The following is a 144,179-nucleotide window of genomic DNA, read 5'->3' on the forward strand; positions in this document are numbered from 1 at the left end:
AAAGGATACCCACCCCAGTACTGGTTATATTTAGGTTGGTACCGTTGGATACAGTTCTCATCAACTAGGGACCCACAAAGCTCACAAATACAGGAATCTTCAGACGATGAACCTCCACACCGTCCCCGAGTATCCGGAATGACAGCTCTCTTAACAATAACAGTACTAAGATTGGTCAGACACTCCCCTGATTGGCATTGCACTCATCCTGACTCCACTCCATCAGCACTGCCATCAGCTCCCATTTCCTCAATCGGTCTCCCATCACAGAAACTAGATATTCCTGAACCGACCAGGATGGTGAACACTCTAAAAGAGAATATGAAAATGAACACAGCAGGTCCGTCCATTGTCACAACAAGACTCTTAGTTCAGGTATCTCACTACAACCTTTTCAATCCTCCCGGAACAAGCTCGCGAGTGACTGGTCCACGCTATCAGCCTTGTCTCCGACTTGTTTCTCCACCGGTTGATTGACCTTTTTGCAGTTAGTGGAATGGACCCAGGTATCTCTCTCAGCCACCTTCAAAGATGTAGTACTTGTCAGCAGCACCTGGTACGGACCTTCCCACCGATCAGTCAAACAACCTGAACGCAAGAAATTTCTGATCATAACATATTCTCCTGGTTCAACATCATGACAGTTTCAGGCATATCATGGGACAACAATTTTAGTTTCTGCTGCTGTTGCTTTAACTGCTTACTCATTGATATAAGATACTTTACAGTTGCCTCGTTGTTACCCTTCAAGTCTTCCTGTGGACTTATAATCAAATGAGGTTGTCTACCGAACAGTATTTCAAATGGGGACAGATTTAGAGGGGGGTCTAGGAGCGGTCCTTATGCTATGTAGGACCAAAGGTAACGCTTCTAGCCATCCTAGTCCAGTCTCTGCCATGATTTTACTTAACTTATTTTTAATAGTCCCGTTCATCCTCTCTACCTTGGCACTGGCTTGCGGTCGGTAGCGAGTGTGAAGTCGGCTATTAATACCCATCAGCTTACACATATTTTGAAAAACATCACCTGTGAAATGAGTACCCCTGTCACTCTCAATGATTTTAGGGATACCGTACCTGCATACAAATTACTGAACTATTTTCTTGGCAGTAAACGCAGCAGTATTAGTGGCCGCTGGGTAGGCCTCAACCCAATTAGAAAATACATCAGTGCACACTAATACATACTTAAGATTCCTGCAGGGTGGTAATTGGATGAAATCAATTTGTATCACCTGGAAAGGTCCATCAGTCGGTGGAATGTGGGATGGTTCATTAGGGATCGCGTTCCCTATGTTCTTCCTCAAGCAGGTCAGAGAGGACATTGCTATCTCTTCTGCTTGTGAAGAAAAACCTGGTGTGCACCATTATGCTCTCACCAACTTGCACATACCTTGTTTTCCCAGAAGAGTCAGACCGTGTGCTGCCTCAGCCAGGCTGGGGTAATATGCCTTGGGGGCTACTGGTTTACCATGTCCGTCCCTCCAGAGCCTGGAGGACTCTTGCCCACATCCCTTGGACTTCCAAATGGTCTTTTCCTGAATTGAACACAAATTTTGCATCTCAATTAATTTCAGCATATCAATTGTTTGGAAAGACATAATTTTTTCAGTGGGAGAAAACATTTTTAACCCTGCTGCCCATTTTGCAGCTTCATCGGCTCTGTTGTTGCCCAGTGACACTGGGTCATCCTCACATGTATGGGCTTTACACTTGATTACTGCCACCGCTTTGGGCAGTTGGATAGCTTCTAAAAGATGTTTTATGTGTCGGGAATGTGCAACTGGTGTGCCTGCTGCTGTCATAAAATTTATCAGATGCCATAGAGCCCCAAAATCGTGCACCACCCCGAACGCGTACCTCGAGTCAGTGTAAATATTAGCAGATTTGCCTGCTGCCAGTTCACATGCTCTAGTTAGTGCTACTAACTCTGCCACCTGGGCTGAGGACCAAGAGGTTTAGCTTCTATGATGTCTGTGTCATTTACAACAGCATAACCTGTACATAATTCACCTGTGTCTGTTTGTCTATGACATCTCCCATCGGTATAAAAAGTCACATCCACATTCTCTAAAGGTGTGTCGTGTATGTCAGGTCTAGCAGTAAAGGTCTGATTCAGATATTCCATACAATCGTACATATCATTATATCCACTGAACTCACCTCCCGCCAGCAACTCGCCTCCTTCCACCCTTTGTACATCATGTTGTACATATGGTAAATACATTGCTGGATTCAGCGTGCTGCAACATTTAACAGTGAGGTTTGCCTATAACCCCTCCCACCACTCTTCTTCACCAGGAAGATGGGACTGTTGGCTACACTAGCTGTACAAACTAAAATTCCCTGTTGCAATAATCACTCAGTTATTGGAAAAACCCCTAATTCTACCTCCTGTTTTAGTGGGTACTGGGGAATTTTTGGAGCTTGCCTACCGCTTTTTAAATTTACCATTACAGGGCTTACATTTGCCATTACTCCAGTGTCCTGTCCATCCTTAGTCCAAAGGGAATCTGGAATTTGGGACAACATTTCATCTACCTGAGATGGATTTTCATTTAAACTTGTAGAGTGATACATTATCCTTTGGGGAGTGTCTAACATATCCCGCACCTCGTGTGCAACTCTCTCTGGGATATCTAAAAATACACCACCAGGGGTGCAATATATAACACATCCCATCTTACATAACAAGTCTCTACCCAGCAGGTTAGTAGGAGTCGCAGCAGCCAGAAGGAAAGAATGCCTGGTATGCAACTGTCACAATCCTGGCTAGTTTTTACCTTTTATGACTAACCTCTGCCAGCTGCTCCATGGATCTGTATTTGTAATTCTCCTGGGACATCTGCTCTGGCTGAATCATGCTGGCTGTAACATCTCTGTGTGTGCAGACTGCTCTCCCCCCACACTGATTAAACACCTGGACCCTGCTCTGTCTGTGAGCATTGCTAGTCTTAACTGGAATCACAGGTGTGGTCCTGATTCTCAAGGGCTGCAGAGATGATTACTCCCTCTGCATGTTGTACCTTGCCCCACTCAGAATGCCACTGCCAGACCACCTGCCTGTATCCACCAATCGCTGCCAGACTCTAGGTATATAGATCCTCCTCTAATTGCTCTCAGGGCTTGAACATCTTGTTACATTCCGTGGTGTTCAACTTATGCTATAGCTGTACCTCTGAGTACCAGTATGTCCCAGGCTCCTGCTGGTTCCTAGACCAGTGCTATGCGTAAGCCTGCTGCATTCAGCTATCCACGCTACCAGCCTCTCACCTACGGCTCCCAGGCCACTCCAAGTAGCTTCCACACTACCAGCTTCTCCACACGGCTCCCAGGCTGCACCAAGTAGCTTCCACATTACCATCTCTCACCCACGGCTCCCAGGTCACACCAAATAGCTTCCATGCTACCATCTCTCACCTACGGCTCCCAGGCCACTCCAAGTAGCTTCCATGCTACCAGCTTCTCCACACGGCTCCCAGGCCGCACCAAGTAGCTTCCACGCTACCAGCGTCTACCCACAGCTATCCGGACGCTCCACGTAGCCACCCAGCTACCAGCATCTACCCACGGCTATCCAGCTGCTCCACGTAGCCACCCAGCTACCAGCGTCTACCCACAGCTATCCGGTTGCTCCACGTAGCCACTCAGCTACCAGCATCTACCCACGGCTATCCAGCCGCTGCACGTAGCCACCCAGCTACCAGCATCTACCCACGGCTATCCAGATGCTCTACGTAGCTACCCAGCTACCAGCATCTACCCACGGCTATCCGGCCGCTCCATGTAGCCACCCAGCTACCAGCGCCTACCCACGGCTATCCGGCCACTCTACGTAGCCACCCAGCTACCCGAGTATACCCACGGCTATCCAGCTGCTCCACGCAGCTACCCAGCTACCAGCATCTACCCACGGCTATCCAGCTGCTCCACGTAGCCAACCAGCTACCAGCGTCTACCCACGGCTATCCAGCCGCTCCACGTAGCTACCCAGCTACCAGCGTCTACCCACGGCTATCCAGCCACTCCACGTAGCCACCCAGCTACCAACGTCTACCCACGGCTTCCCAAGCCACAACAAGTAGCTTCCACGCTACCATACATCTGCAAGCCCATCTACTAGTAACCCGACCAGCTCAGTCAGCCTTCCTGCTGGTCCCAGTCTGGTTCCTCCAAGTCCACTCACCTCACGGCTCATTAGCTGCACCAAGTAGCTTCCGTGCTACCATCCACCTGCAAGCTCATCTACTGGTACCCCGACTAGCTCAGTCAGCCTACCTGCCGGTCCCAGTCCAGTCCCTACAAGTTCTTTCTGGTCTCATTCCAACGTCTCAAGTTTCCAGTTCCAGTCACTCATCACCAAAGGCAGTTCTCACTGCTACCCACTTCTTATATTAAAAGAGCTATTCATGTTACCCATGGTTCCAGTCCAGCCGGCCTCCAGTGATTCCAGTTCATCACCTGTTACAGGTAACTGACTAGCACCAACTGTGACAGCAACGGCCCAATAGTAACCTCTGTGGACTTTGTTAAAGGATAATGTTCCACTTTACCTTTTACACCCATTGTTGGTACTGTCTCATTGGTCACCTGTAAATTAACGGGAGATTTTATTACTGACCTGGTCACCCCTGTGTCTACAAGACAAGGATATTCAGTACTAGCTACATCAACCATCATGACCGGTTCTTCCCTAGTACTTCCCGTTAACCTGACTATCTGTAGACTACAGGTATGACCTGACCCCTAGCGTTGGCTACCATTCTCCAATAAAGCATTTACGGCCACAATTGGAGCTGGTGCCTGCTGGACATTTGCTGGTCTCTGTACATATCCCTTATGGGGATGTCCAGGTCTTCCCTGATTTGGGGTTCTTACTCTTTTTACTGTACAGTTTCTACTTAAGTGTCCTGTTTGTTTACAATTAAAACATGTCCGTGGGTCGGGTGAAGACACGTGTTGTTGTGAGGTTTGAGCAGAGGGTAAAGGTGGTGGATATGGGTAAGGATAGGGAGGGTAAGGGTATTGTGGGGGATATGAGGTTTGTGAGTAGTATGGGACCTGTGGTTGTATAGGGTTTGTGGAATAGAGCTGTGTTTGTTGTTGCATGGGGTTAGTGAGGGCATGTAACTGTTCAGGTGTAAATGTGTGTGCAGATGCGAGTGTGTCTGTTGGCTGTGATGTTACCGTCATTCCCTCCAGAGCTTGTATACTGACAGCCATTAGTTTTTTGCTCTGGGTCTCTCACTTCTTTGAGATGTTTTTATCATGTTCTATAGCAGATTCAATGAGGGTATCTATTGTGAGTCCCCTCCAGCCAGGTTGTGAGGTCTGAACCTGAGTCTTTAAATTCTCTTTCAGACCATCCATGAGCACCGTGACTATCATTCCCCTGTGGTGAGTGCTATCTTTAATATCTTCTAGTGTACTGGGTGATAGCCTGCAGAGCCCGGTCGCAATACTCTTCTGCAGATTCACTCTCCTTTTGCTTAATGGTGAAAATTTTGTTCCAGTTAACTACTACCGGAAAATATATACCCAATTGAGTTACAATGCGGGAGATGTTACCGTGGTTTACTTGGTCTGTTAAGGGAACGTCACCATCCAATACACAATCCGTGATAAATTTTGTCACGTCGGTATTGCGTGGTAGACAAGCCCTTAACACCACACGCCAATCTTTATTAGTTGGCTCATGAGAACTACCCAAACTTCTCAAAAATCTTTGACATTTGGCTAGGTCCTTTTTGGGATCAGGGAAATCATTTATGATGGAATTTAGTTCTGCACTTGTCCAGGGACAATGCATTACTACTTCCCTCGTTGGCACTACACCATTCGCATCTGCATTTCCATTCGGAACGGTTATTGTCCGAATGGGATGCAGACTGGCAGCGCTGCTACCTTTGACCTTGTTACCTGGCTGAGGGTTTAATCTGTTGCTGCTACGTATGGTATTAATAACTTCCTCTACGGGTGCAGAGGGTGTTAGCACTTCCCTTACTGTTACTGATGGAGATGACGGCACCACTCGTGATTGTTGTGATGCAGCATCTATCATCTGTACAGCATGGGAAATGGCAGACATTACAATAGGCTCATCATCCACATCATGAACATTTTCTTTATAGTTGCTTAAGAGAGGGTACAAATTGCTTGTTACATTTTTATGGGTATTTTTGGTAACTTTACTTGCACCTCCATCCACATAAGGTGGGGGTGGTGAGCGTGAACTGCTGGCAATACTCTCCACAATGCTACCTTGCTGCATGTGCGCGCCATTTTGCGGCTCGCCCGTATTGCAATTCAGCGTCGCGGATGTATACTCTGGCAATGCGCTCGCAATGCTAGTTTGCGTTGCTTGCGCATTTTTAAGCCACGCATCCCCTTCATGCTGCCACAACTTTAAACATTCATAATATTTGACCTTTTTCTCTCGGGAGCGCATCAGACTGATGTGATCCCGGACATTATCTAGTACATTTTTATCAAAACTACCAATTCTGGGAAACGGTCTAACACTCTTCATCGTCATTTTAAACCATACATCACAATACCTTATCGCATAAGTACTGTACTTATGCATAATACGACGGGCCGATCCAAATGGCGCTTCCATTAACAGCACATCATTGTCTAACATCTCTATTGTTTGCGTGGCTCCCATTCTGAGACAAATCCTACACTTTTCAATAAAGATTTAAATTGGTGAAAGACAATCAAGATACTTTCACTTACCTGTGGATGATTTAAATGGCAGCGCCCACACACCTGGATAAGATTTGAAAAAGGCAACTTCCACACCCGGATAAGATATAGTAAGGCAACTTCCACACCTACGGAAGTTTAAGTCGGCTACTTCCACGCTCCACTCTACAACAAAGACAACATGTACACCTGCTACTGTGGATAGAACGGTAAGCTGCTTACCGAGCGACTAGCACTTAGCCCTTAAATGTCATACGGTACCTCTAACTGTAGGGAACAAGTTACCCCTACCAACAAATACTCACTGTTACACACTTTTTCCTGCGCAGAAAAATACATGTTAACCAAGATATTGATAACAATTGAAAAATGTAAACCTCAACGGCTTTATTTAAACACGTGGCAGCACAACCGGAAGTACGTATACGCTATTGTGCGACCAGTCACATACACAATAATGCGACTACCACACAACCGTATGACAACTTTTTAGCTGCATACGCAAAAGTGCTTCCTTACTGTGCGCAAAACTGTGACTCAGCCGCGTGTTCAATACTGCAGCACCCCTTTAAATGTTAGGTTCTATCAACAAAAGAAAACAAACGTTTTCCTCTCTTGTCCCTGGATTCTTGTCAGCTTCCTTGGCTCATACAAAAATGGATACCGATCTTTCAGCACAAAGCGGTTGCAGGTAAACCCTGCATGTGGCCACTCCACCCTTTGCTGAGATATCGATAAGCATATGTGCCGTGTGAGTAGGTAAGTGACTTCACGTGGAGCCCCCAACTAAGGATACTGCCTTTGAACCTCATTTGTGCATGAACTTATATCCTTTATATATATATATATATATATATATATAAAATTTATTGATTTCATACATTTTGCATACTTTTCATATACAGTATATTGGCATCTTATTTTTTACATTATATTATTTTCAGTTTTTGCTTATATCTTAATGTAATGTGTTTGAGATGCCATGGGACTTGACATCAATCACCAAAAGGCGTGATTAAATGGACTAATAGAATATTTTAAAAATTAGTGTTTTAATTGTATAAATACAGTAAGGATACTGCCTTTGAACCTCTATATACCCCTGCCTATACCTTCTAATATCCTTCCTATAAACCTCTAAGGATGACGCTAATTTGCGTACGCAGTCATACAGTAAAGAAGACTCCAGACCTAGAAACTGTGGTTCCAAAGCACAAACTATTATTCAAGTAAAAGTACAGCAGTTACACACTATGATCCTCATATAATCCTAGCGCACAGAGATTATACAGACCCAAGTACAATTATACATACGCAGCGCTCTCTGTTCCAGATGTTAGGCATCAGCAAGAAACCCCTCGTCAATCAGCACTCTGATTGGCTCTCTGAGGCAATGAGAGACAATCAGAGATAGCAATGTGATCTGTTGCTTAGCAGCCTAGAGAGGAGAGAGAGTCAGGGACTGAGCAAGGTCATGTCTGAGGCAAACAGAGAGTGAGAGACAGCAGCCTCCAACAAACCCATGAAGATACCCTGATGCAGACACAGTAGCCAGGAAGGAACCAGAGGAAGCATAGCTATCAAGAATTACAAAAAAAAATAAAATAAACAAAATAAACAGACCACCACCAAATGGTAAAAAATGGACTCCGGCCACCATCCCTCCACCACAAAGTGCTCCCACTCCAGCGTGATGTTCCCACTCAGTCTTCGGTGAACAGGATCCACCTCCCATGGAAGTCAGCACTGTTCTCGGACAGGGGTAGCACGGCGAGAAAGCTCAAAAGGAAATTCAGGAAATAAAGGGTACATTGTGCAAAGAGGAGATTGCTCAACCCCAGACGACATTGTGCAACCCTCCCCAGCTGCCGGACATGGCGTCCCGCAGCCGGGGAGGGTAGCGCATGGAGGCTGTGGAAATATACACAGGTGTCTCAGCCCTGGGGACATGCTGCTGATAATGCTTACGGTAGCTGCAATATAAATCTCTCATCCATGATCCTCCTGCCCTTTCCAGCATATCCCAGTGGCCGAGTCCCAGCCAGCTGCAGGGCAGCAGCAGGTGGTAAAATTGGGGAGATGCAGGGGACAGGTGTGAGAAGCAGGGGGTTGTGGTGAGATGCAGAGGCCTGCGGTGAGATGCAAGGGGCTGTGATAAGAAGCAGGAGTGAGAAGCAGGGGCCTGCGGTGAGATGCAAGGGGCTGTGGTGAATATAGGATGCTGTGGTGAAATGCAGGGGCCAGGAGTGAGAAGCAGGGGACTGTGGTGAGATGCAGGGGACTGTGGTGACATGGCGTAGGTTGTTATTACATGGAGGGGGCTGTGGCAAGATGAAATGGCTCCTGTGCAAGGCCAGGGTGGGTGGCTAATATATTTATACTGTATAGATTTTTTTTTTATTTTAAAGAAAATACTCTCCTTTAACTATGGAAAAATATCCTACTTATAATACACTTTATTTGGTTTGGATATGAAATATAAAATCAGTAACAATAATCAATAACAACAAAGTTGATATTTTATTGGCAGCACTCTCAGATTGAGCAATCTGACAAAGTAAAAGGTTCATCGCACACATACATTTTATCAAACTTAGAAATAAGTCAAGTGAACTAAGCTTTGCAGGTTTGTAAGGGCACATCTTCATTAAAAATAAAAAAGCAAATCACTTTGCAAAACCATATTGCCTTGCAGGTGGGACAGATGTAAAATGTGCAGAGATAGATATGAGAGAGAGGGGTGAGTCTAAACACAAATCTACTGCAGTGTAACAATAAGGCTTTGTGGGCTACATGCCAAAGCAGCCAGTATTTACCCTACATGCAAATATAATAAAGGTATTCACACGGGTACACCCCTTGTATTGCATCATGGTTTACCCAATTTCAGAGTTACTTGATCTTCTTGCTTTGCTCCCAACTCAGAATGAGCCCAACAGAGACAGTCAGTTTGTATACCAATATACAGCATACATTAGGATAAAGGAACACAAATGACTTTATGAAAACTTTTCACTTGTAAATGAAAAATGGAGGTATTGCATATTGCAACCAGCCAGATTCCATAATTTTTCTCATTACATCAAGAAACTGGACGTAAACTTGTGATTGGTCGTAATAGGGTCAATTTGATTTGACCAAGAAATAACCTTATAACCTGGACTGTAACGGCAGAGTTTGGGAACCTCTGCCATAGACCATGCCACCTTTTAAAAAATACTTGTTAAAGAGTTTTCATAAATCTTCCTTACCGTGCCTCATGCTCAATGATATTAGTAGTGTTTGAATTTATAGGCCACACTCATTAACAAGTAGCATGCCGTGGATGCCTGCAGTGGCTACTACAAACTAATCTTCCAGCAGCTCTCAAGCTCAGCCAACCCTGCCAGCCCTTCGGTTGCCACAGCAACCTCCCCCCGGGGGCTGGGGTACAGAATAGCATACCTCCCAACTGTCCCGCTTCCAGCGGGACAGTCCCGTTTTTCTGGGACTGTCCCGCCCGCGGGCCGCAGTGTCCCGCGGTTGGGGGGAAGTTGGGGAGAGTTGCGGTGTGCAGAAGGTGAACAGATGCCATGCGCATCGCACGGCATCTGTTCACTAGCGTAGGGAGAGCCTGGGGGGCTTCCCAGCATCTCTGAGTGTGCTGGGCATGCCCCCTATAGTGACAGTTGGCTCCGCCCCTTCTTGGAACCCACGCCCCTTTTTCCTTCCCATTGTGAAAAGTTGGGAGGTATGGAATAGTGATTCAATCTGTATCACCAACCCACGGCTGCAGGTGGACTGTCTTCCTGCAGCCCGAGCTTAGGGGAATCAGGGAAGCTGCAACTGCCCTTCTTTTCCTCAGGGACAGGCACTGGCAGAGGGTGGCTGCAAGAGGCAGTTCTAATAGGATCGCCCACCAGCCTGGGCTGTCTGCACTACATCAGCCCCACCTCCCCCTGCTCTCTTCCCATGGGCAACCCTTAGAATCGCCCCCTACTGCAGGCTGCTCTTCTTGCAGGACTGTGTAAAACTATTATTTTCAAAAATGTCCCCAAAAAAAAAAAAGTTTTATTTGTTGTAAAAACACATTGCTCTCCCTAACAAAAATATTTAAAAGAAAAACATAGGAGAAAAATACCCAAGAAACAATTTAACCCATTGAGTGACAGGATTTCCAATAGCTTGTGACACTGAGATACTCTAATGTTGCCCAAAGAAAAGTAAAAAAGGCTTCTTATTGCAATGACATTACATTAAAGATATATCTCCAAGCACTGGTAACCATGTAAATAAACACCTAGAAGAAGATTAGTTTTAAATTTTCCATGCCCATAAATGTATACTGTAAGGCAAACCTAGGTGACTGCCTAGGGTGCCAATGGTTAGGAAGTGACACCCATCCAGTGTTTTTAATGCCCCAGCAGAACCTCATACTAGAGAACTGGCCAATGACATGAAGCAGCGACCATCATCTCACATGTGAAGCCGCTGGCTGTTTCTCCTACATGTCAGTGTGGTGCTTGGCTCTGGTGCCACAACTAAGTGCCACATTTATGCTGGGTACACAGACGATGTGTGTACCCAGCGATGGCAGAAGCGATGGCACGATATATCGGGTGGTCCGTACACATAGCACGATCTGGTGTACGACCGCCCGATAAATCATCCCCCGCCGCATTCCAGAACCATGGTGATGGTTGCCGGTACTTCAGATTTACCTGCAATGTGTTGAATGGCGCGCAATAGTGCGTACACACTGGACAATTTGTTGTTATGATTGGCCTGAAAACGAAAAATCATCTAATATACCATCTAGTGTGTAGCCAGCTATACAGTCTCAGTAGGAGAGGATGCTGCCTTCAATTTTGAAGCCTAGGGAACTGATATAGAGCTGGGTGTAAGCCCATTCACGCCCAGTAAAAATTTGACTTACAGTTTGTGCCAGTTTTGAGTAGATTGTATCTTATATATGTGCTTGGAGAGACAATAGGTGTTCATGTGTAAGTTCAGTAAAGTTACTAACTTACTATACATATGGAAACATTAGTAGTTGCTATATTTGTGGCTCTGATGATTTATCAGCTACCCTACATAAAAGAACAAAGTTTATTAATTTTTACAGTCAATTGTCAACATATTAATTACACTCACTTCTCACAGACTGGTATCAAGCCAGTTTAGGTAATTGTCAATTATACGTTGTGCTACAGATAAATCAAATGGCCAAGTGTTTAGTAAAAGAACACCATGGAAAGTATTATCATAGTGTGCATGAAATACATGTACCCCAGCTTTTCTGAGTCTTGATACGTACATAAAGCCGTCATCTCTTAAGACGTCATACATGCATGTAATTATATAAGTCAGCGGCAGGCCTTTCAACTTTTCATCTTCTAAAAGCAAAGGAGATGCCCTTGTATCCAAAAGTCCAGGGTATTTTTTAACAAGAATGGAATTTTGGCTTTCAGGCATATGGTAAACATGATTCTTTTTCAGATCTTCAGGCAATAATGAACTCCAGTTTACAAACTTTAGAAACTGAGCTTCTTGGGATGATAGGTGTCTGTTAGACAACATGGCTTCAAATAATGTCTGATCTGTGGTGAAATATCCACTCCAAAAACGCACCATCAGTGTCCTGGAGAGAAGAGGCATGTCGCCATTTGCTCGGTAAGACGGAGTGTTTAGATCAAGGCTCTGTAGAACTGGGTAGATTAACGCTTGAATCTTAAGTTTCACTTTGACTTCTGGGTCATGCAGCAGCTGCAAAAATAAAACCTGTGTTTTAATAAACAATTGAAATCAGTGTCTGCGTACCAGCCAGCAACTATTCCATTACACGTAGACAGAAGATGTTTATTTTTGTAGAGGACTTGATGATACTTCTGAGAGCTTTGTATTTTATTGGAATGTTTCAAAAGCTATTTTTGTAACTAGGGAAAATAATCATGCAATGGATTTGTTGCTTGTGGCACCCATACCATGCTCAGAAAACAGCCCCATGACATTCATATATACATATATTTTAGACAAACACAGTCATTTAAAGGGAATTTCTATATATATTTTTTTCAATGGATAATAATTTTTTTTCCATTTAGTTATTTTAGGTATTCTTCTTTGTCTTTGGCAGTACAGGTTGAGTCTCCCATATCCAAATATTCCGAAATACGAAATATTCCAAAATACGTAATTTTTTTGGCTTGACTGAGAAAATGAAACCTTTGCTTTCTGATGGTTCAAAGGCCCTCATTCAGAGCCGTACGCGCTGAGCAGTGATGTCAGTGGGCTGGCTTCAGAAGAGAGGCGTTCCCGTGGGAACGCCCCCGTCAGTGAGGCACGCCCCTGGCACGCCTACCAAAGGGGGCGTGCTGTCAATCAACATCGACAGCACGCCCCCTTTGATCAGACACAACGAGCGAAGGACTTTCCTTCGCTCGTCGCGTCTGGCGCATGCGCACGACGGAGCACCCTCCGTCGTGCGCATGCTCAGTCCAGAACATCGACCCACTTGCGAGCGGACAGCCGCTCGCGAGTGGGTCTGAATCAGGCCCAAAGTACACAAACTTTGTTTAAGGCACAAATTATTAAAAATATTGTATAAAATTACCTTCAGGCTCTGTGTGTAAGGTGTAAATTAACCATAAATGAATTTCATGTATGTACACAAACTTTGAGCCACAAAATTATTGAAAATATTGTATAAAATTACCTGCAGGCTGTGTGTATAAGGTGTATATAACACATAAATGCATTCTGTGTGTATATTTGGGTCCCATTCCCAAGATATTTCATTATGATATGCAAATATTCCAAATTACGGAATATTCCGTTATCCAAAATACCCATGGTCCCAAGCATTTTGGATATCGGAGACTCAACCTGTAGTAGTAATGTTCAGCAGCTTTTCAGATACTTTCTTCAGGGCACCCTCAGCCATGCAGTACTGTGTATGGTACCAAAACTCAGGCTGTATCTAGACTGGGGCAGTGCCCCAGGACCCACAGCCAAAAGCACCCCCTGATAGACAGCACATTAAAATCCTTGAACATTTTATATCCAAGTAGGTGAAAATGGATTGCATGCATTATCCATATTTAAATCGGATTTTGCTAATTTGTAAGAATTTAGCAACTGCTACCATTTCCTCGGTTTGGATAACTACTGGTTTCATGGGTTTGGAGACTCTTGCACAGTGGGTGTGGATACTACCCACTAAATTACTGTTGTGCTTATATTTTAAAATAATTCAGTTATCATCGCTATGCTGTCATGTCAATACACTAACATTCTAAAAACCTATCCCACCTTTCCCATTGTTGATATCTATTAAGTAATGTGCTAAAAATTGTGATTGTCAGATAGTGATAATACTCATACAGTTTATTCACAACATATCTAATGTAGTATAGTAGTTGCAGCACAGACTAATAGCACATGAATCAGTTAAATTATTTACATTTATATTTATTGTATTTTTAAAGAAAACAAAATTGCACCTGCACAAACCATGCTGCAATGCAAATCGGGCAAATGTATTTAATTGCTCTGCATGCAGGGAAAATACTGGCCGCTTTTACACATACAGTATACTGTATACTGTACTGTGTTTTGTATAGGTTTAGCATGCCATGCCATACTTATGCTCAAAAAAGTGTGTGTCTGTAATGTGGTATCTTGTGGGTTTTTTTTCCATACATTTTTTTTATTATTTTTGTCCTTTTCTTACCTAATAAAAACTGATTGCATACACAATGCAAATACAGCTTTTTTACCCTATAAACAAATGCTCCCCAGCAAAAATCTAGGTACGCTTGTGCAAATTAAGGCATAGTGCACCTATATCAGTTTTTGCATTGTTGAGTGCATCGCATAGAGCGAATACTATGAATGCCAAGTCAATACGGTGATGTTACCACAATTAGGTCTTATCCAAATTTTAAATCAGATTTGGTCACCCCGGGCCCCCCTCTCTCAGGGCCTCCCCCCCGGCCATTGATTACAGCTGCAGTCAGTGCATCAGGACTGCACTTTGAGCTATAGGAGGCTGGATGGGAGGTGGAATCGGGGCAGGGAGTGGGGCTACACTGCACTCAGTCAGTACCTGGCAGCAGAATGGAAGAGAGAGGAGGCAATGAAGGCGCTACTTTGCTACAGAGTACAGACAGTGAGAGAATAACTGTACCCTGTAAGGTGATAGAGAGGAAAGGGGGGTCTGTGACTGTATGTATGTATGAATGTATGTGTGTATGTATGCATACCTCCCAACTTTGTGAATGACAAGATCAGGACCCCCGCGCACTGAAGACATGGCCTTGCTGTTAAGAAGGCATGGTCTCACGGCACCTGCCCCTTTTCATCACTCTGGGGGCGGTGCCCAGCATCCCCAAGGATACTGAGCTGCCCCAGGCTCTCCCCGCATGGTGAAGAGATGACATCATTTATTTACCCACTGAAGCGGTGACATTGTATGTATGTATGTATGTGTGTCTGTTACTATATTTATGTATGTGGATGCATATGTGTGTGACTGTTTATGTGTGTGTAACTGTGTATGTGTGTATGTATAAGTGTGTCTATGTATGTGTGTGTATAAGTGTGTGACTCTGTGACTGTATATATGTATATATGTATGTATGTATTTGTGTCTGTATGTAAGTACAGTATGTGTGTGTCTGTATGTGTGACCGTGCGTACGTGTGTGTGATTGTATTTATATAAGTGTGTATAAGTCTGTGCATTAGTGTGTGACTGTGTATATAAGTGTGTTTATTAACATGTGATTGTATGTGTGTATTAGCATGTGTCTGTATGTATGTGTGTGTATAAGTGTGTGACAGTATGTGTGTGTATTAATGTGTGATTGTACATATGTATTAGTGTGTGAGATTGTATGTGTTCGTATTAGTGTGTGACTGTATGTATGTGTGTGTATTAGTGTGTGACTGTGTGAATAAGTGTGTGTATAAGTATGTGACAGTATGTGTGTGTATTAATGTGTGATTGTATGTGTGTATTAGTGTGTGACTGTATGTATGTGTGTATTAGTGTGTGACTGTATGTATGTGTGTATTAGTGTGTGACTGCATGTATGTGTGTGTATTAGTGTGCGACTGTATGCATGTGTGAATTAGTGTGTGACTATATCTATGTGTGTGTACTAGTGTGTGACTGTGTGAATAAGTGTGGGACAATATGTGTGTGTGTATTAATGTGTGATTGTATGTATGTATTAGCGTGTGACTGTATGTAGAGTATGTGTGTATTAGTGTGTGACTGTATGTATGTGTGTGTATTAGTGCGTGACTGTGTGTATAAGTGCGTGACAGTATGTGTGTGTGTATTAATGTGATTTTATGTGTGTATTAGCGTGTGACTGTACATATGTATGTGTGTGTATTAGTGTGTGACTGACTGTATGTATGTGTGTGTGTATTAATGTGTGCTAGAGAGAGCATTGGCACCCCCCCTCCCATTATTTAAATAGGGACATAAGATAGTGCACCTGAAAAAGGGCCATGGCCTCATGGGGAAGGGCCAGAGAAGAGGTAGGAGAGGCCAGAAGATGCTGGGGATAAAAAAAGAGGAAGCTACAAGTGAGAATGATAATAAACAGGAAAATTGACAGGCCCTGCGGTGCCCTGTGCCATGGCACAGGTCGCACTACCCTAGTTACGGCCCTGGTGTGACTGTGTTTATGTGTGTGTATAAGTGTGTGACAGTATGTGTGTGTGTATTAATGTGTGATTGTATGTGTGTATTAGCGTGTGACTGTATGTATGTGTGTGTGTGTGTGACTGTTAGAGATGAGCAGTTCAGATTCTGTGTAATCCGAACCGCTCAGAACAGTGGGGATCCGGGTCCACCCGAGCCGAGGCTCAGGTGTTCCCACCGACTCGGATCCCCACTGCGAGCCTGACGTCAGCGTCCGGACGTCGGATCTCTCGAGAGTGGTGAACTCTCGCGAGAGGCGTGAGTTCGCCTCTACATAAGATGCAGAGTCCCGCGACTCAGCCCCATTTGTCCTGCATGCTCCGGACTGCGCGCTACTCTGCAACTGGGCGGGCGGGCTGGCTGAGAGGGGGCACGCTGATCACTGGCTACCTGAGTGGCTGTATAGGGGGATACACTGCATGCTGATGCTGCACTATACTCTGCTAAGTGACTGCGCTGGCAAAAGTGACTGTGTAAGGGGGCACACTGCATGCTGATGTATGCTGCGTTATACTCTGCTGATTAAGTGCTGTGTCCAGAGACTCACAAGTAGCAGTGACTGTGTAAGGGGGCACACTGACTGCAAGAAGTGGCTGTGTGTACAAAAAAAAAAAAAATTAAGAAAATAAAAAAAATAAAAAACGTATTTTTTGGTGCTGTACCCCACTGTGCAAGTGTGTATACAAGCACCATGACTCTGTGGGCCTTAGCCCTCTGTGTATACAAGCACTGTGACTCCGTGGGCCTTAGCCCTCTGTGTATTCAAGCACCGTGACTCCATGGGCCTTAGCTCTCTGTGTATACAAGCACTGTGACTCCGTGGGCCTTAGCCCTCTGTGTATACAAGCACCGTGACTCCGTGGGCCTTAGCCCTCTGTGTATACAAGCACCGTGACTCCATGGGCCTTAGCTCTCTGTGTATACAAGCACTGCGACTCTGTGGTGTCTCTGCCGCTGCTCTGTCGCTTAGTAACCAGCCAGCTCACTGCAACCTTTGGCCAATAATGGTGAAAACAATATTATAAGCTGTGAGGTGGTCTAAATTGACTGGAAATGACTGGAAATGAATGTTATTGAGGTTAATAATACTCTAGGAAGAAAAAAAAAGCCCAATTTATTTTTTTGTCAATTTTTGTAAAAAATCCAAGTCCAAAGCCAGTCACTGCAGTTTGGCAAATCCAAATCCAAAGCCGGACGACGAATTAGAACCAAATCCAAATCCGGCAAAAATGGTCCGGGGCACATCCCTTGTGACTGTGTGTGAATAAGTGTGCCTGTATGTATGCATGTAACTGTATACATGTGATTGTATGTGTGTGACTGTATATACTGTATGTGTGCATGTGTGTAACTATGTATTTGCATATACGTGTGACTATGTACTGTATATTTGTGTACATGTATGTGACTATGTGCAGGATGTACTAATGGCAAAATGTGGTAAAAACTCTGAAAGCTGCTGTTTCTAGATGTTTGACCACATTGCCCATATGTATCAAGCTATGGAAAGCAAAACTTTCCGGAGCTTGTACGCCTTCTATAAAAGCCTATAACAACCAAAAAGGATCCAATAGGATCCCTCCCAGTGTCCCCCGTGGCCGCCTATTTGCAGTCAGACTCCCAGGTCATGATCCTCACATCACAAAGGACAGCTTTTATCGGAATAGCTGTCCTTTGTGTAAATAATCGCAAATCTTTTTGCATATGGTGTTAATAAATTCCACTGCATATGGAAAATGTCAGGATGTATCACATTCAAAATGTGGTGCTTGATACATCCAGCCCTATGTATGTATGCATACCCCCTCAACCACCCCAATTATGGTGGGACTATCCTGCATTTTGGGGGGAAAGGTAGGGCAGGACGCTCTCACCTGCTCTGCGAGGCTCAGGAAGTGATTTACATACCTCTAGTGTGACATGAAATGGGAGCAGTGATATGTGGCCATGCCCCCGGCTTGCGCACAAGAACATGATCCCAGTGTCCCAAATAAAGCTCTTTAGGGCCCCCAGTCCTTGTGCATCCCACCCACTTCATAGTTAAGCCGGCTGTATGGGAAGAAAAATGGCAGTAATAGCGGTCCTTGGAGAAGGGCCTATATGACACAATTCTATGATACTTGCGTAATTTCAGTCCCACCCCTTCTTCTCAGATAAACAAGTCATGGCATTCAAGGCCTAATAACGTGACTAGTCTGGCCCTGCCCCCAACCACTGCCTCCTGAATCTCATTATAAAAGTAGGTAAGTATGATGTTAGGAGTTATGCAAGAAACTTTCCAGGCGCTGCCTAGGGTGTTTTTCTAAAAGCAGCTGTATAAAAATGGAGTAAGTCACTCTCCGAGATAGTTAAACAAAATTGGCACAAAATGTACTGACAGCGCTAGATGACATATAAATCAATATTAATTAAACATAATTATTATAAAATATAGATTTTAATCTCATAAAATAGACAGATATTAACATATCAAACAGTGATAAAAAATTTATATGAAATGACACACCAAAAATTCCTTGAACATGTATGTGGGTAATTGTTCAGTGGACCAAACAACATAGGTATTAAAATATACTGTTGTCCTACCTAGGCAGGGCAAATCTAATAAAAATGGTGACTTTCCCACGCTTACTTTATCTATTTCAGTCCTTGCCATTCCTACTTACGTATAAAGACACTTTAAAAATTAACGCTTTATTTAGGAAATTCCTTTGGAAGGGAAACGTCCTAGAATAGCCATCTTAAAACTACAACAGGCAGGGAACAATGGAGGAATTAATTTAACCTATTGCGCTACCTGCAGGACTGGCTACACAATACCAATATATATATACAGATCCAATTATTGATAAACAGTTTTTGCTTAACGGAAATTTAATTAGCTTCTTACACCTGCATGATGCAGAAGTTAGTCAGAATGTGCGAGAAAACCCCCTACTGTGGTCCATGAAAAGATTGTGGCATATATTACGCTACCAACACAATCTCAATGTACACAAATCCTTGTTTTTGCTTTTTCTGCCCAATCCTGACTTCCAAGATGGACTAGCGTCCTTTGCTTTCACTTTTTGGTTGAGAGAGGGAGTGAAAGATGTACGTAATATCGTAGATGTCCCTAATAAATGTCTAATAAACTTTGATCAGGATAGAGAAAAATACCCGATACTCCAGCGATTCTGTTTAGCATTATTTGAAGCCCAACACTATGCGAGTACTTTTAAACAGGGATTTTCTGATTTGGATTGGCGGAATGCCATTTACGATATTTTGCGGTCTCCTCCACCCACTAGGAAGGCTATATCATTGCATTACACTATTTTGAGAAAACAGATGGATCACGAGCAGGTTAGTTAAGGGGTCAGTCAATGACTACATCCCCTCACTAACATGTGATGCCTTATTTGACAACTTGCGTAGCTCATGTAAACTACTACCCGCAGCGCAGTATCAAGACATTTTTTGAAACATCTTTGATAGAACTTGGGGGGGTATCCAAGCGATTGTACGATAATGACGTCGTTATCATGCAATCGTTTGCAAATCGTGCATGCATCGTGCATGTTTTGGTCAGAAGCGACCAGCAATGCGTGCGCCCGCTGGTCACTTCAGACAACGCCCGTACATGCTGGTCAACCTGACGATCTCGTGGGTGATCTCGTGGGATCTCGACTGAACGAGTGAACGTTCAGTCGAGGCACATCACTAGATATACAAACTAGAGCACGATTGCAATGTCGTAATCGTGCTCTCATTTGTATATCTATAAGCAGTGGCGGGCTGGGCTGGGGGGCCGCTGGCACATCCAGCCGCCGGTCACTGACTGAATGGCTGGAAGGCAGGCTGACGATTCTCATGCAGGGAGAATCATCAGCCTGCCTCCCAGCAATCCAGTCAGCGGCCGGCGGCAGCTCCTGGGACTGATCCCCTCCGCAGCAGCAAAGCGTGCGGCCTGGATCCAATTTTGGGGACTCAGTAAGTAATACTCTGTCTCCGTCCCATTATTGCCGGCCACCGGGCCGGGGACATACTACATCCAGGCAGTGCGGGCGTTAGGTGCTGACGTCATGACACTGCCGTCGCGGTCTGACTGGGAACTCTGCAGTGGGCTGTAGCTGGAGGAGCGGCAGCAGCACAGATTAGCTCCGAGCACAAAATAGCAGGGAAAGACAGGTAACTTTAATGGCATGAGACAATGCAAGGCAGAGCTGAGGGGACAATGCAAGACTGGGGACAAAGAGGAGAGGACAATGCAAAACAGAGGGCATGTAGGAGGGGACAATGCAAGACAGAGAGGAGAGGACAATGATTATGCAAGACAGGGAGGAGGTTATAATACAAAATATAGAAGGCAGGGGGTGTAGTGTTGCCACATATCCCGTATTCATAGGCTTGCCATAATATCCCTTTAGTCTGGGACTCATGTGACTAATTAATACCAGATGAAATCCAGGCTGGAATTAAGCCAGCCACAGAACCTGCGTAGTTCATACTGTATGTGTCTCAGATTAAAGGGATATTATGGCAAGCCTATGCACACTGCTGTGTGCAGCATCACCATGATCAAGAAAATCACGCTGCATGGCCACACAACCGGAAAGGTATATTTCCCCTTTTTTTTGTACCTGGAAGTGACGTGCTGTCAGGGCAGAATGGCAGTTCCCTGCCCATACAGTCAACCACAAAAAGAAAGTTGTCCACTCACAGGCTCGCTTTGCTCATCACCCTCCCCCTCTATATCCACTTGGATAGTAGGCTGATATTGAACAGTAGTTGATGTCGGCGGTACAAAAACTGAAGGGGATATATCCACTTTCCACAACACAGCAGCAGTGTGCAGACAATGGCTGAGGACTGAGCGCCTAAGCAACAGCAGCACAGTATTTCCCTACCCACATGGGATGGATCCTTGGCTGCCATAAAGATGCAATTTGGAGGCTGGAGTGACAGGGGTCAGAAGGCAGTGGAGAGACACAGAAGACAGGTAGCTGGAGAGACACAGAGAACAGGAGGCTGTAGAGACGCAGGTGACATGAGGCTGGAGAGATGCAGGGATATTAGGATGTAGAGACACGGGAGACAGGAGGCTGCAGAGACAAGGGGCAGGAGGCATGAGAGACAAGTGGCAGGAGGCTGGAGATATACAGGGTGCAGAAGGCTGGAAAGAGAGGGCTGGAGACTGGAAAGACAAAGAAGGCTGGAGAGACACAAGGCTGGAGAGACATAGGGGGCAGGAAGCTGAAGTGATGAGCAAGAGGCTGAAAAGACGGGGCAGGAGGCTGGAGAGACAGGGGGCTAGAGGCTGTAGAATCATAGGGTGCAGGAGGCTGAAGGGGACACGGCATGAGACTGGTTGAACCTCTGACATATGACAATGACATTGGAGCATGTGATCTCCTACATGAATATTGAATACCAACTGAAGACAGACAATACAATGCAGGACATACATATGGGGTCACAGATAGCACAATGTTGGACATACAGGTTTTTTGTCATACTAGGGTCACGTCAACAAGGACTGCTTCCCTTTGTTTAATGATATATTCTGACATTCAACTGTTGATATAGGTGCTAGTCATGCTCTTCACAGTGCTTTCCGCTCACCACACTCCTTGTACAGACCACACTTCCATAGCACTGGTCATGCCCTCATATCACCCTCCCCCTCTCACCCTCACAGTGACACACAAAATAGGCCTTTTATAAATTTCATCTCCAGGCCCTTGTGAACCTTAATCTGGTACTTGGTCTCATTCCTTACCCGCCAGGACTCAGGAGAAGCGGCTGCAAGGGGAGGTAGTGGCCTTCGACTACAAGAGCAAGATGCTGGCGCTCAGTAACATTTACCATGAGAGTGGCTTGGGGTTAGGGGAACACTAGCCAGCAAGATGCTGCCAGCGTGCAACCAGCAGGTGGAGGGAGGCTGGGGCACCGAGGTGAGTCTTCCATTCATTCTGCTTGCGTTGTGCGGCTACTTACACTTGTAATGGGTGCTGGGAGAGTGGGGCGGAGACCCTGGCTGCTGGCAGAGCTGCAAATAGTATTGGGACCACAGGCTGACCATGTGAGGGGAGAAGGGGTGTCTGTGGCCATTGCCATGGGCACTTTTTTTTACGGAGTTTGGGAATTATCTGGCTTTGTTATATTGGTTATCTGATGCTTTGCATTTTGGAGCTTGGTATTTGCAGGTAGCCCCCGAAAAGGATATCCTGCAAATATTTTTTGATACATATGTGCCATAATGTGGAGGTTTAAACAGGGGCTTTCAGAATCTTTTATGGGGACACTCTAAATTCCCAATCCTTTCCTGTGTATATTGATCACTGGAATGGTGTCTATATTTTATTTGGATGTTTTCGATGCTCGCTGTGCTTTATATATTAGTAACTAGAATCCTTTCTGCATTGTATACAGTTCAAGGAACCCTCTGTTTTTAGTAGTGGTCACTACAATAATCTCTGCTTTGAATTGTAGGTATTATATTTGTTTATAGCTTTTGACAGAATATGTCATTGCCTATTTAAGCCACACCCACACTAGATAAACCACACCTACTAGGTTATTGTCACACCCATTTTTTGAATTGCAATGCGCCAGGGCCACTTGCTCTTGTTTGCCCCCCAGACTGAAAGTTGCCAGCCAGCCCCTGTCTATAAGTGGATAAACGCCTTTACTTTACACCCCATAGGCAATACTTAGCAGGAATGATTTCTTCACACAACTGTTTACATTGTCAAACTCCTCAGGTGGATTTCCTTCATTGTTTCTGGTCTTACCCATTACTACACCAATTTTGGCTGGCGGTTAGAAGTTCTCCTTTGACAAATTAGTAAACTATGGGCCTGATTCAGAGCCGGACGCTATTTGCGGACGGTCGTTCCAAAAAAGGGGTCGGCTATTTAAATTGAGCGCTCGCTCTTTGCGGTTTGTTGACGCCTCTATGTCTGTGCGAGCGAACGAAAAATGCGCTTGCTATTTTGAAAAGACGCCCCTTTGCCGTTCGCATCACACGTCATCTCCGGTATTTATTAGATTAATTGGGTACATCAAAAGGCATCTGAACTACTCGCAGTGCTTGTGGTAGGTTTTTCTTACCGCTATCACTGCGAGCAGTTCAGGCTAAAAGACAACCAAGTGATGTGGTCAATGACGCTCCTTTACTAATTATGCACTCCCATTAAACGCCCTTTTGATCGTTAGGCACGCCTGCTTACGGATCTCCACTCCCCCGTTTTCAAGCACCTTCCCCTGTTACCACCCACAAACGGTACATTCTGTCAATCAAATTAGCAGCCCCTCGCTGTTTTGCGAGCGCACGATTTCCGACCACAATGACTGGTTTGCGCATGCGCATTACGCCCCATACGCATACGCAGTTGTGCGAACATCGCTCAGAGCGAACAAGCGGACACTTGCGAGCAGCTCTGAATCAGGCCCTATATCCCTTTCACAGCAGAAAGGGCTATATTTGGGAAGGTACCCACCACACAAAGAACTGCAAGGGGATTTATAAAGCTGCTCTTAGCGCTGCTGCTAGAAAAGTTATTTTACTAAATTGGATATCGGCCTCTCCTCCTTCATTGCGGATGTTTCAAAATAAATGATTTCATATTGTTAATATGGATTGGATAGAGACCTCATTGAATAAGGATCTCTTGACGTCACGATTTTTCGACACGTGGGAGGGTTACATCTCCACTTTGCCTCGGGAACTTCAACACAGAATCGAAGATGCTTTAAAAAATACTATGTGGTATGAGCAACGGCGACTTTTGGGAGATTTTCCCTTTAGTACGTAGTGATTATAGCAACTTTTAAGGTGACTCCTGGAAGTTGGGTCTTGTTGTCCCACGCAGCTCCCCCACCCTACCTTGTCTTTTCCTTCACATTGTCTTATTCTATCTAATGTTTCTCTATGCTAATTTACTGTATTAGTTCACTATTTACGGTGATTTGTATTCTATTTGTTATGGCTATTGATAGGTAATCACTTCTGTTCCTAAATACGTAAGCTTTGCCATTTTTGATACTTTATACAATAAAATAGATTTGAAAAAAAATATATACTGTTCAATTTAGGATAGTCATATAGGTTATATAGGCAGCTGCCACAATTATTAGAGCACCCAACATTTCAGCACAGTCTAGCAGCTTCTATTTCTGCTGTATTACACACAGAGCTTCTCTCTACATTTGCATTAAAACAATATAGTAAAGCAGATCTATGGGATGTTCAAGGAGAACAAAAATAAACTGCCCTATCCAGGTGAAATAAAGTTTCCTGAATGGCACAAAAGGAAGAAGGAAAGCTACATACATTTTAAAAATCACAGTAGGGAATGTAAAATAGAACATGTTAATGTGGAGAACCTTTTTAAATTAATTACTTTCTGAAACTTATACCTTTTGTGATACGGCAGCAGCTAAGTTTCCACCAGCGCTGTCTCCAGATACAGCTATTCGGTTTTCATCCACTGAATATTTTTCAAGAATGTTTTCTTGCATAAAATATTTAACTACAGTGTATACATCATCAAACTGGGTTGGAAAGTGGAACTTAGGAGCTAAACGGTAACTGGGAACAAACGAAAAACACTTGTATTACGTACACTCATTGAAAAATGCATTTGTGAAGCTTTTTTAAAAAATTTAAATTTTCAAATTAATTTAGAAAACAGACCACAGTTTCTACTGTGGCTTATACAGCATCAGCTGCTATTAGGGCCAATAAAATAGGAACTGGTTAACTAGTTAACCCTATCATGTCTATATGTAATTTTAACCTGACAGGTACAATTTACATATGAATTCTATGTGCAATGAACACCAATGTTATGGAAAATAATACAGTAAAAGAACATATACTGAAATGCATGCATATGAATATAGAGTGATTATACCAGTATATAAGGAGCACATTAAATCAGTCTAAGGGGTATATTTACTAAAATGAGAGTTTTTAGAAGTGGACATGTTGCCCATAGCAACAATCAGATTCTACTTATCATTTAACTAGCACCTTCTTGGAGATACATAATAGCTAGAATATGATTGGTTGCTATGGGCAACATCTCCACTTTTAAAAACTCTCACTTTAGTAAATTTACCCCTAAGTGTTTACTTGTGCTTTTGGACTGATTAAGTTTTTTTTTTTACTTTATTTAGTGTATTGCGTAGCTTCAGTATGAAGTTTGACCTACTAAACTATGCTGTACATCAATTTGTAGCTGCAAAGTCCTCTCTCCTTTCTTACTGATGTAAGTTAGCATTCATTAGTAATTCGGTCTTTTCAATGTTGCATAATAAATACAGAGGGCCTGATTCAGAGGTGGATGCGCTGACGATGTTTGTGCAGTTGATTGATTATTTGCTACTGCGCATGTGTATAAAGTCCTGAAAAGCTCATGTGTTTTACTGAGTGTACAGAGGGTCTGATGCAGAGATGGGCACTAATGAGATCACAGCTGCGATTTCGCACGGAACGCGGCTGCAAAACTATGCAATAACTCCAAAGCTCACCCATGCATAAAGACGCCCACTGCTGCCTTCTCATATGACTACAACGTTGCTTACTTGCGAAAATATGGGTAACATCGACGCACATCGAGCGGCCTTCTACCCTTGTGGAAGTCATGGGAGGTGTTCTGAAATGAACGCAATTAAAGGCCGTCTATTATGGTAGTGTCACAGACATGCCTGTGAGGCGGCTGTTTTCCCAAATGCAGAGCCGCAGCCACAGAGAACATGTTCAGAGCAATTTCAGAAGCAGACATTGTGCCAGCCGGGATGTAGTTAATATCTCAGTGGTCGGGATGTCGTGCTTATAATACCAGCGCTGGCATCCTGACGGTAAGTATTAGGGTTAGGGAGAGGGTTTGGTTTAGGGTTAGGGGATAGGGATAGGCACCAGGGGGAGGTTTAGAGTTAGGCTGTGGGGGGGGGGGGGGGTGAGGGTTAGGATGCAGGAGGGGGGTTAGGCTGCGGGGGGGAGTTAGGGATAGGCTGCAGGAAAGGTATATTAGGGCAAGGGGGAGGGTCAGGGGTTAGGGTAATGGGATTCTGACTGTCGGGATGCCGCTGTCGGTATTCTGACCACCGAAATCCCGATCGTCGGGATCCTGCACTCAACCCATGCCAGCCATAGGCTGGTGAAAGTGTCAATGATGAACGTGCTGGTGCGCCGATGCTTGCACTGTCTGGCGCATACAAGGTGAAACCTGAAACTAGCATTTGCATATACTACCGCTGCTAATCCACAATAATTTGCGACTGCACGTGCATTATCGTGCACCTCTGAATCAGGCCCAGCGTGGGGAATTTGTCAACTGATACAATTCAGACACATTGGGATATGTTTCTAAAAATGTTCTTTGTTTAAAAAAAAAAAAATATATATATAATATATATATATATATATACACACACACATACATACATATTACACACACACAATATATTGTGTCAAAGTGAGACATATTAAACAGAAAGTCACAAGACAAGTGTTAAATTGTAAGTCACTGTAGAATATTCTAGCACTATAAAAAGTAAAGGTAAACACTAAAGCAATACAGATGTGTCCTTACTCATCTAGCCTCAGTATGCCATTCAGCGCAATATGCCTGGCGTGAGTGAGCCGCCAGGTCTTGTGCTACTCTGCTCGATCATCTTTTTTTGTTTGGTGCGTCTGGTCATGGAACCAGGTGCACCAAGAGGGGCTGTTTGACACGACTGCAGCAAAGACGAGTGCGGACACATCTGTATATCAGACGCAGTAGCACAAAAATATGATATAATCTGTCATCTTGGGCTGCAGTTACCTTCAGGGACCTGGAAACTAGCAACCTGTCACTGCCATGACCAGTAGAAATTTTTTTGGAATAATCAATGGATCGTAGGGTCAACCTATTAGGTGCAAGTTGGCTTGTGGAAGCTGTTTTCAGGGCAAACTCGCACTGTGAATTACATTCGCAACCCAATTCCAAACTCACATATTTTGTGCACAACTCCTTGAGGGTGTGAGTGCATAACCCCTTAGACAGCCTCCCTAATGACTAATTAGGCATTTAGAATTTGTCAATTAGCTTTATTGGCCCAATAATTACACATTCATTTTTGAGAGTTAAAAAAATTAATGACCTCAAATAATTTTTTTTCGTTAGTGTAGGCACCCCAAATTTAATTACAGTGTTGTTTGAATGAAAAAATAATTGCTTTTTTAAAAAAAAACAAAAAAACAGTGGCCTTAACTAATTTTTGATTAATTCGTTTGAGAGTAAACAAAAAAAGCTTGCTTTTTATAATTTTTTTTAATTAAAAAAAATGCACAAATTAGCCATTTGACACCAATTAAAAACCTCTAGTTCTTTCTTTATGCCCACTAACAGCCTTCTATACGATCCTGCTAATGAAATGATCAGTTGTGGGGTCCAGGATGGTCTCCCTACTTTTTCATGTACTATCCCAAGTTGCATGCTATAGGGACTTTGCACACCCTCACTGTGAGTAGTGCGAGTTGGCATTTCTAATTGGATTGCGTAATTCTCAGGAGTGAGCATTCTTGTGAAGTGTGTGAGTTTTACGAAACCAACTCACATTTGCAAACTCGCTCCTAATTGGATTGACCCCTTTGTGTAAATATCCATGTTCATCCATAAATAGGACCAAAAAGGCCCGTATTCAATTTGAGGCGAAAAGTCCAGACTTTTCGCCTCTTTGCCTGTTTACTTGGTTATTTTTCCCAGAAAAATAACCTATGGCCATCAAATTTGTCGTACATGAAAATAGGTGCAAGCATACTTTCAAGTCCCTTAAATGACTTTTAAAATTTCTTCAAAAATGCACCTGCCGCTACTCCCCGCAATGAAGAAAACACCTGCCGCATACTTACGAACCCCTCTGGAATCTATTTGGGTACTTTAGGATGTGTTCCCATTTTTTATTTTTTTTACCCCAAAATTTAAGAAATATTTTTTGGGGTGTCCCAATTTTTTTTTAAACTTTTTTTCACTCAGAACATTTTTAGGGACCATTCCCAGGGGTGCAGACTATTTTTTTTAAGCTTGCACCCCTAAACTCCAATTCTGCACCTTTCTTCGCCTGCTAAGGCAAGCAAAAAATTATCCTCATTTTTTTACATTGACTTTTCGCACCGGCGAAAAGTCAATGTAATTGCATACGGGGAAAAAGAGAATAGGCGAAAATTACATCATCGGCGATAATTCTTCGCCGATAACGGCTTTTTGCCTCCTCAAACTGATTATGGCCCAAAGTCACAAATTGGCATTAGCAATACAGTTATACATGTCTCCTGTAGTGTTATTATTGTTATTATTATCATTATTATATTTTATTTATAAGGCATCACAAGAATTATGTAGTGCTGTACAAGGGGAAAATACTGACAGGAAACACAAGAACGGACTAATACAGACGGTATCCGGATGGAAGATCTACAGTGTCTAGATAGACAGTCAATAGATCGGCACCAGATGGTCGACAGGGTCAAAAGGTCAACATAGTCAAATGGTCGACATTTTTTAAGGTTAAGGTTAGGATGAGGGTTAGGTTTAGGCACTTGGCGGAGGATTAGGGTTAGTCTGCAGAAGCAGATAGTGTTAAGCTCTAGGGGAAGGGTTAGGGGTAGGCACTCAAGGGAAGATTAGGGTGAGGATTAAGGTAAAATAATAAAAAAAAAAAGTTTAAACCTTTTTCTGTGTCGACACTCTGACCCTGTCGACCAAAGTTCATGTCGACTTTTTAACTATCGACCTTTTGACCCTGTCGACCATCTGGTGTTGACCTATTGGTGGTCTATCTAATTCTAGACACTGTCGATATTTTATACCACACCCATTACAGTCAGCATATAAAATTACCTAAGTACATGATTAAAGTGTGCAGTTAGTATATTTGTGTAGAGAAGATAAAGGGGAGAGGACCCTTGTCACATAAAATTACAATCTGTGGAGTTTATGGCTGGACACTATGGAGAGAAGGAGACATATGCTGCAGAGTTAGGAGGAGGGGTGGTAATCAAGAATGATACATTTTGTTTTCAGGGACATGCCTGAAGGCTGATAGGCTGGATGAAAGTCTGGTGGAGCAAAGGAGGGTATTTTAGAGTTTAGGAGCAGCCCTGGATAAATCCTGAATGCAAGAGTGGGAGGAGGGAAGGTGGCACTCATTAGCAGAGCATAGAGGGATAAAGTGGAAAGAGATAAAGTACCAACCAACTACAGATGTGTCCTGATACATCTAGCCTCAATACACCATGCAGCGCAACTTGCCTGGTGTGAGTGAGCCGCCAAGTCCCATACTATTCTGCTAGCGTCAGACATCTAAGCCACAATGCGATGCGTCTCGGACATAACAGCAGACTGTGCTGATTAATTTGATAAGTGAAACTTATATATCTGTGTGCACCTGAGTCTGTATATGACCACGTATCGTGGAATGGAAAAACGGTTCCATCCAAATAGAGACAGTTGGGAATAATGGAATGGACTTGTGGATGTTATGTGATTTGTTTATAGGTTCCTGATTTGTCCATTCGTACAGCACTGATTCACTCTGTGAATACAGTATGTCATATTGCAATCCATTATCTTTAAAGCTGCATATTGGAAAAAAAAATTTCCTCTAGCTGTAGTCTATATGGAGCCTTTTCCTCAAGGCATGGAGCAGCCCTTTGAGCTCCATGTAGGAGGAGGAGTCATTTTTGGAATATAATCTAGGTAATTATGTAGCTTTAATGCTAGTACATATTTTAATTAAAATGACTGTTGAGCAGATTTTATTGTTGGAGACAAGGACAGAACTATATCTGTGAAACAACGGCAGTTTAGGCACTAAGGGGGAAGGGTTAGGATGTGGGAGGTTAGGTTTAAGCACTGTGGGGGGAGGTCAGGATCAGCCACCAGGGAGGGAGGGTTAGAGTGGGGAGAGGGGGAGGGTTAGTTAGGGTAGGGAGAGGGGGATTGTTAGTATATTGACCAACACATGTCGGTATTCTAACCTTGTTGGGATGCCGGCGTCGGGATTCTGACCTTCGGGATCCCGAGCGTCGGCATCCCCTACCATATCGGGGGAGGGGGGGGGGGGGGCTGGGGTAATGTTTCTTCCTACATTACACTGGACCCACTTTTCTCTTTTACTGGCAGCCCAGCAGATGGAACCTTCACTGATAATTGCAATACAGCAATGGCCTGTATATGTCCCTTTACAATGCATTTGGATTTGTCGCACCATTGGACATTGCATTAGCTCTATGGATGCGCAGAATGTATGTCTGAAAACTCACTGCAATTACCTCTCTCAGCGTCCAAATTCGTTCTGCCGGCGGTATTCACCTGGACCCATGCGCAGTGTGACTTGGATGCATGAGCAGAGTGAAAATATTGGCTGCTTGCGTGTGGCATTGAATAAGGCCCATCGTTTGAAAATGTGCATCTTATTATGCAGGCTTTAGCATGGTTTGAAAACTGCACAAAAAGGCGCATTTCAAATTGTGTTTTTTTGTCCAAGCATGTGCCCCGATTTTTGTCCGTACAGAGTCGCAGAACACATTTAGATGCACAGTAGCAGAAATGTAAGGGGCGTTCCTGGACGCTGACTGGGAAGTAACAGGGGGTGAGTAAAAAACAACACAGAGATGTTGCGTCTTATGGGAGTGTCTCAAGCATGTCGCTTAATGTGGTTGTGTACAGAGACGCTGAATGGCACACATAGGAGGCCATACGAGTATTCTGCCCCTGCCATAGAGCTGGTGAAAACTTAGATGGATGGTGCACTAATGGTGCATCTACAGCTGGGGGGCTGCTTATTGCCCACCCCTAATCTAAAGGCACACCACACGGATATGCAGCATCTATAGACGCTGGAAGTGGACACCTCAATCCTTGCACATTCGGACATGGATGTACATCAGGCTTTGTAGCGGCATTAGCATAAAGTCGTAGACGCGACTGACTCAGAATCAGGCCCAATAAGTGATTATAATAAAAAAAGAGTTAGGAACAGCAGAGTACCTACTTCACTGACACAAGTACCGCACTCAGCTCATGCGCAGTCTGTTTTGATAGCAGATCATATGGCTTCATGGCTGTAAAAGATTCAGGCATTGATTGTGTATGAGATTGTCACTTGAAACTTAGAAGTAGACACTGCAGAAATCCAATATTTAGTATATGACACGGGAACATTTAGAAACATTAGTTCTCATGGTTTTTTACATCACTAGGAGGCCTACTGACATCATTTAACTAACTTCATCTTAAGATGTATTAGCCACTATAGCCTATAGCAGTGGTTCTTAAACTCGGTCCTCATCCCCACACAGGTCACATTTTCCAGGTCACCCAGCAGATGCACAGGTGTACTCATTACTAACTGACACATTTTAAAAGATACACAGGTGAAGCTAATTATTTCACTTGTTATTGTGAGGAGACCTGGAAAACATGCACTGTGTGTGGTCCTTAGGACTGAGGGCCTGATTCAGACCCGCTCGCGAGCGCTATGCGCTCACAAGCGGGTCGATGGTGGCACAATGCGCATGCGCACGACGGAGCAGGCTCCATCGTGCGCATGCGCAAGACCCGGATAGCGTCGGGCAAACCATTGCTCCGGGTCTCGTACCAAAGGGGGCGTGCTGTCGATGTTGAGTGACAGCACGCCCCCTTTGGTGGGCGTGGCTGCCCAGACGGAGGCGTTCCCATGGGAACGCCTACCGTCTGGGGCCGGCCCCACTGACATCACAAGTGATGTCAGTGGGAGTGCTTTCAGCTCTGTTAGAGCCGAAAGCACTCTTGGGCTTGCGGCAACGAGACCCTACCACAAGGGTCTCGTCGCAAGCCCGATGGTCACGATGGTCTTGACCATCGCGACCATCTTCCTGGCCGCTCGCTATAGCTGTGGGTGGTCACCCACAGCTATGCGAGCGGCCAGGAGGCCGCTCTAAAAAAACAGAAGGCCGGCCCCGATTCAGACCGAGCGCTCTGTCAGAGCGTCCGGCTCTGAATCAGGCCCGGAGTTTGAGAAAACTTATGGCCTATAGTATATTTTTTCAGGTTTAGTTTAACTGGATACAGATCTGAGGATCCAGCCCTGGCAGTCTAAACTTGCACATGTGTGGCCCGATAGAAGCTGATTGGTTGCTATGGGCAACTTGATACATCTCCCCAGCACCAACAGATTCTACCAATCTTCCCCTATTTGTAGCTGTTTATAAATGTTACATTAGGCTTTATTGAGTTTTCTTGTGACTATATTTATATAGCAGTACTGGTTAATTACCAAGTCTATTACTGAGTCTATGACCATCGCGACCATCACCGGAGCGGTCGTTAGAGCTGTGGGTGTTAACCCACAGCCTAACGACCGCAACAGAGGCAGGCGGTCAGGATGCAAGCGGCCGCCCAGTTTCTGAGCGACCGCTTGCATCCTCCGACCACCTCTGAATGAGGCCCATAATCTTCATTCTAGCACCCTGGACCTGTCACAACCAATGAAGTTCCTGTCTCTCTCTGCTTTGGTGCTTCTAGCACACTCAGCTGATGCAACAAACTGCTGAGAGTCAGCAGTTTGTGTGCTAGAAGCACCAGAGCAGAGAGTGACACCCCACACAGTACATGTTACAAGTTCATTTATGTACTACAGCAGGGGTTCTCAACTCTAATCCTACCACCACCAGGTCATAATTTCAGGATTTCTGTCAGTGGAAGCAAGTGGGCTAATTACTGAGCCAGCATAATAGATTAATTAAATTTACAGGATTACAGAAATCCTGCAAAAAAGATCTGTTGTTTGTACTTGAGTAATTCAATTGAGAACCCCTATATAGTACACTACAGTATGTAAAATATTATATAGTTTGTGGTCACTTACCTGCACTTCCTAAAGAAAATCCACCACCATGAATATAGATAACTGCTCTCCTTAGTGTGTTTGATTGTCTCTTGGGCACATATAACCGCACTGGAATGTTACTAAACAAAGTGTCTGTGACAATAAGATTTTCATCTGATGTGGGTTCTGTATGCTCCATATGCGTTAAATACATCATGACGTTCATATAATGCTTTAACCCAAGCATCTCAGCCAAAGAAGCCTGGCATACAGATACACAAATACAGGTAGTGAGATGTAGTTAATGACAATGCAGTTACAGTATTTCTGGTATAAGAAGCAAATGCTATGACAGTCTTATGCTGAGTACTTCATTTAATATTTGACAACTTTAATTTACAACTGAAACCTACCTACAGTATAAAAAGAATGACTGCCTATAGAAAAACAGAAGTTGCACTTTATATTTGTCTTTACATGCAGAGAAATATCCCTACAAATTAAAGAAGTACAGTACAGGCATATATGGTGAAACTGGGCCAAGATGTGAGGGGCTAGGGTGATGGGAAACCCACCCTGTGGATGATCACGTACTGTGATAGACTTCTCTTAGTTGTAAACTAGGATGAAATATATATTATGCACGGAATGGGATTGAAATACCGGCGGCTCAATGTGATGTATGCTTTGCATAAACCAGGCATAGGACCTGACTCAGATATGCAGGCAAATGCGATCTCTCACAGATTGCAATTGCAAAAATATGCAAATGACTCACTTGCCGTCCAATGCTTAGAGACGCCCACTGACAGCATCTCACATCCGCCGCTCATGCACAAAACCGGAAATATCAGAAACAATGAACACAGATCAGGCAGCCACCAGCCTTCTAAATAAGTCTAAGCTGTCGGCGATATAGCGGGTCTCCAGACACACAGAGGGCTCTCCTGCTGCTAGCAAGTACACAGTGGCTAATTTATACACATTCAGAAAACAGTGTTAAATACTACTGACATGCCTGCGTTTCTTTAGCCACCCCCCAGTACCTCCTCTAAATGCTGACTACCTGTCACTCACTTTGCTAGTGAATCCTCTGTACGAGCATAATCGCAATTCAATCGCTGCGGGTACGCAATGGCTAACATTTGCATTTGCGTGCGTATCTGAATCAGACCCACAATTACTACAAGTGCCTACAGTATCTGCAAGCCTCAGCATGTGTGATAAAACTGTAAATATGCTTATTTAAGTTACACACAATTTGCAACTAACTGTGCATCAGACCCAGTGTGTACTTTCTTTAAAATGAAAATGAATGAAATGCGAGACCATTAATATCTGTGAATGCTTATTTTATATCTACTTAATTTGTGTGTGTGTGTTTAGTATCTGGAGTTTGTTGCAGATTTAATAGGTAATTACAATATGCCTGAATTATTTTTTTTTTAAAAGTTCAAATAAACTTTTTATGACAAAATCCTAAGTGGCTGCCAGACAGTGATAAAGGTCTCTATTTATTAACATTATTTTTACTAAAATAAAGTGAAAAAGGGTGTTTTCACACCCTTTTCACATTATTTTAGTATCACCTATAGTTATTACAGGGCAATTGGAGTAGAATTCGCTAAATTCTACTCCATCCCCTGAGTATCACTTACTTTTAGTAATCAGATCGCATTTCACATAATTGTAATGGGAAATGTGATCTGGCCAAATTTACTAAAAATAAATTGTAAAAAAATATCGGGGAAAGCCCTGTGATAATAACGCCACCTGGAGGTGGCGTTATCCAGGGTCTCCCCCGGTCCCAGTAATCAGCTGTGTGGTCTAAACAGACCGCAAGCTGATTACTGTAATAAAAAGAAAAAAAAATCTTAAAAAATGTTTTTTACTTACCCGACTCCAGGGACCGGTGATCGAGCCTCCGGTCAGCTGGTCTCCCATAGTGTACTGCGGCCCGATCATCAGGTGATTGGGTCCCAGTGCAGTATGGGAGATCACCTGATCGGAGGCATGGAGGACATCACTGGAGGCCCGGATCATGCAGGTAAGTGTAATTAAGGGAGAGGGGGGTGCGGGGGGGGGGGTTGCGGGGGTTCCACGATCATGGGGGCCCGGGCTAAGCGTCAGGGGCAAAGCTTAGCGCCGTGGGTAGCAGCGGCGGCCGGTCAGCGCATGCATGGGAACTTTGTCACGGTATTTTTCCGAAAATACCGTGACTAGTGTGCGGAGGGGATTCGCAGGGACAGAGCTTTATCGCAAGCTCTGTCCCTGCAAGGGATTTGTAGTAAATCCCTGTGATATTGCCGGAATTCGCAATGCAAATTCAGTCGATAATATCACACTACAATCTGCATTCAATATGCAGATTGTAGTAAATAGAGCCCAAAGAGTGATAAAAATAACCCTATACGTAAAAAAGGAAGGCCACGTATATGGTGCGCAACACCTGCAGCCCCTATAGGCACAAAATTAGAGTCTCACAAAACTCAAAAATTACAGTACAATAGAAATCTTATTGTGCCCTTAGATGGCGCTGGATATAAAGTGAAAAACAGTATAAGATATTAAGACAATACTTATTCTTATGAGAGGTGTCTTTAATTGTCTTTAATCGCCCACAATCCTTTTTGTGTAGTTTCAAATAATCACAGAGGGCTCCACATGATGCATATGTAAAAAAAACATATAAAAAATAATTCTTAGCAATATGGAAATATATATATGTATCTTTCAACTTCGTCTCTATTTTAGATCAGAAGATCATAAATATTTTGCGTACCAGACTCACATAACAAAGTGTGAATCTGTATATATCTGGGCATCTTTTATCTTCCCACTTTATATGATAACCGTGAGTTTGGTCAAAATAAGTGATCAGCCCAGCGCAGAGACGGTACTGCGTACCTTACTCACATTCATTGTACGCTAACAGTGCCTGTAATGGTTTCTTTTCAGGTGTCATTCCTTAACCCTTCCATCTTCCATCATTCAGCCATACATCCTCATCATGTAAAGAAAGGGGATGATATATGTAGCTGAACAGCGATTTTATTACAGAAGACAAAACAAATATAAACAAATATGAAAGATCACGACCTGATATGTTATGGAAGTGAAGTCCGGAATTCACTATCTCCTCCAACCAGGTTGATGCCTTCAATGTCAAAAAAATTTATATAGCCAGAGTCCCGTAACCAACGCGTTTCGACCCGTCCATTCGGATCTTTTTCAAGGTGCATGGGACACACTAACTATGGATACCTTAAGTACCTCTTTCAATCACATAGTCAATTGCCAATTAGTCAATTACCAACTAAATACTGGACCTCACCATGTATATATATATATGAAAACTCCCCCACATATATTGCAGAAGTATTGAAAATCCACATTCCCGGATATATAAGTCCCTCTTTCCTTTTGTCCTTCTGCCCGACATGGACACTTCCGGCAGCCGCGTTCTCAGTGCAACCACATGTCACGTGGCGCGTGCATCTGACGTCTGCCCGGAACTTAATAGTGTCCCCTGGTCTGTCCTCGCGGGTAGGTTTTAGAGGGAACAACCTTAGCTTCCGGAATCACCGGAAGTGACGTCCCGCGTCTGTAGCGTGTCTTTCATATACACGGGAAACGGCACTTGAAAAATGTGTCCGGGAGTGAGGTGTCCATATTGAAGCCCTTTATATAGAGGTCTCCTATAAATAATCATGAGGATAAAATGACTAAAAAATATTGGATGAAAATAAATACATATTAATAAATATAAATACTAATTGTAAACATAAATATATATTAGAACAATGTCATAATTAAAATCATGATGAACCTATAAAACATACCAGCCTATTAAAAATGGTATATTATAAAAGGCTAAAAATACTACAGGAACCATTTTACCTCAAAATCTAAGTTGAGACCTCCAGGGGCCAGCGTTTTACAAATACAAAACGCTGGCCCCTGGAGGTCTCAACTTAGATTTTGAGATATATTGCTAAGAATTATTTTTTTATATGTTTTTTTTACATATGCATCATGTGGAGCCCTCTGTGATTATTTGAAACTACACAAAAAGGATTGTGGGCAATTAAAGACACCTCTCATAAGAATAAGTATTGTCTTAATGTCTTATACTGTTTTTCACTTTATATCCAGCGCCATCTAAGGGCACAATAAGATAAAAATAACCCTGTTTATAAGCATACAGGAAAACAGGAGTTTCATACAAGTGTTCAAGTGTTACATATTGCATTGGTCCAGCCAAATTGCAATTAGAAAAAATTAAAAACTAGACCAGGACCGGTGCTAGGGTTCTGCGCTCCCCAAACTATAAATCTGCACCCACCTACAAATATGTCCTCTTGACATGTCTCATATTTACCCATACTTGCCAACTCTCCCTAATTGTCAGGGAGACTCCCTGAAATAGTGTCAAACGCCCTGACTCTATAAAGAGTCTGCCAATCTCCCTCATTGCACCTTACCCTCATTATGTAACTAATATATATTTATAATAAAAACATAGATATATACTTTCAAATAGGATCATTAGTATAATTTCCTGGCATTGGTTATAACTTATAAGGCAGAATGATCCCTAAGCCTAAAGGTATTTTCTGAAAAGTATCAGTGTGTTTTCATCAACAAGTAAATCATTATCTTACTAACTGCTTTGGGGCTCGGTTACATTTGGATCTAAATCAATGGTATGGCACTCCCCTCAGATGTAGCAGTACACGTCCACCTTACCGCCGCGCTCATTGTGTTATTTTCACAATCTCCCTGAAATGCTTTTTCAAAAGTAGGCAAGTATGTATTTAACCCTTATTCACGTTATGCCACATAGTAGTGCCCCTTATACACATTATGCCGCACAGTAGAGCCCCTTATTCAACATATGCCACACAGTAGTGCTCCTTATACACATAATGCCACACAGTAGTGCCCCTTATACACATTATGCCACACAGAAGAGGGGCCCCTTTACCCATCTGTTACTAACGAGTGAACTGTGTAACTGATTCAGACCCGGACGCTAAGAAGCGTTCGCTCATAGCTGCCGATGTTTCGCATTGTGCTCATGCGTATGCATCGCAGTGCGTAACCACTGCGAAAGATCAGGATTCGTTCGCTAGCAGAGCATAGACAGCCCACCAGCGTGAGTAACAGGAGAAGCCATTTGTGAGTGGTAACAGGGGCTGGCCACTAGAAACGAGGGAGTGTAGGTGTGAACGCAGGCGTGCCTGATCGAAATAACGCTGTTTCAGAGGCGTGCATAATTAAAAGGAAGCGTCATTGTACATGTCACCTGGCTGTTTTTTACACTCAAGTGATCGCAATGCTTGAGGTAGGGTATAGTCAACCTCAATCGCTGCGTTCGCTTCCGATGGTACCCGATGTAGCGATGGTTGCATACACTTCCTGGAGATGACGTGCATTAGTGGACAACTTAAGACAAGCTGGTGGGCGTCTGCATACACAAAGTGATTACACGTCAAAACATAGTGGGTGTGCTTATGCCTTGCTGTGCACTAGGAGCGAAAGCACGCATCTAGTGAGCGGGTCTGAATGAGCTCCTGGGTCTCATGCCCAGCCACTCATCAGGGGCTCAGGCTATTGCCTGCCTACCTTAGGGCGCATAAAGTGACCAGGGCCTAATTCCCACAGTCACTTTTACTTGTGGCACAGGTTAATCTGCCCAGTTATCATGCCCCACAAGCCATATGTCCGAAACCTGGTGTTATAGGGAGGGGAGCAGCACTATCTGGTCCTAATCTTCTTTCTTATGCTGCTGGTCTGTCCTGGTCAGAGGCACCATCTTCTGGCCTCTTCTGCTGCCGCCAGTGCTCTTCAAGCGATGTCCTCTTCTATTGACTGCCACCGCCACACTAAAGTCTCCGCTGTGCAGCATCTGACTGCTTCTAATTGGCTGCCGATGCGCGAGCCGCAATTGGCCCCAAATTTAAACTGGCATCGCACCCACATGCCTGACGTTTATTAAAACAGCAATCGAGGTGGCGACCGGTTTTAGGCCAGAAGGGCACCTCTTCAGCCTGGCGCCCTCCTGCTATGCTAACCAACATTTACCACAATGCTCCGGCCCAAAATGGGGTACAGTATGTAATTCGGTCCATAAATATCTGTCCTCCTGGACTGTACGGGAGACTCCCGTCGCTCCGGGTCTCGTACCAAAGGGGGTGTGCTGTCGATATTGAGTGACAGCACGCCCCCTTTGGTGGGCGGGCCGTGGGGGGTGGCTGCCCAGACGGAGGCGTTCCCATGTGAACGCCTCCATTTAGGGGCGGCCCCACTGACATCACGAGTGATGTCAGTGGGAGAGATGTCGGCTCTGTGAGAGTCAAAATCTCTCTGGGGCTTGCGGCAACGAGACTCTACCACAAGGGCCTCATCGCAAGCCCGATGGTCTTGACCATCGCGACCATCTTCCTGGCCGCTCGCTATAGCTGTGGGTGGTCACCCACAGCTATGCGAGTGGCCAGGAGGCCGCTCTAAAAAACAAGAAGGCCAGCCCTGATTCAGAGCGAGCGCTCTGTCTGTCAGAGCGTCCGGCTCTGAATCAGGCCCTCAGTTAGCAGTGCCAGATTCAGTCTGCAAATGTGAATTTTCTATAACTGGATATCCTGGTTCCTAACTTCCTATGGCATTAACATCGATCATAGATTGTCACTTCTAAATGTAAATTTGAAATGCAGTTCCAGGCACCCTGCAAGCCAAATGCAGGTGCTGCGGGGCAGTAATGGTGCTGCCTCCAGGGCCCTGCACCGTGGGCAATGGCACCGCTCGCACACACCTAGTTATGGCCATGCATGGATTGCATTTTCACACCACTATCCCTTCTTCCCTGTTCCATTTCTGACTTTAAGGACAGGGGCGCCGAGAGGGGGAGAGTGGGTACTAGTTACCCAGGATGGGCTTGCTGGAGGGGCCTGGACTTGCTGGAGGGGCCTGAAAGGGGCCCGGGTCCGGCCGACGCCTCCCCCTTCCCTCTTAAATCAAAGCAGCCCAGCACACGTTTCTTCAGTGAGAGACTGCTCGCGATTGCTGGGCTGCAGCAGTCTCCTATACCTGCGGGGGGAACGATCACACTGATCGCAACTAGAGATGAGCAGTTCGGATTCTGTGGAATCCGAACCGATCCGAAGATTGGGGATCCGAGTCCACCCGAACGCTGTTCGGGCGTTCCCTACCTGACTCGGATCCCCGTTCGAGGCCGAGCCGCAGCCTCCTGATGTTGGATTTTCGCAAGAGAATCCGACATCAGGGCTCCTCTAGTGCAGGGCAGAATGCAGTGATAGCGGTCTGCCCTACACAGATCAAACACACAGCCGCCAGCGGCAGCTGTGTGTTTGTAATAGCAGCCAATGAGAGTCACACAGACTCTCATTGGCTGCTGCATGGAGGGAGCCGGTTGGAGCTCACTCATGAGCTCCGTCTTCCGGCTCCCAGCAGAGCAGATGGCGGCGGGAGCGGGGATTCAGGTACTTTTTTTTGTTGTGTGTGTGTGTGGGTGTGTGTGTGTGGGTGTGTGTGGGTGTGTATAAGGGGGCACTACTGGGGGGCATACTACTACTGGGGGCCTGCTCGTGGGGGGCATACTACTACTGGAGGCCTGCTAAAGGAAGGCATACCACTACTGGGGGCCTGCTAATGGGGGCACCACTACTACTGGGGGCCTGCTAATGGGGGCACCACTACTACTGGGGGCCTGCTAATGGGGGCACCACTACTACTGGGGGCCTGCTAATGGGGGCACCACTACTCCTGGGGGCCTGCTAAGGGTGGGCACTACTACTACTGGGGGCCTGCTAAGGGGGGGCACTACTACTTCTGGGGGCCTGCTAAGGGGGGGCACTACTACTTCTGGGGGCCTGCTAAGGGGGGGGCACTACTACTACTGGGGGCCTGCTAAGGGTGGGCATACTACTACTGGGGGCCTGCTAAGGGTGGGCATACTACTACTGGGGGCCTGCTAAGGGTGGGCATACTACTACTGGGGGCCTGCTAAGGGTGGGCATACTACTACTGGGGGCATGTTAATGGAGGCATTACTACTGGGGGCATGTTAATGGAGGCATTACTACTGGGGGCATGTTAATGTGGACACTACTACTGGGGCACTGCTACTGGGGGGCATACTACTTGGGGCATGCTAATATGGGCATTACTACTGGGGGCCTGCTAATGGGGGCACTACTACTGGGAGGCATACTAATGGGGGCACTGCTACTGGGGGGCATACTACTGGGGGCACTGCTACTGGGGGGCATACTACTGGGGGGCATACTACTGGGGACATACTACTACTGGGGACATTGCATAGGGGGCCCTACTATGAAGGGGACTGCATAGGGGGCACCACTACTGGGGCCATTGTGTAAGGGACACCACTGCTGGGGGCATTGTATAAGTGGCACTACTACTGTGGGCATTGTATAAGGGGCATTACTACTGTGGGCATTGTGTATAAGGGTCACTACTGTGGGCATTGTGTAAAAGGGGCACTACTGTGGGCATTGTGTAAAAGGGGCACTACTGTGGGCATTGTGTAAAAGGGGCACTACTGTGGGCATTGTGTAAAAGGGGCACTACTGTGGGCATTGTGTAAAAGGGGCACTACTGTGGGCATTGCGTAAAAGGGGCACTACTGTGTGTCGTAACATAAATAAGAGACACTACTTTATGGTGTAATGTGCATCAGGGGCACTATGTGTGGTGTAATGGGAATAAGATTGTGCACTGTGACTCCTTGGGCCGTAGCCCACTATGTAAACAAGTACTGTGATTCTGCTGGCCGTACCCCACTGGGTGGGTGCACTACTTTTCATTTCTGCCACTGCTGTGTGGCAATGTTTCATAGATGTGCTTTGAATTGTGGTGTCTGTGCCGCTGTGCAGCTGCTTTGTCGCTTAGTAACCAGTCAGCTCACTGCAACCTTTGGCCAATAATGTTGAAAACAATATTATAAGCTGTAAGGTGGTCTAAATTGACTATAAATGACTGGAAATTAATGTTATTGAGGTTAATGATACTCTTAGAAGAAAAAAAAGGACCAATTTATGTGATTTCAGCTTTTTTTGTCAATTTTTGTAAAAAAAATCCAAATCCAAAGCCAGTCACCGGAGTTTGGCAAATCCAAATCCAAAGCCAGACGACGAATTAGAACCAAATCCAAATCCGGCAAAAATGGTTCGGCTCACATCCCTAATCGCAACCACTCCTGGCTTTGCACCGAGCTGAGGGGCACACAGCGCCCCGTCCCGAATGTGAATGATTAAGGGTTGTTATACTTAGGGGCATGACCACATCGACTGAAATTAGGTCACGCCCCCTTCCCCAGGCATCGCTCTTAACGCCCCTGCTAAGGAGAGGCAAGTAGGTGTATGCTTCTTTATGTATGCAGTGCAAACATGCTTATTTTGTGCTAAGCATGAAAGAATTGTTTGGTCATAATGAATACTAAAGTTTTATTTATTATTTCTGTCTATTTTACCGTCTTTTGGACAATATTTTTTGACTATGAATGACAACGTGTCCCATTCACTTATAAGTCACATCTAAAAACACAAGTATACAGTGTTTGGGCAATATACATCTGCAGATATGGGCTAGTGACAGGGGAGCAAGCAGCTAACCCCTGTCCTATTCAAACAGTATGGATTTATATGATCAAATGCAGACATCAATTATTGCTGCCTAATATTTTAGATATTAGTTTAGGTGCTCGGAGATTTCAAGCCCTAACACAGAAACCTTTGCTTTATATCATTGCATAATCACTTTTTATAGCCTCTGCTACTAAAATCTTTTTATTTACACAGTAAAGGATTGGATTGGCTAATCTTAAAAGAGGCCTATGCCAATATACTGTCCTTCAGTAGGAACCACCCTGATTTGTACTTGTATGTTTGCCCAGTGTATGTTATTAATTTACAAACCATTTTAGAAGTTTGATTTATTTCTTGGGAGTTGCCGAGATGTTTGTTTGTATTAGACCTTAATATGGCAGTTAACACTCTATAGCACTCCTTTCCTATGTTGTGTTGTTTTGTAAAAGTGAATTGGCTACAATCCAAATTTTCAAAGCCAAACTTTGTCCTTGAATATAGAACACTCTGATTAATGCAAGTATATATTACTAGTGTATATAAGAGACTGTTTTACAATAGGTGGAACGCGTACGTGATTTTCACCACTAACAAAATCATATTTTTTTTATATTTGGACGTCCCCTCCAAAATCTGTGAATGTGTACTCAAAATATGTACTATTTATTAAAAAGTGGGCATGGACAATTTAGTAAAATGTAAAATTCATGTTTTTTGTGAATAGTTTGTTTCAAATGCCTCTTAATTTGAATCCAAAGTGAACAAATTGTATTTCCTTTGTTAAAAGTGACTTTAAATTGGCACTATAACTGGAATGGGATTCAAATCCCGACTGCTTCCTAAACCTAACCCTCCCGGGGCGGGGGTGCCTAACCCTAATATCTCCCTGGGGGTGCCTAACCCTAATCCTCCCACATAGGGGTGCCTAACCCTAATCTCCCTCCCCCAAACCTAACCCTAACCCCACTAGACTAGACACTCTAATCCTAATCCTCCCCTCTCCACAGCTAACGCTAAGGGCGCCCCGGACTTACCTTCGTTCGGGCTGGCGTCCTCGGTGTTCCGGCGTCAGGATTAAGATAGGAGTCGGTATGTCGGCGCCTATCTTGAACCCCTTGCTGGGATTCTGATGTCAGGATTGAGACCAAACTACATCCCCTATATCTTGCTGTTCTTTTCTACAAATGTGCTCCTCACCATAGCTGGGAGCCCATGTAGCCATTTTTCCTCAAGGCGCTGCCATCTCTGTAATACAGAACAAAAGCACTAATGCTGCCTGTGTTTCTTTAAAATGGCAGCAGCAGTGCAGGAATAAAGTACAGAGCCGTAACTAGACTTTTTGGTGCCCTTTGCCAGAAAGAGCATTGGCGCCCCGCTCATTTTTCAAAGGGACATAATGCACCCAGAAAAAGGGAATGGCCTCATGGGGAAGGGCCAGGGAAGAGATAAGGGAGGCCAGGAGATGCTGGGGATAAAATAAGAGGAAACTACAAGTGAGAATGATATACAGAAATTTGACAGGCCCAAACAGCGCCCCCTGACCTGTAGTTCCCTGTGTGATGGCACCGGCCGCACTACCCTAACTACGGGCCCTGATAAAGTAACATATTTCATGGTGTTTTACAGTTCTGTGCAGAGGCCCATTCTCATGTGCTGTGTTGTTTTGGCTACTTTTTCTTATTCTAAAGTATCCAATAAATTGTTATACTCTCTTTGGTGGCTATTCAGCAATGAGTTTTTTACATAAAAATGAGGAAACTATGAGTTCCCTATTTTTTATGTAAATCCCCTATTCAGCAATGGGCTAATTGAGAAGATAACGCAATTATCTTCTCCATTAATTACTATCTCGCAGAGTAACGCACTGTATGGATCAGCTATTGATCTCTATAGTGCTTTAACGCTTTTTGCTATTCAGAAAAGCAAAAAGCATTAAATTACTCAAAACATTTTTTAGTTTGTATAATGTCATCTCAGAATGGCGTTATATGAAGAAAATATTTAAATTTCCCGAAAACTGCAGGGACAGAGAGGAAATTTTCCTGCAGGATCTTGAAACTCTGCCCCAGTCTCCGTCCCTATTTTGCGTTGACCTCCGACTACTAAGTACAACTAGAGCCTGTCAAAACTGCCTAAAATGATTGAAATATGTACACAGGCTATATGTTAGTCTGTATACATGTATATTTATGTGCGGTTATATTTAAAATGTATCTATACATTTTTAATAGAAAAGCACATAAATATAAATGTATACAGACTAATATAAAGCCTGTGTACACATTTCAATCAATTTAGGCAGTTCTGAAAGGCTGGAGTTGGATTTACCTTCGGTGGTCACCGCAAAGCAGGGACGGAGACTATTCCCAAGCGCATGACTGAGCATGTGCAGAAGAAGATATACAGGTTGAGTCTCCCATATCCAAAATGCTTGGGAGCAAGAGTATTTTGGATATCGGAATATTGTGTAGTTTGGAATATTTGCATATCATAATTAAATATCTTGGGAATGGGACCCAAATCTAAACACAGAATGCATTTATGTATTATATACACCTTATACACACAGCCTGCAGGTAATTATATACAATATTTTCAATCATTTTGTGCATCAACAAAAGTTTGTGTACATAGATGAATTTCATTTATGTTTCATATATACCTTATACACACAGCCTGAAGGTAATTTTATACAATATTTTTAATAACTTTGTGCCTTAAACAAAGTTTGTGTACATCGAACCAACAGAAAGCAAAGGTGTCACTATCTCAGTCATGCTAGAAATATTCTGCATTTTGGAACATTTCGTATTTCTGAATATTTGGATATGGGAGACTCAGTAGTAGGCCTTTGTTTTCAGAATCCCGAAAATAATGCCTTCTGTGACATCGCAGGGACAGCGTGTTCACGCAAGCAATCTCCCTGCATTAAATAATGCTGAATAGCTTAGTAATTGATAAAAAATCATAATGATGTTGCCCGGGGGGAACATAGTCACTATTGCTGAATAGAGCCCTATGTTTCTGAGATCTGGGGCCAAATGTAATAGAGTGGTTTAGAAAATGAGAGAGAAAACTGTCACATTTTTAAACTGAGCCAATGTAATAAAGTCACAGAACATGCAATCTTGCATGTTTTTCAGACTCAAAAAACCCTCAAGATTTAAGGTACCTACACACTTACCAATTTTTTACACGATCTGGCAGATTCCGACGCATCAGAACGATAGATCGTGTACAATATGTCCTAATCGTGAGTCTCCACTCACGATCACGATGCAGATGCGTGTCCCAGCTGGTCGTATATCGCATCTTCAGATCTGCCGTGCTGTAGGGCAGATCTGACAATCTCAGACACGATGCACTTGAAAAAGAAGGATGCATGATAGATCGTTTGTCGCATTGGACACATTTTTACACCAAATCCTGTGCAGGACTGCCGGGGACAGTTTCAAGGAAAATCGTACACGATGTCAGATCGTGAGCAAATCGGTAAGTGTTTAGGCACCTTAAAATTCTCATCCAGGTGTTTCCTGTTTTGAAAATACAACTCGATCAATGTATTAGAGTTTTATTCTAAACTCTCACATGTTCTAAACTCTCACCCTATTACATTTGGGTTATTAATATAAATTACTCTTAATTTTTTGTATACGAGCTATGGAACACCAGAAAAAAGCAAACATAAAAATATGCCGTTTCCCATACAGTAGTTTACATATTCAGAGAAATTTGGCAAAAATTATACTGGAATGCATTTCTCTAGCTCTCTGAGCACAAGGATACCAAATATGTATATTAGGGGCCTATTCATCAACACTAAAATAACGTTTTTAAGGACCTTTTCCTTAAATAACGTTATTTTAGTATTCATGATGACACTTAACACAGGAGATAACACTGGTATCTCCTTGCTAAATCCCCCTGCGTTAATTTCCACACTCCCCATACATTAGTATGGGGATATGGAAATTATGGTATTCATCAAATTCCGAAAATTATGTATTTTCGGAATTTGATGGAGGTACTATCCGCCACTGTGAGGGGGCGAATAGCAGGTAACACTTACCTGTGGTCAACTGGACAGGCCCCCGCAGCTCCCTCCGGCCTCTGGTCCCTCCTCTGGCTCCGGTGGTTGCTCACACCGGAGCCAGAGGAGGGACCAAACAAAGTTTAGAAAAAATATATATTTTTTTTCTGAACAGTACTGTGGTGTGCTGGGAGACCACGTGTCAGAACAGCAGGACAGAGCCAGAGGCTGCTGCGCAGGCAGGTAAGTGCGGGATGGGGGGGAAGTGGCACACAAACTTACCGCCACTGTAGGTAGTGCTGCGCATGCGCTGGGTTTACGAATGTAACAGCGCACGCGCAGCACTGTTTCCAGCTGCGGTAACTTACAGTAGAGAGAGAAAAGTATCTATTTCCCAAAAAGCTGTCATCGCAAAAATGACAGCTTTTCGGAATAGATACTGATGGAGAGCAGGAATGAATTCCTCTGGTAATTAGGTAGAACTCCATGCGAGTTCTAAACCTAATTACCTCCATCGATTTTTATGGTATGATGAATAGGCCCCTTAGTCTTAATTCTAGCACCCTGCACCTGTCAAAACATGTGCAGTTCCTCTTTCCTGCCTGGGGTGTCACTCTCTGCTCTGGTGCTTCTAGCACACTCAGCTGATGCAATAAACTTCTGATAAAGGGGCCTATTCATCAACACTAAAATAACGTTTTTACGGACATTTTCATTAATTACCGTTATTTTTGTATTCATGAAGATACTTAACACAGGCGATATCACCGATATCTCCTGGTTAAGTCCGCCTGCATTAATTTCCACACTCCCCATACATTAGTATGGTGGTATGGAAATTATGCTATTCATCAAATTCCCAAAATTATGTATTTTCGGAAATTGATGGTGTTACACTTACCTGCTGTCAGCTTGGCAGGTCCTCCTCGGCTCGCCCCGTCGCTCCCTGGTCCCTCCTATGGCTCCCGCTGCTGCTCAGACACTGTGTTCTCCAAACAGAACACAGTAAAGTTTAGAAAATAAAACTAAACAGTTTTTTTTTCTAAACATTACTGTGTTCTGCCGGGAGAACACAGTGTCTGAGCAGCAGCTAGAGCCGGAGGCGGCTGCAGTGGCAAGGTAAGTTGGGGACAGGGAGGTGAGGGGAGGGTGGAGTGGGGGTTGGGAGACACACACAATTACCGCAGCTGTGGGCAGTGCAGCTTTTACGGATGTAACGGCGCATGCGCAGCACCTCCGGTAATTAGGTAGAACTCCATGCGAGTTCTAAACCTAATTAGCTCCATCAAATTTTTAGTAATGTTGAATAGGCCCCATAGAGACCAGAGTGTACTAGAAGCTCCAGAGCAGAGAGTAACACCCCAGGCAGGAAAGAGGAACTGCACATGTTTTGACAGGTGCAGGGTGCTAGTATGAAGATTATAAGTGTATTTCTAATCACATTCTGAGTTAAAGTTATAGAAACACAGACATTTTATCTTCTCTTTTTTTCTTGTAGTTTTCCTTCTCACATTTTTTTTCTTAAGTAGGCAAGACTTTTAGCAGTCTAATACAGTGATGGGTAACCCGATACACTCAGGCTATACTCCAGAAGATTAAAGTAAGATTAACAATTTTTATAAATCTAACAACCCAATGTCGGTGCTGGGTAAGCAAGATTTCCTCAAGCTTTTGAAAGGTATCTGAAAGCCTAAACACAGTTAGGCAGAGAGGTTTCTATCCGTCAACACGTTGCGCCTCTATTGTTGTATGTACTTCATAATAAATAGCATCTGTTGGCATGGTACAGTGAAAGAATAGGCACAAATAAGTTTGCAGCACACTATAACAGCATCTGCTGGAAAGAGCTGGGGCCACGGTTGAAGGCTTGAAAGGTTACATTTGGACTTAGAGCCACCAGTGTTTTGTAACCGATGCAACAATTACATGGAATGAGCCATCACTATGTATAAGACATCTGATACAGATAACTCATATTTGCCAACTTTATAGATCTGTCCTCCAGGATATACACGTCCGCTGTCTACAAAGTTAAGTGGCCATGACATCATCATGTCCAACCACCACTGTATCACAATCCGTCCACTGTTGCACAATGACATCATCGCAGGCCTTTACTACGTTATGATGACACACTTTACACATTAGCACATCTGTGATGATGTAAATGACATCATCATGCCCTCGTCACTGCCCATTTCTCCCACCGGCCTATAGAACTTCACATTCTTTCATGAGTCTGGTTGGCTATGAAACATTACAGTAAAGATGGCATTTATACCTATTTGAAAAAGCCAATTCATAATCTAAAGGTCTAAGCAGCAATGATTTTTTCACACAGAAAATGCAGAAATCATAATTTCTGCATTTTTTATGTAAATCCCCTATTCAGCAATGGGATAATGGAGAAGATAACGCAATTATCTTCTCCATTAATCCCCATCTCGCAGAGTAACGCACTGTAGGGATCAGCTATTGATCTCTACAGTGCTTTAATGCTTTTTGCTATTCAGCAAAGCAAAAAATGCTAAATTACTCAAAAAATCTTTACTTCATATAACGCCATCTCAGAATGGCGTTATATGAAGAAATTACATTAAATTCCCCGAATACTGCAGGGACAGAGGGAAATTTTGCCATAAGTCCTTGCAGCCTCATGTAACCCCAGTCTCCGTCCCTGGTTTGCAGTGACCGCGGACAGGTAAGTCACTCTAGAGCCTGTTAAACCTGCCGAAATTGATTGACATGTGCATACAGGCTTTAGATTAGCCTATGTACATGTATATTTATGTGCTATTATATTTAACATTTATATATAATGTTAAATATAAAAGAACATAAATATACATGTATAAAGGCTAATATAAAGCCTGCATACACGTCAATTACTTTGGACAGGCTGGAGATGCACTTACCCATCCGTGGTCATCTCAAAGCTGGGGCGGAGACTGTGCGCATGACTATGCGCAGAAGCAGAAACAGAAGGGATTGTTTTCGGAAACTGTAACATCGCAGGGACAGCGCATTACCACAACCACTGTCCCTGCATAAAATATTGCTGCATAGCTTCGATAAATATTTATAATTGATGAAAAAAATAATGACAATGTTGCCCAATAATATTCTGGGCAACATAGTCACTATTGCTGAATAAGCTATTTTGCAAGTTTCATTCCACCCATTAGGCTCTTAACATAAGATAAAGCTGGATTCCCCCACTTTGCAGAATTTGGTGTCTATAGCTAATTTACAATGTAAGATAAAGTTTTACAAAGTCCAAACTAGTTAAGATAAAAATGTTTCAAAGTCCAAATCTGAGACATAGCAAATGAAGGCTTGTTTATTATGGACTGCAAAAGCCACTGATTTCTCTCTGTACAATTCCACAAACTGATCCCTCTATAACTCAGATATATGAGACATCAAAGCACAACACGATATCCCTACAATAAGATTTCAACGTGAAAATTGCAGAACGTATAATAAAGTTGTTTCACAAACTACTCTTAAGTGCAACAATTTAATCTCTACAAAAGCAAATAAAGGAAAAAGCTACAATGAAAGGATTGCATGAAACTAAAGTCACATAACTCCAAGTTCCACTGTAAGGGGCTGAGAAAGCCCTAGCCCGAAAAATCAAATACTACTTGGATTATTTACATTCCAGATATACTGTATACATGTCTGTAATCATGTGGGATGCAATATAACTGGGATGAGTACAAAGGTAATGTTTATTTCTCTTTTTACATAAACATGTAGTTGTTTCTTCTCCAGTTATATAGAGATCTCTATTAATACATTAAGTTGAATGATGGTTTTAACCAAAAGAACATATTGAACTGTCAGAAACGAGATGACTGTTTTCTAATGCAGTGTACAGTGTGGTGCACACCATAGGAAGTGTTGTATAGGTACAGTGTAAGCAGCTCCCTGCATAGACAGAATTAAGACATGTAGCTTAGGTTACATTCTACCGGAATGTGCTAACTAAAATACCATGCAAACTTAAATACCTATCTGCTCGCTATGCATATACGACATATACCTACGCTTCATACAGCTCTATAAAGAGCTTTATGTACTAAGCAGCCCTCTTATACCCAATTCTATTCATACCACAACTCTGCAGGATTGTCTAAATCCCGATTATAAATTTATAATACCCTTGTGCAATTTTTTAAGATGTATTTAAAAGCTGTTCAAAATGCCAAAAGGATCAGTCATTAGAGACCTATTACAGTCTGTTTGCGGGGAACACACAGCAATTAGTGAACAAAGAACTTACCACATGTCCAAGACTTCTGAAGGTCGCATCCAACATCATCACTTTCCATTTCTCTTCCACGTTGTCTGGCAGAGGTTTATAAATGTAATATGCGGTCAGCACAGACACCAGCACAAAGCCCAGCAGCAATTTGGAACCCATGTCTAACTACAGCACATGCCTCCAGTGATTCAACCTCTTCTCACTGCCTGTGTTACAAGTCAGCAGCATGCGCTGATAGGGCAAAATAAATCTGCTGGACCGGAGCCTACTCGTCATCTGATCCCCAGTGCAGTCAACAGAGGGTATGTTGTAACAGACAGAGGGGGTAATGATTGCTAGCAGCTAGTACCAGTGGGTGAGTACCGATCACACGGCTATTACTGTAGGTTTGTATTGAGCAATTGGAGCACTTAGCAATAAACTCCAGTAACAATGTGCAGTCTCGCAGACACAATAGTCACAAACCTACTTTAAAAACTTAGATTTACAACACAACATTGTTTTTTTTTTGTTTTTTTATTCATAACTGATCATTTAATATTTCATTTTGTGTGGAATATCCTAAGTGAAATTTGGTTTCCAAACATTTTGTGCACTGCTTTTTTTTGTTGTTGTTTAAACAAGTAGACCAAAAAACAAAACAAAAAAACCCCAAACAGATGGATGAAAGAGATACATACAGTTCTTTCTTATGCTGGGTACACACTATGCGATATGTCATTCAATCAGCCGATGAACTACATATCGCATAGTGCATCTGTACGCGTCTACAGAAGATATGTCAGTGAAAGACATCGTTCACAGACATATCGCATCAGCCATGCAGCACAGCCGATATATCGGCACATCTGACTGTGTGTACGGGCGTCCCGCAGACTGTTTGTACACTTGCTGCAGGGACCACCGACAATGACATCTCAACTGGCTGGGCAAATTTAAATGCCCACCCAGTTGTGATGTCAGCACAGACATATAGAGCAGGTGTGTACCAAGCCTAACTCTTTTTCATGTTCTCTCCAGGAGATTCCAGGGGACATGAAGGTACAATGCTGTGATTTGTATGCGGCTGGGGTGGGGCCACGATGATGCAATTTAGCGCCAATAGTGTTATAAAGCCCCCGTACCGCCCCCTTGACTAGAGAAATGGGTTGGATCCGGGAGGCTGTCCACTCTCTCAGGACAGCTCCAACTCCATCACCTCACTTACCTATGACCATATCATGCCACACAATGGTGCCCACAATTCATATTAAATTGAACTAGATTGTACTGTATATAATACATGTACAACTCATTATACTGCTGTGTCCTCAGCTCCTCTGGGGTGGGATAATTAGGGCACAAAGGGGAGGGCACCACTGCACTGCCATGATTTATGAATCATTGGGTGACTCAATCACTGATGTGGTCAATTCATTAAACTACCTGGAGCACTGCAGCAATTTTGATGAACAGCACTGAGATGTCATTATACATCAGAGTGTGGCTAGACACACTCGTGGCCCTGTGTGTGCATGCCTATCTCTGGGTATACAAATATACTAAAGAGCAGTTAGACTATAGTGTATGAGCAGGAGCTGGCCAGAACAGCTGCTGAGCCAAAGAACAAGAAGAAGCCAAGTAAGTTAGCAACTGGAGAGGAGAGATACACATTGTACTGTAGCTATACTGATGGGGAGAGGGGAGACACCTTGCAACTATACTGATGGGGAAGGGGGAGGCACATTGCAACTATACTGATGGGGAAGGGGGAGGCACATTGCAACTATACTGATGGGGAAGGGGGAGGCACATTGCAACTATACTGATGGGTAGTGGGGAGGCACATTGCAACTATACTGATGAGAGGGAGGCACATTTTCACTATACTGTTGGGGATGGGGGAGGCGTATTGCAGCTATACCATGGGAATATGAGGAGGCATATTGCAGCTATACTGATAGGAGAGGTACATTTCAGCTACACTGATGGGGGGGTGGGGAGGCACATTATAGCCATTCTGATGGGGTGGTGAGGAGGCACATTGCAACTACACTGATGTCAGTGGCAAATGCAGGATTTCTAGAGGGGGATTTACAAATGCCTGAGTTTAGAGCGAGTGTGGCCAATCCATGAAGAGGGCATAATTAGCACTTAACCAGCTTTAATATGCGTCATACAAAGTGTATTGTGTGTCATAATTCCAGCACAGTATGCAATTAAATGCGGGAGTAGGACCATCCAGCCTTAGCTGCATGTTTTTATGTCAGATGTGGGCACCATTCCAGAGCATTGGAGAAAGTCTGGGAGTGCAGCAGAAGAACAGAGCACTGCCCTGGACATATATGTACTTATTGGTCTCGTTATGCACTGGATTTTATATTATTCATATACTGGATATTATTATACAGTATTAAAAAGAGAAGAACATGTAGCACTAGCAAAATTCTTTTATATTACTACAGTATTTCTATTGACATCATGGTGTGGGCTGGGGAGGGGGGTTTCCAGGCAACCAGACTCCCCCCCCCTGCATTTGCCTATGGATGGGGAGGGATGAGACATTGCAGCTATACTGATAGGGAGGTGAGGAGGCACATTGCAGCAATACTGATGGGGATATGAGCAGCACATTGCAGCGATACTGATGGGGAGGTGAGGAGGCACATTGCAGCTATACTGATGGGGATATGAGCAGCACATTGCAGCTATACTGATGGGGTGGTGAGGAGGCACATTGCAGCTATACTGATGGGGATATGAGCAGCACATTGCAGCTATACTGATTGGGAAGTGAGGAGGCATATTTCTACTTCAGGGTCCATAGGGTATCCACAGGATACCTTGGGGTATAGGTGATGACGTCAGGCATCGGGCACCATAGAGTTAAGTTTCAGCCTCCCAGGATGCACTAGGGTCCCCCTCCTATACCCCGCCCCCGAGCCAAGCATCTCAGTTTAGTTTGGTGCCCGGCCGGAGTCGGATGCACCTGTTAGAGGGGGGCCATGAAGAGCCCCTGAAGTTTCTTCAATGCAGCTGTGGTTGCACATCTGGAAGTACAGCATGGACAGTCAGTCCTGACGTCCATGCTGTCTTCCCCACACCCCCGCCGGTACCAGAACGCCGGTACTGATCCGGGGATGCTGGTAGGCATCTGGGGTCACAGCTAGCGGTGACCCCAGATGTTCAGGACCATGGCCAGAACCAAGGAATACAGTAAGGTAAGCAGCGGGGTCCCGCGGTGGGTCCCCGCTGATACATGGTCCAGAGTCCCCAGGCAGGGGGCTCCCTGGGGACTGGCTGCAGCGTGGAGCCAGTTTCTAACCTGCGCTTCCACTATCCCCCTGGGACAGCAGTACCGCGGCAGAGCGGTAGCGCTGTGGTGTCCCAGGGGTTAAATGCATGCCAGGGGAGCGCGCCTTCCCTGTCTCACAGCCGGCGCCTCCCCCGCTGCACACAGCCCTCTATGCTCTGGCTGACTGGTCCTGTGTCAGCGCTCCTCCCCCAGGCCGGCCTCCTCTCTGCTCCTCGGTGGCCATCTTTGGAAAGCATGGTGAGCGCTGCTGGACGCTGAAGAACGGTGGCATCGCGGTCTGGGTAGCCCTGCATACCTTTCCTCCGTTGGATTAAGGTCTGTGTATGCAGCGCTGTGTCCTACCAGGCTCTCAGTCAATGTAGTTGAGGATCAGCGCTGATAGTGCAGGAATTGATTTCTTTGCATTGTATGTGACCTATGCTAGCGTCTGCTGCCTGTACTTTCATTTTCTATCTGTCAGCATTTCACTGTCCCTGTTCTTTCTGCTAAAGCCCTTGCGGTTCGGTGCTTGCAGGGTGGTCTCACACTATACTAACGAGTATCAGTGAGAGGGGTCACATACTTACCATTATGTCTGAAAGTGATTTTCCTCTCCAGCTTTTATGTACTACATGCAAGGTACCTATAGTGGAGGGGAATGGTAGTGCGGAGGGACTATGTCGACGGTGTTATTCGTTGACACGACCGATTACGGTCACAGCTCCGGTACAGGAGCCGCTCTGGGCTTGTTTTGCCAAAGTGCTTACAACCCTCGTGGGCCAGTTAGCTCTGCAGCCTGCCTTCACTCAAATGGGTTTGTCCCAGCAGCCAGTGGTGTCGTCACCCATGAAGGGGTTCCCGAGACAACTAATGATACGCCACAGTCTCCCTGTTTCCCCTCATGAGCCTGCGTGGGTTAATTCGTTAACAAGCTCTGTACAGCAGTTGTCAGAAGTGTTGCAAGGGGAGTCTGTGATGCGGCCTCACAAGCGGCTGGTGGCGTCTCTGTCTGCTCCTTGTGAGGATGACGACGGGACGACCGACGATGGGGAGATTCTGGATCTTTCTGACCAGGAACCTCCCCGTCCTAAAGAGTCGGACGCTAAGTCTAAGGTGTATATACCTGGCCTTATTCGTGCAGTCCGTACTGCTTTAGTTATTGAGGATGAGGAGCCTCCGGTATCAAAGTCCAAATACGCCTTTTTTAAGGACATTAAAGGAGATATCACAGTGTTTCCTCTTTCGGGGCAATTAGTTGACCATCTAGAGGAAGCGTGGAAACAGCCAGGCAAACGATATCAGCCTCAAAGGCGTTTAGCAGTGGCGTATCCGTTTGCAGACAATTATTTTGCCAAGTGGGAGTCCCCTCCACAGGTGGATTCTCATGTGACACGCCTTGTCCGTAGTGCCACATTACCCATGCCATCCATGTCCTCCCTTAAGGATGCTATGGACCGCAAGGTGGAGATCTGCCTGAAGTCCATCTATTCCTTTGCGGGGGGGGGGCAGCGCGGCCAGCTATGGCCATTTGCTGGGTTGCCAGAGCTATGGAGCGCTGGGCTGATACATTGGAGGCGTCCTTGGATTCCGACTGTTCGGCTGAGCAGACGGAGTTGATCGGCAATCTCTGGGATTCGGCCACATATCAACGAAGCGGCCTTGGATATTAGTACCCTGGCGTCTCGAATTTCTTCGGCAGCTGTGGCTGCTCGTCGCACATTGTGGTTGCGATCTTGGAAGGCGGACGCGGATTCCAAAAAGGGTTTGGAAGCGTTGCCTTTTAACGGAGAAGTTCTCTTTGGTCCGGACCTGGACAAAATTGTAGCCACGCTGGCGGCAGCCAAATCGGCATGTCTCCTGTCTGCTGCAGTTCCTTCCGGTTCCGGTAAGTCGTCCTTTCGGCCTTATAGGGCCCAGGGTAGGCCTAAAGCACAGTCCTTTCCCCAACAGGCTGGCCCCAAGAAATCGGCCAAACCCCGGAAGCAGGCCTGGAGTACCAGACGTCCGGCCCCTAAGCCAGATGACAAGCCTGCGGCCTGACGGTCCGGGCCTCCCTTTGGGGGATCCCAAAGTGGGAGGCCACCTGCTGCAGTTCGCCCGGTGTTGGTCAGTCACAACGACGGACACTTGGGTTCTCGAGGTGGTCTCACACGGGTATGCCCTCTCCTTCCGGCACAGACCCCTGGCTCGATTCTTCACCACGGGCCTACCATCAGACCGGAACAAAGTCACGGAGCTGCAGAAGGTCTTGCACACTATGCTCCAGGCTGGAGTTATAGTGCCTGTTCCATTCTCCCAGAGGGGCCAGGGTTTCTATTCCAATCTCTTTTTGGTGCAGAAACCCAATGGGTCATTTCGTCCGATTCTCAACCTCAAGGCTCTCAACAAGTCTTTGCGGGTGCCGAAGTTTCGTATGGAGACCCTTCGGTCCATTATTCTGGCGCTGGAGCCTAGGGACTACATGGTGTCATTGGACATACAGGACGCTTACCTGCATGTCCCTATTCTTTTGCGCCATCAGCAGTTCCTCAGGTTTGCAATCCACAGCGACCACTTTCAGTTCCGGGCATTACCTTTTGGCCTGGTGACAGCACCACGTGTTTTCACCAAGGTGATGGCGGTCATGGCGGCTTCCCTGCAGCTGCACGGAGTCCGTATGTTGCCGTACTTGGACGACCTTCTCTTAGTGGCAGGATCTCCGGAGCTCCTTCTGCGCCACTTGGACCTGACCATTGCGCTACTGCAATGGCACGGCTGGTTGATAAACTGGCAGAAGTCCACCCTGATCCCGTCTCAGTGGATTCTGCATCTCGGAGCCTTATTGGACTCGGGACAGCATAGGATCTTTGTGACGGGGGAAAAGATCTCTGCCTTACAGTCAAGGGTGCGCAGTTGTCTGCAGAGCCGCCGGGTGTCTCTGCACTCGGCAATGAGGTTACTGGGCTCCATTGTGTCGGTATTCGACAAGGTGGAATATGCCCAGTTTCACTCCAGACCACTGCAGCACCTGATCCTGTCCAAATGGAATGGACTGCCTCAGAGTCTGAAGTTGCAGACGTTGGTGCTCACTCCGGAGGTTCGCCTGTCTCTAGCCTGGTGGTTGCAGACGACCCATCTCAACAGGGGTCGTCCGTTCTGGGTGGCAAGTTGGGTCCTGTTAACAATGGACGCCAGTCTTCGGGGCTGGGGAGCGGTCTCGGGTCCACACTTGTTCCAGGGCAGGTGGACTCCGGCAGAAGCAGAGCTTCCAATAAACATCTTGGAGCTCCAAGCGGTTTTCAATGCTCTCCAGCAAGCACATCGGGTTCTCCAGGGTCACCCAGTGCAGGTCCAGTCGGACAACGCTACCACCGTGGCCTACATAAACCGGCAAGGAGGAACCCGAAGTCGGGCGGCTCTCGTAGAGGTGTCTCGGATCCTGGTATGGGCGGAGCGCAATCTTCCAGCCATATCAGCTGTCTTCATCCCGGGAGTGCTAAACTGGGAGGCGGACTTTCTCAGTTGCCAGGACGTTCATCCAGGGGAATGGTCCCTGCACCCAGACGTTTTTCAACTACTGGTGGACAGGTGGGGTCTTCCAGAAATCGACCTCATGGCGTCCCGGCACAACAACAAGTTGCCGGCGTACGGGTCTCGCACAAGAGACGAAGAGGCGTCTCTGGTGGATGCTCTGTCCGTCCGGTGGACGTTCCGGTTTGCTTACCTCTTTCCTCCAGTCTCCCTTCTTCCATGGGTAATCCGAAAATTCAAACAGGAAGGAGGGACGCTCCTGTTGATAGCTCCCGCATGGCCCAGACGGCACTGGTTCTCAGACCTTCAGGGTCTGTCCGTGGACAGTCCTCTGTGGTTACCGCTCCGACCGGACCTTCTGTCACAAGGTCCTTGTCTTCACCCGGACCTGACTCGGCTGTCTTTGACGGTGTGGCTGTTGAGACGGCCATGTTAAGGTCCAGGGGGTTTTCCAGTTCTGTGGTGTGAACCATGCTAAGAGCTCAGAAACCGTCTTCCGCGAGAATATACCATCGCGTGTGGCATACGTTCTTCCAGTGGTGTCGACCGAGAGGTTATGCACTGCGGGAGTTTTGTCTGTCTCGTGTACTCGCCTTCCTACAAGCGGGACTAGACCACGGGCTTCGCCTTGCTTCTCTGAAGGTGCAGGTTTCTGCCCTGTCTGTCTGGTTTCACCGTAGGATTGCTACAATCCCGGATGTACGCACTTTTATGCAGGGCGTTCTGCGAATTCAGCGGCCTTTTGTCCCACCAGTTGCGCCTTGGGACTTGGCTGTGGTCCTGAGAGCTCTCCAAGGACCGCCGTTTGAACCACTGGGCTCAGTGGATCTTAAATGGCTTACAGCTAAGACTGTTTTCCTTCTGGCCATAGCTTCGGCCAGACGTGTTTCTGATTTAGGGGCTCTCTCTTGTAGACCCCCTTTCTTGATTTTTCATGGGAACAGGGCAGTGCTACGCACTCGTCCTGATTTTCTTCCCAAAGTTGTTTCCCAGTTTCATGTTAACGAGGAAATAGTTGTTCCGGCTTTTAACTCACCCGGCCTTTCAGTGGGTGAGGCCACTTTGGATGTTGTGCGGGCATTAAGGACTTATGTTGACCGCACTTCTTCGTTTAGGAAGTCGGACGCCTTGTTTGTCCTCTATGGCTTCCGTAAAAAGGGTTGGCCTGCTTCAAAGCAAACTTTGGCAGCCTGGATCCGTCTGGCTATTTCTGAAGCTTATCTTCATGAAGGTCTATCGGTTCCTCCTCCTGTGAAGGCTCATTCCACTAGGTCTGTGGGTCCTTCATGGGCAGCTCGACGTGGTGCCTCTGCAGTCCAGATTTGCAAGGCTGCTACGTGGTCCTCTGTCCATACCTTTGTGAGGTATTATGCGTTTGACACCTTTGCCTCTCAGGATGCTTCCTTCGGACAGCGGATTCTCCTTTCAGCACAGGAGCGTCCCTACCCTTAAAGGATACTGCTTTGGGACATCCCCAAGGTATCCTGTGGATACCCTATGGACCCTGAAGTAGAAAATATGAGATATGGTAAGAACTTACCCTTGTTATCTCTATTTCTATGAAGTCCATAGGGTTCCACAGGACTCCTGCCTTGTCGCACCTGTGCTGCAGATGGGCTTTGCTCTGGTCACCGGTTTTTCCGTCTCCCTCTGGTGAGAATGTGATTCTTGTGTGTGTCCAGATCTTTCTTCTCTCTCTTCCTTCTCCTCCTCCGGCCTATGGCTTGGTAACTAACTGAGATGCCTTTGCTCGGGGATGAGGTATAGGAGGGGGACCCTAGTGCATCCTGGGAGGCTGAAACTTAACTCTATGGTGCCCGATGCCTAACGTCATCACCTATACCCCAAGGTATCCTGTGGAACCCTATGGACTTCGTAGAAATAGAGATAACAAGGGTAAGTTCTTACCATATCTCATGTTTTCAGCTATACTGATGGGGAGGTGAGGAGGCACCTAGGAGTAATACTGACGAGGAGGTACATTGCAGTTATACTGATGGGGAGGTGAGGAGGCACATCGCAGCTATATTGATGGGGAAATGAGCAGGCACATAGCAGCTATACTAATGGGGTGGTGAGGAGGTACATTGCAAATACTGATGGGGATATGAGCAGCACATTTCAGCTATACTGATGGACAGGTGAGGAGGCAAATTGCAGCTTTACTGACATCCTGGAAATTACAGAACTACAGGCAGCAGCTGTATCATACATACAGGAGCAGTGCAAATAGATTGCCCAAAATACTAACAGAGATTTGCTAAAGGGGTACGATATAAGCCCCACACCAGGGAGACTATAATTGGTCCACAAAAAATGGGATTGGAGGGTGGGGAAGCTGTAGGCTCTCTCTAATTGCACTAAAATGTCTTGTTACAGCTCTGACTAGATCATACCTTTCAACAGCCCCAATTTATACCCCTTTTACACCGGAGCTAAAACCCGGGTTTTTGAAGGGTTAACCCGGGCAGCTCCCTCGTGTAAAAGGGGAGAGAGTTGGATCGCCGGGTTGAGTGACCCAGCAATCCAACCCAGGTTACCAGCAGGGTTTAAAACGGGCGTAGCCCGTGAAACCCTGCTATGAGAACAGCGCACTCCGGGTCACGATGACCTGGAGTGCGCTGCTAGCCGGCCGATTGGTCCGGCTTCAGTGGCGCTTGGAGATGACGTCATCTCCAAACGACCACTTTCATTCCGCAAAAGCCGGGTCTATGCAGACCCGACTGTGGTGTGAGCGGCGCTGACTCGGGAATATCCCGAGTCGGCTCCGGCAAAATTCCGGGTCTGATCCGGATAGGAACTTTGTTCCAACTCCGGGTCAGACCCAGAATTTAGGTGGAAAAGGGGTATAACAGACTTCACAAGGTGCAGAGTTTTGCCAAAAGTCTGTTTTTGTTTGAGTGGATCAGGGACAGAGTGTGGCAGATAAAAGCAGGCAGGGGAATACTTGTTTCTCCCAATTTTATATATATATAGGGAGGTACGATGCATGTGATAAGGATATAATTCAGCTGCTTTTCCCCTAGCAATAAGCTGTGTTTAATTATATAATTGGATAGTGTTTCCCAACTCCAGTTCTCAGGAACCCATAACAGTGCATGTTTTCCAGATCTTGGAAAAACTGTCATAGGAAGTGGAGGGAGAAGTATATTAGGTCTGCTTGTTACCAGAATGGTTGTCCTTTTATATGATAGCCCAGAAGTTCTCAAACTCGGTCCTCATTGACACATTTTAAAATATCCACAGATGGAGATAATTATTTCACTTGTGATTCTGTGAGGAGACCTGAAAAACATGCACTGTGTGGGGTCCTGAGGGCTTCCGTCCGGCTCCTGCAGTGGGTAATGGGACTCACGTCATGACGTCTGTCCCATAATGCTGAGCGCGCCCGCCCGGGCGGGAGCGGCATCGCGATCAGGACCAGGAGCAGGAGTAGAGATTCAGGTAAGTATATTTTTATAGGTATATATATATTATTTTTTTTTTGTAACCTATCTGCACAACGGGGGAGGGGGGTGGCTACTATCAGGGGGACCTCTACTGGGGGAGGGGTGACTACTACTGGGGGGACCTCTACTGGGGGAGGGGTGGCTACTACTGGGGGGACCTCTACTGGGGGAGGGGTGGCCACTACTGTGGGGACCTCTACTGGGGGAGGGGTGGCTACTACTGGGGGCACCATTGGGAGCTCCTACTCTACTGGGGACTACTACTTGGGGAGGAACTACCACTGGGGGCATTATGAAAGGGGCCTACTAGAGGCACTGCACTTGGGGGACCACTACTGTGGGCAATAATAGGAAGGGCCACTACAGGGGGCACTGGATAGGGGGATCACTACAGGGTGCCTGCATAAGGGGACCACTACTGGGAAAACTGCATGGGGGGGACTACTGCTGGGGGCACTATATAAAGGGAACTGCATAGGGGGGGACTACTACTGGGGGCACCATATAAAGGGCACTGCATAAGGGGATACTGCTACTGGGCGCACTGCATTGTGGGGACTGCTACTGGGGGCACTGCATAAGGGGAACACTATGTGGGGCACTGCATTTGGGGGGGCCACTACTGGGGGTACTGTATAAGGGGCACTACTATGGGCCTGCATAAGAGGGACCACAACTGCATATTGGGGGTACTGTATAAGGGGTACTACTGGGGTTAAGGTGCATATGGATAGGAATGTTCAGTGTGAAAATAAAGGGGTGTGTCATGTTGACACGCCCCATTTTAAAGTGACCACGCCCATTTTCCCCCACGCACGCGCCGAAGGCATGTCGGTGTGTTAGGGGGGGGGCTCCGTTTTCAAATTTGCCATGGGCTCCAAATACCCTAGTTACGCCACTGCATCCCAGTCACACAGTGCATGTATCCCGATTAATGGAGAAGAGAATAGGACACACGTTCCTGGAAGGTGACAGGGGTGACTAAGCAGAGGCGCACCAAGACAGAACTGCACCACAGCAAGACTGGCAAGTGAGCAACACAGTATTAATGAAATTGTCCGCAGTATTAGCATAAGCTGCAGATGCGGCTGCTGCAAAAAACGCAGCCATGACAGCATCTGAGTGCGACTCACAATCAGCCCCAATAGCTACCAAAAGTCCACTCTCCTGTAACTTATGGGAGACTCCCGAATTTGGATTTTGGAAAGTGGGCAACTCTTCCACTTCCGCTGGCAGACACATGAAGTGGGCGGATCACAATGACAGGGCTTACCATGAATCGTGTCATTGCTGCTTCACCCCCAGCTTCACAAAGCCAAGCATCCTGGCAAAAGATAACAGGGGGTGGGACCGTGATGATGCAATTCATGGAGCTATGCTGCCATCATGCCCACCTCCTCATCTCATCGGACCTCATATATCGTACACATTCAGCCTGATTCAGAGATGTACGCAGCATGATTGACTTTGGAGGTGGGGAAGGGGCGGCGATCGCCAGTGTCCCAGAAGACGAGAGTGTCGGCCCCATTTTCTGGCTATGCCAAGACTGTGTCCTTCAGAAGGTCGATAGTCACGCAGTTGATCCAATGGCTGCAATTCCGGATGCAGCATTGGATCAGAGAAGCCGGTAGTGGGTGTCCTATTACTTAAGATGCCTCCTGCGGCTTTTGCATGTTGTAGTACTGCATACAAAGATGCTGCGGCTGTGCTACAGTGTGCAGCTCTGAATCAGGCCCATAATTCCAAAGAGTAGCCCCCGTCTTTCAGATAACAATAACCATACGTTTTTTGAAGCCAGGATATAGTTGGATAATGTCTGGTGATCACTCTGATCAACGTACAGAGGCATAATTCAATGTATGTAAATGTGCAGATCAGCGCATGCGCAGGAGTCGCACTCTGAATGTGTAGATCTGTGTCTGTGATGTTGGTCGCAGTACCCCAAAGCCGCAGCATGATTGACTTACTGCTTGTATTTGAGAGCGGTGATGGGATGGCGGCAGGGATCATTCTACAAAAATGGGGCATGTCGGCGTGTTGAAGCCATTGGCTGCGTCCTTGGAAGCAGCTTCACTGGCCCCGGCAACGTGATCCTGAGTAATGCTTTGGATGCAGTGGAGGATCAGGGAAGCCAGCAGTGGGAGTCTCTTTACTTAAAACGTCTCATGCGGCTGTTGCATATTTTAGCACAGTTGCTGCATACAAAGACACAGCAGCTGTGCTACTGGGTTCTTCTATGAATCAGTCCTAATAACATTTATGGAAGGACATCTTTTGAAAGAGAGAACTGCCTTCGTTCAGATGAGGGATGGTGATGACCACATAGATTTAAAGATCTCTCTTCTCAGCTGTTTATCTTTTCCACTATCCCATATTTGGAGGGGTTGGTGAGCCCAGAATAGAGTGAACTGTTAATATAGGTGGCCTTGTTTATTAATTTAACACATTCAGGACCTCATTCAGAGTCGGTCGTTGCGGCCGCACGGTCGTACGGGAAAAGGGGCCGGATATGCAAATGATGCACTCGCATGTTGCGTCCCTAAGATCGGATCGGTAGCTGGCCGACCAAGGGGAGGAAGCGGCCGGAAGACAAAAAAATACGCCCCCTTCTCGTACGCATTACACGTCATCTCCGGGCATATAAGGATTAATCGAGACCATCGGGAACCATCGGAACTGGTCGTAGAGCTTAAGGTTGACCATACCCTCTCTTAAGCTCTACAATCATGTCAGTGTACAAACCTCCCATGTCACGTGTGCCATGACACTACTTTGTTAATTATGCACTCCCATAAAATGGCGTTCGCATAATTAGGCACGCCTGCGTTCGGATCTCCACTCCCCCGTTTTCAAGCATCTTCCCCTGTTACCACCCACAAATGCCTCAATCTGTCACTCAAACTACCGACCTGGCTGTGTTCAAGGAGAGAGAAATTTCTGATCATAGCGGCTAGTTTGCGCATGCGCATTGCGAACTTTACGCATGCGCAGTTTAGCGAACATCGGTGGCATACGACCGTGCGGCTGCAACGACCGAATTACAGTATGCTGTAATTTGCCATTCATTTTACATACAGTAGATTGATATAGACACTGTAGCTACAGTATCTGAAAATTACATTGCAACTTTTGAAAGCCAAGGTATACTGATACATTACTTCAGATGTTTACCTTATTTTGAGCTGCTTCTAATTATAATATGTTCATCTCTCTTTAGTGTTTTAGCTTTTATATAATAAATTGTATTTACTTACTTCCCTGGCATTATGGCCCTCATTCAGAGCCGTACGCTCTGAGCAGAGCGCACGCTCTGAATGAGGGCCGCCCTCCATAATTATGGAGCGTCCTCCTGGATGCTCATATAGCTGTGGGTCACCACCCACAGCCTATACGAGCGTGCAGTTTGATGGCCGCGATGGTCTTGACCATCGCGACCATCGCCACTGCGAGCCGGAGCCTGCAGTTGAGGTTTTCAACCGCAAGGCCCGGAGTGATTTTGGCTCTATCAGAGCCAAAATCACTCCCACTGACATCACTAGTGATGTCAGTGAGCCGGCTTCTGACGGTAGGCGTTCCCTTGGGAACGCCCCCGTCAGGGAGGCACGCCCCCGGCACGCCCACCAAAGGGGGCGTGCTGTCAATCAACATCGACAGCACGCCCCCTTTGATCAGACACAACGAGCTCCCGCCATCGTGCGCATGCGCAGAGCACAAGATCGACCCACTTGCGAGCGGACAGCCGCTTGCGAGTGGGTCTGAATCAGGCCCTATATTCACTGTGGTTTTTGGCACTTCTTATTTACAACACAGAGAGCCACTAGTCCTTTTTCTTTTTTTGAAGGTCCCTAAGTGTTTGGGAGCCAGAATATGGTGGGGGGAGGGGGCATTTTTAGTGCACTCCCCCAATGCCATTGCTCTTTTTGTACAGACTAGGTAGAGGTGTACAAGAGCTTTAGGGCATCATGGTGCCCCAGTGCAATGATGCCATCAAGTGGGAAGCAGTCAGGAAGCCGATGGACGGAACCCCGACCATAGGCTTCCCGACTGTCTAATCCTGGCAAGGGTTAAATGACAGGCGTCGACATCCCAACGCCTGTCATTTTCCGGACAGCGGACAGCTGCGGGGGGTGGGTTAGGGTTCCCGGGGGGGACTTAGGGTTAGGCACCCCCCCTGGGAGCTTAGGTTTAGGCTAGGGGAAGGGAGGGTTAGGGTTAGGCACCCCCGGGGGAAGGTTAGGGTTAGGCACCCCCCGGTCGACTTAGGTTTAGGGGGGGCTAGGTTTAGGCACTTGGGGGGGTTAGGGTTAGGCACCCCTAAGGGAGGGATAGGGTTAGTGTTAGGGGGGAAATTAGGTTAGTGAATACTTACCTTGGGACGATCAGGATTTTCATCCTTGTCGGGCTGCCGCTGTCGGGATTTGAACCGTCGGCATACTGAATCCCATCAAGCTTGCCCTCTTCCCTCAGCCCTTGCCGGAAGTAAATTTCACTGGGGGAGTAACTAAGGTTTTTATTTATTGTAACTTCATTGCTAAGATTGAGTTGATCTCATCGGAACTGAAGGGGTTAAATACTGACCACCAGACTGTTGGAATGCATAATACATCAGGGGACAATATGGGGATGATTCAGTCACTGGTATGCCAGCCACATTGCGTGCTCAGAAATAAATGAGGATCTTCTGCTGTACTCAGAGTATCACCCAACTATGCAGCCACACTACCCCATCCGTAGTTTTGTGAAAGTAGCTACAGTATCATAACTATCAGTTGAGCAATGTTTAAAACTTGTACAGCGCATGTTTCCCACTGTGTGTACACACAGAAGTGCAGTTGTGATTGAGACACAGTATTATAAATGTATCACATATGTGCTGGTCGTTCCTGGGTGGTGACTAATCAGACGCACAAAGATGGTCCATCTTATGGGCATGTTATGGGAGTGTCATGAGCGTGTCACTGAACTTGTTGTGAAATTATTGGAAGCCATACTCTGATAGAGAATCTGCACCTAGATTTGGGCTGGGACAGGTTTCAATGGTGCAACTAATGGTTGCATCTAAAGATGCACCAAGCGGTGTAATAGCATCTAAAGATGCTCAAAGAAGGTGTCCCAGCCCTTGCACAGTCAGATGCACACTTGTACACAAGGAAAGGGCGGATATTAGCGTTAGCATAAAGTCACAGATGTGGTTATGGCAAAAAAAATGATAAAGTGATCGCAGTAGTTTGCAACTCAGAATCACCCCATGCAGCAGTCCTAACCAGAGATACTGTACATCTGAAATCAGCTGGATTTCTGGATACACACAACTCTAAATATTATTTCTTATTAACATCTACCTATATAGCGCCAGCATCACCCATTGCACTTTGCAATTGGGAACAAAACAGTAACAAAACAATAATAACAGATAGACAAAGAGGTAAGAGGGCCCCGCTCACAACTTTACAATAAGTAGCCTGTAATCATACAGGGAGATATAATTTCATGTAGGGAAATCTGATGGGCAAAAAATGGCTTCTTGACCTCAGTTAAAGGGAGCTTAAACAACTTATTAATCTCTCCTATTTTTCTGTTTCCAGGCTGCAGCAAGCACCAGTGGTAATGGTAAGGGGGAAAGTGTGAGCAACCTTTTGGGTAGACGGAGAGCTCTTTTGAGGTCTGACGGCTTGTGGGGAGGGTTGGATGGGCAATTAAAGAACATGTAAGAGGCAAGTGGAGGGGTGATCTGCTGGCTTGTGGGAAGATTTGATGAGCATTTAATGGGAATTTTGGGTGGTCTTATGTCATATAGGGGGAGATGATGGCATATATGTAAGTTTGATGGGCATGTGAGGGTCGTGTGAGGTGGTCTGATGGCATGGATGGGTGTCTGAGTCCATTTTTGAGCATGTGGGGTATGAGGCTTTTGAATATGTAGGGAAATGTGGAGAGGTCTAAAGTCCATTTAAGTAGCATGTAGGGAGGTCTGATGATATGTGGAGTAGTTTAATGACATAAGGAGAGGTCTGTTGGGCATTTACGGTTTACATGGGCATTTAGTGGCATTTGGAGAGGTCTCATGGCATGTAGGGAGGCCTGAGGGGCTTTTAAGGTGCAAGTTGAGATGTCTGATGGTATGCCACAAGATCTGAGGGAAATTTAAGGGGCATATGGAGAGGTCTAATGGGATGTGATGAGGTCTGATCAGCAAATGGTGAGGTCTGGCGGGAATGTATCTGGGGAGCATGTATCTGTAGCAGTGTCTATAGATATTATTGTTGCCCCTGTGTAAATGTGTTGTGGTGCATCCTTCCTATAGCTCCAAGTTACCTCCAACACAGTGACTCATCTGGAGGAAGTCTGAAAATAACCCATATTCAATTCAGAAGCAACATCTCTCATTCTTCTCTTTTTTTCTGCAGTCTAAGGCATTGGACTAACAAACTGCTTTCTCTCACAGGGCAGATGCATAGAACTACCAGAGGAATCATAACAACAGTCTGCCTACACATTTTCCTACACATTACTAGAGGATGGTGTAAGTTGATCACTTGCATGCTATCTGCTCACAATGTTGCAAATTTGTGATCCAGTTGTGTGTGTACTTCCTTCACTGAAACCAATCTCACATTTTGAAACCTCTATTCTGTTCATTTTAAGAAACTGTAAACTACGAACAATAATTCCCCCATTCTGCAAATACCATTTACAAACTATTTCAATATCACACTCTCAGCATTATAACATAATATTTACATGACCACAATTACGGTACAAAACTTTGTGAATTGTTTTATATTGTATCATTAGAGAATGTGATCAGTGACATGATGGCATTTTACCAAAGGATAACTACAATATAAATCAAACAAAATCCTGAAATGAGTGCCAAGCCACACTATTCTGCCGTTCCTGCCCAAATCTTTACCAGGGCATCACTGTTTTATTCTTGTCACCAGATAGTTACATTTTACTCCTGCATAAACCTGTTCAAATGGGTCACACAGACTAATGCATGCAAAGCTAGTCAGCTGGTTAGTCATGTTCTGTTGCCTGTGGCCATCCATGACATCTGACTCCAAGCAAGTTCTAGGAAAACAAGAAATGTGAAAAAAAATATTTTGAGAGAGAAAATGATGTGTAGACAATAAAAATAAATATAAAAAGATATTCTTTTCATTATTTGACTGTTTTGCAGGAAACTAAGGGGTACATTTGAGAGTTTTTAGAAGTGGAGATGTTGCCCATAGCAACCAATCTGATTCTAGCTATTATCTTCTAGAAGGTGCTATATAAATCTTAAGTAGAATCTGATTGGTTGCTATGGGCAACATCTCCACTTATAAAAACTCTCACTTTAGTAATTTACCCGTAAAAGTTAAAATACTGGCCCTTATTCTGGGTTGCACATAAGTCCTAATCTTGGGAATACTGCGCAACTGTCATGGGCTACATATACATATTAGCAAATTTACACTTGATTCAGAGTCAAACGCATTTCAGGAGTTTCTCTTATGTGTCTCAGGGTGGTAACTGGGTAACAACCATGCAAATATACTATACACAAGTAAACAGTTTTGTTGTTATGTTTGTGTTTATTGTAGGAGTTTAACCAGAGTTACAGTATTACAGTATTATGTTTACTAAATCATGTCTACTAAAATCAGATGGATCTCCTGCACCCATCACGGGGTTCGTGTAATGATGGGTACACACTACACAGATATATCTGCAGATCAAGAGATCTGCATATGATGGTCATTCATACACACTAAACGGCTATCATCTGCTTCTGACCGCGTTTCCTCCCCATTCCCCGTGGCCTCTGCTTCATGTGTTGCCTTGTACACACTTGCCAATGGACAGATATGTCTGCAGATATATCTACCATTGGCTCTATAGCGATATGTCTGTGAACAACGGATTTATTATATCTCTCGGATGCATTTATATTGTAGAATTTTCTTTCCAATGTATATAGACTTTATTTATTTTCTCGAAGAGTTATGGCATTTATTTGATTTATATGTTCCGCTGGTTAAAAACTATGCTGTACTTAGTATTCCGATAAGGAATCAGAATAACCCTTTGTTTTGAATCTTTTAATCATCTCGTCAATCTGTGTATTTAATGTGCACTCATTTCTGCAGTTCCTTTTTAATCTTTTAAATTGACCAAGTGGTATATTGTCCAAGCACCTATTATAATGTTCACTATTAGCTGCAATATAGGAATTGGAATCTGTCAATTTTTTATGTGTTTTAGTGCAAATATTACCACCATCAATATAAATAACCAAATCTGTAAAGACTAATTCAGTCTTACTAATATTAAAAGTCAGTTGATATTAAAAGTATTGGTGTTTAAAATTTCACAAAAATTGTTAAGATGGGTAGAATCTTTCCAAATAAAAAGTACATCATCGGTAAAATGTCACCAGACCACCAGGTTTTCCCCTCCCCCTTTCATTGGGTCATTAGTTAAAGTTTCCAATAAGCCATAAATAAATTGGTGTAGCTAGGGGCAAATCTGGTGCCCATTGCAGTGCCTAAAATTTGTAGATAAAATGTACCATTAAAATGAAAATTGTTTTTTTAAAATAAATGAAATGGCTTCCAAAATAAAATCTTTTAAATCTCCATTGTATGTACTCTGATCCAAAAAAGCCTGAAGTCCTTTCTCCTCTTTAATTATAGAATATAAGGTGCTTACATCGGCAGATATTAGGAAACAATCATAATTCCATTCAATTTGATTCAATTTCCTCAAAGTGTCACTCATGTCTTTTAAATATGCATGGGTTAATGCAACTAATGGTTGTAGATAATGGTTTTGTTAAATGCTTGTGTATTTTGGGTAATACGTAAAGAGTTGCAATATTTGGGTTTTCTATATTAATAAAATCCATTTAATTTTTACTTAGGATGCCTTTATCAAAAGCATTTTTTGTGTTTTACAACAATGATTTTAAGATATTTTGAGTGGGATCACCCTTTAATTTCTTATAAGTGAATTGATCATTCAATTGTCTATTCATTTCATTTAAATAATCATCTTTATTCATTAGCACAACACTTCCGCCTTTGTCGGCTGGTTTAATAATTAAATTGTCGTAATTTTTTAAGGATTCTATCTCTAGAAACTCTTTCTTCGTTAAATTTTGATTCTTACCGGACTTTACATTTTTCAGATAATTACCCACCAGTGATGCAAAACAGTCTATGTTTCCACCTTTAACATGTTTTGGATAGAACTTAGATGCTGGTTTATAAGGAGTATTAGAGGTAATGATATTATTATCATCATCATTTTTTTCTTTTTGTTGCATAAGAAAAAACTTTTTTTATACTCTATTTTGAAAATATATTTTTCCAAATCAATAAATAATTCAAAATTATTGACTTTTGCTTTTGGGGCAAATTTAAGCCCTTTCTTTAGGATTTTCATTTCAGTATTAGTTAACTCATGATCACTTAGGTTAAATACCTTTCCTTCTTCAGGTGGAGTATTTACTTTATTATTTTTTATTTTTGGAGGAGCTGGTTTTTTAGCTCTTCCTCTTTTACCTCTAATGGTTTTTTTATTTTTTATTATTCTCTCCTTGGGGTCCAGGAATCCCACTGTAAAAAAGGCTTATTATCGCCATTATTCAGGTTTCTCTTGAGTGGATCATATCTATTCCATACTGGTACTCTATAATCTGATTCATTAGTTGATCTCCATTGGTGAAAATTTATTTTATTTTTTGTTAATATATATTTATCATTCCTTTTTTGTTTCTCCCATTTTTGGCTATTCCATTTGTTCCATTTATATGGATCTTTAAATGTTCTATTGATAGATTTTTTTGGGGGAAAGGAGTTTTATTATTATTTGACTGAAAATCCTTTCTCCTTATACTTTTTAGGACCTGTATTGGAGATTTAAAAACATCACATTTTTCAATAATCTGATCTGTCTGAATTACTAGGTCTCATGTATTTGTATCTCTAAGGAACATTTTCTTTTTCTTATTTTTAAGTTCCCTAGTACTTCTCTCTAATTTCTCCACAATTTTATTTTTTCTTTCTTTCACATCTTCTGAAAAGGGTTCTAAAAGAATTTTTAAAGAATCTATATCATAGTTGACCTCTATTAAATTGAATTGTCTCTCTCTTAAAATGAGGTCAATCAATGCTTTGGAACATTTATTTAGTGTCACGACCAGGGTTTATCAGCATGGTAGTTGACAGGTAATACCTGTGAGGTCACTGTGGCGGGGGCTGTCTGGCGGTGGCGCTGGAGCTTGGCGAGGGGCATTAGCTGCACATGGTTCTGTGCGGGCACATTGTCACTCTGGCTGGTGAGGCCTGGCAGTGCTTCCGTTCCACTCGGCATGGGCGCCGCCATCTTGCCTCCGGCCATGTGATTCAGTTGTCCAATCCTGGTGGGTCATGTGCTCTCTCCAGCCAGTCATGGCGCAGTACTTGGTATTTAGGAAGGTCCAGAGCCTTCCTTCTTTGCCAGTGCAATGTGTTTCTCAGCAGCAGCTGAGAGAGAGTTCCTAAGCTCGTTACCTGCCTCATTGGAAAAGCTACCTAGCCTGTTACCCTGCCTGCTCCAACCACTGGACTTTCCCTGCACCCTCCATTTACCTTCCCCCTGCCTGAGTATCTGAGTCTGCTGTCACCCTGCACCTTGCCTCCACTTACACTCTGCTGGACTCACTTCAGCCTGCAATTCACTTCAGCCTACAATTTCACTTCAGCCTGCAAACTCACTTCAGCCTGTAATTCATTTCAGACACAGAAACAGACAAATCTCAGGTGCACAACTCCAAATTATTAATAATATATATAAATGCAATAAAATTTTGCAATCAATAGAGGTTTTTAGCATAATCATGGCCAAGGTTATGGGCCTACCCACCATATCCAGGTAACCTCTTTCGGGTAGGTCCCTAACACACTAGGGTTCAAATCCAGAGCACAGGACCCCCCAAAATTGGCCCAGCCAAGCTGCCCCAGGGCACCACCATAGTAAGAAAAGTGCAGTGTAAATAGATAGTTAGGAGCAGCTGCAGCTGCATATAAAGAATGAAAATAAAAAAGTGAAGTACATATATATTAAACACACAGGGCCTGATTCAGAGCCATTTGTTAACAGCAGTACGCTCGTTGCGTTCCGATGTTGAGAAACCGCGCATGCGTCGGTTTCGCATGTGCGTACGCATGTGCGTACGGCTGATTGCGAGCTTTTTTTGTCTCGTTCGTCAAATAGCGTACAGGAAGTGACATATCAAATGTGATTGACAGAACAGGGCGTTGACGGGCGTTGACGGGGGTGGAGATGGAAAAACGCAGGCGTGGCGAGGCGTTTTTGGGGCGTACATACATTATCAGATGCAAACGTCAAATGTGTTCGTACCAACTCATACGTCACTGGATTATCCTCTTTCTGTTCAAAATGCTCGCACAGCATAGGGTCTGGATTACTCGACCACATTGGCGATGGCCTTCTCCTCCGTCCCGGCACTCCACGATGTTGCATCGATTAATCACGGCTTGTCAGAAAAACAATTAGTGTTGTATTGAAATCCGGCTTGGAATGTGTTTAGAAATCAGTTGTTTGGGTTAGCACAAAACCGTACGCAGGTGGAAATCATAGCTGCTAATGTCAGGATTACACAAACAATTAGCGTACATTTGTGGGGGTTTATTTTTGGGTTGATATTTGGTTTTTGGCCTATTGTAACATTAATGTCATCATGTTTGTGTGTTTTTGGCCATTTTGCTTTTGCCTGGTGAATTTGCATCCTTATGTAAATTTAAAAACGTTCCTTAAAGAGCCCTTTTTTTTTCTCATATAAAATGTTGGTGGTGCGTGTTTTTGCTTTGTGGGCCAGGATTAAATGTAAACCATTTCTACAATAATGTCAGAATACAATGTCGTACATTTTTTTCAAATTTATTGGAAAATAAAATCAATTTAATGCACATTTTTTCCCCAAACATTTTTTGCAGTGTTCATGCCAAAAAATTAAATAATTGTGCAAACATAAAAGTTATGGAAACGTAAAGCTAAAAATTAAAAACAATTCACAAGAAAGGAGAGGGAAGTTTTGGCCAGAAAGAAATATGGTGCAAGCACAGAAGGAGTGTGGGAAAAGTAGCCAGTGCTGTCAACGTTTTTCCCCCCGTTTGGCAGGGGGAGGGAGGGCGCCAGACCAGGTCTGGGATGTCATCGGGCTGGCCTGTCCTGAGGCAGATGTTGTGGCCTCTGGACTAGGCACAGGGCTAGGCACATTGGGAGGATTGGCTGATGTTGTGCCAGAGGTGGAGGATCCTGATGTTCCGGCAGGAAGGGAGGTCGGCTCCACCATGTGCTGGCGAACGAGCTGCTCCAGGGCATTGGCGATGCGGATGTTGGCCCTGGTATTTTCTGCCAGGGCCTGACCAATGGTCACGTTGGCAGCAGCATTTTGCTCCAGGGCCTCAGCCACCCATACCAGACTGGCGTACATCCTCTGCAGAATCTCCGTATGGAAATACGATTTAAAATTGAGTTCTGTGAGGAGGGACACTGCCTGCGAGGGGGATTGCCCTGGACTGGCTTCTGCAGGGTCCTCAGCCGGATGTACTGGTTCCTCCCCTGCAGAGCCTGCAGAAATTCTGCAGCCAAGGCTCCCCTCTGGAGCAGACTCATCCGCCTGTGTCTCTGTTGGGAAAATGAGAAAAGACTCACATTAGAATCTACATATTGGCACAATAACATTTCAGAGTTGGTGACATCACAATATTTACCTTGGACAACATGAGGAGCCGCAAAGTCTGGCATGTCCGTATCCATGTTGGACACGCCAAACACCTCCACAGCCTGCACACACCCCTGTGCCAGCTCTTCTAAATCATTCAACGCCAATGACACAGGAGTGGGGTGAAGTTTTTACTTACCGCCATTTGACATCCCGGGCTAGACGGACATAATCACCCACCCTATTGACAGCAACGGCTACCTCCTCCCACATTCTCCACTTCTGGCTTGCACTCATATTCCTGTCTGCCTGTGGCAGGATGTCCACACACTTCTGAATCAAAACCTCCATCTCCTTTCTTGTGAATTGTGGCTGCCTTTTCTTTTTGCCAGCTTTGGCCGGAATACTGGGCCCAGCAGCCTCTTCCATGTCATCCTCCTCACCTATTTGTTTAAATGTTGAGAATTTTAAGCTTCACAACTTGCACTATATTATGTTTCAAATTAATAATTGTTTTGAAATGCCTGAAATACTTACCGCCAGACTGTTGCCCATTGTTTCCCTGGTCTGTAGCCATGTCTTATATCCAAACAAGAAATACACAAGAACTTTTTTCTTGGCTCGTGACGTATTTATACATGCGTCCTTATTTTTCGGCCGCATCATTGATTGTGCGTTCCTATGATCCCTCCTTAATTTGTGCGGGAAACTAAACACTATTTATGGCTTGAGGCTTCTCGAGTCGAGGTGGCATTTGTTGATTGTTGGAGGTTACGTTGGTCGGAGTTGATTGTTGGCGGGTTTTGGATTTGGCGTTGGTCTTTTTCTTTATTTTTTTTCCGTTCGCATTTTCTCTGGTGGTTTTGTTTTTGGCGTGTATTTATTTGGTAAGTTTTTTTCCGTCTATCTTTTGATCAATTTGTGTCTCCTTCTTTTCCTGAATTTTGCCTCGTTAATTTTTCAAAATTTCCCCTTTGTTAGGTTTTTTTTTGGCTCTGCCCCTACGACCTTTTGATCCGGAGACTTATATATTATCTATTGGTAAGTTTTTTATTTCACTTGGTTATTAAATGTTCATGTTTGTATTTACGCAACTTTGTTTGACCTTACACTTTTAGCCTTTGTTTTTATTAGTCCGAAATGTTTCAAATAATTCGTGTTTTTCTATCTGCGTATTTTTGTACTTGTATTTGCGAACTAATTAGCGCATTTTTAACTGTTTCTATTGTGACTGGTATTTGCGAACTAATTAGCGCATTTTTAACTGTTTCTATTGTGACTGGTATTTGCGAACTAATTAGCGCATTTTTAACTGTTTCTATTGTGACTGGTATTTGCGAACTAATTAGCGCTTTTTTAACTGTTTCTATTGTGACTTGTATTTGCGAACTAATTAGCGCATTTTTAACTGTTTCTATTGTGACTGGTATTTGCGAACTAATTAGCGCATTTTTAACTGTTTCTATTGTGACTGGTATTTGCGAACTAATTAGCGCATTTTTAACTGTTTCTATTGTGACTGGTATTTGCGAACTAATTAGCGCATTTTTAAATGCTTATTTAGACCCGTTACATTGGTTGTGTTTTCCCTTTAGCATTTGTTGATTACATTTTGGCCCAATTTGAGGTAGTCTGCGCACTGTCGTTTTGCTATTTGGCCAAATGTGTGTTTCGCCACTTTTATGTTTTGTCTTGCACCCAATTTAGATTCCTAAATGCCCACCCTAAATTGTTGCATTTTTATATTGTGAATATTTAGAGTTTGGCCCAATCATGACAATACCCCGGCATGTAAGCATCAATGGATTGTATCATCAAGCTAAGTAAAAATCTATTTTTTGGGGGGAGGGAAAAGCCTTACATTCAAATCTTGCCATTTCAGGTTGATCTGGGTCAGATTGTTCTGGCCATGCTCCCGGAAGCCGACCAACCTCAATCTCGTCCCAGGCATAGGCATCGTAGGCATGCAAGGCCCCAGATATATCGAACACATGTCACCCTTTTTGGAATGCCCGATGATGAGGTGTTAAGACGCTATTGTCTTCCTCCCAAAATCATCCTAGACACTCTCTCATTAATAGAGAGTGATCTTGAGCGGCAAATTGACAGTCCTACAGCAATACCACCACTTATGCAATTATGGTGGTGTTACATTTCTGTGCCTCAGGATCGTTTCAAACAACGGTGGGAATAGTGGCGGGCATCTCCCAATCCTCCTTTTCCCGGATCCTGAGGGCAGTGATGGAGGCACTTTTCAAGCACTTCCATCATTTTATTAAAATGCCTTTGGATATGGGTGCCCTTAGTGTGGCCATGGCCAATTTTTACCAAATAGCTGGCTTCCCACACATCATAGGGGTTGTGGATGGTACTCACATACCACTTCAGCCTCCAGCACCTCTGGAGGCCATATTTCGCAACCGTAAACACTATCACTCCCTGAATGTAATGGTGGTATGTGATGCCTCCCTCCAGATCCTGTCCCTGAATGCAAAATTACCAGGAAGTGCACATGACTCATTCATCATCCGGCAATCAGGGATATGGCAAAAATTAAACAACCTACAAGCTGGTGATGCATGGCTTCTGGGTAAGTGGAGACCTTTAGTACATAACAATGTTAAGCTTGATACACAGTGATCCTGATGTTGTCACTTCTTTTTCACAGGAGACAGTGGCTACCCTTGCACGCCCTGGCTGCTCACTCCTTATTTGGCTCCCACACCAGGGCCACAAAGTAATTTTAATGCTGCACTTACAGCCACCAGGCAAGTGGTGGAGCGCTGTATCGGCCTTTTAAAAGGCCGATTCAGATGCCTCCACCGCTCTGGTGGCGAGCTCATGTATTTGCCGGATATGGTTTAAAAAATTGTGGTCCTGTGTGGGATATTTCACAACATCGCCATAAGGAGTGGTGTCCCAATGCAGCCAGAGGATGCCTTACCTGAGGATGGCCCCCCCGAGGTTGGTCGGAGGTCAGTATGTGGGGGGCCATACGCGATGATGTGGTAGCCAGATATTTTAGGTAATTATTGGCAACACAACAGTGTTTAGACACAATGTGGTAAGGATTGTTTGAGAACATCTAATTATTTTGTGTTTTTTTCTCCATCTTGTTTTTTTGCATAATCTTTGGGAATCCAACGATGACTACTTCCTGCTACCCTAAAAAAACCTTCATGGGGACACTTTGGAAATATATTATGGAACCCATATTGCAACGCCACATTTGTGGAATCATGTTGGCATGGTCCTTCGTCAACCAGTTCTTGATTTATTTTTTCTATTTTAAAATGTTGTTGTATGGGTTGTATTTATGATTATCACTGTGTGTATTGTTTGTGAGTGAACACTTTGTTATTTTAGTTATGTTGTTAATAAATGTTTTGAGTGTGTAATTGTGTACCTTTTTTTGGCCATTACAAGCAATTGTAACCAGGTTCACAATACGTTAAATTTGCCTAAGGGGTAAGCCTGTAATGACGCAAGTTGAGCTAAAATGTAAGATGTTTTCTGGGTCCAAACCAACACCCAAAGGAATCCTGTACAAGCAGTTGGCTTCGTAATATCGGCCTAAGCAGGTTGCCCCCCAAATAGGAACCTGTAAAATGTAGTAATATATAATTTGTACAACACCAAAAAAGGCCAATCAGATTGTTACTGTTAGGTGTTTCTTGTGCCTGTTTTCCTAAAAAATACAACACACAATCTTAGTGACAATAATTGCAAATCATTGCTGGAAGAGTCTACTTATGTCAGTGTAAACAATCTCTGATTTGGAAACAAGGAATGAGACAGAACATTTAGTTTAAATTTTTAATTAATTAAACTTTTGTAAAAAAAAAACCTAAAACGAGTTCCTAAGGAGGACCGACATATGGTCAAGGACCACCAGCAGCCCAATGACGTGGTCACGCATCCGCCCCACACATCCAGCTAATTCAGCCATACGCCTCTGATCCTCTGTGGGTTAGAAAAGTGTGGGGATTAATACATCAATAATGAAAGCACATTAAAAAACAAGCCAAACCAAGCTAACCAAAAATGTCAATATTGTGGCCCAAAGCAGAATTACACCGAAAATACCAAGCACCCCAAAATGGTCCACCCAAAAATTACAAGTCAAAAAATCAGATTCAGACAGGTGTGATATGTGTATGGTGAAATCAGCAGTAACAGGTAAAGAGAAACCGAAAACTCCAAAAAATTCGCCAAAACAACACAAAAAAGGCACAGACACATGATTACATACAAACAGTTTTTGCAAAAAACTAAACTAAAAAAAAACTATACCGTTCAAACTAACGGCCGCTCCAGAAGCCACTCCCTCGTCCTCCTCGGAGGTGCCTCCATTCCCCAACGAGGTTGGCGGGGTGATTTGGGATTCAGGGGAGGGGGTAGTTAGAAGAGGGGCGTTTGGAGGAGAGGGGGAATTGGGATGGAGGGGAAGGAGCCCCGAAACATCCTCCACAGGGTCTGTGCAGGCTGGGGAGGAGGGGGAAATAGGGGAATTTGGGGGTGTTGAGGTTTGGCTTGGGGTTGGGGAGAGTGGGCGAGAGCGCCGTCTTTGATGGCGATGACGCCGTAGTCTTCGCTCTGCCCCTAAAAGATGTGAAACAAATTGTGGTTAGTTTCAACCAAAACCGAGTTAAACACTAATTTATGACAACACAAATATGAAAACATGGCCATGCAGATATGAGTACAATGAATAAATAGGACATACATGAAAACATGGCCATGCAGATATGAGTACAATGAATAAATAGGACATACATGAAAACATGCATACGCAGTTAGGGACACAAAGATAAACATGAAAACCACAGTCCCAAAAACTTACTTTCCGCGATCTGCATGTGAAAGCATGCCAACAAGCGGGGCGTCCGCCGTTGCAGGTCGGACCACCTGTGCTCCAGCTGGCCGATCTGGCGGCGTGAGCCGAAGGAACGCAGGCGGCCATGTACCTCCGCATATGCAGAACGCTTCTCTCTATTTGTGATGGGTGGAGGCTGGCTGGTGATCCGCCTATCCATCACCTCGGTTAACACCAGCAGCTCGCGCCTGGTGAATGCCGAGGCTCTCATGATGGCAATGGTGTATTTGTTAAAAATCATTTTTAATAAAGACTCAAAAATAAATTTGATTGGCTAATGTATTTGGGTAATTAACAGGACCAACTCTATTGGTTAGTGTATGAGTCATGTGTTCGACAGGGCCAGAAATCTCTTGAGAGTTATGATAGGCTTGATGCAGTGACATGCGTAAGCAAATTTAAATAAAGAAATGAACCCAGGAAAATATGCGTGGTTAAAAACAAATAAAACAATTGTTTAATTGGCTCTAACATGTATTTTGACAAAGAAAAGCGAATGTTTAAGCCGTACGTATTCTGCGGGTAAACACAAACACGGACAAGATTAAAGTTTATTGCATTGTCAAAAAAAAACCAAAAAACCAATTAAGCTAATTGATATATTGATTGGCATGATACGATTGATTGAGGGAGGTAGGCAGAATAAAGGAGCAGGTAATCGGAATCTGACAGGCCCACTTCCGGTTTGTACTTGTGCGTGCGTTCCCTTCAAGCCTCTTTGGGGATGTACGCTCGCTATTTGGCACGCTCGTTGGTTAGAGGAGGGGTCGGTAGAGTTTGGGGAGGATGTTTAGCTGCGTTCGAAAATACGAGCGAGTGCTTGAATTTACATATGTTTGTACGTACGCCGAATGTACGAACGGCCACTTGCGTCCGGGTCTGAATGAGGGCCACAGAGTGAAGGGTTAAAATGTGTTACAAAGGAAAATGTATTATAATGCGGTGCCCTGACACATAGTAACCAACGCAATCCAGGGGGACCCACACCCCAAAAATGAACCAAAGTTGCACTACAGTATATAACTTGTAGGATTTATCTAGAATTGTGCCTAATACATTGTGCATATACATTACCATACTCCATGCTTTTAAACAAATAAGGATGGGTGCTAATCCAGAATGGGGGAATTTCCTTTCCCTCAGAAGTGCAATAAAGTACATTAAATGGAGTATATGGGAAAGATTTCTGGACTGCACAACCTGACTATATATATGATGGGAGGTGCTACCTGATGAGACTAATTGCAGGCACAGAAACAGACAAATCTCAGGTGCACAACTCCAAATTATTATATTATATTATAACCATTCTATAATCACGGGATGCACCACTGACCCATCCACATACTGTGAGTCTAAACATATCTCACTTTTCTGGATGGGCCACAGCAGCACCCCGTGTTATTCCACACGTGATTCCTACAATTCAAAATATTCACTCTTATTACTTTTTGCTTCACAACTGATTGGGTCTACCTGTCTTATTATCCCACTAGATATCCTAGATTAGGTATGATTTTTATATATAATTTTTATATAATTTTATATATTATTTTACCAATATCCAAGTAGATCGATATTATATCAGATAAATTAATTTTACTTATTATTTTTTATTGATCTTTTTCATTATCCATTTTTAATAGATTAAGTTTTAGTGTTTAAGTTAGACATATAAACACACAATATACATTTTTTTGTATTGCAATATAATTAACCATTCTCTTTATAGATATATATTAGGGGTTGGTATTTCCTAAATTATTGATAAGAGATGGAAAATTTCTGTCATTGGCTGTCCATATTATTTACTGCCTTTATGTTTTTATTATTGACTGTTTCTTATATATTGTTGTGAGGGGAAGCAGTCGGGAAGCCGACGGACGCAATCCCGACTGCCGGCTTCCCGACTGTCTAATCCCGGCAAGGTACAAATGACAGGCGTCGAAATCCCGATGCCTATCATTTTACCTACACCGGGAGCACGACGCCCGGCATCCCGATTGAAGGTAAACTGGGCGTGGACAGCCGCAGGGGAGGAGGGTTAGGTTTAGGGCTCCCAGGGGGGACTTAGGGTTAGGCAGCCCCCCGGGAGGCTTAGGTTTAGGCTAGGGAAAGGGGGGGTTAGGGTTAGGCACCCCCCTGGGAGACTTAGGTTTAAGCAGCGGGGAAGGGGGGTTAGGTTTAGGCACTTAGAGGGGATTAGGGTAAAGCACTGGGGGAGAGGTTAGGGTTAGGCACCCCTAAGGGATGGTTAGGGTTAGGGGGGGAAGATTAGGGTTACTTACCTTTAGCAGCAGTTGGGAAGTTCACCCCTGCCGGGTATGCGCTGTCGGGATTTACCGCTGTCGGGATTTACTGCCGTAATAAATACCGATCCCTTTTGTGAGATGGATACATGTTTTATATTCTTTTTAATCTGTATATGAAGACACTGTATATTTGTATATATCCTGATTAAACACACATGTATCACTAAATATTTCACATTATGTTGAAATGTTGTCAGTCTGAACTATTCTATGTGCCATATTGCAGACACACTGTGGCATCTAATTAATTTGCACCAAATGAGACTCTCACCTGCAGTAAATAATTATAATCCTGAGAGTATATCAGGAAGGTCCATTGGAGTGAGATTCATTGCCTCTGAAGAAACGGCCAGTTAATACATGGCCGAGAAACGCCTTAGATGTTCTCACTTTGACCTGCCTCTGAACTGCACACCTGCACATTTGAAGCTACCCCGGACCACCCGGTTTTATTTTCCAGCATCATAGCCCATTGCGACTAAGCTTAGCATCTCCCCATCAGCTTTTTATGACTATAGTCGTCTGCATATTCAAGCTCCAGGCAGAGCGGATTTCCAGCCTGCTCCGATACTTACTTCACCCGGCTGGGACAAACTACGGAGCATACAGTGGAGTGCTTCTTTCCGTGACCACCACGGATCTGAGTTACATGACTTACCGGGTAAGAACTTCCATATGTTTTTTGGATGTTTCTGACATACAAACTAATACCAGCACAGTTCATTTAACCTCTTATGCTGGACTCAACATTACGGGATATACATTATCTGGGAAAATAATTTAAAACACATTTTTTTTCCGAGATTTTTTCTGATATTGCTGCTCTATGGACTGGACTGTTTACTTTATATATCTTATTTTAATATCAGCAACATTTTTCTTTTATCTGTAATATTCATTGCTTAGACATTGTCTTATTGTATATGCTACATGTGATTGGCTTATAATAAGTCACACATGTTTAGTTTTAGGTTTTATACTGTCTGCAATTTTTATTAAAATCTATAGGGATATTATTCCCTTTACATTATATTTTATTTTCACCATTTATTGTGTTCCTCTGCTGTGTACAGATTCACCATCTGAGGATGGCATAATCTGTACAGCAAAATGAAAAGAGCAGGGAAGCAGGGAAGTTGAATACTTCCCTGCTCTCTGCCCTGCACCCGGTGCTGGCTCCACCCCCTTTACACCAGCTGATTTTGAAGCAGGTCTGATGCATGCGCAGTGGGAAGAAGACATATCGGACTCCAGATATATCTATCTTTGCACTGCTTCCTGGGATCATGGAGGGGCCATTTACCAGGCAACATTTAGAGGTACTGTAAGTGTACATGAATGGCTACAAAACATCACTACAGTATATATCGCATTGATGTGATGCAATATATAGTGATATTGTTTGGTAGGCAGTTCATGTTCTAATAGAATGCACTCTTAGATATGCTCCACAAAAAGTACATTCAACTCTGTATCAGGCCCTAACGGTCAGCGGTTTGCAAAAGTGCAGTGGGTGCTCATCTACCACAGCAAGTTGAGCTCTTTAAATGAGAACCTACACTAACTATTTGTAATTTTAATGTCGGACTTAACATACTTTGTGCCTCTAAGATACAAGTCTAAATAAAAATAAAGCAACTTTATACTAGGGGTGTGCACCGGCCACTTTTCGTGTTTTGTGTTTTGGTTTTGGATCTGGATCTTTCTTCGTGTTTTGGATCTGGATTGGTTTTGCCAAAACCACCCTTCCGTGTTTTGGGTTCTGGGTTTTGTGTTTTGGATCTGTATTTTTTTGAAAAAAAGCATAAAAACAGCTAAAATCACAGAATTTGTAGGTTTTTCTGCTCCTATGCTATTATTAACCTCAATAACCTTAATTTCCACTCATTTCCAGTCTATTCTGAACACCTCACACCTCACAATAGTGTTTTTATGTCCAAAAGGTTGCACCGAGGTAGCTGGATGACTATGCTAAGCGACACGAGTGGGCGGCACAAACACGTGACCCATCTAGGAGTGACACTGCAGTGGCAGACAGGATGGCAGTTAGAAAAACTAGGCCCCAAACTGTACATAATGCAAAGAAAAAAAGAGGTGCAAGATGGAATTGTCCTTGGGCCCTCCCACCCACCCTTATGTTGTATAAACAGGACATGCACACTTTAACAAATCAATCATTTCAGCGCCAGGGTCTGCCACACAACTGTGGCTGAAATGATTGGTTCGTTTGGGCCCCCACAAAACAAGCTGGCAATTAATGTGTCCCTGCACAAACTGGCTCTACGGAGGCAAGATGTCATCCTCATCCTCCTCATCCACCGATTCCTCACCCTCTTCAGTGTGTACATCCTCATCCTCACAAAGTATTAACTCGTCCCCACTTGAATCCACCACCACAGGTCCCTCTGTACGTTCTGGAGGCTGGTCTCCCTGGAAGAGCTGATAATTCATTTTGATGAACATCATCTTCTCCACATTCTGTGGAAGCAACCTCCTACGCCTTTCGCTGACAAGGTTCCCGGCTGCACTAAACACTCTTTCGGAGTACACACTGGAGGGGGGGCAACTCAGGTAAAATAGAGCCAGTTTGTACAGGGGCCTCCAAATTGCCTCTTTTTCCTGCCAGTACAGGTATGGACTGTCTGACATGCCTACTTGGATGCTGTCACCGATGTAATCCTCCACCATTCTGTCAATGGTGACAGTATCATATGCAGTGACAGTAGACATGTCAGAAATTGTTGCCAGGTCCTTCAGTCCGGACCAGATGTCCAAACTTGGTCCTGCCTGCCCTGCATCACCGCCAGCGGGTTGCTTAGGATACCTAAGTTTTTTCCTGGCAGCCCCAGTTGCGGGAGAAAATGAAGAAGGAGCCGTTGACGTGTCACGTTCCGCTTCAGCTGACAGTGTGTTCACCAGCAGGTCTTTGCACCTCTGCAGGCTTGTGTCGGCCGGAAAGAGAGACACCACATAGGCTTTAAACCTAGGATCGAGCACGGTGGCCAAAATGTAGTGGTCTGATTTCAACAGATTGACCACCCTGGAATCCTGGCAAAGCGAATGAAGGGCTTCATCCACAAGTCCCACATGCCGAGCGGAATCGCTCCGTCTTAGCTCCTCCTTCACTTTCTCCAGCTGCTTCTGCAAAAGCCTGATGAGGGGAATGACCTGACTCAAGCTGGCAGTGTCTGAACTGACTTCACGTGTGGCAAGTTCGAAGGGCTGAAGAACCTTGCACAACACGGAAATCATTCTCCACTGCGCTTGAGTCAGGTGCATACCCCCTCCTTTGCCTATGTCATAGGTGGATGTATAGGCTTGTATGGCCTTTTGCTGCTCCTCCATCCTCTGAAGCATATAGAGGGTTGAGTTCCACCGCGTCACAACCTCTTGCTTCAGGTGATGGCGGGGCAGGTTCAAGAGTGTTTGCTGGCGCTCCAGTCTTCGGCACGCAGTCGCTGAATGGCGAAAGTGGCCAGAAATTTTTCGGGCCACCCAAAGCGTCTCCTGCACGCCCCTGTCGCTTTTCAGAAAATTCTGCACCACCAAGTTTATTGTGTGAGCAAAACATGGGACGTGCTGGAATTTGCCCAGATGTAATGCCCGCACAATATTGGTGGCGTTGTCAGATATCACAAATCCCCAGGAGAGTCTAAGTGGGGTAAGCCACTGGGCGATGATTTCCCTCAGTTTCTCTAAGAGGTTGTCGGCGGTGTGCCTCTTACTGAAACCGGTGATACACAGCGTAGCCTGCCTTGTAACGAGCTGGCGTTTCTGAGATGCTGCTACTGGTGACGCTGCTGCTGTTGCTGCGTAAGGTGATACATCTACCCAGTGGGCTGTCACAGTCATATAGTCCTTAGTCTGCCCTGTTCCACTTGTCCACATGTCCGTGGTTAAGTGGACATTGTGTACAACGGCATTTTTCAGGACACTGAGGACACTTTTTCTGACGTTTCTGTACAGTCTCGGTATCGCCTGCCTAGTGAAGTGGAATCTAGACGGGATTTGGAACCGGGGACACACTACCTCCATCAATTGTCTAAATCCCACTGCACTAATGGCGGATACCGGACGCACGTCTAACACCAACATAGCAGTCAAGGCCTCAGTTATACGTTTTGCTTCAGGATGACTGCTGTCGTACTTCATCCTCCTCGCTAAGGACTGTTGGAGGGTCAATTGTTTAGTAAAAGTAGTGGTGTTCCTACTTCCTCTCTGGGATGATGAACGACTCCCAGCAGCAGCAGCAACAGCAGCAGCGGCAGCAGTAGGCGTAGCAATGCAGGATCCTCCGGAGGAATCCCGGATAGGAGAGTCAGTCATGCCAGTGATATGGCCTGCAGGACTACTTCCGATCCTGACTAAGGAGGAAATTGACGAGGAGGGAGTTGACGGTGTGGTTTGCAGGCGCTTGGATACAACAGGACAACGGGATTTAGGTGTCCCTGGACTGCTTACGGTCTGAGCCAAAGTTTCTGAACTTGACAGTAACTTTTTATGAACGCGCTGCAGGTGCCGTATAAGGGAGGATGTTCCTAGGTGGTTGACGTCCCTACCCCTACTTATTTCACCTTTACATATGGTACATATGGCAAGACAGTTGTTGTCCGGATTTGGATAGAAATATTGCCAGACCAAAGAGGTGGAATGTTTGGTCTTCTGCCCAGGCATGACCGTGATGGGCTTTTTCATCCCACGGACAACAACTGTCTCCCCCGGAGCCTGATTTAAACAAACCACATCACCATCAGAATCCTCCTCGCCAACTTCCTCCTCAGCGCCAGCTACACCAGTATCCTCATCCTGTTGTACTTCAACAGTGACATCTTCAATTTGCATATCAGCAAGTGGACTGTGGGTGCTCCTTTCAGCACTTGCAGGGGGCGTGCAAATGGTGGAAAGAGCCACCTCTTCCCGTCCAGTGCTGGGAAGGTCAGGCATCGCAACCACCACCACACTTGGACTCTCCTTGGGGATTTGTGATATCTTCTTAGAAAGCACAGTTCTTCGCTGTGCTTTTGCCAGCTTAACTCTTTTGATTTTTTTAGTGGGAGGAGTGCTTCCATCGTCATGTGAAGCTGAACCACTAGTCATGAACATACTAGGGATCGACCTTAGCCGTTCCTTGCCACTCCGTGTCGTAAATGGCATATTGGCAAGTTTACGTTTCTCTTCAGCTGATTTAAATGTCTTTTTCAAGGTCATTTTCCTGAACTTTGCCATTTGGGATTGTATGTGCCCTCTACTATGACATTGGGCATCGGCCTTGGCAGATGACGTTGATGGCATGTTATCGTCTATGTCATAACTAGTGGCAGCAGCTTCAGCACTAGGAGGAAGTGGTTCTTGATCTTTCTCTATTTTATTTTTATCGGAGAAAGTTTGGTCCTCCATTTATGTTATATCGATTTGATATATACGTGCGGCTAAACACAGAAAATAATTTTTTTTTTGGTTTGGACTGGAGTGTACTTTGTGGGTTACAGCACCCTTTAACGGTCAAGCCAGCCGGCCCTTTACTTATGACACAGGCGCACTCTTGGCACTACTTTGTTGATGCACGTGCGGCTACTGCGCACACAATTCACAAACACAGAAAATAATTTTTTTTTGGGTTTGGACTGGAGTGTACTTTCGGGGGTTACAGCACCCTTAACGGTCAAGCCAGCCGGCCCTTTACTTATGACACAGGCGCACGTTTGGCACTACTTTGTTGATGCACGTGCGGCTACTGCGCACACAATTCACAAACACAGAAAATAATTTTTTTTTTGGTTTGGACTGGAGTGTACTTTCGGGGGTTACAGCACCCTTTAACGGTCAAGCCAGCCGGCCCTTTACTTATGACACAGGCGCACGCTTGGCACTACTTTGTTGATGCACGTGCGGCTACTGCGCACACAATTCACAAACACAGAAAATATATTATTTTTTTAGCACTTGGGGGGAGCACCCCTGATGGACAGAGCACCCCCTGGACAACACTACAGCACCCCTTTAGGACTGGGACACTGCACAGGACTTTGGAGTGGACACAGCCCCTATGGAGAACTGACTGCACAACACAGTCCAGCCAGCCCCTATGGACTTTGAAGTAGTGGACACAGCCCCTATTAACAACAGCAGCACAGCACAACACAGCCAGCCCCTATGGACTTTGAAGTAGTGGACAACAGCAGCACTACACTACACTACACTACACAGCACTAACTCCCACCCTCCCTCTTCACTGTCCACAGCCGAGTGAGAAAATGGCGCCGACGCGGGTACCTTATATAGGATCCAAAACCCGCGAGACTCGGAAGGCGGGATGATGACGTTTTGCCTCGATGTCAGATCCGAGTCAGGCGGGAAAAGTCGAGCCTGACTCGGATCGGACTCGGATCGGGGGGGCTCGGGGGGGTTCGGATTTCAGAAATCCGAACCCGCTCACCCCTACTTTATACTAATGCTAATAAAAGCTCTTCCCGTGGTGTACAAGTGTGCGTCTGACTGTGCAAAGGCTGGGATGCCCACTTTGTGTGTCTCTGGATGCAACAATTCTGCTTGGTGCATCTTTAGACGTAATCATCGGACGCACTATCAAAACTTGCACCAGCCCCACCCTAGATGCATTTTTAGAAGCAACAATTCAGCTTAGTGCATCTTTAGATGCAACCATTGGATGCACCACCAGATCTTATGCCATAATCACATCTGTGACTTTGTGCCAATGCTAGTAAAAGCCCTTCCCATGGTGTACAAGTGTACGTCTGACTGTGCAAAGGCTGAGACGCCACTTTGTGTGTCTTAGGATGCAACAATTCTGCTTGGTGCATCTTTAGACGTAATCATCGGACGCACCATCAAAACTTGCACCATCCCCATGCTAGGTGCAGATTCTCCATCAGAGAATTCTCCATCAATGTAAGAGATTAAGTGTCTGAGTTCGCAGCCAGTTACAGTATGTTACATGCCCGCCACACTCCCATAATATGTCCAGAAGATCTCTGCATCTGAATCACCACCTTCCAGGCACCACACAGGAACGTCAATATATTTCATTTACCATGCTTCTTAATCACCACTGTGACTCTGGGCCTGATTCATAGATAGACGTGAATGCCGCCACTGCTGCAAATTTGTACGCAGCGGCTATGAGAAAAATGCAAACTCACAGTTGCTAGTATTTGTATTGAGACACACACTGGCGGCTTTGCAAATCCAAGTGTACAAAGACTGAGCAGTAGATGTAGATGTAGATCAGTTGATTACTGGAGTTCTGAGTAACCCTATGGTTACTCACAATGGCACAGACATGTAAGATAGCCAACAGTAGTATTCCTGTGTATGTTGATCAGAAGCTCCAAGTTCACGCTGCACAATCTTCAGAATTTTTAGGATGACAAAAGGTGGAAGCATAAACTGGCGAATCACCTGTGTCAGGCATCCCAAACAGGCTTACATGTGACCTATGTAAACAGGAATATAGAGGCGGCACCAATGGGTGCTCAATATCTGAGACCGAAGGAGAACTAGTGGGTTTCCCAAGTTAACCCAAAGGGAAAAGAATTAAAAACAGAAGAGTATCGCCGATGCTGAGAAGGGAACTATATAGATCATAACTTCATTGTGACACTTTTGCTATGTCTAGTCCCTTACTCTCCATAAATGGGAGCTGAGCAATATAGGACTGTTAAAAGTAGTGTCAGCACTTAAGATATAAGTGGTCAAACAACCTCTTAACCTCCATTTACATAATAGGGGGTTATGAAATAGAGGCAGAGGGAAAGTGCACGTGTGTAATATAAATTAACAAATTTGTTATATAATATGTATATAAAATGTATTATAGCATCCAGTGTAAATACAGTAGTTTTATTGATAGTAATGAGACTATATTTATGTACTGAACATGATTGTGGTGGCTTCAGAGCTGCCTGGTTGTGAAAAAGAGCCTGGACAGTGGTAATGCTTATATAGACTCAGCATGAGGAGAGGATTTTCTAGAAGCACTGAATGCCAGGGGACAGTTGGCAGCTGGTGTGGACCTATACAGGATATAGTGGAGAGAGAGGACAGTTGGCAGTATTTTTTACCTGAAGGCTGGGAGCAGTTCACCTGGAGGAAGGTTGACATTGCAGGGGTTTCACGACCGGCTGTATGGAATTCACCACTGAGGGGTGCAAGCTAGGATCTGGGCTAAGGAGGAAGTCTGAGATGTGGGGCCTGTACACAAGATCTCCTCATCCACGAGCACCAGTTGTTGGCGAGACCTGACCAAAGGTGCGGAGTCTAAAAAGCCAGGAGGTGTTCACCAGTGACCCCTCCAAGGGGGATGTGGGTTTAGTTGCACCCAGCTGGCAGGTCGCGGTCCTTTGATCAGGTAACTGGTACTCACGGGAATAGAGAACCTTGCTACCATGGCCCTTATGGATATTATATACAACGCTTATGCTATACCCCTGTATAGCCTCTAATGTATACATGGGAGGATCTCAGAGGCACAATGGCACTGAGGATTTGTACGTGCAATGTTCACTAAAGAGACGTTCCAGATGCACGGTGGCACAATGAGGATGTGAGTGTTCTTCGCACAGATGATATGTCAGAGGACGCTCTTTAGCACCGTAGAATGGCAATTGCTCCAAGCACAGGAGAGATATTCTGAACACACTATAGCACAATGCTTTGGCAATTGCTGCAACACAGGAGAGATATTCTGAACACACTGTAGCACAATGCTTTGGTAATTGCTGTAACACAGGAGATATATGCTGAACACACTAAAGCACAATGATTTAGTAATTGCTGCAAGCACAGGCTAGATATTCTGAACAAACTGTATCACAATGATTTGGTAATAGCTGCAAGCACAGGAGAGATATTCTGAACATACTGTAGCACAATGCTTTGGTTGCAACACAGGAGAGATATTCTGAACACACTGTAGCACAAGAGTCGGCACTGGTAATCACAGGAGAACCACAAGGACAGACCTGGAACGAAGTAGCATCAGCATACACTGGAAAATGACAACATTGCTCAGGCAACTTCCTGTGGTCCGCAGTCTGGCTTTATCTCCTGCAGTAGCAGATCATTGGTGGACAGCGTCAGCTGACCACCGTCATGCTACCCTTGGGTATGGAGTCATCAGGTGATGCAAACTGTCATGGCCGTGTCCATGATGGCAACCGCAGAAACCAGGCACAGAGCAGTCCAAGGCAGTTCACATGGCACTAAGTAAAATACTCAGCGCATTACCCTCTACCGCACCTGATGTTTGACCCCACGGGAGATCAGAGGAAGTCGGCGCAAAGGTGAGCAACGGCCGATCCTAGGCTGCAACCTGACAAGGGGATTCTCTGTCAGAGGTGCCGGTCATCTGGAGAATCCAGTGGAAGGTGTCTATAAACAACAGTTTAAACAAAAACAGTTTAATCCATCTACTGAGACCGCAAAAAGAGGAGAGATCCTGCAAAATAAAATCAATACCCTTGTTGTTTAACCATATCTCTTTCTTTTTTACTAATAATATCACAATATACAGTACTGTGCAAAAGTTTTAGGCAGGTGTGGAAAAAATGCTGCAAAGTAAGAATTCTTTCAAAAACAGAAGTGTTAATAGTTAATTTTTTATCAATTAACAAAATGCAAAGTAAATGAACAGAAGAGAAATCTAAATCAAATCAACCACCAAACTTCAAAACAGCATGAATTATTTCAGGTACACTTGCACACAGTTTGTGAAGGAACTTGGCAGGGAGAATGTTCCAAACACCTTGGAGAACCAACCACATATATTCTGTGGATGTAGGCTTGCTCGAATCCTTTTGTCTATTCATGTAATCCCAGACAAACTCAATGATGTTGAGATCAGGGTTCTGTGGGGGCCATATAAACATTTCCATGACTCTTTGCTCTTCTTGAAAATAGTTCTTAATGACATTGGCTGTATGTTTGGGGTCGTTGTTCTGCTGCAGAATAAATTTGGAGCCAATCAGATGCCTCCATGATGGTATTGCATTATAGATAAGTACCTGCCTATATTTCTTAGCATTGAGGACACCATTAATCTGGACCAAAGCCCCAACTCCATTTGCTGCAATACAGCCCCAACCTTTATTATTTTATTTATTTATTTATTACCAGTTATTTATATAGCACACATATTCTGCAGCGCTTTACAGAGAATATTTGGCCATTCACATCCGTCCCTGCCCCAGTGGAGCTTTCAATCTATGTTCCCTATCACATCATATTTTTGGAGTGTGGGAGGAAACCGGAGCACCCGAGGAAACCCACGCAAGCACAGGGAGAATATACAAACTCTACACAGGTAGGACCGTAGTGGGTATTGAGCCCACGACCTCAGTGCTGTGAGGCAGTAATGTTAACCATTACACCATCTGTGCTGCCCCACTTGAAAGGAATCTCCACCACTGCTTCACTGTTACCTGCATACACTCATTATTGTACAACTCTCCAGCCCTTTAGCGAACAAACTGTCTTCTGTTACAGCCAAATATTTCAAATATTGACTCATTGGTCCAGAGCACCTGCTGCCATTTTCTGCACTCCAGTTCCTATGTACATAGTTGAGTTGCTTGGCTTTATTTCCACATGAAAGGTATGGCTTTTTGGCCGCAATTCATCCATGAAGACCATTTCTGGCCAGACTTCTCCAAACAGTAGATGAGTGTACCTCGGTCCCACTGGTTTCTACCATTTCTGAGCTGATAGCACTACTGGACATCTTCTGATTTCAAAGGGAAGTAGGCATGATGTGTCTTTCATCTAATGCATTAAGTTTCCTTGGCCGACCACTGCTTCTACGGTCCTCAACATTGCCCATTTCTTTTTGCTTCTTCAAAAAAGCTTGAACAGCACATCCTGAAACCCCAGTCTGTTTTGAATTCTTTGCCTAGGATAGACCTTACTGATGCAGTATAACAACCTTGTGTCTTGTTGATCTGCTCAGTCTTGCCATGGTGTATTATCTGTGACATGAATCTGTCTTCCACAACCTTACCTTTGTAGCAGAGTTTGTCTGTTCCTCACCCAGTTTTAAACCTCCTACACTGCTGTTTCTGTTTCAGTTAATGACTGTGTTTCAACCTACATATGAAAATGTAGATTATTACCACTTGTATGGTATGATTGGTTAAGCATTCACCTGACTATAATCCTACAAAATCCCTGACTTTGTGTAAGTGTACCTGGAAGAATTGATTCTGTTTTGAAGGCAAAGGGTGGTCACACAAAATATTGATTTGATTTAGATTTATCTTCTGTTCATTTACTTTGCATTTTAACTGATAAAAATAAAGTAACACTTCTATTTTTTAAAACATTCTTACATTAAATTTTTTCCACACCTGACAAAAACTTTTGCACAGTATTGTATATTACTCAACAAAAATGACTAAGCTATATTTATAATTGTGTTGGTATAGTGGGGTTGTCCCAAGTTAGCCCCTTAGTCCTCTTTAAAGATCATCTGTTAACTTGGGTGGAGACACTAGTTAGTGTTGTATCCTGCCCCATATAGATAGAGCCCAAGAGGTATCTTAACCAAAAGTTAATTTTAATCAGTTTTAAATAAATCATACATTTACTGATACTTAAAAAAAATAAAAATATTGTCTGTTAGTAAATGTGTGATTTAGGCCTAGAAACACAACATCGATGTTGGTCGATTTTCATCTATTTTAAATCAATCAAATCAATTAAAATCGACCTTTAGTAAATATACCCCCATTTTGGAGGCACTGCTGAGATCTGGGAAACACACATAGGGGGTAACAGTTTTTAGAAGTGGAGATGTTGCCCATAGCAACCAATCAGATTTTACTTAACATTTAACTGGCACCTTCTAGAAGATAATTGATAGACTCAGATCAGTTGCTATGGGCAAGATCTCCATTTTTAAAAACTCACTTTAGTAAATTTAGCCCATAGAGCCTATTTATCATAAGAGATCCAGCAGCCAACATCCCCTATTAATTAGTACACTTACTGCCTGAATTCTCTAAAATGGACAAAAATAATGGCTCCAGTTCTGGTACCAAAATAGCTATCCAAGATGCTCGGGAGCATACGAAGGGAAAAGAGGAGGGGAAGAGGAATTTGGGGACAGAGATACAGAGATAAGAGAAAAGAAAAGGGAAACAATAATGGAACAAATATTTGCAGATTTGAATGAGCATGAGGAGCTGTTATGGGATAGACCAAATGATATACAGTATATGGCAGGCATACTAGAATACATACTGTAGCAAGTGTATGGTTAGACCATGTTAAATAGTTGAAAAATCTACTACAGGAAGAAATGTCTAGAAATAAAGGAATTAAATTGGTGTGAAATAAAAAGGATAATTGAGGATGAACAAATTTTCAATGTTTAACTAAAGAAAAAGAGCAATGTATTGCAAGAATAAATTGATTTGGTAAGCAGAAAACTAGAGTACTTGTAGCAGGAGAATAATAGACTGGAGCAAAAACATAATACACCATGGGTCTCTGCAACAAGAACAAAGAGTCAGTCTTCTTGAAACCCAGTTGAATAAGATGTCCCAACTCTTGTGAGTGGCAGAAACAGCTAAACTGAACTGAACTATCAGAATTATTGGAGACATCTGAAACAACTAAAAAGAAATGCCAGGTCAGTTTTTATGAAATGTTTAATTGAGTTGGAATCTGAGAACAACACCCTTGTCATTGCCAACTCCATGAAAACTCCTTCTGAAGCCCATATCTGTAAATTTTTTATGAGTAAGGATACTAAAGACATCGGCTTACAGACAAAACAAGCTGTTGCTTTTTTTAAAAAAAAGAACAGCAAATAGCCGTAAAATATTTGGTCCTGTGGTATGGCTCCACGTAAAGAATGGTTATGGCTTAATTAAACATTATGACACCAGAAAGGATGTCTTTGTACATTGGACAAGAATAAACTGTTGACATTTCTTCAAAGCATTGGAGACGGAGAAAGCATAGATTTCGTGTAGTGGAAGGAGTAAAGGGTCAAACAAGCAGTCAATGTGACAAGCCCTAATGGTGTACTAGTGAAAGTAAGTTGATTTGTTTCTAGCTGACAAGGATGCTGCAGACACTATAATATAACCCCCATCTACATAATGGGGGTTATGGAATTGGGGCAACGGTAATGTGCATTTGTGTGTGCAATATAAATTCACTTTTTTATACAATGTATTTGAAATGTATTCAAGTCTGAAGTGTAAATAATTGTAATACAAAAACTTTAATTGATAGTAATTGAATTTCACAGCTGCCTGGTTATAAAGGAGACCTGGGAAAGTGGTTTTGCTTATATAGAAAGGGACATTATCAAACTGCCATTAAGGGTCTGAACAAAGGGCCTTATTCATCAAACAACGCAACTTTGAATGCAATAGCGATTACGCACACGCAGTTCAATTGCAATAATATGCTAATCCATTGCAGTCGCAATACCACTGCAGGACTACATAAGGATGCCCACTTTACTTAGCACAGATCCGTAATGTGTAGCAGGACTGCAAAACCATTGGTACAATCAAGTACCATTGCAGCCTCACGCACATTTCTACAAGCCCTGACCTTACTCAGAAATTGCTAACTTCCATGCATGCTATCAGGCCTCAGGTTGCATAGAGCATTGCAGTGGATAATTTATGAATGCCCCTGCAACGCGGTTGAAACACACTGGCATGCCCGACTTCCCCTCGTTACATCCACAAACGGCACTTCCTGTCCATCATTCTGCGATGGGTCTGCGATTGCAGTGGGTAGTTCACGCACGTGTACTTTGATGCATACGCATGCACAGTACGCAACAATCGGCTGATTGTGTGCGTATTAGCAACTGTGTTCCTTGCTGAATCAGCCCCAGAGTCATAGAGGCCATTGAAATCGAGGTCCCTGAAATCTACAGCACTGAAGAGTCATCTTAATAAGACAAGTCTACAAAAGAAAGTTCCAAAGTGTCTCAGACTTAAACAATTACCTAAAATCCTCACTCAGCCTCAGCAGCAGCCAGGGATGTGCAATCCTGTCATACACCTAAGATATGATATAAAAATAATTAGACATAATACAAAGAAGATATTTATAAATTATAAATATCTTTGTTTATTGTAATAATTTTTATAGTTAACACTCACCAGCTTTGTGGATCTCCCTGGGACTGCAGATGAGGCAGCAACAGCTCACCCTCGCTTCTGTATAGTCAGACATTGGTGCAGAGCTGGGGGTCGGGCCACACTAGGGGCAGAAAGAGAGCTAATAGAGGCATGCTTCTGAGTGTGGGGGGCGGCGTTCCTTGAGCATTGATTGACACCTTGAATGTGTCATGTGACCAGGAAGTGCACTGCAATGTTTAGAGATCAGAGCTCAGACAGCAGCAGCAAGAGAAAACACAGTGATGCATGTAGGAGGCAAATTTTGCAAGTAGAGATTCACAAATTTGGCATAAAATTAGTTTGAACCACAGCAAACAGAGGGCCTGATTCAGAGCCGGATGCTCTGACCAGAGCGCTCGCTCTGAATCAGGGCCCTCCTATCTCAATTTGGAGCGGCCTCTTGGATGCTCCCGAGCGTCCATGATGGTCACGATGGTCAAGACCATCGCGAACATCGGGCTTTCGATGACACCCTGCGGTAGGGTCTCGCTGCCACAAGCCCTGGAGTGATTTTGCCTCTATCAGAGCCAAAATCACTCCCACTGACATCACTAGTGATGTCAGTGGGGCCGGACCCAGACGGTAGGCGTTCTCATGGGAATGCCTCCATCTGGCAGCCACGGCCTAAGGCACGCCCACCACAGGGGGCGTGCTGTCACTCACCATTGACAGCACGCCCCCTTTGGTGCGAGACCCCGAGCGACGGATTCCCCATCGCTCGCCGGGTCTCGCGCATGCGCACGACGGAGCTCCCCCCGTCGTGCGCATGTGCACTTAGGCACCATCAACCCGCTTGTGAGCGTACAGCGCTCGTGAGCGGGTCAGAATCAGGCCCAGAGGCCCCTATCCAACAATGAAGGCAAATACGGGCAGAAAAATCCACTGGTATATACAAATACCATTCCGGAGAGGTCCCATGCGTTCCTCCTCCTCTGCAAGATCCTCCACTGGGCTGCTGGCAGCCTAACGCTGCCAGTGCCGGGCACTGGTGTAATGCGCATTCTCGACAGTCCATCTGTGCATGACACTGGGACCCGACAGTGCCTGGAAGGCTTTGCTGAAGGCGGAAAGGCACCACCAGGTCTCCATTGCTATCTAAAAGATGGCGAGAGCGATGCTTGACAAACAGCAGTAATCTTAGATTACCGCTGTTTGTTAAATCCAGAAAGGGTGGCATAACCCCTTTAGCAAGCGCTAAAGGGGTTATGGATCATTGTTAAATGGGGCCACTATTTCCAGGATTTTGTACAAATCTACTGGTTACCAAGAAACAGGGCCGTAACTAGGTGCATGCAAGCAGTGCCATTGCACCGAGCACAGGGTTCTATGGGCGGCACTGTCACTGCCAGCCTGCAGCCAGGATCACTGCTGCAGTGCCACCTAGAGCGTCTTTTTGATGCTCCAGACATGCACACTGCAGCCTTTACAGCCTCTGGGCAGTACTGTACTTTCCGGTGGTGCTGGCAGACCTGTCCATTCTGTATGACATTATTATTATTTATTATTATTATTATTATTATCCTTTATTTATATGGCGCCACAAAGGTTACACAGTACATAAATGAGCACACAAGAAAAACAGTTAATAGTAATATAAAACAATACAGGACAAGGACATGGTTTATGCACATAGCTGCATAACACAAGCAGCAGGGCCTCAGCAACCAAATATTAGGTGCCAATTGGGGAGTTAGGAGTAAAAGATACTATAAGTAGGGGGAGGAGAAGCAGGAGAAACATTATGATGTTATCCAGTCAGGGGGTGTAGTTGGCACAAGGCACAGTGCCGGCTAGGTATAACACTGCCTGGAAATACTGTACCTTGTTTATATATTGCAGGTTTTATCTGTATTTCTTTCTGTGTCAGTCCCTACAGTATATTTTACTGTTACTTCTCTCTAATTGATTATATGACTTGCTAGGCAACCTTTTGAAAATCAGATTTTGGAAATAGAAATTTTATCTAACGCCTGACAGTTTTTGATAAAATGCAGGATTATTGTATGAAGTCCAATTTTTATGTTACAGATGCGACCTCACTAACTTATCCTCAATCGTGCCAAATAGTCCTGGTGGCCCGCCATGAAAAATGTGCCATGCCATGCATCCCAATGTTTAGTATTTTACTGAATTTGCATCTGTTTTGCACCACAAATGTATCAAAGGCTGAAAGTGTGAACACCCTGAACACCACTAGCGTCTTTGGGCGACACAAATAAGGCAAGAAATTGGGTTCCGATATGATTGAGACGCGCCATGCATCCCGCTACACAGCATGGTGTTCAATGTACAAATTTACACTGACATGATTGTTTTAAAAACATAGATCCTAAGCACCAGTACATAAGAATCGTGTTTGTATCCAATGCCATAACGACTCAGGAGCACCTTGTGCCAGCACCAGGAAGTGCAGCCCTGCGCTCTGTATGCGGCACTCCTCACACACTTCTAGTTATGGCCCTGTTTGTATGCAATGCCATAACAAGACTCTGGAGCACCTTGTGCCAGCACCAGGAAGTGCAGCCCTGCGCTCCGTATGCGGCACTGCTCACACACCTCTAGTTATGGCCCTGTTTGTATGCAATGCCGTAACAAGACTCTGGAGCACCTTGTGCCAGCACCAGGAAGTGCAGCCCTGCGCTCTGTATGTGGCACTGCTCACACACCTCTAGTTATGGCCCTGTTTGTATGCAATGCCGTAACAAGACTCTGGAGCACCTTGTGCCAGCACCAGGAAGTGCAGCCCTGCTCTCTGTATGTGGCACTGCTCACACACCTCTAGTTATGGCCCTGTTTGTATGCAATGCCGTAACAAGACTCTGGAGCACCTTGTGCCAGCACCATTAAGTGCAGCCCTGCGCTCTGTATGCGGCACTGCTCACACACCTCTAGTTATGGCCCTGTTTGTATGCAATGCTGTAACAAGACTCTGGAGCACCTTGTGCCAGCACCAGGAAGTGCAGCCCTGCGCTCTGTATGTGGCACTCCTCACACACTTCTAGTTATGGCCCTGTTTGTATGCAATGTCGTAACAAGACTCTGGAGCACCTTGTGCCAGCCCCAGGAAGTGCAGCCCTGCGCTCTGTATGTGGCACTGCTCACACACTTCTAGTTATGGCCCTGTTTGTATGCAATGCCGTAACAAGACTCTGGAGCACCTTGTGCCAGCACCAGGAAGTGCAGCCCTACGCTCTGTATGTGGCACTGCTCACACACTTCTAGTTATGGCCCTGTTTGCATGCAGTTGCTGTGTGAAAAAGACGCTATGTGGTGCAAGATTTAGATAAAGTGTGAAAGTCACTACCTGTGGCGCAGCGTCTTAGTCACGCCATGCAACCTGCACCGTATGGTATAAAAGCAATAGGTTAATAAAGACACATCTGTATAAACTCCACAGACGTAGTCTGATTGAAGATCTCTATGCAGTATGATCTCTATGCAGTATGTAAGGACTACAGTATATTATTTTTTTCCACAGATTTTAATCAGTTCAGTAAATACATTCATATCTACATGTACACAGAACTTACTTTTTATCTTCATTTTTTAGCTACAGCGCTTAAATATCTCCTTTGAAAATAATTTTAATTAAATATTTCAATGTGTTTTTCTTCTTTCAGAGCAGCAGCTGCTGACATCAATACCTCTGAAATCCAGCTAGATCTGATAAGAATCTGGCATCTGCTCTGGTTCTCCCACCTACATGCAGCGTTCGCTTGCTGTGTCAGATGTCAGTAACAGTATGTTGTGTGCGTGAAGACATAAGCAAGTGTGTCCTTGTCTAGGAAAGGGGATATTTTAATATAGGCTAGTTTGGTGCTCCCAGTCCCAGCCAATTGTAAAAAAAAAATTCCCTTTAACTAAGCATTAGAACATTGGTTTCCAGTTACAAAACAGCAGAACAGCTAAAGATGTAATTCTGCAACTGCACTAGCTATTACAGTGTTTTACTAATGTTCTTTTTCTGCTCATTTCCAGTCTAGTATAAAATAAATAGTCCTGATATTTACAGTGAAATAGGGTTTGTAATATTATTCTGAAAGGGGTGTGGTACTATAGGAAATAAAATGTGCTGATCTTGTCGTACAGTATTTTACCCTGATTTTCCAGTCAAGAATGTTGTGAGGCAGAGTATTGAGAGTTTATACAACTGCTGCTATGACAGGGGTGTATTTACACCTTACCAGCCATGCTTTTTTTAATGGTATAATTTTAAATCATATTTCCAGAAACAGTAAGGGATCTATTCATAATGTTAATTATCGGGGTCTGAACGGACCCAGATAATTAACATTTCTTCTCGCTGCGAGTGCCAGAGCAATTCATCATTCTTCCGACGCAGACATACAAAATCATACAAAAATCAGCTGTCTCCATGGAACTTTGAGCCTACAGGTCACACATGCACACAAGAGCCCCGACGTCCGGCGGAAGGAGCTGGACAGGGGCGGAGGGATCCAAAAGGATCCCTCTTCGCAACCTGAACCTCCTTCCCATAGGGAAGGAACAGGTTGCTCGCAGCGAGAGGGAGCACTCGCCATCTAAAGATGGCGAATGCTACCGCAGTCAAGCTCTGAAAATATTGTATGTGATGTTCTGGGTTGTTTGTGGACCCGGGGTGGTAGCAGGAGCGATCACAGAAGCAGATTTGAAACTAAAACTAGGATTTTTAATAAGTGCTTGAGTAGACATATAATGGCAGTAAATAAAAGTCCAGGAATATATAAATGTGCACAAGAGTTCTGTGGTGGGAGTAAAAGGGTTAATGTCCAAGTAGAACCAATTAGAGCTGTCCAGGTGTGCAGGTAGTGAAACTGAAAATAATCAAGCCAGGTTTGCAGGTAGTGAACTGAAGCACAGGATGTCAGCAGGCTCAGGCACTCAGGTATGGGCAAGGGTGATGTAGGAAGCGGGGTAGTCCAGCGGAAGCTAGGAGCTGACAGGCAGACTGGCAGACAGCGAATTCACAGGAACAGGATAGCACAGAGAACTCCCTCTCAGCTAGGCTGAGATACACGTTGTACTGGCAAAGAAGGAAGGCACTGACCCTTCCTAAATACCCCATGCCGTGCTGTTACTGGCAGGAGGGAACATGTGACTCACCAGGATTGGCCAGCCGCATCACATGGCCAGAAGGCAAGATGGCGGCGCCCATGCCAAACCGAATGGAGACACCGCCAGGCCTTACCAGCGCAGAGTGACAACAGGCCCGCACAACAACGCACGCAGCCAAAGCCCCCCGCCAGACACCAGCTTCGCCACCAGACAGCCCGCGCCACAATGACCTCACAGGTAACACTCGCCTAGCGCCATGCTGAAATACCCTGGCCGTGACAGTGTATTTTTGGAGCTTGATGAATTCTGTCCCCATATTAGTGTTAGGCACCACTAAGGGAGGGTAAGGTTTAGTGGTGGGGCAGGGGAGTGTTAGGGTACTTACTTGCCACAGTCGGGATCTTCATCCCGTCAGGCATCCGTTGTCGGGATTTCAATACCATTCTGTCTGGATAACTCTTTGTTTATATTATTTTCTGAAATAATTGCTCTGATTTCCTAGGGGCCTATTCATCATTACTTAATTTCTACAAAAGGAGGTGAAGATGGCGAATGCTACTGCAGTCAAGCTCCGAAAATATTGTAACCCTAATCTCTCCCTGGGGGTGCCTAACCCTAACCCTCCATTTTAGGGTTGCTTAACCCTAATTCCCCCCCTCAAACCTAACCCTAACCCCGCTAGACTCCCTAATCCTAACCCTCCCCTTCCCCCCTGTGCAGCTATCGCTAAGGGTGCCCCAGACTTACCTTCGTTCGGGCTGGCGTCCTCGGCATTCCGCCTTCAGGATTAAGATAGGCATCGTTATATCGACATCTATTTTAAATACCTTGCCAGGATTCTGATGTTGGGATTGAGACCAGCGGTCGTCAGACACAATATGGACGCTACTATAAATATTGCATCAATTTGTAACTTTAGGTGAGTACCGGTACCTTTTTTCTGAATATCAATATTCATAGAACAAAAATATTGCTTACAAGTAAATATTTCCAAAGCCTCAGTGATTACAGGTGTTAGATGTTACAATTAGTAAGCTGTCCGACTTTTATCGATGGTGGCCTGAAATGATATTATTGTTTTGTGCTGTCTGTGTCTCTTATGTAGGAGTAGTATGGCTGAGACGGAATCTTGCTGATCGGTTACATGTGATTTCAAAGCCCCATAGTGCAGTGTCAATAAGGACATTGTTCTGGCTAGCAGTGAATAGAAGTTCAGGCAGATGTTAGCTCAGGTCAGTAAGTCATGTTTGGTAGGTCTGTGAGATAAGAGAGAATAGTACAGTGTTGCTGTGCCAAGTATGTTTTAGTATGAACTGGCAATGCACTTCCCATACAGATTTATGAACCACATGATCAGATCAAATAAAGCTGTGGTTGCCATGCACCATGTGCAAAATAGTAGTGTACTCACCGAACCTTGATAACAATCATTATAGGGCCATCAGTTCATTTTTAAAAATAAATTTTTACAGATCCTGTGTCTTACTTGCTGATTTGGTCGGGAGCCTCCCGAAAATCGGGTGCCGCTCCCGAACTCCCGAGAAGGCAGGCAAGCTTCCCGGCTGCCGTAGACCCCCTCCTATCCCCCCACAATTACATGTAGTACCCCCGCAGCAGGGGGTTACGCGCGAATCGCGTCATTTTGGCCCCACCCCCTTCTTCACACTGCCTGTAATATCGGCAGTGTGTAGCGGGAGCGGGGCCAAACTGTCAAGATTGCATGGCTCTGCCCCCCACCCCGCCCGCAAAACCTCGTCATCTGGCCGGCCCCTACCCCATTTGCTGGCCACACACCCCCAGTCATGTCGATGTGGTTGCTCCCTCCTGGAAGGCGCAGCCAGATAGTCGGCAAGTATGTCCTGTGTGCTATGCCACTGGCTTCTAAAAAGAACCAAGTACTATTTATGGTCAGTGTATTTAGCAATGTGACATAAAGGGGCCCATTTATTAATGATCGCATTTGCAATGTGATCTGGCCGTGATATTAGCGCCCATTGCAGGATGTGATCATACCGTCCGGATGTAACACAAAGCACCCGCAGGCAGGGACAGGGGTTCTGAAAGGAGTCAGTCCCTGCGATGTGCTAGGAGTGAAGTGACCACATCAGTGGTCTCATCACTCCTGTGCCAGGACTCCTGCTCATGAGTGGTCTACAGACCACACATGCGCGTCGGCCATTGCCGGGGAGGATCCTATGGAACCCTCTCCCAGCTAGTTATGTGATATCATATGTAACCCATAGACTACAGCGGCTTACATCATCTTCAGATAAAGTAAGCTGCGTGGACCAAGTTTGCATTCCGGAACTTGGTAAATCTGACAGCAATGCATCCCTCATAGAAACCTATGGGAGCTGCGGTGCTGTCGGAAATGGATGGACAGCAGCAGATAACAGAGATATCTTCTGCGATCCCTCCATAATACACCAGGGGGATACTTAATATTTGCTGGTATCCCCCAAAAATGGGTGTTTTCGGGGAATACGCTGCAAATATTAAATGATAAATGGGCCCCCTAAAGGTGATTTAGGGGTCTATGTACTAAGCTTTGGAGAGAGATAAAGTGAATAGAGACAAAGTATCAACCAATCAGCACTTAATTGTCAATTTACAGGCTGTTTGAAAAACGAAAGTGATACCCCTTTCAGACTTTTCGAGAATCCCGGGAATTTGGCCTGCCTCAGCCAAATTCCCGGGTAGCTGTGTCTTTCTGAAAGGTACCTACCCGGGAACACGTTCCCGGGTAGCCGCCCCTGCTATCGACCAGGGTTTTTCCCGGGACTTAAGTCCCGGGAAATTACCCTGCTCGTGTGTGAATGGTGCTACCCGGGAATTTACTCCTGGGCTTCACCAGAAAGCTCCTGATTGGCCTGGACGCGGCTGCCTGTTGATGAGATCATCAGCAGCAGCCGTGCAGTGGAGGGCAGACGCCACAGACGCACACATAGCACTAAAAAGGCAGTGCAGTGCAACAAGGTGGATTTAGGTCCCGCAACAGCTGCAGAGAGGCCCGCAACACTACCAGCTGAACTTGGTGCTGACAGAGGAGAGAGTGCAGTACCAGGTGTTTGGAGAGTGGTCCCAGGTGTGTACAGGAGGTTGCAGATCATGTCACATTGGAAGGACGAGGAGGTCCGTGAGCTCTTACATGTGAGGGGAGAGGTGGAAATAAAAGCTCAAATCACAGGCACTGTTAAGGATGCCATGATCTATTGCAACATTGCCAAAATCCTGGCCAGTCAAGGTATTGTGTAGACACAGCAGCAAGTCCTTAATAAGCTAAAGAGCCTAAAGAAACAATACACAAAGGTCCATGACCACAATCGTAATCGCAGTGGTGTGGGAAGGATGGAGTGGCCCTTATACGATTTATGCACTTTGGCTTTTGGGCATACAGCACTATGCAACCCCATTGCTCTATCTTCTTCAAGTGATGCTGGCACACTGTCTGCAACAATGACAGGCACGCCTTCAACAACTCCTGAGAGCAGCCAGCAGAGCCCGGCATTATCGCAGGTCCTATTTGATGACGCAGATGAGGACTCATCTAATAGCATCATCATTGAACCAAGCACTGGCACAGATGTGATCTCTCCAACGCAAAGGCAAGATTCTGAGTCTGAGCCACAGACCCAGGGAGACAAGCCTACCCTACACGGTAACAGTAAGTTTAAATCAAATAACTTATGTTCTGCTGCATTAATCTATGTAATGTTTTAGTTAAATTTGTAGTATATAGTAGAAACCGTATTGTTTCTGCATTGGTCTTGTAGTGGAGGACAGGCACAGCATGCAAAGAGACATGCTGCTTTTTGAATTTGGACCATTTATTGTTTTGTGTTTCAAATATTTTTTACATCTGTTGCTCAATGTTTTCTCTCTTTTACTTTCAGTTTTCATAGTGCCAACACGTAAAAAGAACAGCAAAATTGATGTTGCTACCAAAGCTATGACAAATATTCTTTCTGGACAACTAAGCAACCTAGATTCGGAATGGCAGACACAAGAGGATGCCAGACTGCAGCGGTTCATGGTCAATGAGAGACAAATGCAGAGTAATTTGCTAAAGGAAATGATAGCTATGCAGGAAAGGCTTAGTCGCGATAACCGCAAATTTTTTACTCAAATCTTGAGCACAATCCACTACAAAACAACACATGTTCCACCACCCACCTATTTTGGGCACCATGCTAATTATCCAAACTCATTTGGGGAACCATCCCAATATGTGCAACAACCTCAGTCTCCCACCTCATTTAAGCATACATCACAGTATGGCCAGCACGCTAATTTCCACACAGAATTTGGGCAAACTACATACAAGTATGCTCAACAACAAGCAAAGCCCCCCCCCCCCCAGCATTTGGGCAGACATCCCTGTATGCGCAACAAGTGAAATCACCCCCAGCATTTGGCAAAACATCCCAGTATGCACAACAAGTAAAGTTCCCCACAGCATTTGGGCAAACTACATCCCACATATCCAAGCATCCGCAAACACCTCAGTCATCCTCAACATTTACAGATAATACATTAGATAATGTACTCGAAGGTCAATTTACAGATACTTTGCCAGCTAATAGTCTGTCACAGTTTACCAAAATATTTAACTGTGGTAATCAAATATACAGTATCTAGTGATGTTAACTAGACATATTCATATCATGATGTTGAAAATGTTATGGTTACTGCTTGTCATTATGTTTTTTAAGGATATTGAGTTGGTGTAAACAAGGATCTACCAAAAAAATCTAGTCCTATTTGTTTCATTTTAAAGGCTTGTTTCATGCCTCACAGCTATATGTGCACTTAACATTGTTCTCATTGTCTACGCTTCGACAATATCAATCCATACATACATATGGAGTACTTTGGGTTCGGAAGTAAATGTGCACTTTTATTTATTTTTATATTGTTTGGTTTTGAATTGTGTTGTATTTTGTGAAATATTATTTCCTATGTAAGAAATATGGAAATGCTTTCAAAACAAAAGGCCTTTATTAGAATAAAAGATTTTTTGAACAATTAAAAAATTAAGTTTTTGTATTTATTAAAATAACACCATAGAATTAATGTTTTGTGAAATGGTGGTGCTAATCAATTCTATGTCATTGGTTCGATAAGCAAGTGAGGTTGATGAAAGGGTAGAAGGATCACTCCCAACAGGCTCCTCCACGATGTCCCACTCTGGCAGGTATTCTTCTCGCTGTATCTCACAGATGTTATGAAAGATACAGCATGCCGCTACAACATCAGTAATCAGCCCAATGTCCACATCATTTCTTTTTAACAAGCAGCGCCAACGTCCCTTCAGTCTCCCGAATGCATTTTCAACAACCATTCTAGCTGAACTGAGGGTATGGGTGTAGGCGATCTGCTCGGTCGAAAGCACAACCTGTTGGCTGTACCCTTTCATCAACCACCTCCGTAATGGATACGCAGCATCCCCAATGATGTGGACTGGTATCTACACTCCATCCACAAGCTTGGACTTCTGCAAATGGAAACAAATATTACAGTTATTATTAAAGGCTTTACAGGTAACAGTGTTGTATGCAGATACGGTATATCAGAGCAAATTGCAGGTGACATCCCAAAAATCATGTTGTGGGTCGGTATGGAAGATAATACGTATCAGTTTTGCAATAAAAAGCATGATATAAATGTGTGTATAGTTACCTCACAAGGAAACAGCCAACCATTCTACCTCTCCTCCGCAATCTTGTACAGATCAGGATTAGCCAGAACACGAGCGTCGTGAGCATGACCAGGCCAGCCAATGAAAACATCAGTGAAGCTGTGAGAGCAAGATAATATCCAGTTAAAACTAGACATATAGACAATGTGAAGTAGAATCTGATTGGCTGCTAGGCCCAACATCTACACTTCAAATAACCCTCACTTTATTAAATATACCCCTAACTTTTAAATACACTACAATATATACATTTATTTATTTCTGATAGAAAGCGTATATAAGATCCGGTTACAACTATACATTTAAACTTTTTAAACACACAACATTTTAGATACTTTGCATGCAGGTTACAATATATATCTAATTAAAAATAATAAATGTGGCTTACCAATACCGATGGTCAACGACGGCTTGCAGAATGATGGAATGCCATCCCTTTCTGTTATAGTAGTCTGCTGGGCTGTCTGTGGGAGCAATTATGGGGATGTGGGTGCCATCAATTGCCCCAGCACACTGTGGGTAACCGCAGCACAGAAACCCGGACACTGTCTCATCCAGTCGCAGCCAATGGGGTAGGGCAATAAACCGGTGGTACAAGGTATCCAGGATGGCCTGGGTCACTTCACACACCAAAACACAAACCGTGGAGATGCCTACACCAAACAAGCAGGATATTGTGCGGTACTCGCCAGGGGTAGCATACCACCACAAGACGATCGCAAGTCTCCTGCTCGGGGCAATGGGCTGTCTCCATCGAGTAGTGTGCCTGGTAAGTGACAGGGTCAGGAGTTCCAGGATGTAATGAAAGGTGCCTTGCGACATCCTAAAATTTGCAATCCATTGGTTCTCTGTAAACCCCTGTACCATAGCCCAGAAAGCCTCTCCATGTTGTCGATCTCGAGACCATATTGTGCGCCGGTCACTCTCAATATGGATGAGACGCTGGACATTACCAAGGCTCTCCTCCGGCGTAGGTAATGTCGGTGCTTGGATGCCCTCTCCGCCACAAAATGCTCCCTTCTTCTCAGGATCTCACACTGTACGATTAAGAACAGCCATGCCTCAGTTGCTGTGTAGCACACCAAATCCACCATAAAAAACAAGGTCTCCATGCTACACAGATGCTTGAAAATAAAGCAGTGCCTTATGGGTGCCCCTCCCAGTCCCCATATACCAAGCCCCCACCTTTGCATGACCTCATTAATGTGTGCCAGCTTACAAAGACAAAACTGTGATTTTCTGTGTAAAACTCTGAAAAACCCTGCACTAATCTGAAAGGGGTCTACCCGGGAATTTCCCGGGTAGACGTTGTAGTGTGAAAGGGGGGTCTCGACCAAAAACCCGGGATTTTGCACAGGAGAAATTCCCAGGTCTGAGCAGGAAATTTCCTGGGTCATATGGGTGTAGGCGATCTGCTCGGTCGAAAGCACAACCTGTTGGCTGTACCCTTTCATCAACCACCTCCGTAATGGATACGCAGCATCCCCAATGATGTGGACTGGTATCTACACTCCATCCACAAGCTTGGACTTCTGCAAATGGAAACAAATATTACAGTTATTATTAAAGGCTTTACAGGTAACAGTGTTGTATGCAGATACGGTATATCAGAGCAAATTGCAGGTGACATCCCAAAAATCATGTTGTGGGTCGGTATGGAAGATAATACGTATCAGTTTTGCAATAAAAAGCATGATATAAATGTGTGTATAGTTACCTCACAAGGAAACAGCCAACCATTCTACCTCTCCTCCGCAATCTTGTACAGATCAGGATTAGCCAGAACACGAGCGTCGTGAGCACGACCAGGCCAGCCAATGAAAACATCAGTGAAGCTGTGAGAGCAAGATAATATCCAGTTAAAACTAGACATATAGACAATGTGAAGTAGAATCTGATTGGCTGCTAGGCCCAACATCTACACTTCAAATAACCCTCACTTTATTAAATATACCCCTAACTTTTAAATACACTACAATATATACATTTATTTATTTCTGATAGAAAGCGTATATAAGATCCGGTTACAACTATACATTTAAACTTTTTAAACACACAACATTTAGATACTTTGCATGCAGGTTACAATATATATCTAATTAAAAATAATAAATGTGGCTTACCAATACCGATGGTCAACGACGGCTTGCAGAATGATGGAATGCCATCCCTTTCTGTTATAGTAGTCTGCTGGGCTGTCTGTGGGAGCAATTATGGGGATGTGGGTGCCATCAATTGCCCCAGCACACTGTGGGTAACCGCAGCACAGAAACCCGGACACTGTCTCATCCAGTCGCAGCCAATGGGGTAGGGCAATAAACCGGTGGTACAAGGTATCCAGGATGGCCTGGGTCACTTCACACACCAAAACACAAACCGTGGAGATGCCTACACCAAACAAGCAGGATATTGTGCGGTACTCGCCAGGGGTAGCATACCACCACAAGACGATCGCAAGTCTCCTGCTCGGGGCAATGGGCTGTCTCCATCGAGTAGTGTGCCTGGTAAGTGACAGGGTCAGGAGTTCCAGGATGTAATGAAAGGTGCCTTGCGACATCCTAAAATTTGCAATCCATTGGTTCTCTGTAAACCCCTGTACCATAGCCCAGATGCCCTCTCCGCCACAAAATGCTCCCTTCTTCTCAGGATCTCACACTGTACGATTAAGAACAGTGTGAGCAGCTTCAGCCATGCCTCAGTTGCTGTGTAGCACACCAAATCCACCATAAAAAACAAGGTCTCCATGCTACACAGATGCTTGAAAATAAAGCAGTGCCTTATGGGTGCCCCTCCCAGTCCCCATATACCAAGCCCCCACCTTTGCATGACCTCATTAATGTGTGCCAGCTTACAAAGACAAAACTGTGATTTTCTGTGTAAAACTCTGAAAAACCCTGCACTAATCTGAAAGGGGTCTACCCGGGAATTTCCCGGGTAGACGTTGTAGTGTGAAAGGGGGGTCTCGACCAAAAACCCGGGATTTTGCACAGGAGAAATTCCCAGGTCTGAGCAGGAAATTTCCTGGGTCATATGTCTGAAAGGGGTATTATAAGCTGATGGTTGGTACTTTATCTCCATCCACTTCATCTCTCTCCAAGGTTTAGTCCATAGACCTCTCAGAAGCAAAAATTACACTATGGGTCTTAGTTTTCAGTGGAATCAACCCCTGAATGCTGTAAAAACAGAATGTTTTCACAGGATTTAAGGAGACTACCTCTTTATCAAGCCCTGTAGCCTGCCATGGTCATCCTGCCATGGTCATTACCAATGCTGGCAATTGTAGGAGCTTTCCTATAATATAGACAGGGGTATTTTGCCAAAGAGACTGTGGGATGGTGCTAGAGAGACAGAAAGATGGTGCTGGAGGCACAGAGGGATGAAGCTGCAGACAAAGAGGAGTGTTGGCAGAGAAACAGGGGATTAGTAAGAAACCTTAAAATAACAGACTTGTAATTATAGAGTGATTAAAGCTTCCCACTTGGATGGGCTCCACTCCACTGCCCTGCTACTGAGAAGCAACAGAGGTGAAGCGTACCGATCAGACTACAAGCTGTAAAGTAGGTAAGGTAGGTGGCTTTTAGTCAACGACACTTTACTTTTGTGAGTGAAGTTCCGGGAGGGAGCGGGGCACAATAGCATGTACATGGCTCTACGCTACACCCCTGTGTTTGTGGTGGGAGCAGGTGCAGTCAGGTACTTACCTTGTTTTACTCATTGTCACCATCAGACCACTGGGATGTTGGTCCTGGAATACAGACTGCATGACTCTTTGCATAAAGAAAGATGTGATTACAAGGCAAATACAAGATGTTAAGACATCTACAGGGCAGACACAACATGGAATAGGACATCTAAAGTCATCATTCACACAGTGCCAGATTAACGTTCACATGGGCCTGGAGCTGAAATTCATGAGGGGATTATTGTGTGCCGCTGTTGGGGGTGTGACAAGTGCCGCAGCAGTGTGACTGGTGATGTGGGGTCATGACCAATGTGGTGTAGGTGTGGTAAACATATGGGTATGGCCTGTGATCTGGGTGTGTTTAGCTCCATGGAAGGTATTGCTGGCGCCTACCTTAAAACTAAGCGTCCACTGTTGGAAATCCGCCACTCTCTCTCCTTCCCTCCAAACACCACTGCCAATTTTTAGATATTCATTATATATATAAAATATATATCTATATATTGGGCTCAATTCTATTAAATGCGAAGTGAATCAGCTCCCGGAGCTATTCAATTCATCATGCTGCTAAGTCCGACTAAGGATCTCTTCTCACATCCCTCCTGGGATGCGAGCAGAAATCCGACAAAAGTCCAGACGCGATGCTGTTATCTGCCCTTAGCGCCGGGAAAACAGCATCGCATCGGGAAGTTTAGTCGGAGAATGCCCATTCTCGCAACTAAACACCCTGTTTAAGGTGCGAGAATGGCCATTCCCTGACCTAACAGCTCACTGAATTGAATAGCGCCGGGAGCTCATTCCCGGTGCTATTCACTTCGCATTTAAATGAATCGAGCCCATTGAGCGCAGTGCACTAGAGTGTGTCCAGAGTCTATAGTGCATGCACAGGTCACCAAGAAACTGGCTGTGGCGACCATTTCTCCTGTACTGAGCATGCGCAAAACAATGGGAAAATGGCCATGGCAGCCTTTTTCCAGTCATTTTTTACAGTGCTGACACTGGCGCCGACGTGGCACTCCTGAGTGGTAAGTATAATATGCGTGCAGAGTGTGTGGTGCGGGCCCCCCTGGACCCAGTCTTTTTTTCCTGTCTCCACAGCAGCCAGTGTATGTGGGCCTATTTTCAATGGGAGGCCTGGAGCTGTAGCTCCACCCTCCCCATTGTTAATCCGGCCCTGCATTCACACAATAGTCTCAGACCCTGGTTTTCACTGAGGTGTAACTATGCCAGTAGCTGCCTAGCAACTTTACCAGCTACTGGGGACACCCATAGTCTGTCCTAACACCCACATGCATTTGACAGACCTGAGTCTAAGAGAAACACAAAAAAAGGAATACAAACAGGGGAACACAGAAAGTCAGTCCTAGCACTCACGTATGGCAGACAGACCCTCAACGGCCTCACTAACAGCCACAGCACTCAGGACCTCAACAACTAACTGATCCAAAGTCAACACAATGAAAACCTACACAGCTATGTGTGTGCACTACCATCAACCTGCGACACTCAATAACATTAACCACTACTTTGCACATAAGATATCACATAGAGCAACTGTAATGAAACAAACAATACAACAGTCAATAAGAATTACGCTAACAGCCTACATTTAACGGGGGTCTGACTTTAAGCAACCTATTGCAGAGTAATAAGTAGCAGAGGCACTGCACTCCCTTAGAGATGGCAGATGGCACACACACCATTACTCAAACATACACGGGCTGTTTGTAACCTGTGACCATGTGACCACTACACAGGTAACCATGATTGTTGGTGGGAATAAAGGGATTTTGGAGGGAAAGAACCACAATCAATACTCATGGACCCCTGGGAGGTATTTAGCATGGGGTGCCCTTGTTCTTGCCCTTTCCAACAGTGGTCCATGATGCTTCTTCCGGATCCTCAACTTGGCCAGTGCCGTATTCTCTTTTGATCTCAAAGGGTCTTGATCATGTTGTCTTCCCCAGCGGGCTAGTGTTAAGGGTGTTAAAGTGTTCTGTTGTGAAGAGCCCCCTTGTAGTTCTGGGACTTCCATCTTCGGGTCCTGCTGCATTGGTGTCTTCTCTCTCTCATCCGCTATATTTTCTCATCTAGCAGCTCTTTCTTTCTTCTGTCCAGCACCTTTTTTCTTCTGTCTTTGGGACTTCTTCTCCACTCCCTCACTGCCACAGAACAAGCCCACCATCGCTCATGCCAGCAACAGGGCGGAGCCGTACTTCAATAAGCCATGATTGGCTTGCTGAGACAAGCTCTGGTTTGGTTGGCCTTCCAAAAACCATGATTGGCTTGTGGCTGGTGCCAGCATTGAACAGTCATGCTCCTATTGGCTGAGCTTGAATCTTTTCAGATCCAACAATTCCAGTCTTCTAGACCAGGTGAGTCTTTTGCTCTTCTGGGCTTCTCTTCTGGTCTCCCATTTTATACACAGGCCCTGTGAATCATGCTGTGGGGGAGACTGCAAGCAATCATGCAGGACCCGTCCTGCACACGCACAGACCGCCAAACATCGAATATGTATCTAAGCTATCAGATTTACATACATATCAGAATCAGGTCATGGTGTGCATTGACCTGATTTGATATAAAGCATTTTAAAATGAATATGCAGTACAAATGAATTAGACCACAACACAACTTAAGGTTAAACACCAAATTGTTAGAATATCCTCCAGAATTGCCTAAACAAAATCAATATACAGTATAAAAGACTTACATTCAGTAATAATTCTGTTGATTACAATAATAAAACTTCTTGTCTTGCTGGGGTTAAAATCTTTTCCTGCATTGGTAATAAGAATAATACTTATGCTGCAGCTTTTACTTTATTTATCTCAGTTTTTTAACTTTAAGGTCTTTATTTATAAAGAATAATTAGTTGTAAATGCCACGTTTCATATTACATATATCACATTGGTGCAATATTCTGACTTTTTTAATGCAGTTCATAAACAATGCACCCTTGTGCGAGGAGAAACAAAATCTCCTTACTCCTAAGAATTGCTGATCATTGTGGAACTGCATGTATTCAAAGCTTGTGGAAAATCCTACCTATTAAGTTAAATGGCACATGCGCACAGACATATCACAGGGGGTGTTATATTAAGAAATGCCTTATGGGGCTAGTAAAAAAGAAGTTCAGGAGCCAGAATTTCTTTAATTCTAACAGCTGCTACTAAGAAAGCTGACATATGTTGTTGTGTGGACTGAAGTGTGGACTGAAGTTTCTGAGTGAGCACCTGGAAGCACTCTCCAATCAGATTACTGCATCCAACAGTGGGCCTGATTCAGACCCGCTCGCGAGCGCTATGCGCTTGCAAGCGGGTCGATGGTGGCCCAGTGCGCATGCACACGACGGAGCCGGCTCCGTCGTGCGCATGTGCGAGACCCGGATAGTGACGGGCAAACCGTCGCTCCGGGTCTCGTACCAAAGGGGGCGTGCTGTCGATGTTGAGTGACAGCACGCCCCCTTTGGTGGGCGGGCCGGGGGAGTGGCTGCCCAGATGGAGGCGTTCCCATGTTTGGGAGAGGCCCCACTGAAATCACAAGTTATACATTGGGAGTTGATGCTACTAGACAGAGATTTTGGTGGAGTGTAATGATTGGGCAAAAGGAGAAGTGGGAGGAGCAGTGTAACATATCAACATGTCAAGTATATTCCAGTCCACAATTCCCTAAAAAAAAGAATCATAATTGTGATGTTTGGGCCTGATTCAGACCTGGTTGCAATCGCTGAGCGCTCGCAACCGGGTCGATGGTGGCCCAGAGCGCATGCGCACGACGGAGCCGGCTCTGTCGTGTGCATGCGCGAGACCCGGATAGCGAAGGGAAATCCGTCGCTCCGGGTCTCGTACCAAAGGGGGCGTGCTGTCGATGTTGAGTGACAGCACGCCCCCTTTGGTGGGCGGGCCGGGGGAGTGGATGCCCAAATGGAGGCGTTCCCATGTGAACGCCTCCGTTTGGGGGCAGCCCCACTGACATCGAGTGATGTCAGTGGGAGAGATTTCGGCTCCGTTAGAGCCGAAATCTCTCTGGGGCTTGCGGCAATGAGACCTTACCATGAGGGTCTCGTCGCAAGCCCGATTGTTGTGATGGTCTTGTCCATCACGACCATCTTCCTGGCCGCTCGCTATAGCTGTGGATGGTCACCCACAGCTATGCGAGCGGTCAGGAGGCCGTTCTAAAAAAAAAAATAGCCCGGCCCTGATTCAGAGCGAGCGCTCTGTCAGAGCGTCCGGCTCTGAATCAGGGCCTTAGGGCCTGATTCAGAGCCGCTCTTAAGCGGCCGCTCGTTCGTTCCAACCAATGTTCGCACAATTGCGCATGCGTATGGATTGTAATACGCATGCGTGAACCAGTCAGTGCGGCTGAAAATCGTGTGCTCGCTAAATAGCGAATGCCTGCTATTTTGAGTGACAGGATGAGGCGTTTGTGGGTGGTAACAGGGGAAGGTGCTTGAAAACAGGGAGTGGAAATCAGAACGCAGGCGTGCCAAACGGTCAAAACGGGCGTTTTAAGGGTGTGCATAATTACTAAAGCAGCGTCATCGACCATGTCACTTGGTTGTTTTATAGTCAGAACTGCTCGCATGATTGTGGTAGGAAAAACCAACCACAAGAATAGCTGTCACTCACCATCGACAGCTCGCACCCTTTGTTGCGAGACCCGGAGTGACGGAGTGCCCGTCGCTATCTGGGTCTTGCGCATGCGCACGACGGAGGCGGCTCCGTCATGCGCATTTGCTCTGGGCCACCATCGACCCCGTTGCAAGCACTCAGCGCTTGCGACCGGGTCTGAATCAGGCCCAATGATCAGTTTTTGAACGAATGAAGTACATTTCTAGTAATACATCATCTAACTTAATGTACCAACAATGAACAGTCTGCTTTCTGTAAGAGACATACTTCTCCCTTTTAGAACATATCTTCACAATATCCATGTAAATATCTTCTGTTAGTTCACCATTCAAGAAAGTTGAGTCAAAATCTAATTAGTACAGTATAGCAACAAATCATGCAAGGCAGATATGACAATGACAAAAAATAATGTACTGTATCTAACCACAGAAGAGAAGACTTCAAAGAAGTCAATCCCATATTTCTGTGTGTATCCCTTTTCTATGAGAAGGGCTTTGTAATGTGCAATAGTTGCAGTATGTTTGCATTTAGCTTTTTACCCAATTGCTTTTGTCTTGTCACAGTGCACCGGACACCAGCTATTACTGGGTCTGGCACACTGGAACTTCCGTCGGCAGCGGGCAGAGAGTCCCCGGCGCCCGTTGCCATGACATCAGCTTCGGGTCCCCCTCACAAGTGCAGGCGGCCGTGGCTCTCCTAGAATCGCGCGCCGTCCTGCAAGAAATTTAAGGGCACAAAAAAAGAAGTACAGGTGCTCAACTCCAAAATAACTGATTGTATATAAATAAATAAATTTTTGCAATGAATAGAGGTTTTTAGCATAATCTTGGCCAAGGTTATGGGTCTACCCACCGCATCCGGGTAACCTCTGTCGGGTAGGTCCCTAACATACTAGGATTCAAATCCAGAGCGCAGGACACCCCCAAACTGGCCCAGCTAAGCTGCCACAGGGCACCGCCATAATAAGAAAAGTGCAGTGTAAAAGAGATAGTTAAGAGCAGCCTAGGCTGCATATAAAGAATGAAAATAAAAAGTGAAGTACATACTGTATATAATAAGGGTCTCGTCGCAAGCCTGATGGTCGCGATGGTCTTGACCATCGTGACCATCATCATGGCCACTCGCTATAGCTGTGGGTGGTCACCCACAGCTATGCAAGCGCCCAGGAGGCCGCTCCTAAAAAAACAGTGCCCGCCCTGATTCAGAGCGAGTGCTCACTTTTTGCAAGCACCTCTGAATCAGGCCCACTACCCAGACACACGGGAGAACGGAGTACATGCTACAGTACATGCTGCACCTTCATACCGTAAAGGAATCCTATTGCAGGAATACTACCACTCAAGTATTTGTGTGTGAATTTTTTCTATAACAAAATGCAATACTGTGGAGTGTTATTGAAACCGTTTGTTTATATTTATATTTACTTTTTGTCAGAGTACACACGCACTGAGTCGTGCTTTACGCTAATCCTTTCTGGAACTCATTCAGTGACTACCTATCTATATACCTACTCAGGGGCGGATTGGGCCACCGGGAATGCGGGATACTTCCCGCTGGGCCGGATCCCCGCTGGGCTGGAACGCCTTGTGTCATTAGAAGCCAGAGTCCCGCTATCACATAGCTACAGTGATGCGGCCGTGCTTAGGGCAGTGGGCACTGATCGCGGAGGCTGAGCTGTGTGCTGTGGTCACGTGTGTGAGCTGCTGTGCAGGCTAAGGATGAAGATCCGTCTTAATTGGACTGTGCAGCGTCGCGGCACAGACTGTATGGCCACAACAGCATATCCCCTACCTTCCTTGGCTGGCTCCTCCTCATGCTTAGCGCTCCTCTGAACCAGCCAGGAGGAGACATCGTGAAGCCGCAGCACACCAGAGACCCCGTGCTCACTCAGCCTCAGACAGAGAGTATGTTGTTTACATTCACTTCCTGTCTGAGGCAGAGCAGCTGCAGAGGAAGCAGACAGCCAGAGCACGGGGCTACATGAGTTGGAGGACCTGCCCCAGCCCAGCCACACAGGATACAGGTAAGAACTTTGGGGTGGGGGCAGATAAATTTGAAGATAGGGGGCTGATGACACAGATAGGGGGGAACAGAGACATGGATAGTGAGGGCTAAGGGGGCTGCTGATATTGCTATGGGGAGGGGGGGGCAGAGTCATGTGGCATTTGTGTTACATGATGTTAGGGTTGCATGATATGTTAAATGCCTCTGTTACATGTGGGGAGATCTGTTACATGCTTGTGGGAAGGCCTGTGGTGGCATTCCGTGTGATATACAGAGAGACATGAGAAAAGTGAGTGGGTGGGAGGTCTGAGTGGCATGTGGTATTCCTCCCTGTCCTATTCCCTTTCCAGTGTACAGCATGTTTATTGGAGTAAAAAATGTAAGAATTTGAAAGCACAAGTTTCAAGGGGCACCATTTTTTTCAGTTGCCATGGGCGATATCAACTCTAGTTATGCCTCTGCTGATTTGTGGTGTTATATGGAGTAGAGATGATACAGTATACTGTATGAAGTGGAATAACACAGCCCTCAGCACTGATATGTGGTATTATTATATAGAGGAGAGGGGACTGCACTTTGATAAATGATGACAAATAACAGCTCACAGCACACACTGATATTTTGGGTTATGATTTATTATACTAGTATTCTGGACCTGCTGGGTCTATAGCTTTTGCAGCTTTTTTCCTCTCTAATGGCTATTTCACAGATGCCGGTTTTGTACGGCCAGGCAAGAACTGGGCGGTAGCCGGCCGACTTTTTTCAGGCACTCTGTGCCTGTCATAAGCAGCGGCTTTGAGTTGTTTTTTATGTGAGGGGTTTTTTTTTTCCGATTGGGCATGCGCAGCAGCAGCTTGCCCGGCCGGCAGAAGCCAGCGTGTGTGAAAGGAAACATTGTTTCCTTCATACTACTGGCGTGCACGCACAGCACGGCACCGTCCTGCATAATAGTTTTTTCCAGTTATATCACGGCGACTGTGCCGTGACCATGCCGTGTGAAAGGAGCCTGTCCTTTCCCTGCAGTACTGTATTTCAAAGCCGGTTAAACTCCCCACCCCCCCTTCCTGGAAGTGGATAGATCCCCTTCAGTCTTTGTACCCTGACACCATCAGTCACTGACCAACGTCATTCCCTCTTATCCACGTGGGCATAGAGGGGGAATAATAATGTTGTAGCAATCCACCGAGCCCAAAGCGTGTTGAGCGGACAAATTTATTTTTTTGGTGGACTGTATGGGCAAGGAACCGCACTTCCACCCTCAATTCACGTCACTTCCAGGTACATAAACTCAAGGGCAAATATACCTCCCCCCCTCAGTCCCTCTCTCTCTCTGTCCCTCATACATCTCTTTCTCCCCCATGTCTCTCTCCCCACACGTTTCTCATTCTCAACTTCCCTCTCTCCCCACGTGTGTTTCACCTCCATTTCTCTCTCTCTCCCCACACGTCTTTCTGCTCCATGTCCCTCTCTCTCCCCATTGTCTCGGTCTCCCGCCACCAAAGCAATAATGGCGACAGCACCCTGGTCCTCCACCAATTATAAGGAGGCTCACTCTCTGCTCAGACCATGTATCTTAGACCTGCCCCCCCTTTGTGTCCTTCACACAATTAAAGCAGGAGTGTGTCCCACTCCTGGTGTGGACCTCTGAGTGAATGCACTGAGGTAACTTTGGTTACAGCTCTCCTCGGCTGAGGCTGCCAGTCAGACGATGGGGAATTAGAACCTGGGCTCAGAGACTCCACTTTAGCATTTTGTGTTTAGGGTTATTTTATGGCTCTGATTGGACAATGAGCAAATGAGGAGACTCCTATCCTATTGTGATAGCAGCACTGTGTGTAGGTTGTTGAAAATCAAGATTATTGTGGTAAATTAATTGGATGAACTTTGGACCTCGTTGCAGCCGCACGGTCGTAAGGTAAAAGGGGCCGGATATGAAAATGAAGCGCTCGCAAGTTGCGTTGTTAAGATGGGATCGTTAGCTGGACGAGCGAGGAGAGGATGCGGCCGTAAGACTAAAAACACGCCCCCTTCTCGTTCCCATTACACGTCATCTCCGGGCATATAAGGATTAATCGAGACCATCGGGAACCATCGGAGCTGCTCGTAGACCTTAAAGTTGACCATACCCTCTCTTAAGCACTACGATCAAGTCAGTGTAAAAACCTCCCATGTCACATGTGCCATGACACTACTTAGTTAATTATGCACTCCCATAAAAAGCCATTTGCATAGTCAGGCACGCCTGCGTTCGGATCTCCACTCCCCCGTTCACAAGCACCTTCCCCTGTTACCACCCACAAACGCCTCATCCTGTCACTCAAACTAACGACCTGGCCAAGTTGAAGGAGAGAGCAATTTCTGATCGTAATAGCTAGTTTGCGCACGCGCATTGCGAATTTTACGCATGCGCTGTTTAGCGAACATCGGTGGCGTACGACTGTGCGGCCGCAACGACTGACTCTGAATGAGGTCCTTTGTGTGTACTGCGCTTATAGCTGTGTAGCATTAACACCCATACAGCTGTGGGTGAGTGTTGTACCAGCGTGGAACCTTCTCTCTTCTGGAGGGAAGTGGTGGATTTGGCATAATGGGGTAGATGTATAAAGCAGTGAAAAGCGTGGAGAAGTGAGCCAGTGGAGAAGTTGCCCATGGCAACCAATCAGCTTTGAGGTTGCGGTTATCAAATTCTTTCTATAAAGTTATAGGTAGAAGCTGATTGGTTTCCATGGGTTTGCCCTCATTAAGGGCTGCTTCAGAAATTTCCCGGGCTGGTTCTGCTTCCCAATCCGCCCCTGTACCTACTCATATACCCTTCAGTAATCCTACTCTACAAAAGTCGCAATTTAGCGCATATTACTGCACGGTTCAAAATTGGATTCAAATATTTATGTTGTTTTGTGTTTTGTCTAAATGTTGTTTTAAGTATACCGGTATTAGAATTTATATATATTTTATTACATTATTATGAGATATTAAAAAGTCTTTTACTACTATATCTGTTTCTTTAGAATTAAAACTTTTTCATGCACTAAATTTTGTCAGAGGCAATTTTTCCATATACCTGTGCATGATATTTATAAATTATTTCATTAATGTTCATTTGATGGTGAGCGCTGGATTTTAACTTTTAGCCACTTTTATTTGTAATGTCTCAATACTGTCTGTCACAACTCACGGATAGATAGTGATGTCCTGCATAAAGAGTAGCTTCCTCACGGGGTGACGTTCAGCACCGAAACTCTCACAAAGCTCATCATTGTGGTAAACTTCGAAGACGAACTCGAACAGTTGCCCAGCCGCCACCAGTTCACATAAATCACCATAAGTAAAGGGTTGGGATATGTCAAGGAGGTACTCAGCGGAGCTGGTGTAGTTATGCCGTTGTGGGACATGATGGAGAACTCCTCCCAGTTGTCCACCACATACCTCACAATTAGTTCATTCACCTACTTAGCCATTAGCTGAGTGTCATAGATGAGATAGGGACCAGAACAGACATCTCCTGTGATGGGGACAATGGTTTGAGGCACCATCTCCCCTTTAACATTCAAAAACTCAATTACCATGTACAAGAAAATGGAAAATCTAGATACAAAGCAAGTGAAGTAACCGAATAAAAAAAAAAACTATCAAAGTGTTAAGTCCTTAGCAGTGGCGACTCCAGAGGTGTAGCTACAGTGCAGCCCAATATTTAAATAGGGGAGCCACACCAACTGTCACCCCAAATACTGCCAAACATCACTGGTAGATGGTGTGACTCCCCTATTTGAGTATTGGACTGTGCTGCAGCCCCACCTCTGAAGCTGCCACTTGACCCAGACAATGAGCTTACAGTCCCACTTGGGACATATTGCTTTGTCATCCAATCACTTCGGTCGAGAGGAAAGATTTTACCACTTTTTACTCCCTTAAGGGGTCAAATTTTAAAAAAATCACTACTTCGAGTGTGCTTACATCATGGAAGGAATATACTCCCCAAATTACATGTTTCTAGGTCCAGGGGTTTGGGCTGGGCATTGATGAGTCAGTCAGGACATTTGTTTTTTATGTATATACTGTAGTCTGTATTCAAGGATCAGATGACTCTTTAAGTGGTTATACATTAATTTATGAGACGCACATATCATCACTATTACTAACCGTATTTGTAGCTCCCCATTTTGTCTTTAAAATAACCTAACTTGTATGTGAAAGTCTGGATCAAGCATGCAAACAAAACAAGAAACACATTAGACAGGGGGCGGGATGTATTAATGCTTACCGCCACCGTCTAGGCTCTGAATTTGCAGCGGTGACTTCATCGGATGAAAAGTACTTCCGCTCTCCCGTTGCCTCCTTTGTTACATACGCGCAGCCGCTTGTCCCATCAACTATGTATGTAGTATCGCGGGAGTTCAATGACGCTCTTCCAATTTTTTTTCTTTTCACGCTAACTTTATTTAAAGAAACCCGATGAAGTCACCGCTGAAAATTCAAAGCCTAGACCGCGGCGGTAAGCATTAATACATCCCGCCCAGGGAGTGTTACTGGTAACAGAACTTCTGTGCAGCCCTATTACGAACTTGCTCAGTACCTATTTATCATGTACAGGATCAGCAGAGATAGCAGATATCACTCGTAGGGCTCCATTTATTGATGATGCATAACCCCTTTAGCTCTCGAACGAAATTGGGGGCTGGCCTCATTAACATATACCACGCCCCTAAGTGACATTATTTGGAGGCGTGCCAACATGGCATGATAGATATCTGTCACCACAGCCCCAGGAATTTTCAAGAGATAAATCTTTTGTCTTTCATCATACAGAAAGATCTGCTAATGGATAGGCCCCTTAACAGCCCAGGTTTAAGGATATCCATGCTTTATCATAGATGACTCAATTAGTACCTACAATTTGATTTAACTACCTCTGCTCAACCATGGATATCTCTGAAACCTGGGCCATTGGTGTGCCTTGAGGACCACATTTGTGAACCTCTGCTCTAGGATTTATATAATTTATTGTATGCAATATAGGAGAGCTCCATGGCGATATATGTAGCAAAAGTTACCAATGTAAAAGAACTAATACGTACAAACCAAGCAATAAATGCAGCCTACAAATCCTGTTTGTCTGCAGTTTGCTACTTCACAGTTAATAAGCTATGGAGAAACAGGGGTCTATTTACTAAGCAGTGTTAGGAGACAGAGTGAAAAGTGATAAGAAAGTGATAAGGTGCAAGCCAATCAGCTCCCAAATGCCATCTCACAGGCTGTGTTTGAAAAATGGCAGTTGGGAGCTGATTGGCTGGCACCTTATCACTTTCTACTCTGTCTCCTAACACTGCTTAGTAAATAGACCCCACAGTCTCTAAACGTTTATAAGTACACAAAGCCTGATTCGGGGCCACAACATCAAATCCTATTTGGCCTACTCCCCCTCTATCTGGTCACCTCCATTCCAGTCACATCATCCTGTATTTAACACACACAAATTCTGTCATACCCAGGACTCAAACCTATCACCTCTCACTTGACAGTCAGACACCTTACACATGGAGCTATTGGCTCCCGTAATGTAAGATTGCAAATTATAACTATATGAGACACAATATACTTTTGTAAAAAATAATCAACAGTGCAGCTGAGCAGGTCTATATAGTATGTGGCTGCAGGGGATTGGACGAGTGGCTGCACACAACATACATCTGCCTAGTTGCAATGGTTTTTGAACTGACATTTACAAGTATCTTCATATAGTTAGAATTCACAAGCTGAAGGTGTCTGACTGCAATGTATGAGGTGATGGGTTCAATTTCCAGGTATGACAGTACTGAGAAATGTGTGTGTTAAATAAAAGAGTTTGTAACTTAAAGGGAACATATGCTCCTGTAATGTCAATGTGAGAGGTGCCAGGTTCAAATCCTGGTATGACTGCTAAGAAATGTGTGATTTAAAATAAAAGATAATGTAACTGAATTACAAGGAGCTTTCAAGTTAAATGCATGAATAAGAGAATTGGTATCCAAAACCATTGCATATTTCCAGAGCCTCCATGCGCACATCTCCCCAGCTGCCGAACATGGCGATGAGCAATATCCTCCTCATACGTGTCCACTTTAAGATTTTTGGCAAATAAATGTCATTTTGGAGCCATAACTGACGAGCTGATCAGAGACTACATCATATGTGGTACCCGTAGTGACGCAGGACATGCACACTTATCTGACCTTAGACTCCGCCATTCACATCTGCATGCTGCACGAGCAATCAGAAGAAGGCACAAGGAGTTACAGAGGGAGGCTGAAATATGCAGTTTACAGTGCGCACATACGGAATACAGGCCATGTTACAACTGTAGGGGACGCCATGTATTTGCACAGGAAATGTGCCCTGCTTTTACCAAACGCTGGAACCACTGCAAAAAGCTTAACCACTTCGCAAAGTGTTGCAGATCCAGAAATAGGGGGGTTTTCAATTTGGTGCGAAAAGTCCGGGCTTTTTGCATGCCCGACTTTTCGCACCACACCGGAAGTTTGAGTGGGGATAAAGTATCGGGCACATGTCCGCTTATCCCCGTATTCAATTTAAAAGGTGCGGACCCGGCGAAAAACTCACTGGCGTAAAGTCCTGTCAATTTTCGGGAATTGATCCTGGCACACCCCAAAATATGTACTGACATGGGGAATCATTATGGGTACCCCCGATTTGGCCTTCTGCATATTGTCGGGGTTTTTAAATAGCCGCGGCAGGTGCATAAATGCGGCTATGAAGAAGTGGTGAAGAATAGCACTTTGCCATTTTTGGGGGGAAAATAACTATTCTCATCAAGTTTGGGGTACATCAAAATGGGTGCTAGCATATTTTTAAGTCCCTAATGTAATTTTTTAAAATTCAGCAAAAATGCACCTGCCGCTACCACCTGCAATGAAGAAAACACCAGCCACATATTTGGAAAACCCTCTTGAATTAATTTAGCTACTTTAGAAGTTTGTCCCCCAATTTGTTTTTCACCCCCAAAATGAAAGTTAATTTTTTGGGGTGTCCCGATTTTTTTTATAACTTTTTTTTGACACAGTTTATTTTTAGATAACACTCCCAGGGGTGCAGGCTATTTTTTTTAAGCCTGCACCCCTAAACCCCAATTCTGCACTTTTTTTCGTCATGTAAAACATGGTGAAAACTTTGAATACGGGGATAATTGAAATAGGCGAAAATGAAGTCATCGGCGATAAAGGTGTTTTCGCCTCAAATTGAATAAGCCTGAAATACAGTGAGCCACGTGCGACACAGAGAGAATGACAGATGCATAAAGTTAATCACGTGGTCACGGAGTCAACAGTACACACCGCTGAGACCATATATTGTGAAAGCGTAGATCTAATTGCAAACCAAGGAGAGATTTACACCAATCTATGTGATAAAAAGAGTGGCAACACACTGAAGATTAAAATTGAGACCGGTGCCAAATGCAACATAATGTCCAGGACCCTGCTACACAAAACCAGCCCGCAGGCAACAATAGACCACACAGACACTGTAAACTTAGTGGCATATGGGGGTAAAATGATTAAGACCATGGGCACCGCCACCATCGAATACAAGTGTGAACCATTGCTATTTCACATAGTAGTGACGATAGACCGTTGCTTGGACTGCCTGACAGCGTGCACCTTGGGTTGATACATTTGGGGCCTGAAGAACACATGATACAACAATACACCCCAGAGTTCCGTGACTTTAAAGATTTGTTCACTTGCGACACCATCGGCAAACTACCTGTCATCTACCACATGCACTTGGATGAATCCATCACCCCTACAGTGTGCACACCCCGGAGGGTTCCAATCTCTATGAAGGATAAAGTCCTAGCTGAGTTGGAGCGCATGACCGTGCTTGGTGTCATAACCCTTATGGAAGAAGCGACCCAATGGGTATCTGCAGGGCCAGATTAACAATGGGGCAGATGGAGCTACAGCTCCAGGCCTCCAAATAAAAATAGGCTCATCAACATGACAGAATGATTACCAGCTGCCAGTATTTAAATAGTTTTTCTAGTCCTCCCCCCAAAAAAACTAAATTATGCAACTTATCTATTTCTATGTAGTTAGGGAGACATTGTGGTCATAGTTTAGGGGGTGTATACACCATGCTGACTCTGACCACAGCCACACAGCTCCATTCATAGCTCTTCTCCTTCGCAGTATAGGCCCTTGAACATTTTCAGCTCCAGGCCCATGTGGGCCTTAATCCGGCCCTGGGTATCTGCAATGGTGGCTGCTGTAAAAAAAGATGGGACTGTCAGGATTTGCATAGACCCTGTACACCTCAATAAAGTGCTGCTAAGACCCCGTCACTCATTGAGAACAATAGAACAAGTAATTGCTGACATGCCGGAAGCCAAGGTCTTCGGTACATTAGATGCCAAATGTGGGTTTTGGAAACTCTCATTAGACAAAGAATCGTCACTCATCACTGCTTTTATGACACCAGCTGGGAGATACTGTATGCCTTCTTACGCATGACTACTGGCAGTGAGGTATTTCAATGGTGTATGGAACAACTATGGAACAACTATTTGAGGGTACCCCTGTGAGATTATAGTCGACAACATCCTTGTCTGGGGCCGTATTATGCAAGAGCATGATGACCGTCTACACCAGGTATTGGAAAGAATACGGACTATTAACTTAAAGCTCAACCCAGACAAGTGTAAATTCAGAATGGCTGAAGATTCATTATTCTCTTTTTATTGTGTTACCCCTTTTCCATTATGAAGGGAGGGATGTAGATGTGTATCCTGCTAGGATCCTGCAGGATGAGACTGTGTCTGGTGCTATGCATGATGGGAGAGAGTTTGCTGTTTGTTAGTCAGTTCAGTTCCCAGTTCAGTTCCTGTGTCTCCTACATTCCAGAGTCCATGAGTCTTGCCTGATTTGCAGAGTCATCTTTACTGCGTACAGGATCAAAGTCGCAGCCTAAGACAGGCCCCAAAAACGCAACACACCTGGGTTTAATTCTACACCTCCCCGTTACTGCCCGCAAGCGGTCCCTTTCTGTCAAACACATTGCAAATAAATCCTCACACCAAGCGACAATTGTAATGAAACTTGACAGATGCGCAGTGAGATTAAGATGCATGTACAGATCACCGATAATCGCTTAACTGCTTAAACATCGGCATTATGTCCATCTTTGAAACAGGCTCATAATTATTTTCCTAGTAAGTAAATACTTGTGCTGCAACTTCCATACCATGTGTGTATCGGCCAGTGAGTACAGACGATATGCCTGTGAACTACGTTGTTCACAGACATATCGCGTCTGTAGTGCAGCACAGGCGATGGCAGATATTTCTGCAGAATTATCTGCACACCGTGCTGTGTGTATGGTCAGTCAGACGACCGCCCATACGCTTGCTGCACAGGCCGCCAGGGAGGGGGACTCGACGCGTCCCACGGCTGGATGGCAGTGGCGGTTGATCAGTGTGTATGAACAACCATCATCTGCAGATATATCTTTCAGGTGTGTCCCCAGCTTTAGGTCTATATTGTCTAAAGCTGCATTAAAAATTAAGACTTTGAGCAAATGCAAATACATTTATAAATAAGTGGTTTATAAATATGTAAATATAAAATGTGAACCACTTTAAAATAGATTTTATTTTAAAACTTGAGTTTTGCATTTACAATGCTGTCTCTTGTATCACGAACCTCAGTTGCTGCTAGATCTATTTTAGATCATATCATTATGTAGAACCTCTTAAGAAAAAAAACATTACTGTATGTCTGCTGCATAAAACCAATAATTGTATCTAACAAAAAAGTCAATGCTTATCTGAAGAACAGTTATACAGTAGTAATGTGAAAAAGATTGTTAAAAAGCACTATTTTACCCTTACAGTCCTTGCCTCCAATGCTTGATATTGAGCCTACAATTTAAGAAATGAAACTGCATAAAATATGGACTATAAAAGCTGGCACTCATCTCAGAACCAACTTTCATTTTAATCACTCCAGAAATAGAATACAATAGGATTTAAGTAATTGGATGCAGAATAATCGGATTACATAGCTGCAGAAAAGTATGAGCATGAAATGATTTGTCCTTACATACAGATAAGAACATAAAACCAATGAACAATTGTAATGGGAATTGTGTGGACAGATGTCAATAGTCAGTATAATTGACTAAAAGGTTTAACGTAAGTTAAACAAGTGTAATGCTGATTGCTCCTCAGCCAATGGTGTCACTAAAGGCCCCATAGCCCCCCTTCATTCCTAACATTCTATACAAACCGGCAGTTTGCTACATGGATTTCTCTTACCCCTTCCTTTACCTGTCACAAATAGAACAGAGGGAAATTGGAATGACATAAAATCCATGTGCCCAAGTTCTTTAACTGGTGTAAGCGGAAGAACTTTGATACAAGGAAAACGCATTACATGTAGTACAGGATGACCTGCGGTTGTGAACTGCCAACTAGTGATGATGCTAAACCCCATTAAGACACTCTTAGATATGATATTTCTTGTAATACACTGGCATCCTTTAATTATGTAGTCTGGAGAGCTGTAAAACACGATACATTAGACACATCAGTCCCTTCATGTGGTGTACAATCCTATATCTTTCTTAAAAAGCACACATGAGGCCAGTGGGAAAAGGAAAATGAATACATTATGTTTATATTATGATCTACAATTTGTTGGAGAGAAGTGTGCCAAGAGCTGTCTACTGCCTTTATGTGGAGCCGGCCAGGCACTTTAACCAAGATGGCCACCAGACCACTTACTGCGCATGTGCACCCCTGCACCATCTTGGATGTGTGTAATGTACCTTATTATACATACCGCTGTCTCCAGTTACTGAAATAGCTTACACTGGCGGAGGCAGAGAAAGATGGGGAGAAGCAGAGGATAATGGGCAGAGGGTGCCGGGAGGGGCAAAGGGGGATGGGCAGAGGCAGAAGGTGATGGGGCAAAGCAGAGGGAGACAAGCAGAGCCAGAGAGTGACAGATAGATGGTGACAGGCAGAGGATGAAGGGCAGACAGTGCCTTGGAGAGGCAGAGGGTAACAGGGAGGGGCAGAGCCCGGATGAGGCAGAGAGTGACCTACAGTCTGGGCAACAACTAATAGACTGGTAAGAGTACTCAAAGAAGCTCTCTCCTGCCTGTGGCACTCGTGAGATCACCTCACGGGCCTGCAGCGTATGTGCAGCACGCCAGCCCGTTGGGGGCCCCAGTGCAATGTATCAGCTGCACTGGTGATAGTTCTGCCACTGGATAGAGTTACATATGGTCTTTGTGCACAAAAGAAGGTACACTATTTACAGAGCTGAGAGCTGAGCTACAGGAGACCAATAAGCCTATAAGATCCTATAGGAATTTGGAAATTGAATGTTGACATCCATATCCAAATTGAAATAAAATGAATACATTATGTAAATATTTTGTGTATTGTGTATGAATATGTAACAGAAGTAAAGAAATGATACAGTAGCACCAACTCCAAACTACTCCACAACAACTGGAGGGCCCCATATTGTCTAGGCTTGTTATTAGATGTAGTACTAGTGTATTGTTTCAATATCTACATTATGAGTCTGATTCAGAGGTGGACACTAATGCTAATGCATGCATGCCTGCGATTGGTTTGGATTCGCAACTGTAATAATATGCAAATGGTAGTTTCAGCCTTTCATTTGTGTACAAGCATGCTACTGCATAATGAGCCTGATTCAGACTTGAACGTAAACCCGATAGGTTGCTTACAAGCCCGATTTGTAGAGATCTGCATGTGCCACATGTGTAAGATCTGCACTGCGCATGTGCAGGACTTTATCTAGGAGTATGCTCACAGTGTCTCTAAGCTGTAGCATGATTTATATGCCGCTGCTGTTGGGGGCAGGGAATGGGCAAGACCGGCCAGCGTTCCTGAAAACTGTATGTGATCAGTACTGGATAGTTGAATCCCTCCCAGGTAAGCAGAGCAGCACATTCACCTTCTTTCCTTATGGATTCAAAGTGGGTGTCAACAGCTTTTTGTCCACAAAAACTACTAGGTTTAAACAGTATATGAATGTTTTTATACTTCAATAGTAGTATTTTGAAGTGTTTATCCAGAACGGCCTTTTCTTATTTCTCCAGTATAAACTGTAAAGTTACTTAAGCGCTCTGTCAAAGACCATTTTCTATCTCTAATATCCAGTCCCACTAACAGGGGACTCTGCATGAGTAGCTGCTAGGTTTAGTTCTCTGTATAGGCACAGGATAAGGGTGGTCTATATAACCATTATATATATATTAGGGGTGAGCGGGTTCGGATTTCTGAAATCCGAACCCCCCCGAGCCCCCCCGATCCGAGTCCGATCCGAGTCAGGCTCGACTTTTCCCGCCTGACTCGGATTCTGAAATCGAGGCAAAACGTCATCTTCCCGCCTTCCGAGTCTCGCAGGTTTTGGATCCTATATAAGGTACCCACGTCGGCGCCATTTTCTCACTCGGCTGTGGACAGTGAAGAGGGAGGGTGGGAGTTAGGGCTGTGTAGTGTAGTGTAGTGTAGTGCTGCTGTTGTCCACTACTTCAAAGTCCATAGGGGCTGGCTGTGTTGTGCTGTGCTGCTGTTGTTAATAGGGGCTGTGTCCACTACTTCAAAGTCCATAGGGGCTGGCTGGACTGTGTTGTGCAGTCAGTTCTCCATAGGGGCTGTGTCCACTCCAAAGTCCTGTGCAGTGTCCCAGTCCTAAAGAGGTGCTGTAGTGTTGTCCAGGGGGTGCTCTGTCCATCAGGGGTGCTCCCCCCAAGTGCTAAAAATATAATATATTTTCTGTGTTTGTGAATTGTGTGCGCAGTAGCCGCACGTGCATCAACAAAGTAGTGCCAAGCGTGCACCTGTGTCATAAGTAAAGGGCCGGCTGGCTTGACCGTTAAAGGGTGCTGTAACCCCCGAAAGTACACTCCAGTCCAAACCAAAAAAAAAATATTTTCTGTGTTTGTGAATTGTGTGCGCAGTAGCCGCACGTGCATCAACAAAGTAGTGCCAAGCGTGCGCCTGTGTCATAAGTAAAGGGCCGGCTGGCTTGACCGTTAAGGGTGCTGTAACCCCCGAAAGTACACTCCAGTCCAAACCAAAAAAAAAATTATTTTCTGTGTTTGTGAATTGTGTGCGCAGTAGCCGCACGTGCATCAACAAAGTAGTGCCAAGCGTGCGCCTGTGTCATAAGTAAAGGGCCGGCTGGCTTGACCGTTAAGGGTGCTGTAACCCCCGAAAGTACACTCCAGTCCAAACAAAAAAAAAAATTATTTTCTGTGTTTGTGAATTGTGTGCGCAGTAGCCGCACGTGCATCAACAAAGTAGTGCCAAGCGTGCGCCTGTGTCATAAGTAAAGGGCCGGCTGGCTTGACCGTTAAGGGTGCTGTAACCCCCGAAAGTACACTCCAGTCCAAACCAAAAAAAAATTATTTTCTGTGTTTGTGAATTGTGTGCGCAGTAGCCGCACGTGCATCAACAAAGTAGTGCCAAGCGTGCGCCTGTGTCATAAGTAAAGGGCCGGCTGGCTTGACCGTTAAGGGTGCTGTAACCCCCGAAAGTACACTCCAGTCCAAACCAAAAAAAAAATTATTTTCTGTGTTTGTGAATTGTGTGCGCAGTAGCCGCACGTGCATCAGCAAAGTAGTGCCAAGCGTGCGCCTGTGTCATAAGTAAAGGGCCGGCTGGCTTGACCGTTAAGGGTGCTGTAACCCCCGAAAGTACACTCCAGTCCAAACCAAAAAAAAAATTATTTTCTGTGTTTGTGAATTGTGTGCGCAGTAGCCGCACGTGCATCAACAAAGTAGTGCCAAGTGTGCGCCTGTGTCATAAGTAAAGGGCCGGCTGGCTTGACCGTTAAAGGGTGCTGTAACCCCCAAAAGTACACTCCAGTCCAAACCAAAAAAAAAATTATTTTCTGTGTTTGTGAATTGTGTGCGCAGTAGCCGCACGTGCATCAACAAAGTAGTGCCAAGTGTGCGCCTGTGTCATAAGTAAAGGGCCGGCTGGCTTGACCGTTAAAGGGTGCTGTAACCCCCGAAAGTACACTCCAGTCCAAACCAAAAAAAAAATTATTTTCTGTGTTTGTGAATTGTGTGCGCAGTAGCCGCACGTGCATCAACAAAGTAGTGCCAAGCGTGCGCCTGTGTCATAAGTAAAGGGCCGGCTGGCTTGACCGTTAAAGGGTTCTGTAACCCCCAAAGTACACTCCAAACCAAAAAAATATATATTTTCTGTGTTTGTGACTTGTGTGCACTGTGGCTGCACGTGCATCAACAAAGGAGCAGCGCCAAGCGTGCGCCTGTGTCCCATAAGTAAAGAGCCGGCTGGCTCATTTCTTAAAGGGTGGTGTAACCCACAAAGTGCACTACTCACCAGCAAAAATAAAAAAATATTTTCTGTGTTTGTGTGCGCTTTAGCCGCACGTATATATATCAATATAACATAAATGGAGGACCAAACTTTCTCTGATAAAAATAAAATAGGGAAAGATCAAGAACCACTTCCTACTAGTGCTGTTGCTGCTGCTGGGAGTTGTTCATCATCCCAGAGAGGAAGTAGGAACATCACTACTTTTACTAAACAATTGACCCTCCAACAGTCCCTAGCGATGAGGATGAAGTACGACAGCAGTCATCCTGAAGCAAAACGTATAACTGAGGCCTTGACTGCTATGTTGGTGTTAGACGTGCGTCCGGTATCCGACATTAGTGCAGTGGGATTTAGACAATTGATGGAGGTAGTGTGTCCTCGGTTCCAAATCCCGTCTAGATTCCACCTGCATCCTCAAAGCAGCAGCGACAAGCGTGCGTCTGTCTGTTAAAGGGTGGTGACACCCTCAAAGTGTGCTACACAAACAATTAAAATATTGTTCTTTTTTTTTCTGTCTTTGTGAAATGTGTGGGCTGTAGCCGCACCTGCATCCTTAAAGCAACAGCGACAAGCGTGCGTCTGTCTGTTAAAGGGTGGTGACACCCTCAAAGTGTGCTACACAAACAATTAAAATATTGTTCTTTTTTTTCTGTCTTTGTGAATTGTGTGGGCTGTAGCCGCACTTGCATCCTCAAAGCAGCAGCGACAAGCGTGCGTCTGTCTGTTAAAGGGTGGTGTAACTCTCAAAGTGCTCCAAAAAAATCAAAAAAATTTTTTTAATGTGTTTGTGACTTGTGTGCGATGTAGCCACACTTGCATCCTCAAAGCAGCAGCGACAAGCGTGCGTCTGTCTGTTAAAGGGTGGTGACACCCTCAAAGTGTGCTACACAAACAATAAAAATATTCTTCTTCTTTTTTCTGTCTTTGTGAATTGTGTGGGCTGTAGCCGCACCTGCATCCTTAAAGCAGCAGCGACAAGCGTGCGTCTGTCTGTTAAAGGGTGGTGTAACTCACGAAGTGCTCCAAAAAATAAAAAACTATTTTTTTAATGTGTTTGTGACTTGTGTGCGATGTAGCCGCACTTGCATCCTCAAAGCAGCAGCGACAAGCGTGCGTCTGTCTGTTAAAGGGTGGTGACACCCTCAAAGTGTGCTACACAAACAATAAAAATATTCTTCTTTTTTCTGTCTTTGTGAATTGTGTGGGCTGTAGCCGCACCTGCATCCTTAAAGCAGCAGCGACAAGCGTGCGTCTGTCTGTTAAAGGGTGGTGACACCCTCAAAGTGTGCTACACAAACAATTAAAATATTGTTCTTTTTTTTTCGGTCTTTGTGAAATGTGTGGGCTGTAGCCGCACCTGCATCCTTAAAGCAGCAGCGACAAGCGTGCGTCTGTCTGTTAAAGGGTGGTGACACCCTCAAAATGTGCTACACAAAGAATAAAAATATTCTTCTTTTTTCTGTCTTTGTGAATTGTGTGGGCTGTAGCCGCACTTGCATCCTCAAAGCAGCAGCGACAAGCGTGCGTCTGTCTGTTAAAGGGTGGTGACACCCTCAAAGTGTGCTACACAAACAATAAAAATATTCTTCTTCTTTTTTCTGTCTTTGTGAATTGTGTGGGCTGTAGCCGCACCTGCATCCTTAAAGCAGCAGCGACAAGCGTGCGTCTGTCTGTTAAAGGGTGGTGTAACTCACGAAGTGCTCCAAAAAATAAAAAACTATTTTTTTAATGTGTTCGTGACTTGTGTGCGATGTAGCCGCACTTGCATCCTCAAAGCAGCAGCGACAAGCGTGCGTCTGTCTGTTAAAGGGTGGTGACACCCTCAAAGTGTGCTACACAAACAATAAAAATATTCTTCTTTTTTCTGTCTTTGTGAATTGTGTGGGCTGTAGCCGCACCTGCATCCTTAAAGCAGCAGCGACAAGCGTGCGTCTGTCTTTTAAAGGGTGGTGACACCCTCAAAGTGTGCTACACAAACAATTAAAATATTGTTCTTTTTTCTGTCTTTGTGAATTGTGTGGGCTGTAGCCGCACCTGCATCCTTAAAGCAGCTGCGACAAGCGTGCGTCTGTCTGTTAAAGGGTGGTGACACCCTCAAAGTGTGCTACACAAACAATTAAAATATTGTTCTTTTTTTTTCGGTCTTTGTGAAATGTGTGGGCTGTAGCCGCACCTGCATCCTTAAAGCAGCAGCGACAAGCGTGCGTCTGTCTGTTAAAGGGTGGTGACACCCTCAAAGTGTGCTCCACAAACAATAAAAATATTCTTCTTTTTTCTGTCTTTGTGAATTGTGTGGGCTGTAGCCGCACCTGCATCCTTAAAGCAGCTGCGACAAGCGTGCGTCTGTCTGTTAAAGGGTGGTGACACCCTCAAAGTGTGCTACACAAACAATTAAAATATTGTTCTTTTTTTTTCGGTCTTTGTGAAATGTGTGGGCTGTAGCCGCACCTGCATCCTTAAAGCAGCAGCGACAAGCGTGCGTCTGTCTGTTAAAGGGTGGTGACACCCTCAAAGTGTGCTACACAAACAATAAAAATATTCTTCTTCTTTTATCTGTCTATGTGAATTGTGTGGGCTGTAGACGCACCTGCATCCTTAAAGCAGCAGCGACAAGCGTGCGTCTGTCTGTTAAAGGGTGGTGACACCCTCAAAGTGTTCTACACAAACAATTAAAATATTGTTCTTTTTTTTCGGTCTTTGTGAAATGTGTGGGCTGTAGCCGCACCTGCATCCTTAAAGCAGCAGCGACAAGCGTGCGTCTGTCTGTTAAAGGGTGGTGTAACTCTCAAAGTGCTCCAAAAAATAAAAAACTATTTTTTTTATGTGTTTGTGACTTGTGTGCGATGTAGCCGCACTTGCATCCTCAAAGCAGCAGCGACAAGCGTGCGTCTGTCTGTTAAAGGGTGGTGACACCCTCAAAGTGTGCTACACAAACAATAAAAATATTCTTCTTTTTTCTGTCTTTGTGAATTGTGTGGGCTGTAGCCGCACCTGCATCCTTAAAGCAGCAGCAACAAGTGTGCGTCTGTCTGTTAAAGGGTGGTGACACCCTCAAAGTGTGCTACACAAACAATTAAAATATTGTTCTTTTTTTTTCGGTCTTTGTGAAATGTGTGGGCTGTAGCCGCACCTGCATCCTTAAAGCAGCAGCGACAAGCGTGCGTCTGTCTGTTAAAGGGTGGTGACACCCTCAAAGTGTGCTACACAAAGAATAAAAATATTCTTCTTCTTTTTTCAGTCTTTGTGAATTGTGTGGGCTGTAGCCGCACTTGCATCCTCAAAGCAGCAGCGACAAGCGTGCGTCTGTCTGTTAGAGGGTGGTGTAACCCTCAAAGTGTGCTCCACAAACAATAAAAATATTCTTTTTTTTTTTCTGTCTTTGTGAATTGTGTGGGCTGTAGCCGCACCTGCATCCTTAAAGCAGCAGCGACAAGCGTGCGTCTGTCTGTTAAAGGGTGGTGTAACTCACGAAGTGCTCCAAAAAATAAAAAACTATTTTTTTAATGTGTTCGTGACTTGTGTGCGATGTAGCCGCACTTGCATCCTCAAAGCAGCAGCGACAAGCGTGCATCTGTCTGTTAAAGGGTGGTGACACCCTCAAAGTGTGCTACACAAACAATAAAAATATTCTTCTTTTTTCTGTCTTTGTGAATTGTGTGGGCTGTAGCCGCACCTGCATCCTTAAAGCAGCAGCGACAAGCGTGCGTCTGTCTGTTAAAGGGTGGTGACACCCTCAAAGTGTGCTACACAAACAATAAAAATATTCTTCTTTTTTCTGTCTTTGTGAATTGTGTGGGCTGTAGCCGCACCTGCATCCTTAAAGCAGCTGCGACAAGCGTGCGTCTGTCTGTTAAAGGGTGGTGACACCCTCAAAGTGTGCTACACAAACAATTAAAATATTGTTCTTTTTTTTTCGGTCTTTGTGAAATGTGTGGGCTGTAGCCGCACCTGCATCCTTAAAGCAGCAGCGACAAGCGTGCGTCTGTCTGTTAAAGGGTGGTGACACCCTCAAAGTGTGCTACACAAACAATAAAAATATTCTTCTTCTTTTATCTGTCTATGTGAATTGTGTGGGCTGTAGCCGCACCTGCATCCTTAAAGCAGCAGCGACAAGCGTGCATCTGTCTGTTAAAGGGTGGTGACACCCTCAAAGTGTTCTACACAAACAATTAAAATATTGTTCTTTTTTTTCGGTCTTTGTGAAATGTGTGGACTGTAGCCGCACCTGCATCCTTAAAGCAGCAGCGACAAGCGTGCATCTGTCTGTTAAAGGGTGGTGTAACTCTCAAAGTGCTCCAAAAAATAAAAAACTATTTTTTTTATGTGTTTGTGACTTGTGTGCGATGTAGCCGCACTTGCATCCTCAAAGCAGCAGCGACAAGCGTGCGTCTGTCTGTTAAAGGGTGGTGACACCCTCAAAGTGTGCTACACAAACAATAAAAATATTCTTCTTTTTTCTGTCTTTGTGAATTGTGTGGGCTGTAGCCGCACCTGCATCCTTAAAGCAGCAGCAACAAGCGTGCGTCTGTCTGTTAAAGGGTGGTGACACCCTCAAAGTGTGCTACACAAAGAATAAAAATATTGTTCTTTTTTTTCTGTCTTTGTGAATTGTGTGGGCTGTAGCCGCACTTGCATCCTCAAAGCAGCAGCGACAAGCGTGCGTCTGTCTGTTAAAGGGTGGTGTAACTCTCAAAGTGCTCCAAAAAAATCAAAAAATTTTTTTTAATGTGTTTGTGACTTGTGTGCGATGTAGCCACACTTGCATCCTCAAAGCAGCAGCGACAAGCGTGCGTCTGTCTGTTAAAGGGTGGTGACACCCTCAAAGTGTGCTACACAAACAATAAAAATATTCTTCTTCTTTTTTCTGTCTTTGTGAATTGTGTGGGCTGTAGCCGCACCTGCATCCTTAAAGCAGCAGCGACAAGCGTGCGTCTGTCTGTTAAAGGGTGGTGTAACTCACGAAGTGCTCCAAAAAATAAAAAACTATTTTTTTAATGTGTTTGTGACTTGTGTGCGATGTAGCCGCACTTGCATCCTCAAAGCAGCAGCGACAAGCGTGCGTCTGTCTGTTAAAGGGTGGTGACACCCTCAAAGTGTGCTACACAAACAATAAAAATATTCTTCTTTTTTCTGTCTTTGTGAATTGTGTGGGCTGTAGCCGCACCTGCATCCTTAAAGCAGCAGCGACAAGCGTGCGTCTGTCTGTTAAAGGGTGGTGACACCCTCAAAGTGTGCTACACAAACAATTAAAATATTGTTCTTTTTTTTTCGGTCTTTGTGAAATGTGTGGGCTGTAGCCGCACCTGCATCCTTAAAGCAGCAGCGACAAGCGTGCGTCTGTCTGTTAAAGGGTGGTGACACCCTCAAAGTGTGCTACACAAAGAATAAAAATATTCTTCTTTTTTCTGTCTTTGTGAATTGTGTGGGCTGTAGCCGCACTTGCATCCTCAAAGCAGCAGCGACAAGCGTGCGTCTGTCTGTTAGAGGGTGGTGTAACCCTCAAAGTGTGCTCCACAAACAATAAAAATATTCATTTTTTTTTTTCTGTCTTTGTGAATTGTGTGGGCTGTAGCCGCACTTGAATCCTCAAAGCAGCAGGGACAAGCGTGCGTCTGTCTGTTAAAGGATTACATCGGTGACAGCATCCAAGTAGGCATGTCAGACAGTCCGTACCTGTACTGGCAGGAAAAAGAAGCAATTTGGAGGTCCCTGTACAAACTGGCTCTATTTTACCTGAGTTGCCCCCCCTCCAGTGTGTACTCCGAAAGAGTGTTTAGTGCAGCCGGGAACCTTGTTAGCGAAAGGCGTAGGAGGTTGCTTCCACAAAATGTGGAGAAGATGATGTTCATAAAATGAATGATCAACTCTTCCAGGGAGACCAGCCTCCAGAACGTACAGAGGGACCTGTGGTTCCAGCAGGGACGAATTAATACTCTGTGAGGATGAGGATGTACATAACACTGAAGAGGGTGAGGAATCTGTGGATGAGGAGGATGAGGACGACTTCTTGCCTCCGTAGAGCCAGTTTGTGCAGGGACAGATTAATTGCCAGCTTGTTTTGTGGGGGCCCAAACGAACCAATCATTTCAGCCACAGTTGTGTGGCAGACCCTGGCGCTGAAATGATTGGTTTGTTAAAGTGTGCATGTCCTGTTTATACAACATAAGGGTGGGTGGGAGGGCCCAAGGACAATTCCATCTTGCACCTCTTTTTTTTCTTTGCATTATGTACAGTTTGGGGCCTAGTTTTTCAATGCCATCCTGTCTGCCACTGCAGTTTCACGCCTAGATGGGTCACTTGTTTGTGCCGCCCACTCGTGTCGCTTAGCATAGTCATCCAGCTACCTCGGTGCAACCTTTTGGACATAAAAACACTATTGTGAGGTGTGAGGTATTCAGAATAGACTGGAAATGAGTGGAAATTAAGGTTATTGAGGTTAATAATAGCATAGGAGCAGAAAAACCTACAAATTCTGTGATTTTAGCTGTTTTTATGCTTTTTTTCAAAAAAATACAGATCCAAAACACAAAACCCAGAACCCAAAACACGGAAGGGTGGTTTTGGCAAAACCAATCCAGATCCAAAACACGAAGAAAGATCCAGATCCAAAACCAAAATACAAAACACGAAAAGTGGCCGGTGCACACCCCTAATATATATATATATATATATATATATATATATATATATATATACACAGTATATATATAAGACGTCACCTCCACACTTTCACCAGAAGGGCTTGGTAGTGGTTAGTGGTGGTGTGTGTGGGGAGGGGGGGCAATGTGATGAAGATTTGCTTAGGGTGCCGAGATTCCTTGCACCGGTCCTCTTTGTACCCCACGATGGCCACCACTGTTGGGAACACAGCAGGCTTTAAACTAGTCAAAAATGAAGGCGGAGCTTAGCAGCAGCTGGGGGGAGTGGCTACGCTCTTTCCCGTAAAAAAAATAACCATCTGCTCCCACTTGTTCATCTATGGTGTAGAACCATTGGCAAAACCATAAACAGTTTAACCATTGATGATTGCTAACTATCAATGTGCCATTATAGTGTGTGAGTCACCTCAGAGCAGAGCAGACCAGAGGTCCCCAAATGGCTGGTAGAGGCTGGAAGAAGGCAGGGAGAGGACCTGCAGGACTCCTAGGAGCCAGCTCATACATACAACTGTTACTTTAGGTACTAAGCAACTGTCAGCAGGGAGCCAGCCCACACATACAACTGTTACTTTAGGTACTAAGCAACTGTCAGCAAGTAGCCAGCCCATACTTAGAGCTGTTACTGATGTACTAAGCAAATGTCAGCAGGAAGCCAGCCTTTAATCACCATTGTTAGCTCCTAATACACGGAACTACTGCTCCTTAGCAGTGAGCTGTCACATATATGCCTGTGCCTGTTAGCCACATAATTCACTACTCCTGTCTCAGCTCTGTGAATCTCCTCCTTGCTTGGAAAAGAGGTGGACTGTGAAATTACAGTAGTAATCTTCTGAAAAAAAAGTCACCGCAGGAGAACAAGTTAGGAGACCAACACTTCTAGTTTAGTACAGTTCAGTATAATAAAGTAGCGACCCGCACCGGTTTTGCACGGGAGCAATTTTAGCTCGCCAAAGCCTCCTGCATCTCATAACAACCTACACCATGTCACCACACTTCTCTGCATCGCAACACAACCAACTCCTTCTCACTACTGCTCCCTGCATCTCATCAGTATCACCACAACCCCCACTGCTGCTGCCCTGCACCTGGCTGGGGCCCAGCCACTGGGATGTGGTGGGAAGGGCAAAAGGATCATAGATGAGAGATTTGCAGGTACCGTAAGCATTATCAGGAGCATGCCCCCAAGGGCTGGGGTACCTGTGCATATTTCTGCAGCTTCCATGCACACTACTACCCAGCTGCTGAACATGGCGATGAGCAATTTCCTGTTTGCACAATGTACCCTGTATTTCCTGGGCTTCCTGTTGAGCTTCCTCGATGTGGTGCCCCTGTCCGAGAACAGCACTGACTTCCATGGGAGGTGCCTCCCGTTCACCGAGGGCATGTGGCCGAGCAGGACTATCATGCTGGAGAGGGAGCACTTTGTGGTGGAGGAGTGGTGGACGGAGTCCGTTTGCAGGTTCAGCGTAGGGATGGTTATCAGAATCTGATAGTCACTAACCATCAATGTTTTTGTTCCGATGGTAGTGTTTTTACCATTTGATGGTGGCGGTCTGATGTTTGCCACCATCGAATGGAAATCATACAATGGTGTTCCGATGGTTGTTTTCTTTAATTCCTAATCGCTGCCCCTGGTTCCTTCCTGGCTACTGTGTTTGTGTGGTACCCCCAAGTTCGTTCCCAAATAGGGGTCCCCCAATTTTTTATTTTTTTATTAAATAGATCGGTCTGTCCCCACAGCTTAGGGACATAATGTTATATACAGCCCCATTCACTTAGACAGGGACACTGAACTTTGAGTGACCCCACTGTCCCTGAACCACTACTGGGCATGTGCAGCCTAAGGGAAGAAATTGTCCTCTGTCCAGTAACCCCTTTTGTGCGGGAAAAATGCCCCCCATTGATTGGTCCCCCAGGTTGTAGGGCAGAGGGACCTGTGGGTGGGCTGCCACTGGGTCCCCTGGGCCAATGATTCATGCCGGACCGACAGGGAGGAGAGAAAGGGAGAGTTTATAAAATAGCAATCCCCTGGAGGGGAGAGGAGAGCCCTGATGGGAAGTAGCTGGGCAGTAGGAGCTGCCATGTAGCTTGTATAAAAGTGGACCTGCAGGATGGTGCGGCTGAGGGCACAGGGAGATGCCCCAGAAGAGTATACCTGGCTGTGTAAAGCCGGCACAAGTTCCCCTGCTAGTGTCAGTATTAACCCTGATGGACCCTGGCTGTTATGAGCTGCTGGCCAGGCTGCGGAGAAAAGGGGTTGTTGCTGCTGCTGCCCAGAGCTGCTACAAGGTACGGACTATGTAGACTCCCAAGCACCCTCTCTGTCACTTACCTGCCCCACTGGGTGAAGAGGACTGTAAGTCCCAGTGCTGATGAGGAACAGCCACCCGCCGCTTGGAGTGAGGGTTGCGGCAACAGAGAAGTCTGCCGCTAGGAGCCATTGGGAGCACCAAAGGACCTCTGGAGCTGCCCCACTGGTGCCCGCTGTAAAAAAAAGGCTGTTTTGGATGGATTATGGCCAGACTGGGACAGGAGCCAGACTGCCGCAGGACTCATCGTTGCCAAAAGTGCTGAGTGAAAAGGATTGTAAGTCCGCAGGCATTGAGGAGGACCGGCCCTGCTGATTGGAGACCTGGAGGACCCCGCTGCAAGCCCCGGAGGGTGACGGGAGGACGCTGCTGCCGGGAGTGCGTACGCCTGGCTGTTGGAGAGGACGACACCAAGAGGAACTGCGCCAGAGGGACTAGGCGAGGACGACCCCTTGTGACAAGCAGGGCACCGGAGGAGTCAGAGTGCCTGGAGCATAGGATTACAAGGTTGAGCAGCTTGTGCCTGTCAGCGACTGCCCCGGAGGGGAGATCAGCAGTGTAGCATCTGGACCCGCTGAGTGCAGCTCTGGTGCAGTGCTTTGCATCCCGGGCTGTACTGGAGATCGGAAGAGGCACAAGCGCCACTGCTAGGGGTGAGAACCTATGGGGTTAGGTGGTTAGGCCTCTTTGCTAGGTCCCACTCTTTTAACCCCTTCATAGGTAGTTTGGGGAGGGGTAGTAAAAGTTTCTCCTGGGGCCAGTGGTGCACTTAGTTAGTAGAAACATGCTCTAAGGCAGTGTTGGTTAACCTTGACACTCCAGCTGTTGTGGAACTATATATCCCCAGCATGCCCTGCCACAGTTTTAGCATGCCCTAATAGCAAAACTGTAGCAGTGCATGCTGGGTTATGTAGTTCCATAACAGCTGGAGTGTCAAGGTTAACCAACACTGCTCTAAGGGGTAAGGTTTAATTTGTATTGCCCCACTGTAGCTTATAGTCACTTTATCAAGGGTTTTGTACATCCAGAGAGTCCCCTTACTATCTGTAGTTAAACTTGCTAAGGGTTAAACTTTGAATCTCTACAACTTGATGCCAGTGCTATGCTTGGTTTAGATTTATATGCAATTGTTTTCCTTAGACATTCATAAATGCAGTTTAGGCCCAACTCTTAGCAATGTTGTTCTTGCGTGGACTTCCTGCCTGCTAGTTTAAATTAATGTGATAGAAATGTGTGCCATGTTAAATGCTGATGTCTTGCAAATGTACTATCTGCTCACATGCTTAGCTGATGTATGGTTTTTTTGTGTTATGCTGATCACGTACTGTTCACATTATCAATAACGCAGTAAAATGGTAGTTTTCAGCCCGCCGTGGCATACACTGTGTTCCCTTGACCTTAGGCAAAAACAATTAGATATTTGCAAACTAGTTTATTTCTTGTATGTTGTATGAAGACATATAGTTTGTTACGGGGTAATTCCTGTGACAACCTCAGCTGGCGGAAAGCTATTTAGGGCACTGTTAGTAGGTTTACAAAGAGACTGCTGCATGATTTTTCTGTGTTGTGCTTTACTACGCTATTTGCTACAGAGACTCTAAACCGCTTTATTACACCTGTACGTACTTACCTGCACTGTGCCCACGTAAAGAGACTGCTGCATGATTTTTTCTGTGTTGTGCTTCACTACGCTATTTGCTACAGAGACTAAGCCGCTTTATTATAGCTACTGACGTATATTTTTCAGAACTGTTTCTACACAGAGACTGCAATATTATTCCTTGTCCCTATGTTGTGCCTCTCTCAGCTTGTCGCACCGGGTTGTAAATAGCTTTAGATTGCAGTAGCATCAGGTACGATTGGTCTGTATGTTTCTTGCCAGCTGGGGTTGCACACATTTGCTTGAAGGGGGCTTAACCTGTTTATGATTTATTGACAACTATTGTAACTAACTGGTATTGTTTGAAAGTTCTGTTGCGAATCCCTGATATGGTTGAAATAGTGACATCTGAATTTATATTCTAAATGTATGTAATTTAACTTGGTTACAATAAAATTGAGTTGTTCCCTCCTCACTGTACCTTCATCATTGTGTCTGTTTAAAAAAGGGAAACACATTGCTTGCCCCTCTGATCAAATCCGAACCTGGTCCCTTGTCTAACAACCGGGACATTACATTTGCATCAAGGCATTTTCATGAGCTCATTCGAGGCTGTCTCTCACTCTCTGTCTGCCTCAGATGTGACACTGATCAGTCTCTGACTCCCTCCCCTCTCTAGACTGCAGTTAAGCAGCAGGGAAAATTGTTATCTGCGATTGGCTATCATTGTCTCAGACAGCCAATCAAAGTGCAGCCCTTTGCCCTGCAGCAGCAGCAGTCAGTCACTCACACAGCACAACAACTTTTTTTGTGACTTTCTTCATTCCAAGTCTCAGTTCCAGCTGCTCTCTTGCTGTTTCAGCACCCTGGCCAGCTCCTATACAGCAGCTTGGCGCAAGATTTTTTCTGCAACTTGCTTCACTAAAATCGTCACTACTCTATGCTGTATAGAATAAAAAATCGAAATCAATACAGTGGTTCAAGAGATAAGCCCAAACTGGGGTCTTTATATTAAATACTAGCTGGAGTACCCGGCATTGCCCAGGATTTTAAGAATGTTTGTTTACACATCATCCTCCAACCAACCTCTTCTTAGGCAGGCCTCACGAAAAGTGTGACAAACTTCCCCATCAACAGTCCTATAGTCTTCGAAGGAAGTAGTACCTGAAATGGTGTAAAGTAAACTTCGGAGATAGAAGCATTCAATATTTGTAGGATGTGTAAACACGGCCAACAGCTTCTGTTGCTCTGATAACAGGATGACTATCTACAGTGACTCCATGTTTTCTGCGCAGAAAAACTTTGGGAGAAGCATTCCATGTGTAATATTTTGCCAGCTCACACTACAGCAGGGTCCTTGCAAAGTCATCATTTTGACACAGTTGGAACAAAGAAGTAAATGTTGTTGCGTAATTTGGTAAAGTCAGATAGCTTAGAATGCTGTCAAAGCCTGCTAAAGCTCTCTTCGATAATAAACATTAAGTTCATGACAAACTATAACAACAAAAAAAATGCTTGCTCTGAGGCCCTACCCAATTGTCGTGAGGCCCCACAAAGAGCATCCAGCAAAAATTGTGTTTTTTAATTAATTAAAAAGTAACAGTTATTCATTTCGATTTAGTAGAGAAGATAGAAAATAAAAAAATAGTAGATAAGTTAAATCCTTTTGTAATTCCGTACCTGACCTGTAGAGGGTGAATGCTATGCAAAAATTTTAGTTTTTAATTAATTAAAAAGTAACAGTAATTAATTTTGATTTAGTAGAGAAGATAGAAAAGAAAAAATAGTAGATAACCTAAATCCTTTTGTAATCCGTACCTGACCTGTAGAGGGCAAATGCTATGCAAAAATTGTGGTTTTTCATTAATTAAAAATTAACAGTAATTAATTTTGATTTAAAAATTTTTTAGTTGCCTCCGTCATGTTTTAATACGCTCGTATGTAAGATTTCACGATCGTGGCTTGTAAACTATGGATTTGTATAGAAAGACAGGAGGACAAATTTTTGCTTTTGTATAGTAGAATAAAGAGATTCTATGACCTGGGTCATTTAGGCTAACAAGGTGGAATTTATGTACTAAATATGGGCCCTCTGTAATTCTGGTAATCCAAATGTTAAATTAAATATGTGCCGTAGTTTATAACTTGCAACTTAAATATTACTACAGCAAATTAGTTAAAAGAGCATAGTTAAGATAAATTTGTTTTATTTTTATGTAATTGACAAACAGCAGACTGGTTGTAAGATTTCTGTTATAAAGTACATTGAGGAAATTCCAGTCATGTAAAATTTCTTGCGTTAAGTGTTAAATTGCTCTTCAATTTAACCAAGAGTGACCTAAACACATCAAGAATCTACCACACCGGTTAATCTCGAGATACCCCTTTTAATATATATTGAAATTGTTCACATATAAGGGGTGTGCTACCTTCTGCCAGTAAACAAGGCTATATTACAAAAAGAAAAGAAAGGCAGTATAGTGGTGCACTATTCGAGAAAAAATATTTAAAAATTAACATTTATTAGGTATTCATTAAAATATCCCTTCAATAAAATCTTTATAATAAGCTTAGCAAAATATTAAACAGATAATAAATCAAATCAGTTTATTAGTATAAATATAATGCACTTGGTATCTCACCCATAATAATAGACAGGGGTTATTCTCCCAAACAG

The 144,179-nt window shown here is 44.6% G+C and overlaps 1 protein-coding gene across 1 annotated transcript; it reads right to left on the bottom strand.

Moving 5' to 3' along the window:
- Window positions 1-9,203: 9,203 nt before the first annotated feature.
- LOC148505841 (deacylase AADAC-like) lies at window positions 9,204-51,362 on the bottom strand. The gene is made up of 5 exons (XM_088447700.1): window positions 51,193-51,362; window positions 33,288-33,510; window positions 31,434-31,503; window positions 24,807-24,978; window positions 9,204-12,452 (listed from the first exon to the last, which is right to left on the bottom strand). Exons 1-5 carry the CDS (start codon window positions 51,331-51,333, stop codon window positions 11,844-11,846), a joined length of 1,215 nt encoding a protein of 404 aa, XP_088303826.1. The 5' UTR covers window positions 51,334-51,362; the 3' UTR covers window positions 9,204-11,843.
- Window positions 51,363-144,179: the final 92,817 nt, after the last annotated feature.

This window comes from Taudactylus pleione, unplaced genomic scaffold, assembly GCF_031769625.1.
Source record: "Taudactylus pleione unplaced genomic scaffold, aTauple2 ptg000436l, whole genome shotgun sequence".
NCBI lineage: Eukaryota > Metazoa > Chordata > Amphibia > Anura > Myobatrachidae > Taudactylus > Taudactylus pleione.

Bases quoted from the DNA above. Each gene is read 5' to 3' on its own strand.
- LOC148505841 (XM_088447700.1), bottom strand. From the start codon at position 51,333: ATGGGTTCCAAATTGCTGCTGGGCTTTGTGCTGGTGTCTGTGCTGACC. The intron at 31,504-33,287 runs GTAAGTGACCAC...AATCTTTTACAG, and splicing joins ATTTTCTTTAGGAAGTGCAG to CCATGAAGCCATATGATCTG. The intron at 12,453-24,806 runs GTATAAGTTTCA...TTATTTTTGCAG, and splicing joins CTGCTGCCGTATCACAAAAG to CTGCTGCATGACCCAGAAGT.